Below are 144,179 nucleotides of genomic sequence, written 5' to 3' on the forward strand. Positions count from 1 at the left end.
ATACTCAGCCAGATCAGACTTTGCCATGACTCTGAACACTGCCTGGTCTCTGGCTTCTCAGTGGTAACATGATCCACAAGGGCCATTTTCTTTATATCCAAGTTCCTGTCTTGAACTGCTTGGTACATCCTGGGCCCTTAGGCCTGAGGTCCTGCCTGGACTCTGCCTTTAGCCCACAGGAAGGGGAGGAAGCAGCACTTCTGTAGCCCTATGTTCTTTCCCCAGACAGGGACAGGCGTGAGCACCCCGACAGACTTCCATCTTTCATTTGTACTTCCTGGCCTGAACTTGCTACTGGCTTCTTCACCCCGACTGGTCTCCTAACACCTGACCTGCTCAGTGAGTGGGAAGAGTTCCAGAATTGCCCCACCCAGTCTGCCCTGCTCTGCAGTTAATTGAGCCATGCTTGTCTGACTTTGGCAAGTATATGTGCATATACTCTCTTGCTCAATAGTCACCTAAAGGTCTGATGGAGCCTAAATACTTTTATATACAGTCCTAAGACACAAAGCTATTTAAGAGATTTTTAAAACAAAGCCTCTATCATACTTTATGTACTCACACACACCTTTTAATTTAATTTTTTTTTTTTTTTTTTTTTTTTTTTTTTTTTAGATACTGTCTCTCTGTGTAGCTCTGGCTGTGCTGGAACTTGCTTTGTAGACCAGCCTCAACTCAAGAGATCCTCCTGCCTCTGTCTCTGGAGGGCTGGGATTAAAGGTGTGTGCCACCACTACCTGGCAAAATATGTATTTTTTAAATAAATAAATAAAAAACCTGAGATAGGGCCTCACAATGTAACCCTGGCTGGCCTGGAACTCCATATAATATGTTTTTAAAACTAAATAACTTGAGAAGCCTGAAGAAACTTGGGAGCAAAGAGAGCCTTGCTCCTCCCTAGTCTCTCTGTGGACTAGTAAATTATATTTGGGATATATTCTTTGGTTCCTTTTCCTCAAATGACCTTTCTTTCAGTTGCAACAATTGAATCCAGCATTTCCAAAATAGAAACCAGGTAGAAAGTAATGTTTAACCTTGTTAGTCCAGTAAACAACTTTTGGAGCGTTTGCTGCGCCTGCAACAAGTTGGCTCTACCCACATGTTCTCTCATAAAACTGGGGCCATCTACTCAGAAGTCAAAGTCTGTCTGCAGCACCAACGCGGCCATTTCCTCCACACCTGACTGTTCCGTAGAAGGTTTGTGTGGATCCAGTCTATGACAAAATGGTCTTCCATGGGCAGCAGCCTGGCCAGCAAGCCCGGAAGAGGCTCCACACCCTGGCTCTAGGGCTGCAAACCTTTTTATTTTTCTAATTGAAAGTAATTTTTATTTCATACCATATTTTTAGATTATGTTTTTCCTTTCTTCCAGTTCCTTCAGGGTCCCCCCCTTCCTCCCCACACTTAACAACCCAACTTTGTCCTTTTTTCTTTAAAAAACAAAAACAAAAACCAATAAAGCAAAAACAAGCAAAAAGAAACATACACACAAACGCCTTCCCTAAGAAAGCCAGAAATCAAACCAACAAACAAAAGGGACCTTAAAATAAACACTGTCCACTCACAGCAGAGGTGACACACATATGAACTCCCAGACTGTGGTGGCACACACAGGCCCGCACAGGTTCAAACCAGACGAGGTCCCAGCCCCGACAAGGGGAAGTGGACGTGGGCTCCCACACCTAACCAAGAGGAGATCTGCAACTGACACCCACTGGCAAAAGAAAAGTCAGTCTCCTCCAATATAGTGTCACTGGCATATCAACCATGCCCAGGGCAGACCCCATGCCCAGGAGTGGCTGACCTTTACAAAATAATCTCTGTCATTTTAATATCATTTTGCTGTGCTACTGTTTAAAAATATATGTATCTCAGAAAACAGTATTTTATATAGACTACCCCAGGGAAATTCAGACAGGCTACTTCTTAATTACTACTTAATATAACATCCCTCTCCCTCATTTTCATCCCAATTAGTCAAAGTATCTTGAATGCTGCTTTGAAAATAACTTTTCCCTCTTGAAAATATATCTATAACTGGGTGTGGTGGCTCATTACTTTAATCCTGGCTCTTGGCAACCTGAGGCAAGAGGATTGGTGCTAGTATGAGGCCAACATGGGCTGGACAACGAGTTCTAGTCCAGTCTGGTCTATAGTGAAACCTTAGCTCAGAAAACCCTAAACTAACAGCAGCAGCAACAACAAAGTAAGAAACCCCAACACCTTCACAGCTAAATCATCGACCCGAAGCATATTGTATATCCATGAAATTGAATAGTTGCCACTCTGAAGTGGCTTTTCTACAGGGCTCACTGCTTACTACTTTTCTGCAGTGTTGGGGACTGAACCCAGGTGCTTGCACATTTTAGGTACAGGCCCTGACCTAGCTACAGCCCAGTGCTGCCTCATCCCTGGCACAACTCACTATGTAGCTCAGCCAGGCTTTAATCTCCACACCCCTTTGCCTCAGTCTTCAGAGCGCTGCAATAACAGACGTGAACGTCAAGCTGGGCTTACTGGATTTTTGAGAAGAGTTTGATAATGAAGAGAAAGTGTCCATCTGTCCTGCCATTTGATACTTATCCTATGACACATTGATCCTTAGTTGCCATTTCAAAATCACATTTAAAAAAATATTAGAGGCTGGGGTGGTAGTGGCACCTTTAATCCCAGCACTCGGGAGGCAGAATCGGGCAGATCTCAAAAAGTCCAAAACCACCAAACCAACCAACCAACCAAACAAACAAACAAAAACCCCAAATGCAAAAACTTAGATTTCTTAGAAATGCAACTCTCTTCAGAGCACATCCTACCTAGTTCAATGACAAAAATCAATGCTATTTATTTTAAGGCAAGAAGTTCAGCAGGAAACTAGTGACAGAAGTTATATGAGACCGAAAATAAGGGATTTCCCTACCCTCAGAAATCAGGGTCAAGGATGGCTCTGGGGAATGACAAGAATCTCAAGTGTGCAGGAATAAAACCTAGAAGCAAAAGCTGGCCTATTTCAATAGCCTTTGGCACAGGTTTGGGGTCAATCCTTTCCCAATACAAACTCAGGTTTTAAAAACAACTGTGGAGGGCTGGAGAGATGGCTCAGTGGTTAAGAGCACTGCAGGCTCTTCCAGAGGTCCTGAGTTCAATTCCCAGCACCCACATGGCAGCTCACAACTGTCTATAACTCCTGTTCCAGGGGATCCTCACACAGACATACATGCAGAAAAAATGACACCAATGTATATAAAATACAAATACGTGATTTAAAATAAATAAATAAAAATAAAAACAATTGTGGACTCGATAGATCTCTCTCTCTCCCCTACTAGGTATAAGGAATAACAAAATGTGCATTTGTCATCTAAGTCACAAATGATATTTAAAAATTTTAAGTTCCATGTGGGAAGAAAACAGTACCATGATTAACTTGAGAGAATAATTAAACAGCTCTCAAGAAGAATCTAATAGCTCGTTTTAAAGTTTTTTTTTTAAATCTTAAAACATTTTTTTACGTGTATGAATGTTTTGCTTGTATGTATGTCTGTGTACCACATTTACCTGGTGCCCTCAGAAGTCACAAGAGGGCATCGGATCTCCAGAATCATAGACTGACGTCACGGGACCCAGGCCCCTGGCACTCCAAACCATAGTGCTACCTAAAAACTTTAAATGTTAAGAAAGCAGAGACTGATAAATGACATTCAAGCTTGGTCTTGCTTGTAATACGTGCCTTTTACCCATTCCTAAATACTAGTTTGCAGGAACACTAGCTCTTACCTAGTCCTGGGAGACCCACAGGAGACCCAAGAAAGCCTTGCTACGGCAGGAAAGCAAGAGGCCATGCTTGAATGCTGCCTTCGTCCTTCTGTGCTGTGTGTGTGAGGCTGTGTGTGTCTGGAGACAGGAACCTTGTTCTGAGGACTACAGGATGTAATCTGACATCTAGAAACTTCCCGCAACTCCAGACTGTACCCAGTGATGCAAACTCATCAAGTCCCAAGCCAAAAGGAATAATAATAAAGGAATAATAATAAAATTAATGGACGCTCCCTGGATAAATATAGGCTCAGTATTACCTCCTATAGCCATTCTCTACTAATGAACCCTTTTGGAAACCAAGTTTGCCATTTTTTTCAAGTAAATGATCCTTAAGGCTTAAATCATTTCAACTCCAGCATGTTTTTCTCCCCCCCCAAAAGACCATCTCAATATTCACTTTAATAAGTAGTCCACCTCATCTTGAAATGTACATTTCTGTCTGGACCAAGCTACCTCTGCAGGTTTGTAAAGCTGCCTTTGACTGTCTTCCGACTCCCCAATCAGAAGGACATAGGGATTCAAAAGACCATTGCTCATGCAGACATCGTCACCACAACTCCTCTCTATTTCCCACCCAGCTGTTCATTCTGAGCAACTGAGCAATTGGGGAGGAGAAATTCTTCTCAAATCAAAAGTAGTGTTTTATCTAAATATACTTCAACAAAAATTGGTTCACTGTGGTTGGACCAAACTATGGGACTTGGCAATCTGTAAAAACACAACAAAACAAAACAGAACAAATAGACTAGAGCCACACAGAGATAAGCACATATCAGGCACCAGTAATCCTAGAAGTCTGAATCTATGGTCAAAATACCAGGTCTGTCTCCCACAGACCATCGTTTTTATCACCTACAAGGTGGGGGGTAATATTTATGGGCTGGTGGGGAGGGTAAGTGTGTTAATATGTGAAAAGCACTTAGCATAATCTTTGGTATACAGAGACATTAAAAAGGGCAGGCTCTGTCAACTACTTCCTTAGAAAAAAGAAGGAAGTATTTATTAGATTGTCATAAGCATGAAACCCGTGGGCAGTCACCCCTGCTTTAGTCTGTGTTCTCTAGGCATTACACCCGCTGCAGGTGACACCTGTCTTGGTGAACTAGGATTTGCTAACCAGAGACGAGGGACAGTCTCGCGAGAATAAGCAACAAAAGAGATGCTTTCCAAGTTCCTCTCAACAAACACGGTATTCAAGTCTAAGGAAAAGCGCTGGGACTGGAAACTGGATTGTTAGGTTAGTCACACCCCCTAGTGGCTACAAAGGAAATGGTTCTTTACAATGATAGTTTGGCCAGGATGATCTGCATATATACGGGCCATCAAAGAACAGTTCATTTACTTTTATGGGGTTTCTGCCCATTTTTTTTTTTTTAAAGATGATGTTACAAGACATGAGATATTCACTTAAGACACAAGCTTGCACTTTCTAATCTATGTCACTCAGGTGAGAACCACGGTCAAGGAGACTTCATCTGAAATATTTCCACCAGTTATTTAGAGTAACAATTTACGATGCCCAAGACTATCAATCTATTCCTTGTGAAATCCTTCATTTCTGTAATTTTAGGAAATGCTTCAATTAACCAGAGCCTTCAATTACATGGCTAAGTAGAGAAAATTCAAAATAAATTATTCATGTGAGGGATTACTCTCTTTGTAGACAGGGCTTCATACAGCTAAGGTCTGAACCCTTGACCCTCCATGCCCAGAGACTTACAGGTATCTCTGGGGTGAGTTATTTTAGGTAGGAAAAAAACAAAAAACAAAAAAGCAGGATAGAAATGGTATTCACATTATGATTATCAACATATAGGAAATACATAACTAGGCAAGAACTAGAAAAGAATGACAACTTACTGGGGGAAAATAGTCAATTTTCTCTTTTTCCTGTCCTTCTCCATACACTGCTGTTTGTGATTTTACTGTTTGGAGCTAGTACGTAACTTACATCTCCCATCCTATCAACATCCTCAAGCCAGCACACACAACCAGGACAAAAAAGTTTCCCACATATATACATACGTACACATATATGTATACACACACACCATCTATAAACACACACATATGAAAATGTGATACTTGATACATATATGTATATAAAATATTTTTGTTTTGTTTTTTCTAAGAGAGGGTCTCACTATTGTAGCCTTGGCTATCCTGGAATTCACAGAGAGCCACCTGCCTCTGCCCCCTGGGTCCTGGGGTTTAAAGTGTGCGCCATTAAGCTCAGATACACAAATATGAATTTTTAACTAAATTGAAAAGGGATTGATCAGAGACCTCCTTACTCAGAAGACAACCTTACGGCGCCACTGTTTACATAAAACACAGTGTATAAACTAAGAAGTAACTCCTGAATGGAAACTTCATTATAGCAAATGCATATATTTAAAATACTGTTTATTTGTGATTTAACATTAATTAGCATAACATCTAAGAGCAATATCAGATAACTTTTACACATTTCTCCACAGGACACTGGGTTCACTGGCTCATTCATTATGCCAAAGCAAGTAAATAGAAGCATTAGCAAAAGGTGCAATAGTTTACTGTTGTGTTTAAAAAATATTTATGCACATTGCATTCATTTAGATATATATATTCTTTAAAAGTTATGGAAAAGGATAGTTCACAGGTTACTGTGTCTACATATGTTGTAATACAACAAAAAACGATGTAGAACATGAAACAATCCTCAGATACATAGTTCAGCAACAACATTTCCACTGCGAGATGAACCGACTCCAGTAGTTAGTGAGATCAAACGGCATTTGCAGGCTCTATTTCAAGTTTGCACCACCACAGTCACACAGAACTGGCCCATGCCAACCCCACCCTCCGGGACACCTTCTTACTTTACTGAGTATTGCGGATCATCCATTTACATTGATCTGTGACATCACTTGGGAAAATGGAGAGCACTATATTAAACCTAGGTTTAAATTTGTATTTACAGGAGAAAGTTAAAAGGATTCTTAAGTTTGTAAAAATCAAGAAGTGGTAGTTTTCTTGCTGGTGGGATTAGACCTGCTGCTTTGTTCCAGCACTGTTCTCTAAAAGGGTGGATGTCTTAATCTCTTTAGAACTCAAATATCAACCAAGACATTGATTGTGGCAGAGAAAGAGAATTTTAGAAATTTGGGACTTATTTTCAGTAAATCAAACTATATATTTCACTGTGGACATACATCATTATCAAACTAGACTCTTCCTCCCCATCCTCCCCTTCCCTTTCAGCCTTTTTACTTGGTTACCTTAGGAGATACTCTTCAGCCATCAGCAATACTAAGAGAAAAATACATTATATGGTTCAAATATGAATCTAGACTTTTATATGCCCTTTGGATGCCATGTCCCTGGACTCTTGAATTATACTTGGTACCAAGAAGCCTCAGGTGTGCTCTACTGTTAACTGATTGGCTAGATGCACATGACACCTTATACTGAAGGTATATAAACATTTCCACATACAAAAATTGTTTTTGTCAGAGTTAAACTAAATAACTCATGTTATGTGTACAAAAATCCCCTCTATGAAAAATAAGGGGTTTTCTAAACTAATAAAAAAAGGAAGTTTTTCAAAAATTATAGTTTATTAAAATGACTTTTTTTTGGCAAACAGTTACTTTAGGTGAGAGAATTTAATACTATGAATAAAAATCCAAACAAATCTTTTCTTAAAACATTTAAAAAATTATGTGCCAGTGTATACTAATGCTATAGATTCTTGTAGAACTTTTAGAGCATTCCATTTGTGCCCATTGAAACAATGGGGACCCAAGATATACAGCCAATAACCATGATAAAATTATAGTCTGATTTGCAAGTCAAGCAGCTGCTGAGAAGTGAAAATTCTCACTTGTTCACTGGCAATTTCTTTCTAATAGAAATGATGGAGAAGGCCTGAAGTTACAGACAGGTGTCTGTGAGTGATCAATGACAATAATACTTCACGAGGGTGGAGCCAAGTAAAATTAGCAACTGTTTAAAAGTTCAAAGCCATTTTTGGACATATAAAAAGAGATGAATTTAAAAGTTTTCCATAATGTTTTTCTTTTAGTAAAACCTCTTTCCAGTTTTTTAAGTCCAGTTTGCTACATACCCCCAATCCAATCTACCACTAAATATTAACAATGAACTAAAATGTGGTATTTAATTGTGCAATGTCACATTGTAATATACAAATTACAAAAAGACTACTTAGGCCTCAACTTTCTCCTTTTTTTTGCTCTTTTTGAGAAAAGAAGGTGTGCGGAATTTCTTCTTTTTCTTGGATGGTGACTTGGAAGGTGAGCCATCTGGTGACATGACCTCTTCAGTTCTTTCTGGAGACTTAATGGTGATCTCGATGCTCTCTATGGTCGTGCTCGTAGTTAGCCTGCTGACCCGCTGAGCAAGCTCATCTTCGGCATCGTGCATCTCGTCCTTGCCGTTCATGACAGGCATGTCCATGGAGGTGAAGCTCTTGGAAAACAGCTCGTGGTTTTCTACAAAAGGGGAAGGTTTGGGGGATTATTATTTACACAGTCAACATTTCTGTTTAGTTCTCAAAACTGAGATGTTTTAGCAATGTACTGAAGTATTGCTTTATTTTTAATAAGGACAGATAGTCATTTTAATAACCTACATATTTACTAGCATGAAGCTAATTTTCTTAAATGACATAAAGGGGAAGAGAACACGGATTAAAAACGTCAAAGATAATTGTAGTTTCATGTCAGGTCATTTCATTGTAAATCAAATCATTATAATGAAGATGACAATACATATTTTTCTCTAGTTTGAGGGTCATTGTGACATTTACAGCTGTAAAGAACCTCATGCTATTGATTACAAGATGTATGGCATGATGAGTCAATTCTAATTCCACAAATTCTTTAAATTATGGGTTAGCCCAAGCTGGGCGAAAGTGACTCAATATAAATGACGAATAAAGTAGTATTCCATTTCGTATGTGTGTAACATTTTGGGGAGAATTCAGTAAAACTCTGACAAAGTTACTGTGAACAAGTGTTCCATTTCGTACACGGGCACAATCGACAAGACTCTCACGGTATGAATGAAGGCTGTGGGAATTACATCGAATACCTTCTAATTTTTCAGGGACATTTTGCGGTGACTGAGTCTGAGACTGAATTTGTGAAACAGATGCTGCATCATCTGACAGTGACTCCTGCTCAGCGTCTGTTGAATAAGATGTTCAGTTAAAAGCCATGCAAACAGTACAAGGAAGCTTACGGTTTCAGAGGTTAGTGTGCACATCCAACGCCTGCTCATAGGCCTTCAGCAACGAGCTGAGCATGCTAGCGTTATCCCACATGTCAAAGTACGGCTCTGAGGAGATTAATGTGTTAAAGCTCTGGGCCGTGAATTGTAATTTTTCATACTGGGTTAAAAGAAGCACGGACATATATATATATATGCACTTAGCTCCTGCAAGTGTAGGAAACCACAACTGACACAGCCAGATGGAAAGAGTTACACAGCCTCACAGCGCTGCCACACTCAGGATGCAGAAGAATGGTTCATTGAGTTTCTAAACATTTCCAGTTAGGGATTCTGTTGGAGCAGTATTAGTGAGCTAATGCAGGGACGTAAAAGAAATTACTTACAAAGTTATGTATTAAAGAGTGATGTCTAGAGTATATTTGTTACCTGGCATCGTTAGGCTTTCAAAAATAAAAGATTAAATAGGGACATTTTATAAAATGTAAGAAAGTTTCTATCTTATGTCAGAACAAACAAATTAAATATGCCACTTAGAATAATTTGCTGTAAGTATATTAATGAGTAGGATAAGTTGCTTTTGTGATAAAGGCATGAATATACTGATAAATGGATGGTCCAGATGTCATTAGCCATTAGCTATCAGGTAACGCCCTGGTATTTAACACAGAAACCCCGTCTTGTGTGTGTGTGTGTGTTTGTAGAAAGGGTTACTCTGTGCAGCCCTGATTGTCCCAGAACTCACTCCATTCTGTAGACCAGGCTGGCCTCAAACTCATAAAGATCCACCTGGCCCTGGCTCCCGAGTGCTGGAATTAAAGGTGTGCACTGCCCAGCTACACAGAATTCTTTTGTTATTGGTCTGTTTTGCTTTGGTAGAAATGCTAACTGGGCACTGAAGATGAGCCAACACGGAAGCTCTTACTAGATCAGAGACTCCTAATTTCCACCCTGAGTCCTGTCTGTCCAGATGTCTTTATACATCACTGTCTGTTTTTCAGGGTTAGACCCAGCCCTGAGAACCTGTTAAAAATCACTCTCTCACTCCAGGGAAAAGCAGAGCTATGACTCAATTGCTAAGGCTTTTCCATTAATAGCTTTTTATTTATTTACTTGATCTCCCCATGTAGCCTAGGCTAGTCTTAACCTTACAAACAACCCTCCTGCTTCAGCCTTTGGTGCTGGCATTGCAGGCCTGTGCCTCCATGCATGGCTCTTCACTCAGTTCTTACACAGACTTCCAAAGCCAGGAGACTCAATGCACTACAGCACCCATGAGCCCCAGGAAAGGAAGTTCAAGTTCCCAACAGTGTGTGCTACATGCTGATTCTGAAATGCCTATACTACACCCTGATACCAGGAACAGAGATTTTTTTTTTTTATAAAGCGTTAAAATCATGTACTTGAGAATCTGTGATTAACAATCGACAGACCATGCAATGTTCAAGCAAGACCTGTATTTACTTTGTCTGGAGATCCTTTATTCAAATCCTTGGTTATAAATGTAAGACAACACAGCCCATGTTCAGACTGCTTTCTGCAAGGAACAGGGTTCTCTGTCTTAACACATAGGGTGGTTCTCTGCATTCTAGTCACCTGCAGCTGGACACAGTTACAGCAGATGAGCTACAGTAGAATGCAAGAGCTCTGACTGCCTGTCACCCAGCTCTGGCACTCCCCGGCGCTGACCCCAGACCTAACCCAAGAGGAACTGACCGTCCAGGCCTCGCTGCTTTCTTTCGATTGTCTTCGTGTATTCTTCAAGCTCTCCTTCCGTGAGGTGACTGAATGGGTTAGGAGGAGCAGGTGGGCCCTGATCATCATCTTCAAATTGCATGGTCTTACAAAGAAAAAACCCAACAAACAATGTAGATTCATTATCAAATGCGTTACATATCTTTATCTACCTACACACACACACAGAAATACCCATGTAAATCTTTGTGATTACCAACTTAATAGCAATTGTAAGAAATGACTAAGCAACATGCTTTTTAATTTTTAAACTCATCAGATTATAAACAGAAATACTATATATATGATCCAACTATCTAATCCCTGGGTATATACCTGATGCAGTCAGTCAATATGTAACAGAGATACATGGGAACAGATAAGTGGACAAAGGAAATGTGCCTATACACAAAGGAGTATTATTATTCAGTACAAAGTACAACAACATCAGGTCATTGCAGGACAATGGTTGTAACTGGAGATCATCATGTTAAGCAAAGAGGATGCATATCACCAAGTTGTCTCTCATATGTGAAATCTGGAATGCTGAGGGATACGATAATAGGAAGGGTGGCTATTTGGGAAGTGCACCGGGACTGGGGAGGGGATAAGCAAAAACAATGGGGTGTGAGTATCATCATGTGTGTGAGACATTCCAGAGGCGCTTTGGAATTGTACTCATGGTATGAAATTCCCTCACCTGAAGGAATTTTGTCACAAAGCCATTTTAATAAGGAATAATTTTGAAAAGTCCTATAAGTTCCAAGGTTTTAGACCTTCCTCCAAGGCCTAGGCTCCATCCTGAGGCAACTTTGTACAAGATGAGGGACAGAGGTCTAGTTTCAGTCTTCTGTGTGTGTACGGGTATGCTCAGGGTTACTCGGGCCATTTGGGGTCTTTTGTACTTCCAGGTGAATTTTAGTTTTGCTGGCATTTTTTTTTTTAAATGGCTACAGATATTAAACATTTTTTCGATGTAGTTATTCTGTCCCAGTATACATCGGCTTGCTGTTTGGGTGCTCAGCTTTGGGGTCCTTACTATCTTCCCAATATTAATCACCTGTCAGAGGAATAGCTAGCAAAGGTTTCCTCCCGTCTCTCAGCTTCACACTGTCGTTCCCACTGCTGTGAAGACACTTTAACTTAATCAATTTTCATGTGTCAATCCCTGCTTACTTCTGGACCTATCGGAGTCCGGAGTCCGATCCATAAAGTTGCTGCCCATCTCTCCAAGCCCCCCCCCCCATGCTTGCTTGCTTCCTTTTTAAAATTTATTATTATTATTATTTATTTGGTTTGTTTTTCAACACAGGGTTTTTCTGTGTAGATTTGGAGCTTATCCTGGAACTAGCCCTTGTAGACCAGGCTGGCCTTGAACTCACAGAGATCCGCCTGCCTCTGCCTCCCGAGTCTGGGACTAAAGGCGTCTACCACCACTGCCTGGCTTCCCATACTCAGTATGGTCACAGCAGTGTCAGAACTCCACATTCTGAATTAAGATCTTTGATTCATTTTGCATTGAGTTCTGTGCAGGGTAAGAAGTAGGAACCTTGTTTTAAGTCCTGCACAAGTGGACAGTTTCCCTGACTTTTCTCAATATGATTTTGGCACGTGGTCAAAGAGTCACGTGGATATAGCTGTGTGGGTTTATTTCTAGGTTCTCTACTGTATCCTACTGACTTACATGTAGGGTTTTGTTTCAGGACCGGTTTTTGTTTTGTTTTGTTTTGTTACTATGGCTCTGTAGAATAATTTGGAATTAGGTATCGTAATACTCCTAATCCTCCCTCCTTTTCTCTCTCCCCTTGTGTGTGCATTTACACACACATGTTCAAGTGTCTGCTAAAGACTCATTTACCTGTTTGAGTCTTCTGTGCTTCCAACTGAGTTTCTAGATCATTTTTTTCTCTTTCTGTGAAGAATGTGATTGGATATTTAATGGGGATTGCATTGAATCTATAGATTGGGGTCAGTAAGATAAGGATAATTAATTTCTCCTTTTCCTATTTCCTTTAATTTCTTCTCTTCTTTATTGCGAGTGGAAAGCCTTATCTTGTTCTTGTCTTCAGTCTTTCTCCAGTTGGTATAATGTTAGTGGCAGCTCTATTGTAGGTTGACGTATGAAATGCCTATTCCTAATTTTTCCAGGACTTTTTGTTTTGGTTTGGTTTTTGATAGGGTTTCTTTGTGTATCCCTGTGCTGTCCTGGCTGTAGACCAGGCTGACCTTGAACTTAAAGATCCACCGGCCCCTGCCTCCTAAGTGTTGGGATTAAAGGCATGTGCCACCATGCCTGGCTTTTTCAGGAATTTATCGTGGACATATGCTGAATTTTGTCAAATGCTGTTTTTTGCATCTATTGAGATGAACATGTAATTTGACCTTGCTTTCATTTATGTGCTGTATATCTATTGATTTGCAGATATGAGTCATCCTTGCACTCCTAGAATGAAACCAACTTGATCATGGTATGTGATCTTTTCAATGTGCTCTTGAATTTGATTTGTAAATATTTTATTGAGGGTTTCTGTATCTATGTTCATTAAGAAAACTGGCCTATAGGCTTTCCCCCCATTGTATCTTAATCTGGTTTTGGAGCCAAAGTATTACCGTTTATACAGAATAAGTGAAAGTACCCTTTTCTATTTTATGAGCTAGTAGTTTAAGGAACAATGGTATTCTTCTTCAAGAGTAGGATAGAATCAATGGTGACTATCCCGACCCAGGGTTTTCTTTGTTGGAAGACTGTTAAGTGCTCTGGTCTTGTTTTGAAGGGAGCAGGCAAAAGCCCCTTGGCCTAACCATAGCCATTTTGACTTCAGACTCCACTTTACCTGTAGGGTGAAATAAAGCCCAACTTCCCATGGGGACTGCCCAGAAGCTAACCAGCTTTCTCCCTAGGCACAATCCCCCAAACACAACAAAAAGAACCCTAACAACAAAAATAACAGATGAAGTAATTGGAGGTTCTGTGTCAGTTAACAATGATGGAACAGATAGGGAAAGCTCCGAATCCCTCATCCTGATTGGTGGAAATGTAACGATGACTTGGCACAGGCATGTTTATGGTTTTGTGATTATAAACCCTGCTTGTGTCCCAGCTCAGGGCTGCCAGGAGGAACAGGCTCCTGAGTCCTTGTCCTGCAGTGCTGATTGATCAGCGGCCTGCTTAGGTGGTGATTTTAAAGATTCCAGAACCCGTAAGTGCTGCCTCATTAAAGCAAATGAACATGGCTTTAATGGTTTCTTGTTACTGACCCCTTGAGTTTTTCTTTTTTAAAGTTCTTTGTCCAATTTTGGTAATTCACAAGTATGTAGAAACTTATTAATTTCTTTTATATTTTCCAACTTATTAGAGTATCAGTTTCAGAGTACTACCTAATGATTTTCTGAACTTCACTATCCCACTCTTCAGCTCTAATTTCACTGTTTGGGTTCTTTCTCATTTGTTTCGTATGGCCTCTAGCAGCCATCTCTCTCTATATGCATAGTCCCCATTCTGAGCTACATCACTAAGGTTATTCCCCTTCCGTTTCTTTTGCGTGTGTTTCTGAGGGTCGAGTGAGAAGGTCTGAGGACAGCTATGACAATGTGGCCTGAGCACTGTGCTAATGGGAAAGAAGCTGGGAGCTGTGTGAGAGGGGAGACCCACCTGGTCAATGGCAGACTCAGGAACAGGAACCCTGAAAGCTGATTTATTGACAAACACACAGAAAGCAAGTAAGACATGGCTCCTGGGGATGGGGGCGGATTGGATGAGCCTGTAACCAGGCTCAACTGAGTGTTCACCCGCAGAAGGGCCAGCACTGCTCTAACCTGCGACATGAACCCCCCCCCCCAGCTCTAATCTCTGAGACCGGGGGTCATAATTTATAGCTTCCTACTATATAAATGGCAGTACCTTTTCTCTTACGTGAGAAATAAATAATACTTGATAAGTGATAAAATGGGTCAAGGTTTAAAACTAATAAACCAAGAAAAAGCAGAGAAGCAAAGAGTTTTTCAGATGGGTGCCATGCTAAGCTGTCTAGGCTGTCCTTACACTTGCAATCCTTTCCTGTCCTCCAAAGTTGGAATTACAGTGTGTAGAGCTGGTGCACAACGGTCTATTTAAACACACGGAGGCAAATGCTCGGAGCACCTGGAGGAGCAGTCGGTCTGCCTCTGGGAACTGGGATGGGTGGGACATTTTAACTTTTAGGGTTCTTCTGACTTTTAAATTTTTACTTACAGCAACCTTAGTTTTTTTTTTTTTTTTTGAAAGCTCAGATTTTTTATGTGGCAGTACAATGCCTCAGACTTACAGAAGGAGGCTTGTCTACAACAATTCCTGCGAGCAGCTGAGACTGTGGTCCTGCTGTCTTCAGGTCGTATCGGTTCTGTTCCCGAATCTGAATGGAAATAGTAAGGTCTTAGGGTCACCAAGCACATGACCTCTGTCTTCTCTTTTCCCAAAAGTTATTGTTTGACATCCCCAAGTAAGAGTTTTTAATTTTCACCTCCGTGAAGTAAGGCCCCTTTCACCATCCAAAAAGTACCTGGCACGGATCCCTACCCTCTTGGCTCTGTTTGCTACTGTCTTATGCTGTGAGAGAGCTGCACTTCCCACTAATATGAAGAATTTTAAAGCAGAAATGTGTTGAATATTCCTTCCTCATGGAGCCCGTTCACTGATGACTAGCACAGAGCTGGAGGTACCCGATCAAGCTAAAATTAATGAACTGAACTCTTAGGTTTTCAAACTCCCAGGCTTGTGAACAGATTCTATCCCTAGTGATTGAACCCTGAACAGGATTAAAGATATCTCCTCTGGCCACAGAGCTGTCTCGTACCTTATTTCTCTTTTCCAGCACCTCAGTTGGGTTGGTGTTTAAAGGGACAAACTGATTGGGATCTTCAATTTTGATAGGTGTTCCACTACTAACTTTAGAGGAGTCCTCTGCTTTCATCCACTAAAGAATAAAGAATAAAATCATTACTAGAGTGAAGCTTTGTGTGAAAGAAATATAGATACCAAGTAGTTGAGTAGAGTCTCCAGGGGGCATATTTTACTAAGCAGTATCTTGGTAGCTAACTCCTACCTCATGCGAGTCAGAGAAGCCTCCCCAAACATTCACTTTAGAGGAAGCAAACGCCATTACAGTGCACAGGGGTAACTCATTACACTCCTGATTAAAGCTCTCTCCTTCTGACAACTTAAAGCAGGATGTGGAAACTACGACAGACAGACAGACAGACAGACAGACAGACAGACAGCATGACTGTGCATTAACTGGCATCTGGAATTCTGTCTCCTGCACTGAATCTCATCAGGTGACAACAGCCAAGAAGTCATAGAAAAACTCAAGGAATGTCTTTAATGTACAATCTTTTAGATTTTTGCCTTTTAGTTTTGGCTTGAATTGGGTCAAGACTTGAACTAGGATACTTTAGGGGGTAATCTAAAGCGTGTAGCATAATGGGAACCACGGGATTTGGAGGACCCTCTAGAATTCCTCTCCTCACTCTACACTCTATTTAACCCTGAGAGAAGGCTAAGTAAGATCAGTTGTGAGTGACTGACAATCTCTGATTATTAAATCAATTCTGGGAGACTTAGAGTTTAATTATGTATCTTCCTGGAGATAACTGAATTAGAAAATTAGAATTAAATATCAAAACATTTCTATATTGAATGTTACTTATTTATATGACAGTTGAACTAATTTTAAATAGCTAAGGATTGTTTGGTGGATCTGGGTGTTGGGGTGCACACCTTTAAGTAATCTTAGCACTCAGAAGGCAGAGTGGGCAGGTCTTTTGAGTTCCAGGCCAGCCAGGGCTACACAGTAAGACCTTCTCTCTTCATCCAACCCCAAATAAGTCTGGTGGTATGTACTTCAAAACCAAGCCAAGTCTGAACCAAAAGATTTAAAGCAGATAAAATAACTCAATCTCCGTCTACAAGGTCATGCTGAGAGATGACTATGTACTGTATACTGTCTCGTGACTGTGGCACAATGTGGTGGTGTTAGAAGTGCTCAGTTTCAATGCCCTGAGCAACAGCAGTGTCATGTAGTGGGTTAAGAAGAAGATTCACGGCACTACTGTCATCCAAACCCTGATTTAACCATAAAGAAGCAGTTAGCTGGGGCGGGGAGGTGGCTCAGCAGGTAAGAGCTCCGATGCTCTTCCAGAGGACCTGGGCTCCAGCAACCCCATGGTGGCTCACAAACCATCTCTAGCAGTATCTGATGCTCTCTTCTGACATATACATAAAACAAATAAATCTTAAAAAACAGAACAAAAGCACAAGGATATGTATGTATGAAAACGTCTATGAAATACATCACTTTGTGTACTGACCTAAAACACATAAATAGTATTAAAAAAGAAACACTTAACTGCTTTTCTTATCTAAGAAAAGGAGAAGAAAGAGTATTCACTTTGCATATATGAGGCTTAGAACAGAGCCTTAAATTTAATACCTGGTAAATGACAGTGGTATTACTGTTACAACACATCCTACTTCCCTACACTCAGATGTGGGCCATTCATGAGCATTAGGTAAAACACCCTGGGAAGGCGATCTGTGCAGAGGGCGCCTACTGTGATTTTGGTCCTGGGACTGGTTTCCCCATTCCGAGACCCCTCTGGCACATTCACTTTCATGTACGTATTTGGGGAGTTCAGCCATCTTGTTTTTTCACGCTGCTGCCTCTGGGCCATGAACTTGAGAGGAGAGAGTGGCACAGCGTCGTCCTCAAAGGAGAAGGCGGTCACAGTGGCTGGGATCTCCACATCACTCTTGTGCCGGGGCTTCTCTCGAACGAGAGGATGCCTGTATGCATAGCCTGTTCGGTAGCCCTGTGAGGGAAAAGCCACACCGAATCAAACAAACCTGTCCCAACAAAGCGCTGGGAGGAGGCTACACCTTTAAAAAGCGATTCACAGTCCCCGTTGAAAAACAGGAAGGAAAGTAAACTGCACACAGCCTCCATGTAACACTGGAGGTGAAATTAAGCCCATTTTAATCTATGTTTCAAACTGACCATAGCTATTATTCCACCTGACAGAGCTAACGTCTACCCTGATGGTCAGAAATATTTCCTGCCATGAAACTGGTTTTGGGAAACTAGAGCTTGAGTCTTTCTTCCTAGGACTAAAGACACCCTGCCTCCTGACTCTGCACTGAAGACAGTAAACATTCTAAGACGGTACCTGCTAAGCCATGTTCTTCTGTATGTATGTTTCTCTTATTGGTTGACAAGTAAAACACTGATTGGTCAGTAGCCAAGCAGGAAGTATAGGCGGGACTATGTGACACAGAGCATTGTGGGGAGAAGAGGCAGAGACAGACCATCAGGGATGCCATGTAGCTGTTGGGAAGATAGGACAAGCTGGGCGTTCTCTGATAAGATAAGACCATGTAGAAATGCATAGATTAATAGTTATGTGTTAATAATTAAGAGAGAGCTAGCCAGTAAGAAGCCTGAGCCATCAGCCAAAGAGTTTCTAATTAATATACGCCTCTGTGTATTTATTTGGGATCAAACCTCCGCCTACAGGAAGGAAGGGACAAACGCTCCTGAGTATTGTTTGGTGGGACTGTAAATCAATACATTCACCGTCAAAAGCAGCATGGAGACCCCCCCCCCCCACACACACACCAGACGAGAACCACTGCATGGTCCAGGGGCCTCACTACGTAACTAAGACCGGGGCCAACCTCTCCATCAGCCAGTGGATGAGTGCATAAAGAAAATGTGCAGGAACTCTAACAGTGGTTTCCTTGGGAAGGGACAACTTTTCTGTTGTGTAGGCTTCTGTAACCCTCTGAGCTCTATGAATTCATCTCAATAAAACACACATACGCCTTTCTCTCTTCTCCCGCTGTCCTGTCAGCTGGTCTTGCTTGGGGGCTGTCCCGCACCTAAGGCGGGGAGATGGTGGTCTCAAAGAAGATGAAAAAGTCTCTGGAGTCCAGCAACTCTAGGCTCTCACTTGTTACGAAAAGTGCAAAGTACATACTGGGATACAAACAGACTCTGATGATGATCAGACAGGGCAAAGAGGAATTGGTTATCCTCCCCAACAACTGCCCGGCTTTGAGGAAATCCGAAATAGAACACTGCCATGTTGGCCAAAACTGGTGTTCATCCCTACAGGGGCACAGCGATTCTGATGTTATTCTAATACTATCAGCACACCAGAACAGACTGGGGAAAAGTAATCCAGGAAGGTTTTCCTTTAATAAAACTTTATCAGAACTCCTTTTGAAAACAAACACCACACATAAAATGTGGGGTAAAAAAGTAAGGAAAACTTGGAATATGCATAATGGAATGCTACACACACACACACACACACACACACGCACGCACGCACGCGCACACACACACACCACACACACACACACACACCACACACACACCACACACACCACACACACACACCACACACACCACACACACACACGCACATTTCACACACCACACACACCACACACACACACGCACGCACGCACGCATGCACGCACGCGCACACACACACACACACACACACACACACACACACACACACACACACACCCTTCTAAAGGAAGGGACATTTTGGCATTAGTGGTAATATGGTTGAACTTGAACAACATTATGGCAACTGAAATAAGTCCAGCATCAAAAAACAAATACCATATGGACACACATTTGCAATCTAAAAAAGTTGAATTCATAGATGCTATTAAAATGGTGGTTACCAGAGGCTAGAGGTAGAAAGAAATTGATCCAAGAATACAACCTTCAATTATGCAGGAGGATTCAATTCACTGGCGTGTCTTCCAGAGGACACGGGTTCAAGTCTCAGTACTTACACCTCACAAGTGTACCTCCAGTACCAGGGCATCCAGTGCTCTCTTCTGGCCTCCACAGGAACCAGGCACAGGCATCACACACAGACATGCATGCAGGTAAAACACCCACGCACGTAAAGAATTTTAAAAAGGAATAAACTATATAATGTAGTGACTTAATCACTGTGTTCATGGGGGAAAGGAAAACATCTGTCTATCTCACTGTCTGGCTCTTAAAAAATGAGGCGAAATTACACTGCGGTGCCTTTGCAGGCTCAACTCTGGTCATGAAGAAGTTAGAAATACGCTCTAAAGCCAAAGGGAGACGAATGAACTGCTCTTGGATTCACAGACGTGAAACTCAAGTCTAGGCTCACGTCACCTACCAAATTGTCCAGAGTCCTCATCAGTCCTTCAAACTCAATCTCGCCAATCTTCCACTTCTGATGGGAACCCATGTTCACACCACCTCCTCCAGACATGGCTACACCGTGGGTGAAGGCTTTGTACTTCTGAAGATCCAGTATGAGCAGGTTGTCCACTCCCCCGGCCCCTGCTATTGCCCGCACCTGTGATGAGCGGTGAGATACAGACACACAAACTGTGAAGGCAGTGAGTAACAAGAACCGTACTTTCCAAAGCCGCCATTTCAGTCTGGCACCAGCTCACACCGCGTCAGCTGCGGATAGCAAGAGACAAGCTCCCACCCGTCTGGAACAATGCCTCCCGGGACTCCCACACTGCTGACGGGAAGTGCAAAGGGAGCCACATGTTTAACACACTTCAGCTAACTGAGCTCTCTTGCCTAATTTGAATTTCTTGAACACTTTGCCATGGCTACCTAGGTAATATTTCTGTGGAAGGTGTACGTGAGAAGGAATGTGGAGATGTGGTTGGTGGTTCATACTTCAGGACATTTAAGCAGAAGGTGACACCTGTCTCCCTGGTGAAGATTCTCACAGCCCACTTGAGAGGGATCTTAAGGGCAAAAGAGAAGCTGCTCAAGACAGCTTAAGAGTTAGGAGACAAACACTGAGCCTGGCAGCTCATTCCTGAGGTTTTAACGTTAGCAGGCTACGGCAGGAGGGCATCAAGTCCGAGGCTAGCGTTGGCTACACTGAGAGATTGTCTCCTCAAGTTAATGGAAACAGGTTTTTTTCCTTTTTTTTCTGGACCTTGAAATAAATGAAAATAGCTGTTACTCACTTCACGAGAATTTGCTTGACTTTAGAGTATTAGAGCTTTTGCTCTAATAAACATGCAGTGTATTTAATAGAAGTGGAACTTCTATTAAAAGACAGAACAAAAACAAGTCAATAGGACTTCAAAAATAAACAGAAACCCAACTAAACTGGCAAGTGTAAGGCAATAGGAAAGAAGGAACAACTGGCTCCTACCTGAATCTCACAGGCCATCTGCACATTAAAGATGTAATGGAAAGCCTCCTCAAGGGTCTCTCCGAGCGCCACCACTCCATGGTTCCTCAGCACCAGTACCTAAAGCAGAGCCCAAAGCAGTGTCTTAACTGCACAGCTCACACACAGGGCTCTTACCACGAGCAGCAGCAACAACAAAAGCCCCTTAGGTACTGACTACTACATACCTTACAGCTTGGACCCAGAACTTTCTGAAGTTCAATTCTTTCCTCCTCTTCATCAAGTGACCCCTGGTAGTCATAGTAGGCTACCTCTCCCAGGATAAGAGACTCTTGGGAAATTGGAAGGATCCCACACTTCATGGAGGACACCTATTGATTGGGTCCAAGATTACACATTTTGTTATTACACACATTCACTGGAATATGATTCTTTAGGTAGTCTGGGAAACATTGGGAGATGTATAGTGCTTATCACTATAGTGCAGCCCACCTCCCACTAATTCTTTACTTATTCTAGAAAGAAGGGGGGGTATGGAATTAAAGGGATACAACACAATTCACATGCATGTCAAATATTATGAAAGATGTTCTCCCCTCAAATCCATATTGACCCAATTATTAAATTGCTTAGCAGTCAAGTTTTTTCATTGTTTATTTTATTTTATGTGCACAGACTTTTGCCTGTATGTGTTCTATGTGAAGGTTGAGGTACAGACAGTGTGAGCTGCCATGTGGGTGCTGGGATTTGAACCCAGGTCCTCTGAAAGAGCAGCCAGTGCTTCCACCCCTGAGTCATCTCTCCAGCCCTAAACTGCTTAGACTTTAATCCACACTTATTTCTGCAAGTGTTTCCTAGAGTGGAAGCATTGGGCTCCAAGAGCCTTTTGCTTTCTGAGAATGCAGAGTCTACAGGTGTGACAGAGGTCAGCAGGTGTGACAGAGGTCAGCAAGTGTGACAGGGGTCAGCAGGTGTGACAGGGGTCAGCAGGTGTGACAGAGGAGAGGTCAGCAGGTGTGACAGAGGTCAGCAGGTGTGACAGAGGACAGAGGTCAGCAGGTGTGACAGAGGACAGAGGTCAGCAGGTGTGACAGGGGTCAGCAAGTGTGACAGGGGTCAGCAGGTGTGACAGAGGACAGCAGGTGTGACAGAGGACAGAGGTCAGCAGGTGTGACAGGGGTCTGCAGGTGTGACAGAGGTCAGCAGGTGTGACAGAGGTCAGCAGGTGTGACAGAGGACAGAGGTCAGCAGGTGTGACAGAGGACAGAGGTCAGCAGGTATGACAGAGGTCAACAGGTGTGACAGAGGACAGAGGTCAGCAGGTATGACAGAGGTCAGCAGGTGTGACAGAGGTCAGCAGGTGTGACAGAGGACAGAGGTCAGCAGGTGTGACAGAGGTCAGCAGGTGTGACAGAGGACAGAGGTCAGCAGGTGTGACAGAGGTCAGCAGGTGTGACAGAGGTCAGCAGGTGTGACAGAGGACAGAGGTCAGCAGGTATGACAGAGGTCAGCAGGTGTGACAGAGGACAGAGACCAGCAAGTGTGACAGAGGACAGAGGTCAGCAGGTGTGACAGAGTCAGCAGGTATGACAGAAGACACATCATGAAGCACCATGTTGGCATAATCAGGAATCAGAACTTTCTGTAGTCATTCTGGGATTGCACATGGCTGACTTACAGCTGCAGTAGCAAGGGTATGAATGTGTATCACACACTTCACATCAGGACGTGTTGAATAGATTGCAGCATGGGGACTGAATCCTGTATGGTCAATCTCCAAATTAGTACTTCCCTGGTCCACCACTTCCCCTACTATATTGACCTTTACCTGAAAAAAAATCAGAAAGATATAATTACTTGGTACATACATTCCAAATTTCATCAACACCCCACAGCTAACCCAGGGAGTGGCGAGTTTGCCCAGAAAGTGTTTTAGATGTTACAGTTCTCCGTTTCAACACACAGAACTCCCCACATAGAATAAAGAAGGCCAGAAACAATTTGTGGGGGAAAAAAAGGGTACAGCTTTGCTCTCATAAAATATTATTTCTAAAACAACCACTCTGTAGCAAACGTGAGGATTTAGCTAAGAGCGGCACAGACTCCAGGACACTGGTGAGGAGGCTCTGCGCCTGAGGTTTGGACAAAGGTTAGCATTTGCTGCAACTGCCTAGAAATGTGTCACTGCTAACATGGCAGCACCAGCGCTAGCGTAATTCAGCCGCTTCTATGCCCATGGCAGCAGCTAGGCGTGCAGTCACAGAGAAAGAAAACACCACAGAGGCCTTCACACCAACTCAACTGTTTAAACTGAACTATAGACTATATTTTACCCTTGTTTGGAAAGCTTTTTCCATGCATACAATATTTTAAAGATTTTATTTAAAAAATAAGCAGGGCCAGGTGTGCTGGCACACACCTTTAATGTCACACTTGGCAGGCAGGGCTCTGTGAGTTTGAGACCAGCCAGCCCTACCTAGTAAAACCCATCTCAAAAAAAAAAAAAAAGCAGGTAAAGCAATTCCAATTCAATTTATTAATATTGTCAACCACCCTATTTATCTTGAACTGTAAATTTTTTCTTAGAAACAAGAGTACCCAGAAAAAATAACAGAGGAATGGGAACAATACCAAAGTGGAGGCTGTAGCTTCAGAAAAAGAGAGGCCTCTGGGGATTATTATAATGTGGTCTTGCTCCTTACTTATTCGAACCTGGAAGAAAGAAAAGACAGGACTTACTGAGACACGCCTACTTACAGCATAAACATGGCTAGGATTCTGTTTCGGCTGAGCTGGGGTCGCGGTGGGAAACGCCTTCTCCTGTGAAGGAGCTGAGGTAGAGATTGGGTGGGGAAACAAGGAATGGCTAGAACAAACAGGACTGTCTGCCTACCATCTCCATCACAGTAGTTCAGTGGATTTTATTCCAAACGTGTCACCTTCCAAATGTGGCAAAGTGAAAACATGGCCGCACACAGGAAAGCACATTTGCTTGTTTGTTTGTTTGTGGTTGTATTAGCTGACAAAGCATTACCTTTCATTGTGGCATTTTTCCAACAGAATTGGGTTTTATTCTTTCTCCTCCTTCTTCCTGCCCAGCCACTCCCTCCCGGGACCTCTTTTCTACTTTCAAGTCACTTATGACTCAGTCTCAGAAAGACAAGCATCTGATACTTTCTCACACGTGGGTCCTAACCTCCAGTGCTTGTCTGTATGCAAATAAGGAAAAGTGTATTTAAAGATTAGAAGCACCAGGAGGAAACCTTCCTGTCTCCTGCTTCCCCTGCCCTAGGGCGTCTCAGCCGCAGGTCATGGAAGGGATGTTCCTGTGCAGGTTCTACAGCTAGACTGCAAAGGAAGTCAGAGGAGAGAGAGGGAGAGAGAGAGAGAGAGAGAGAGAGAGAGAGAGAGAGAGAGAGAGAGAGAGAGAGAGAGAGAGAGAGAGAGGGAGAGGGAGGGAGGGAAGTTAGTCTCTTCCTTGGAGTTGAAGCTTAATTTATCATCAAGTCTGGTAACTGGACTTCCCACTAAAGATGAGAGGTCACAGTTGGCATCTAGTGGAAATTTTAGAAAGAGAAACCAAAAGTAAAGAACTCACTGAGATGTACGTATTTGCCAGGTGTGCCCATCCAAACAAATCTGTAAGTCTGTACAGACTGGCCAGTTTGCAACGAGTAAGCTTTTCTCCCTTCACATATGAGGATGTATCTGCACCAGGAAGGTCATTAATAGGTGTGACCATGCCAAGACCTAAGTGGGAAAAAAAGTGCAAGAGATCTGAGTCAAATGATTCTTTAACCTAGTAATTAGATCCCAGCAAGTAGTCTATTCGTTGCGAATTTCAACTTTGCAAACAACCACCTGGAATTTATCAGCGCCTACAACAGTTTCAGTTCAACCTCCTTCCAGACAAGTGTACTGCGAGCAAAAGTAGGAGAGAGTGACTGCAAGTGACATCACTGATTACCCTAAAGGTAAAATGCTACCGAGAAACACAGCCGTGTCTTAACTCATAATGAAGACACCAACAGAAAGAAGTCTAATATCACTTTTGACATGTTCAAATATGGGAGCACCTAAAATGGAAAAAAATGCAAGTACATAATTGCCTGGCTTCGGCCTTTTTCTAACCAAGCCCACTGTCACCAAGTTGGTGTCCAGTTTCCCCTTCTGCTCACTGCTACCTCGCAGTGCACCCTCCCCCTTCCCAGCCTTTGTCCCCAGGCCCCTGCGTGACTCCTGGCTTCCTTTCCTCCTGCTTCTAAGTTCCCCTCTCCCACCTTCCCCGAGCTCAGCTTCTGTTATGCTCCTGCCTTACTTTACTTTTCTCCATGAAAGCATCTTATACTCCCTTCAGTATTATTTTGTGAGGCCCTCTCCATCTCTGAGCAGGTACCTCCTCCTCCGTTCTGCTATTTCTAATGGCCTGTGACAGAGTAACATACAAAATCTAGAGTCCAAAAGTGATTTTACTTTCTCTTACTTTTCGTCCTTTCTTCTCTTTATGCTTCTACAGTCGACAACAATACAATTTGTACAAGCTCAATTCTTGGCAATCTTTACTCCTTTTTATTATTTATTTTATTTTTCTTAGACAGGGTCTTACTATGTAGCCCTGGCTGTCCTGGAACTGGAGATGTAGACCAGGCTGGCTTTAAACTCACAGAGGTCATGTGCCTCTGCCTCCTGAGTGCTGGGGTTAAATGCATGTGCCACCACACCCAGCTAAAACACTTTAATTTTTAATAAAATTTTATAGTCACCATTATTGTATTCTTCGCTCGTTCCCTTCCAAAGTGAATTTGGTTTTTTCATACCACCACAAAAAAAATCTTCCAAACTGGTCCATTTCCACTTCCTGACTTCTAAAGACGGCTGGGATATGGCTTTGCCATGCTTTGACATCTACAGCCCCAAGTGCGTGCTTCTCTGTGTCCGTCTGCCAAGATGCTCTCTTGAGCACTCAACTGGCCCTTCTCGGCAACTTAAAGCGAACATGCCAAACTGGATCCTACACTCTGCCCTTCCCACTTTTCTTACTAATCCTATGAAATCTTCATGTCCATCTTGTACAGAAAATCTAGAGATTTTCTCCAGTTTAAAAATGTCTCCCCACAATAGGAACAAGATTCAAGCTTCTAAACCTGGCTATGATAACTGACGTCCAGACATATTACCATTACATTTAATTAATTAAATGACATTGCCTGTGCTGCCATCTAATTTAGTTCTATTTGTCCCCTCAGAGAACAAGCAGACTATTATTTTTATTTCTGCTCCTTGAAGAACCCAAGCTTATCCCCAGTTTTTCCCCCGGTTCTGGGACGTGAATCTTTTCTTCGCATCTTAAACCACACACCCTACTCTTAAGCCTCAGTGTAACTGTGTTCTCCTCAACAGGTTGTCTCTGATGATCTTATCCCTGTACTGACCAGAGACTTCCAGCACATACATAACCACACTGTCATTTTCTGCATGGCATTCTTTATCATCTGAGCATCTTTAGTTAGTCTCATAGAGACTCTTTCATGGTCTTTAAATAATCTCACTTCAGTTTCTTTGCTTTCCTGGCACTAATTCAGATCATCAGCTACTAATTCTTTCTTCACACGGGTTTTCACCCTCCATGCTGGCAGCTGCCTTGGGTCTAACAGTGAAGGGTCTTTTCAGCCTGACTCATTTCCTTTCCCTAGACTGCCATCCCAGGACCCTCAGGCCCAAGGCGATGGCGCACTACAGACACTCCCGCCTTGCATCCGCCTTGCATGTCTCAGGTGTTTGGGAAAGACTTGAATTCAATAAAATCCTACTTTCAAACCTCTGTTGACAAAAGAAAGAGAAAGAAGGGAACAAATAAAAGAAAGGACAAATAAAGCCCCCCTCTCTCGAATCTTCCATGAAGCAGCGTCTGTGGCCTCTACATCTGCCCTTCACTGCAGAGACTGAACACAATTAGACCAGAGCTTTTGGCCTTAGTACTCTAGGGAGTTCATCGACACAAACTGCTGCTCTTTCTAATGAGCTATGAAGCTCCTCTACACAAAGCTCTCACTAGAACACTCTTGAACATCTTACTAGCTGGCCACCTTCTTTCTTCAAGCTTGTATTTACTCTCCTCCAGGCAATAACCAGCTCCAACCCTGAGCTCAGAGCATGAGGACACGGCACAGGGTGACAGATGTCTTCTTGTGAATCTAGTTACTGTTAGGGTCTGAATCTGAAATGTCCACTGCAGGGTCATGTGTTGGACGCTTGGTCCCGGCTTGTGCCCTATGTGAAGGCTGTCCAGCCTTTGGGAGGGGCTGGCTGGTGAGATGCAGACCCCCGGGGACAGGCCCACTCCTCTCTGCTTCCTGAGTTGTGAGCATCTGCTCAGCCTCAGGCTTCTATCTCACAGCCAGAGTTGTTCTGCATTACTTGCCATGATGGACTGAAACCGCTCTGAAACTGTGAGCCAAGATAAAGGAAAAATAACCACTACAGTGGCCTCCAGGGTTAATTCAAACACATCCATCTGGATTAGGACTATTATAATACACTACCCTAAGTGTCAGGTGTTATCTTTTAAAAAGTACTTGGGCTTGAACCTATGGCCTTGTGCATAGTAATGATCACTGAACCCGTTTCTCAGACCTCTTTTTTATTTTCGAGGGTCTTTATTCATTTGCCCAGGCTGGCCTTGATGTTACAAGCCTTTGCTTCTGCTGCTGAGCAGTTAGTACTGCAGGCTTGTGCCACCAGACCCAGCTCTACATCACACACTTCAGGGCTGATTCTTAACAGAGTAAGTAGCTGGACAAGTAGTGTTCCACAGCAGAGAAAACAAAATCACCACCGACATACTCAGGGGAGGTGAAGAAAAGCCCGAGAAAGAGTTGGCCATGACGTAATCAGCAATCTGTTGTAAGGCTAGTAAACCAGTTGGGTTGTGGCCTTTCTTCATCTGTTCTTGAATGAGGCATTCCAGGTCTTCTCGAAAGGCCTGTAACATACAAGACAACTGTGTGAGCACAGATAGCTCACACACAACTTGATGTTTATGCATAGGAACACTTTCTCCCAAGCCTCTTCTGAGGGTTTTTCCTATGCTGTTTACAATCAAATATGGTACATAAAATAACAAGTGAAGGCACTAGAAAAAGCAAGACACTCCCAAGGGAGAAACAAGTATTAGGCATTCTTAATCTCAAAGATATAATATCTATAGTAGACAGGCACAGATAAAACAACTATTAATAATATATCTTGAGCACTGGGGTAAACCAATGCCAACAGACATTTCTTGTTTTAAAGCTTCATCAGCCAAGTTAATTTAGTTCCTGTTCGAATGTGGTACCTCTCTGGCTATGGAGTCATTCACAGAAAAAAAAAAAAAAGTGTGCGTGTGTTGGTTGGTTGGTTGGTTTTTGAGACAGGGTTTCTCGGTGTAGCCCTAGTTGTCCTAGAACTCACTCTGTAGACCAGGCTGGTCTTGAACTCAGAGATCCACCTGCCTCTGCCTCCTGAGTGCTGGGATTAAAGGCAAAATTTTGTACCACCACTGCTTGGCAAAAAATTATTTCAAAACATAGGGAATTAGGTTTCCATTTTATGATTTCCACAGTAGTTCCTTTGAGGTTATTTCCATAAATGCTAATTTAAACCGACAGGAGCTATGTACTAAGTGTTCCTCCACATCCCCATCAGAGAAATCCCAAGCTCTTCTAACCTGGGCTCTCTATGTCCCTGTTCTGTATCTTTTTATCAGGAGTGGTGGTGGCAGAAAACATGTACATGTAAGTCAAAGCCTACGCACACCAAACAACAACTTTATTCTTGTAACTCTGGGGGTCAGGTTCCTGGGAATCAAGCTCGGAGACCCAAGCATGTTAGGCCAACAGTCTGCTCCCGAGCCACTTTCTCGGCCATTCTGGTAACTCTAGCTGTTAATATGATCCAACCCCAATCTTCTAATCTTTCAAATTAGCTAAAAAGTTGGTCTTGTCTTTCCAGCACATCCAATCCACTGTAACTTTGCCAGTTTAATCATTGCTTCTCCTGCTCATGAATATTTCACTTAAACATAAAAGTTCTTATAACTCTTTCTGAGACTGCTGCATGCACAGTAGGGAGCTTAGTAACGAGTGAAATTCAGTTTTCTCCTTGCACGTCAGTGGGAAAGGGCTGATGATGGTACCAATATAGACACTTTGGAGAAATGTCCCTTAGAAGGATCAGTTTCTTTTAGACAATGGCAGTCACATTCTTCAGAAAGGCAAATTTTTAAAAAAGTGATAAATATGACTGAGATGTAGTAATGCCTAAAGGAAGAAATAATAATAGCATACGATTTCATTTTGGCCAGGACAAATGAGGGTATAAGCAAATATAAAATGGGAGTGACTTGTTAGGACCAGGCCTGACTCAATGCTGTTCTTAGAACAATAGTTAAGAGGACTCCACATTCATGACCTGAACAAGCTGAGTCACCATGAGACACAACTCAGCCCAGGAAGAGGGTCATCCTTCCCGCAGGACCATGGGGGTCACAGCAGGAAGAGGGTCATCCTTCCCGCAGGACCATGGGGGTCACAGCAGGAAGAGGGTCATCCTTCCTGCAGTACCATAGGGACCACACCAGGATCTGGGTTCAAAGTACACGGGAAGTAGCTCCTGGTTTCTGGTGGAAATGTGGCGAGGAGACTTCCCTCTCTCCCACGCACAGGCATGCACACTTAGTGGATATAGAAGCCACTGATGAGACCCTCTGGATGGTACAAGCTTTTAAGCTTTTGGATCATTCAGGGAAAATACAAAAGCTAAAAGGAAGAAGCTATGCTTTCTGCTAATAAGGCAGGTGGATATTTGCATTATTAATTTAAAACTGCTAACAATGACCATATACGTGAGAATTCTGACTCCATGAAATAGTTTACATAATTGTTTTTGCTAAATATAAATCATCAGTACAATTATAAAAACATGTAATTGCATTTAAATATATGATTGAACCCAGATCAATCATCCCATAAAAATCCCCTAAGACATACTGCATTTATTAGAAAGCTCTGTCTAAGGCCCTGAGGATAAAATGTGTGAGCTGTGTGTGAGAGGGAGTGACACCCTTATAAAGATGAGCTAACTGCTGGGAAGAGAAACAGCTCCAGACACCGTCATTTATCTCTCCAGAACTACAGAGAAAGCTTGCACAGGTGGTAACAGGCCAATCTGTTCTTGTAAAACTCTATCTTCCCTTTAAAATAAAACCATTTAAACATTCCTCAGTTTAAAGCAGCTAGAATTAATACTCTTTGATTCAGTTTAAAAAGTACCAGCTATGATGTGTATCACTCATTGTATGCATCAGCTGTGAGAAGGGGACACAGTCTTTTATTTAGTGTCCTTGTCCTTATATTCTCCCACGAAGCTTTTAAGGTAGCTTCTAATAGACTAAAATGAACAAGAATAAAATAATTTAAACACAGGTAAGGGAAGTCAAGCTAATGAAAAAAGCAAAGCCAAGGAGGCCAGTAAGGAGCAGGAATGAAGTAAAGGTTTTAAGTGTCCACCATAAACTTGTACTTATTTGCTAGAAATGGGTTAAAATTTATCCACTCTCCCAAGGAATGCACAAGAATCAGGAAAACCTGCTCAGTGTACTGATATAATAGCTTCAAGGTTAAAGAGCAACTTGCGGCTCAAGAGAGTTTTTGTTAAAGTCATCAAAAAGTTCTGCTAAGTGAGACAATACAGCTTCACAAGCTTATCCAAGGTCACAACACAGGTAGTAAATGTTAGGGGTAAGGACACAGACAAAGTCTTTTTTGGTCAGTAAAAAATGTTCTCACTTTGGTGGTGATGCACACCTTTGATCCCAGCACTCGGGAGGCAGAGGCAGGCAAATCTCAGTGAATTCAAGGCCAGCCAAGTCTACAGAGTGAGTTCCAGGACAGCCAGGGTTGTTATACAGAGAACCCCTGCCTTGAAAAACCAAAATAGTACTCACTTCTATAGACCCCACAATGTAGTAAGCACCACCCTAAAACCCTGGATTATCTGTGGTGTCACGGGAGGGTGTAAAAGCTCTTCTGAAGTCAAGGAGTGTCCCTTTTAAGTCTAAATGGCTTCTATGTATTATAAAGAACGCTATTTTCAATGTATGTAAACATATCCTAGCCTTTTCATAGGGTTGACAATACATTAAGATAATTCTTTTACAGCTAAAGATTTAAGTTTTTTTTGTCACATATATTCACAACTCAATTTTTGTTTTATGTTTTTGGAAGGTTATTCAGATAACTACTTAGGTCATTAAACAGCAGTAACTGTATAATCACTACCGATATAAACTGTCCAGCTGATTTTTGAAAACTGTCACTAAACTTTCTCAACTTTCAAATATTAAAAGCACCAGGCATGGTGATATTTACTTATGATCCTCAGCACTTAAAAGGCTGAGGCTGGGGGTTTGCTGAATTCTAGGCCATCCAGCCTGGGCAACATAGTAAGACCCTATATTAAAATGAAGAAACCAATAAAAGTACTCTGTCTTTAAGATGAATCATTAACCACATCATATGCCAATAAAGTAATTCTCTGTCACAGACTGACATGAACACATGAAAAATGTCTAACGTATGCAATGACTTGCTTAAGGCTGCTCAGTCATAAGTAAAGGGGATAAAAACCTGAAGCTGAGTCTTCCCTTGGGCCGCGGGTCTTTCCCTGACTTCATCACAGCTGGGGTGCCCCTCTGCACCTACATAAGGCACCCTGGCACCACAGACTCTGAGTGAGCCTCCCTGCACTGGGGCATTGGGTTGGGTGTGGGTAAAGCAAATGAGCTTAGTGAGTGGATTACGGCAACCCTGGAGTACTAGGCGAAATGTCTGTCCTCATGCAGCAAGAATTCATCAGACACAATGAGACATTAGCTTCTAAGCAGGGAGCAAGGTTACACCCTGGCTTCTAAAGGGGGAGAGCCAACTATTAAGTCCCCAGTAACATATACACAAAATACCTGTGTAAACCTACATACAAACCCACAGCATAAACTGTATGTCCCCCCTCAGTAGAGCATTAACAAAGGAGGACCTGGAGATGGTACAGTCTATAAACAGTACAATTAAGCCAGAAAGCTATCAGAGTGACAGAATCTCTCCCTTTCTCTCTCTCTCTCTCTAAAGATTTATTTATTACGTATACACTGTTCTGTCTGCATGTATGCCTGCAGGCCAGAAGAGGGCACCAGATATCATTACAGTGTTTGTGAGCCACCATGTGGTTGCTGGGAATTGAACTCAGGACCTTCGCAAGAGCAGCCTGTGCTCTTAACCTCTGAGCCATCTCTCTAGCCCCAGTGACAGAATCTTTAAGACCTTCAAAGACTAGACTATCGTAACTATAGTCTTCAAAGGATTGCCATAAAAATACCATGTGTTTTCATTTAGCAGTTTATGTATAGTTTCCACAAAACTGACGTGCTGTGGGATAATCCCCTTGTGCACTGTAAAGACTTCTCACTCAAGTTGGTTTAATAAAATGCTGATTGGCCAGTAGCCGGGCAGGACGTGTAGGTGGGGCTACCAAACTAAGGATGATGGGAAGGAGAAGAGCGGAGTCAGGAGTCGGCAGCCAGACGCAAAGGGAACAGGAGATGAATATGCCATGCTAATAAAGGTACTGCCACATGGCAAACCGTAAACAGGAATATGGGTTAACGTAAAATGTAAGAGATAGTTAGTAATAAGCCTGAGCCATCAGCCGAGCATTTATAAATGATATTAAGCCTCCAAGTCAACTGTTTGGGAAGTGGCCACCAGGTATGTGGGAATAGGCGGGAGGGAGGAAGACTCCAGTTACACTGTTGTGTGATGTTCTCAGTGCACTCTGACAATAATGCTTTCAGTCAGAGGCTGGAGCTAGCCGCTGGCTGGCCAAAATTAACCACGGAGGTTTTGGAGGACTGTGGACAGATAGGAGACAGTAGTAGGGTGGGATGAGAGGGGATCTCGACCCTTTCGGAAGGAGGAACAGAAGAGATGGAAGGTGACTGGTGTCTTCCCAGCTTCTCTGATCATTCAGGTCCTTACTCCAATATCTGACTCCCCAGTTTTCTTTTCTTTTTCTTTTTTTCTCTTTTCTTTTTGAGACAGGGTTTCTCTGTATTGCTCTGGAGCCTGTCCTGGAACTCGCTCTGTAGACCAGGCTGGCCTCAAACTCACAGAAATCAACCTGCTTCTGCCTCTGCCTCTCGAGGACTGGGATTAAAGGCGTGAAAGACCATAATATTAAATTTCATAAAATATAGACAAAAATAAAGAGAGAAAGCTCAGTTGGTAGGGCGCCTGCCACACAAACATGAAGACACAAGTTGAATCCCCATAACTTATATAAAAAAGCTGGGCATGCCATGGGTGTGGCAGTGGCATGAACTGAATAGCTGCGTAACGAAAAGCTCTCAGTTTGTATGTGAGGCCTGCTCCACAGAGGGAAATGCATGCCTGGTACGGTAAATGTCACCAAGAATCCATGACAGGAACTCATAGGTCCCAGGCGTGAGCCTACTACGTTTATTTGATAAACGAACATAATATCAAACTATGCTATAAATATGAATCTACCTACAGACTAATACAGTTCTCGATCCTCATTAGAGAAGTCTCTTTGTACTGCAGATGGCTGTTAACTTACAGTGGTCAAAGCGCAGAGGAGAAATGTCAGTAGGGGGCTTAGCCGTAAGTGGGTTACCTACATCACACCTCCTCCCCTCATGCTTGGAGAAAGAGTGTTGAGAGCCAGAGGCTGGCGAGGATTTGGGTCAGTATCTTCTGGACTCAGCAGCTGAGGGAAGAGTCTGCTTTCTTTGCGAGTATGGGCCTTGGTGGTTGACCATGCACCTATGTTTGGTCTCCACACGGATCTGCACATAGGCAGCACAAACTGGACTCCATGTGTTATATAAAAAAGAGGGTATGAAATCAGAGAGGGGTAGAACACGGGGGTTAGAATCAGAGTTAGGGTGAAGCCTGGGGGATTATTATAATAAAAATTTTGGGTATGGGAGAAATTCTCAAAGAATTAATAAGACATTAAAACAACAACAGGTGTGGTCACATGCTTGTAACCCTATTGCAGGGGATGTGGAGACAGGAAATGTCTGGAGTTTGCTGGCTAGCCAGCTTAGCCTACTTGACCAGTTCTAGGCCAATTAAGAGAAACAACCTGCCTGCCAAAAAAAGTGGGCAGTGAACAGCATCTGAAGCTGTCTCTGGCTTCTGTACACATGTGCTCATGCACACACACACACACACACACACGAGCACCTGCCCACTTACACAAACACGTACATACTGACCTGATGCAATTATTTTAGCTAATGCTACAAACAACAAACTACACAGGCAGATTTACAGTAATATCTACCCCAGGAGAGTTAGCTAACAGAGTACTGTTAATGTTAAAGACATTAGATGAACTCTGAGTATCTACTTCTCGATATTGTAATTACTAGAGAGGAAAACTGGGTGTGTAAGTCCCAGGGTGTGGGGGACTCTCACACTTGCTCCCTGGGTAGGTACCCTACAATTATTCAATTAGATCTCTCCTAAAGCAGGATTAAGAGCATAGTAACTTCATTAGAATTTTTCCATTAAGAGATGTATTCATTTGGAAATGTACACCATTGGTCCTGTTGCGGAGAAAAAACAAACAAATTATATTTCCCTCTGGATGGACTCTCCTACACTGGTAATATAAATAGTTTATAAAGAATACTTGCAGCTTTAGTTTCCCAAGTGACCAAAAAGAATACGGTGATTCTGACCAATTACTCTCATCAAGTCATACCATTAACACCCAGGCATTAGTCACAATCAATCATATACTATGCAAATGCTCTTGAAGTTTAGTTTCATCTATGTTAGAAATAAGCACAAGATATTTCCTGGTTGTTTTAAAATACTATTTGTGTCAGGTGTTTAAGCTACACTACTATACTTTTCTTGTTTTACAGATTACTACCTACATGTACTAACCAGTCCAAATTGCTTCCTATGGTGGCAAGGCTTAGGACCAAGTACTGTTGCCCATATTAAGCAGGCAGTTTAAGCAGAAGGACGATACTCAAATGTTTATTACTCGAATCCCACTTAACTAGTGACATATCTACCTACCCATGCATTCGGAACTTATTAGATACCTACACAGTTCAGTGTGTTGTCTGCTAGCTTGTCAATTTATATGTGTTTTTTAACTGTGGTGAAGTACCACTCACGATCCAACAGTCCGTCCTGGGCACTCCCTTCGTTTTGATCACATTACATGTGAGGAGTACATTAGTCAAGGAGAACTTGTGGCTCAAGATTTATTATTTTTAATCTTTAATTATGTGTATCTGTGTGTAGAAATGTGCAAGTGCCCACGAAGGCTAGAGGCATCAGGTCTCCCTGGAGCTGGAGTTACCGGCAGTCAGTTGGGAGCTGCCTGATGTGGATGCTAAGAATCCAATTCCGATCCTCTGTCAGATTAGTAAGAGCTCTTAAGCGCTGGGCCATGTCTCCAGCCCTACATTGATAAAACCATGATCTAAAATAGTTTATTCACTAACACTGTTTCTAGGCCAGTGTTCATGCACATGAGTGTGTGTGTGTGTGTGTGTGTGTGTGTGTGTGTGTGTGTGTGTGTGTGTGTGTAGATGCTGGCCATGGTGGAGTTGGGTCTCTCCCTCACCATAGCTTCCTGCAATCCAACTCAGGTCATCAGGTCTGTGCAGCAAGCGCTTTTACCCACTAACATCTTATCAAACAAACAAACAAATCAAACCTGAAAAGAAGCTATGAAATTCCGAAATAGTTCTTTTCTTGAAAGTCAAAGCAAGACAAATTCTCTTTTATTTCTTCTATACCCACAGCTTTTAGACAAATTCTTTGTTCTTTTATTTTAGGTAAAAGAATAAAGTGCTATTTTTGGTATCCAAATTTACATATTTGCGTTTACCTATAATGTCTTATTCCTAGAAATTCTCCTTGGGTTGGGCTAAATTAACTTAAGCAACAGAATGTGAAGATGCAAAACAAGAGGAGATTTGTAAGTGGAATTTTTTCACTGGTGGAGGCTTTGAATGGTAGTTATAGGTTAAGAGAATGGCACCTAGGTTAAAACTCCAACCCACCATTCAAACAGGCTATAAAACATTCAGCCAATTATTTAATGTTTCAAACTTTCAATTTATTCACCTGTAAAGCAGGGATATCAATGTTTCTTTGAGTTGTTTGGAGGATCATAGATTGGTATACATCCATAACAGGAACCTTGCATACAATAAGAGTTGAATTTAAAAAACTATACTTCGCTTGCTTCTATTAGTTTCTCTGATTTTGCTTTCTTTTCAAATGACATGATTTTGAATAGTTTATAAATCTGTTTAGAATTTATGTTTACAAACATGAATTAACAATAGCTTTGATTTATTGATTATAAATTTGTCTAATAAAACAGACTCCAATCTTCTTAGGAGACCAACAAAAAAATGTAAAAGAATTACAGAGACAGAAACACTGCAAAACTGTACTGAAAGGAAGAAGGTCTGTGAGAAGGAAGCAAGCTGAGAAAATTGCAAACATAACTACCTTTCAGGGAAGGGGAGCATGAGTCAGGCAGTGGGGTCAGGAGCCATGGCGACACACTCGCAGTGACTAGCAGGCCGAGTTCTCACCAAGGGAACTCCTACATGTTCCCATCCCCCAAACTCCAAACTTTCCTGGTGTTGAAGAGTAATGTCTCTAACAGTTACTTAAGCCTGCCCACCAATGGATCCGTGTGGGGAGAAGGACAGATAACGTGGCTCTTTATGTTAATAGACTGAGAGGAACTAAACATGACAAGTTCTATCTAAGGAATCATTCTCCAAGGACTATCTACCTCTGAACCAAATTTAGATGATGAGATTCTGGATTCAAAGGAACGTTAAAGCGTGCTAAGACTTTTAGGGGATGTTAGGAGAAGAAAATCAGAAAATCAGTCCTGGCTAAAGGGCAAGCTGTGGTCCTTTTCAAATAAACTGTGACCAGAGTGGACAACTGTCCCTCCAAAAGATGAACTCTATAGCCCAGGGTAGTGGCACATACCTTTAATCCCAGCACTTGGGAGATGGAGGCAGGAGGATTACACCCACATGTGTGCACACACACACACGCAGTCAAGCAGCCTTAAAGAAAGGTCTATGTGACAAGGAACTGTGCTCTTTTGCAAACAGCTACAGAAGTGATTCACCTTAGCCCAAGCAGAACCTCCAGATAACAGCAGGCTGGGCAGGGATCTGGACCGCAGTTCACACGGAAAGCTGCTGTGAGCCGCGACCACTGGACAACATTGCTTCTGAATTCCTAACTCATAGGAATTCAGAAGGAGAGGAAAAATGAATACTAGCTGCTTTGTGTTACTTAATAACTAGTAAAGGCCACGCTGTGTTTCTCCTTTGTTAAAAAGTTTCTGACCCTTTAAAGGGAAGGTCAAACCACTGTCTCAAGTCCTGGCAGAACGCAAAGTTTACATGCTTTCAAATTTTTCATGAACAAATTTAAAATTCATCAGGCAAAGCTCTAAGAGGAAGAAATCTACCAAAAAAAAATTATTATTATTTTAGCCTCTTTCTGGGTAAAAACTAACCATTCTTTTAAGTGAGTAGATTAGTGATGACCTATACCTGTTCTTTAAGTTCCCAAGGTTATAAATAAAATTAATGCTTTAAACATAAATTAAAAATGAAAATATATGGTATAAAAGTAAAATATTCTCAAAGTTATGGTGTCTTTAATGGAGGAATACCAGAAAAAAAAATCTGGCATAGAAATACAGTTAAGTTTTTTTCCATTTAAATTTTCATTGACTGGTCCTCTGGGACATTTAACCTAAAAAAAAAAAGTCAATATTTTACATTCCTGAATAAAATTTGCTCCTGACTTCATTTTTTCCCATTACTTTACAGTGTAGATTACAATAATCACTTAGAGATTAGAGTTAGTTCTTTAGGCCTGAGTACAGCAAGGCACTGAGCATGTATCCATCATCATCATCTCTCTGGTTAGTCTCTGCTCATCTGAAAGGCTCTTTTAAACTGGCCCTATACTCAGAAAATTCTTCAAAGCTTGCACTGCTCTGTAACTTGTCTTCTGATGCTTTCATCAAGGCCACTGGCACAGTTAAAGTACTTGGAATGGAATTCCCCCTTGGCTTTGGACTCTACTCCTGTGATTAAATTCACAAGGGCACACAACAAAATGACTTTCCAGGCCACGCCAGGCTCTGGATGGCCTGTGCTTATTTTAGCAGCTAAACTGGAACCCTAATATAACCCTAACCTAGATACCATGTGCCTATGTGTGCTAACTGCCTTAAGAGTCCTACCATCTTTATTATGTATAAACTTATAAACCCATTTTGTTTCTCAAATCAAGCAACTCTATCATTTCCTGTCACTTTAAGTGACCTGTGCAATTTTACTATAGCACTGGAAAGATTTAACAGATCACTTCAATATGATGTAAATCAACTGCTGTGCTGACAAAATTTTCAGTTTAAGTTAAATTTATAATCCACTTTTAGCCTAGTCAATGTGGCACATGCTCACCTGTTAACAACAGGCTATGACAGTACAGGACTTCTTAAGATCCTGAAGCCCTTCTGTTCTGTTGTGAGGGTGAAGTAAGGGACCCAAAGGGGCACATAAACAAGCACATCGATGCACCTAGCTTGTTCCCATGACTTGAGTGTATTCACCTCTGTTCAGACGATGTCTTAACTGGGTATACTCACGCATTCAGTAGAACCCTCTGTCCCTCTTTAGAAGCAATTGCACCCAGAAAACACACAAAGACAATGTACATTGCTGAAATACCAGTTTGGCACACACATTTATAGACGAGTCCATTTTCTTCCTTTAAGCAAAAGCTTGCCCTTTCTCCACTCCCTTTCACCTGAAGGAGTTTAAGCTATCCAATCATGTTACATCCTGGGCTCCAAAGACAAAGAAAGGCTTATAATGACTTCAACTCACAGGACTCTGCAGGATCTGAGTAACTCGCTTCCTCTGCTCCATCATATTGAAGTCTTGTCGTAGATCAGGAGACATGTTCCTCTCTCGAAGGTATTCTGGATCACTTTCATTGATTCGGTCAAAGTATCTCTCTTTGTGAGGCATGCTGGGAAGGGGAGGAGTAGTGACCACAGCTTGGCTGGTGTCTGAACTCATGCTTCAAGTCTTGTTCTCTACATAGCAAACACAAAGACAGGAGGACATTTATCACAACACCTTACTAACATTTTACAGGAGCCACGGAGAACTTTAAAAACTTTTGGAACACTTACACTTTCTTTTAAAAGTAGCTTTAGGGCTGTTCTTACAGAGAATCCAGGTTCAATTCCCAGCACACACTAACCACTGTCTGTAACTCCAGTCCCAGAGGATCCAACGTCCTCTTCTGCCCTAAGCACCAGGCATATATGCAGACAAAACATCCATACACATAAAGTAAAAAATAATAAATAAAAAATAGCTTGAGGGAGGCCTGGTGGTAGAGAAAACGATCCTAGTGCAACGTGGCCCTGGGTTTGATTCCCAGCACTTAAAACATTTAAGAAGGCAGCCTCTCCACAAATACCGGAAAAACTTTTTCTGTAAACAAAAACTTTTTATTTAAAAAACATTTCTTAATAACAACAAAAGAAAGAAGCATTGTAATACTTAACTGAATTTTTAAAGGAAGCAATGATCAAAATACCCCAAGGTAAAGTGCTGCTCACTGATGGCGACATTAGTGATCCCCTAACGGGTGCTTTATGTCAGACCAGACCTCTGCCCCATTCAAGGGTCCCTACATTTCTTAGTGGGTATGATTTACTGATGTATGAAAGACGTATGGCTGGAGGTTTTTTGAAATGATTCAATAACCTCTCAAGAGAATGACAGAACTGTGAAGGTTGTCAGATTATACCACTTGAGCAGATGGCATTTTATACTCCAAAAAGGACACAATGAAAACTTTCCAGAAGTCAAGCGAACAGTCGACTGCTATCATAACTGTTACTGACACCCAGGATAACACAACTTTATACCATCGAGACTAATGTATTTGAGTTTACTCCATTCCCTTCTTCCTCAGTCTGTGGCAAGTACACAATGTAACAACAAACTTTTCCTGCAATTTTATACATAAGCACATTGTTTTGCATTTTACTAAAATGTCACGGTATAGAGTCTGAAAGTTCCTGGGATAGTTTGAGAAGCACTGAACTGCAGTAGAGATTTAATTCTAAAGGCTTTGGGCAAGACAGCACTAAACTGGAGTAGAATTAATGGTAAGGGTTGTCTGGGGTGGGACAGTGGTGATAATTGCATAAATCTGCAAATGTACCTACTTAGTGCTACTGGAAATGAGCACTATCAGTTAAAATAGTCAATGTTATCACAACTTTAAACAGCTCCAAAAAGTACATCAACTTACATGTTAAACTATAAAGCATTCCGGAAGGAACAGTGTGTGCGTGCGTGTGTGTGCACGTGTGTGTGCACATGTGCGCATGTGTACGTGAAACTGTTACCAGAATCTAGAGTATGGCAGAATTCTTTAACATCAAAACCATGACTGGACTCTACCAAAATTTAAAATGTTTGTCTGCAAAAAACTGTTAAGAAAATGAAAGAGACAGCTCGGGGATGAAGAGCTCTGGCTGTTCTTTCAGAGAATTACAACACCCCACACGGCGGCTCACAACTGCCTATGACTCCGTTCCAGGAGATCCTAGGCCTCTGCCCTCCAGCCTTCTATAGCACTACAGACAGACCTACACTTGCACATAACTTAAATAAAAGTAAAATAGAGTGGGAATGAAAAGACAAGGAATAGACCACGAGGAAACTTAGACCACGAGGAAACGACACATGTAATAAAGGACTATGAAGAGACTACATATGAACACCCAAAGGGGAACAGTAAGCAAACAGATACACAGGTGACAAATAGGCACACGGAAAGATGTTCAGCATCACTCACTACTCATTGGGGAAACATAACGTGGCAATAATAACAGCACTACACAGATCATCAGAATGGTTAAAATGAAAAGTGACAACTCTAAATGCTGGGAAGATGTAGAGGAATCAGAACCTCATACACTGTCAAGTTGTAAATGGTACAGTTACCATGGAAAAAAGTCTGATATTTTATTGAAAATATGCAACTACTATACAACTGGCAGTTATATTCCTGGCCATCTATCCCAGAGAAAGAATGAGTCGCACAAATCTACACATAAGCCCTGAGAGCAGTTTTATTTGTAGTAGCTCAGAACAGGAAATAAGCATCGCGTCCTTCAACATATCAACAGCTAAGATAAGATATATCCAAATGCAGATGATTTCCTAGCAAAACAGGAATGAACTGCTTGTATATGCAAAAGCCTGTATAAATTTTCAGTGAATTAAAGTGAGTATAAAAGCTAATCCCAGTGGTTACACAGTGCATGGTTCATTTACATAAAACCCCTCAAATGACAACATTGTTTAAGTGGAGAGCAGACCAGAGGACGGTGTGTGTGAGAGAGAAGACGGTATGCTCCGGAGGAGTTAGGATTCAATGATGCATTAAGTGAACAAGAGCAAAACTAGAAAAATCCGGAGTGGGTCGGCACCAACAATACTACTATGTGGGTACTACAGCACAGTTCTTAGCCAGTGTTTTAATTTAGGATCTCATACATGCACATAATGTTTTTTGATCAAGTCCCCTCCCTTTCAATCTCTTCCCTATCACGCCTCCTTCCATCATTTCCTCAAAAGCCACTGAATCTACTCCATGACTCCAGTATTTGCATGTGTTCAGGGCCATCTATTGGAGCAAGGTTACCCTCTTAGGGGCCACATCTGTGTAGAAACCTTTTTCTCTCAGTAGCTAGGCCTGGGACTGAGTGACCCCCATCCATGGTGGGAATGTGTCTGATACTACCCTCGTCCCATGCGTGCTGTCACAGCCACTGTGAGCTCGTATGTGTAATTTTTCTGTTATGTCCACAAAACTCTTGTCCACTGTTTCTGGCTCTTGGAGTCTTTCACCTTCTTCTGTAATGACCCCTGAGCCCTGGGAGGGGTGCTATACAGATGTCCATCCAGGGCCGACTACTCTGCAGTCGCTTATTCCTTGCGCATTGAGCAGCTGTGGGTTTTGGTGTTAGCTGTCATCATCTACTACAAAGATAAGGTTCTCTGATGAGGGCTGAGAGATGTAAAAAGGTAAGGTTTAATTCTACACCAATGGTGCCAGGCATGAGTTCATAAGAAGAGGGCTTTACATCCAACCAGAAAGAGGCTGGTTACTCCCATCACATGTGTCTTGCCAAGCAGACATTACAGCTCTCAGGGTAATCTGCATAGGATTGATGATTACATTTCTCCTCTGTTAGCATGCATAGCATCTCCCAGCACTAAGAAAACTAGCCAGTTTTCCAAGTTGGTGACAGCCTAATTTCTCCAAATCCAAAATGTTGTGTCTTCAGCAATAGGGTCTTAACATCAAGTTTTGGAGGGTAACCAAAGCAATGTTTGGGAGTCTACGGGACCAACAACTCAAAGAGATGTAACCTAGCACTGGGCTTTTAAAAAAATTAGCCTGTGATGTCTGGGAAAGGCACTTCCTTCCACCTCCTCTTACAGGATAATTTCAATCAAACTTTTGATGTATTATTGCGGTAAATAAGGATCAGGATAAACAAATAGGCCGAATAGATGTTTATTCAGGGAGAAATAACTTACAACCTAGACAGATGAACACCAGGAAATTCAACCCGATCCTCTCCTGTCCGAGTCACGCCAGAAAGAGAGCGCCTTCCTGGCCCCCTCCGACCTCCTTCCACAGGTCACTTCCGCCCATGGCTCCACCCCCCAATGGGCGTGGTCAGTGCCACAGAAGGACTATCTCACTACAATTCCCCTTTTAGTCTAAAGAAAAGATTTAGGCTTAATACAAAACTATATACAAAACAGTGAATAACAAGTGTGCTCCAAGAAAAGGAAAATCGAGAACAAAATGACCTACATATCTAGTCCTAGGGTGAGGGCATAATGGAGTATAATAGAGTTGTCCTAAGCTGGAAAACGTCAGTCTAGTACCTAATATATCTAACTAGGAAGAGAGAATAATAGTTGTGATAGTTTAATCTTCAACCTCATCAAGACCTGAGAAGGAAATTAACAATACTAGAGTAGACAGGAAATGCGGATGGACAACTTCCAAAAGGTGCAGCAAGGACAGAAACAGCAAGCCACCTGAACAGTCACCCTAGGTCTCACAGCGATGTTGGTACACCCAGATTTGGCTAAGGCCAAGAGAACTTGACAGATCACAACAAAAGCAGGGAAATAGAATGGCTGTCTTACCCTGACTTGGCAAGGTCAAGCAGTCTTCTATATTTGTCTCCTGCAAGCACATAGGACTGCATGTCCAAATCAGTGGTCAAGGTGGGGGCAATTCTATGCCCAACAGGCCATTAGCTGAGGCGAGATTGAACTCCAGCAGGAGCAACAACAGTGTCCAACATATTTTCGGGAAAATGCACGGTGCTGTCAGGAGCAACAGTGTCTCATGTCAATGGAGTACTAATATTAAAACATTTAAATGCCATGTTCTGCATGTCTATGAAGGATTGAAGATTAAGCATCTATATCTGACTAATCTCATAGGTACAGGAAATGTGAGTGAAGATAATCTGTAATACTCGGGAACTTAGCTAAAAAGACTGATTAAAACTTTCCTGAGTAAAGCAGGAACAAATACTTAAACAATATAACTATTACATATACATACATGTAAATCCCTAAAATAGAGGTAGAGTATAAGTGTCAAGGCAAGAGGTAGAACTATAAAGGGCAGCAAGATAAATATCCCAAATTGTATCAATATACAAAATGTCTTGAATACAAGAAAAGTATACATACATAGAATATGGTAAAAAATAATGTGCATAAAACATTATAAGTGGAAATATTTACGTGGGTTCGAATCCCACTTCTGACACCAGATATTGCGGTAAATAAGGATCAGGATAAACAAATAGGCCGAATAGATGTTTATTCAGGGATAAATAACTTACAACCTAGACAGATGAACACCAGGAAATTCAACCCGATCCTCTCCTGCCCGAGTCACGCCAGAAAGAGAGCGCCTTCCTAGCCCCCTCTGACCTCCTTCCACAGGTCACTTCCGCCCATGGCTCCACCCCCCAATGGGCGTGGTCAGTGCCACAGAAGGACTATCTCACTACAATGTATGTGGATGTAAGTTTTGGGGAAGCCTTTTCAAAGGTCTTTAGTGTCATCTCTCTCCAGACTCCCTCCTCTCTACTGTCTTCCCAGCCCCCAACCCACTTAAGTGTGCCAGTTTTATAAGATGTTACTAATGGGGAAAACCGTATGAAGGACACGCAGGATCTCTGCTGATTTTAACAACTGCACAGCAGCTACAGCTATCCGAAAACCATTTCAAAGTTTATAAAATTAATATTCTATGAGTGTTAAAATCAAAACGAAGAGTTTCCATTTCCATTAATGCAGTGTACGCTCAACTCTGCAGTAGGGTAAAGCTTATCCTATGCCACTCTTCAGACATTTTCAGTACCAGAAAGCACTCTGATACACTTTAACCAAACAACTAAACTGCATCTGAGTGATGCACATGAACCCTGTTAACAGTACCTGGAACACAGGACCAAAAACACTTCTCATGGCAACTCAAGGAGTTGTAGAACGCAAAATGTGGTTATATAACAGCTTTTCATATTTCAATACACGGTTAAAATATGAAGCCCCTTGGGGCATCAAATGAAATGCAGCATTAGAGGGAATAGGCACTTAATAGCTAGTGTTTCGATCTTAGTACCAGTCAGCAGATACAGCAGGGGAAATATTAACTCAAGCGTGTGCTTGATAGGAACCTGCTCTGTGGTCAGAGCAGTTTAAATGTGATGCTTTCCATGAGGGCTCTCACATAGCTACATGTGCTTGAAATGATCTAGGAATTTCGGCTGATTACTAGCCTAAAAAATTTAAATAAACTCTAAAACTTTCCATCTATGTACCCCTTCCAACCAAAAAGCAGCCTACTACACAGAACTGGACTATGGATAAAGAGACTTTCACGTGTCAGCCATGGAATGCACATGGACTGGCTGGCTCATTTACTACTCATAATTTTATGTGTATACATTACCTTCACATTACAGATAAGGAAATGAAGTAAAAAAGCTACCAAGTGATTGATAGGGATTTGTGATAGGTCTATTGAAGCTCGAAGCCCATGACCCTAATCAAGGAGTCTGGCAGGTAGGTTCTTTTTCAATGTCAGTTCATTATTAGTGTCGGAAAGCCTTGATCTCTCACACACACACAGAGTACCGTCTCTTGAAAGGGACCTCTGTACCCTCTGGCTCCCACGCCTCCTGAGGAAGGGACACTTCTGTGATGGGGTCTCCACTCAGCTCCGAACAATTCACTGAAAGCACGAATACTTCTAGATTGAGGTAATGGCTGATAAACTTTAGCTCCGAGGTACTTCTCTTTAAAACTGACCACACCTTTTAAAATTTTCATACACATCCATCCAAGCATGCTTGTAGTAGTTACGAATAATGTGCATCTGTACTTAAAAACAATATAAACTAGCTGGGTGGTGGTGGTGCACGCCTTTAATCCCAGCACTCAGGAGGAAGAGGCAGAGGCAGGCTGATCTCTGTGAGTTCAAGGCCACCCTGGTCAACAGAGTGAGTTCCAGGACAGCCAAGACAGTTACACAAAGAAGCACTGTCTCGAAAAACCAAAACCAACCAACCAAACAAAAAACCCAATATAAACTAGTGTAAACCAGTGTGCAGACAAGTATCATATTCTGGGAGGAGTGCTCTGCCAGCTGATAACATAAAAGGAAAAGACGTGTGGCAGTCAACACTGTAAACTTGTCGGCCCTATGGGCTTTCCTCTCACGGAGTCTTTGGCTATGCAGTAGCAGGGCAGTGAAATGAGTCAGTGGGTAAAGGGGCTTGCTGCCAAGGCTCACGCCCTGAACTTGAAGGAAGAGCCGGCCCTGAAATCTGGCCTCTGATCTGCACACATGCATACAAGTAAATGAGTGCAATGACAAGTTAAAGAAGGTATTAAGCGAATGGGGATTTATAGTGGCAGAGTACTTGCCCAGCAGCACAAGGCTCTGAAATGGATTCTCGGGTCTGTATGGGGGAGGGGACGGGGAGGACACCGAGAATAAACAAAACTCTACAAAGTCTCATGCCAAGTACCCGTACAGCAAAGTGTAGACAGGACAGGACAAGACACAAATAGATGCGCTACTCTAGAGTGGAAGCTTAGAAAGGAGTAATTCACAATAAGAAAACATTTTCTACTGTATTCACAGAAAACATTAAGATATCTAGTGAAATGTGACACTTTGATGGTAACCCTGGTGCTTTCTATTTTAATGTCTTTTTCCCCCCTTTTAAGGAAATACTGATGACACTGATTACTGATTTATTAGTGGGTTGTGCCATATGGTTTCAAAGTGTCGCTCTAGAAATTCTAAAAGAAATACCAAAAAGAAAGATGTACGTGTGTGTGTGTGTATGTGTTATGACACACAGAGAATAAGAATGTGTGTGTGTGTGTGTCTGTGGTGTGTGTGTGTGTGAGAGAAAGAGAGAGCGGGTATGTGGTATGACATACAGAGAATGTGTGTGTATGTGTGTGGGTGTGGGTGTGTTCTGTGGGTGTGTGTGTGTGTGTGGTACGACACACAGAGAATAAGAATGTGTGAGTGTGTGTGTGGTGTGTGTGTGTGTGGGTGTGTGTGTGTGAGAGCGGGTGTGTGGTGTGACATACATAGAATGAGTGTGTGTGTGAGAAAGAAGAGAAAGATGATGCCTTGATTTTTTTTTTTTTTTTTTTTTTGCACATATATGTGTGGATGGTTAGGTCCATGCATGCAGAAGTGTGTGTGCTATTGCATGTATGTGTGTGGATGGGGAGGTCAGAGGTTGGCATCAGATGTACCCTGTGGTTGGATCCCTGGGGCTTGCTGGCTGCCAGCCTAGCTCCAGGTTCAGTAACAGACCCTGCCTCAGCTGGGCAGGGGGTGCTCACCTTTAATCCCAGTACTTGGGAGGCAGAAACAGGCAGATCTCAGTGAGTTCTACGCCAACCTGGTCTACAGAGCGAGTTCCAGGACGGCCAGGGATACCCAGAAACCCTGTCATCTTAGAAGGGGTGGGGTGGGGGAAACCCTGCCTCAAAAGAACACGTCAGACAGTGAAAGAACAGGTCATTCTGCATGCACATATATCCACATACATACATCCATGGATATCACACATGCACAATCCCCAGCTCACAAAACAAACACAAAAAATGAAGTACTAACAGGTTGAATCATGAAACAGCATGGAAATGAAAGAAGCCAGTTACCACAGACCACACATTTACATGAAACATTCAAACAGGAAGGCCTGTCGAGGCAGGATCTGGATTATTGGTTGATTAAGGCTGGGAGAAAATAAGGGGTGGCTTCTAGTAAGATTGCTTCTAAAGAATGATGAAAATGTTTTAAAATTATGACTGTAATTGTACCGTTCTGTGACTAACCAGGCTGGGGTGTAACTCAGCTGGCAGAGTTTGCCTAGAATACTCAAAGTCCCTGGGTTTAACTCCAGCATCATATAAACCAAGTGTAGCCTGTAATCCTTGGGGAGTGGAGGCAGGAGGATCAAAAGTTGAAGGTCATCCTTGACTACCTGGCAAGTTCCAGCATAAGCCGGGCTATTTGAGAACCTGCTTTAAAACAACAGCAAAGAACCAACTCATATCCTTTAAACGCATATGATGTATGATTTATATCCCCATAAGATTACCTTAAAACTCTCACGAGAGAAGCTCCTGACTATCTTGCAGATTTGGAGTGAGGCTCTATGCAGGGTCCCCACCCAGCAAGGAACTGTTACAAACTGCACTTGTAACTCCTAATTAGCCTGCTCATAGTACACCTAGGAGGCTATAAGCAATTCAAACAAAAGGACTGCTCATAACAAGTCTTTCCACTTGGAGTAATAGTATGTCAAGACTTCAGAGCGGCACTTGGTTAAGAAACAAGGCTGTTACTATGGAATGGTGAGGGCATTTAAAGTTCTAGAAAACAATTCAGTCCCGTACAGACTGTCACAAACCATACTCTTAACCACTGAAGTTTTATTTAAGTTTGAAAGGACACGAGTTGCTTCTATCTGCTAGCCACGGTGTCACACACAACCAACAAACAATGATGAAGACACGAAGCTGAGGAAAGGTAAGCAACAATGCAGATGGCACTTTCTGTGTCCCCGAAGAGGGGTCAGCCCACCCCACAGCACAGCACCGCACCGCACCGTACAGCACCGCACCGCACAGCACAGCGCCGCACAGCACAGCGCCGCACAGCACAGCACCGCACAGCACAGCGCCGCACAGCACAGCACCGCACAGCACCGCACCGCACAGCGCCGCACAGCACAGCGCCGCACAGCACAGCACCGCACAGCACAGCGCCGCACAGCACAGCACCGCACAGCACCGCACCGCACCGCACAGCGCCGCACAGCACAGCCCAGCACAGCGCCGCACAGCACAGCGCCGCACAGCACAGCGCCGCACAGCACAGCACCGCACCGCACAGCACCGCACCGCACAGCACCGCACAGCACCGCACCGTACAGCACCGCACCGCACCGCACAGCGCCGCACAGCACAGCCCAGCACAGCGCCGCACCGCACCGCACAGCACAGCCCACCCCACAGCCCAGCACCGCACCGCACAGCACCGCACAGCACAGCCCACCCCACAGCCCAGCACCGCACCGCACCGCACCGTACAGCACCGTACAGCACGGCCCAGCACAGCACAGCACAGCACCGCACCGCACAGCACGGCCCAGCACAGCGCCGCACCGCACCGCACAGCACAGCCCAGCACAGCGCCGCACAGCACAGCGCCGCACCGCACAGCACCGCACAGCACAGCCCCGCACCGCACAGCACCGCACCGCACAGCACCGCACCGCACCGCACAGCACCGCACCGCACAGCACCGCACAGCACAGCCCCGCACCGCACAGCACCGCACCGCACAGCACCGCACCGCACCGCACAGCACCGCACCGCACAGCACCGCACAGCACCGCACCGCACCGCACCGCACCGCACCGCACCGCACACTACACTACTACAATGACTGTTGTTGCTATGCCAGTTTTCTTGGACTATGTTGGATTTGAAGATCATATTTTGCAGATGAGAGCAAACTGTATGTCAAGTACAGTGCTCAAGGTATCATACACTAGTTCAGAATCATAGTGATGACATTAATTAGTTACACGTCACTTTCAAATTATTCCATGGCCTAAATTTACTTCTTCAATGAAATTTAAGTGAACAGGGCCATCACACCATGATTGTTTATATTTAATAAATGCCGTTGAATACAGATAATGTTAAAGGAAGGGCTAAAGTCCAGTGGTTAATGAATGGCCTTATTTGTCTCTCAATTTAGTAAGTACAAAGAGATGCAGGAGTGAGATAATTATATAACGGTTTGATCTAAATACCAAAGGAACATGTTTTTCCTAAAGTGCTAAGTTATTAAAGATACAGAAATGCCCATTAACATTTTATTAATATTATGCCCTTTCTCAGTCTTTAAAGACTTGGAAACAAAAATCAACCAGAGATTAGCCCAAATCTGCATTTCTCCAGATTGCATAACAATGAAGAGGTATCAATAATGAATATACATTCAGCATGAGCATGCGCAATCCCCCAGAACAGGCCATTCCCATCACCCTGTAGCATGTCCTCATGACCTTTCACCTTCTATACTTGGCTCCTTTTCCCAGTAGTGCTCAATAAAACAAGCGAATAAACTTCCTAAGAGCAGACAGTATTAGGAGATGGGCAGACTAGAAAGTGTAATGCAAGTGACAAAAAAATGGCATCATAAAAACATTCCAGTATATTCTAAGCAAAAAAGAAAAGTATGCAGGGCAAGGAAGGGCCTTTATCTGAAAGGTAGAGAAGATCACAAAAGCACTGCTCAGTATTTTGGAAGTTGCAGCTGTTTAATCTTACAGATAACTGCTTTGTATCACTCATAGGCTTATCAGCCAAATGTGCAAATTTCCATTTTATCTCCCAAACTAAGTAAGCATCAGTTTGAAAGCTTGAGGGCTTTATCATGAAATGAGCTTGGAAGAGACTATGTTGCGATCTACTGAGTACAATACACCACACAAATGAGGGGGTGAGAGAGGAAGCCAGGTAGGCGATACGTTCCTGGAGATGGAGGAAGATGAGGAGTTTAAGGCCAGCTGGGTTAACACTGACTCAAGAAAAACAACACAGAGATGAAGGGAAACTTGGCTTATAATGAGGTAAGGTGTGGTGGCTCATGTCACACAGTGAGTTCCATACAAGCCTGATCGATAGATAGCGTGTGTCTGTCAAACGAGGAAGGGAAAGGGAAGTCAGGGGAGAGATAACATGGCTCAAATGCCCACAGGCCTGACACCCTGATTCTAATCCTGGAATCCCACAAGGTGTCAGGAGAGAAACAACTCTCTTAGAGTTGTCCTCTGACCCCTCCCCACACACACACACTCACACACACACTGCGTGTACACATACAAGAAAACATTTAAAACCACAAAACTCAAAGAAGGGCACAGAATATAAACTTATGTATACACATGCATACTGAAACTGTAATCAGTAATTCACTTTTTTGTAACCATACACTTTCTTATATTCTATATAGATAATCTCATTTATCCTGATGAACATTCTCTCTGTATATTTCCCTAGTCATCATTTGTTCTCAACATGGAGTATTTGGGAATGGTTGAAGGGGGAAAAGACTTTTCCTTCCCTAAGAAAGTTGGCAGAGACCAGTAGATTGATGACTTGAGTCCCTTGGTATCAATGAAATTGTAAAAAAGTGAGATCCAGGAAACAATCCAGAATGTTCACAGCTCATTATAAATGGGGGTTTATAAGGAAAGGAATCACTGGAGATTCAGGGTTTAGACAAAGATTCACCAGCCCTAGTCTCTAGCAATACCTCAAATCTTTGGCTCATTACCCCAGTTACTCCTCCTGGGGATAAGGATCAACTCCCACATACTTCATGAACTTAAGTCTACTTAAATATTTGTGCAGGACTAAGTTTCAAAAATCAAAACTCCTTGCTTTTGACATTTTCTTCAGTTATGTTTGAAGTCAAAATTTACTGCTAAGTATTACTGCAATATCCAAACTCAGCATATAATTTTTTTAAAATCAGTATTAAAAATACAAGTATTAGAAAAAACTTCACCAAACCCTCATTTACATTTTTTTGTTTTTCGAGGCAGGGTTTCTCTGGCTGTACTAGAACTAGCTCTGTAGACTAGGCTGGCCTTGAACTCACAGAGATCTGTCTGCCTTTGTCTCCCAAGTGTTGGGACTAATGGTGTGCGCTGCCGCCATCACCATCTGGCTTACATCTTTCTTAAGCTACAATTTTTTTGGTTATTTGCCTTTTAATAATTTTTTGTTGTTGTTGTTGTTTTTTTGCCACGAACTTTCAATCTTCTTGCCTCCATCTCCCAAATTCTAGAATTATGGGTATTCTCAAAAAAATTCCAGTTCTATTTCATTTGAAGAAAGACACAAGGCACATTACTAAAAACATTACTTGACCCCAAAGTAGAGACGTGGGTTGTTACCATCCATTGCACTTCCTTCTGAGTTTCGTTTCTAAGGTGGCCACTGTCATCAGTGGAGATAGGAGATGGGTGGACAGAGGGATATGAGACAAAGCGCCTTACTTCAAGACGGGGAGAAGGGTCTAGAGAAACTGCTCAGCAGTTAAGAGCATGTGCAGTTCTTGCAGAGGACCTGAGTTCCATTCCCAGCGCAACACTGGGCATCTCACAACGGCCCATTAATTCCAGTTTAATGAGAAATTCACTTTGTCTGCTTCTGTGGCACTGACCACGCCCATTTGGGGGTGTGAAGCCAGGGACAAAAGTGACCTGTGGAACTAGGTCTGAGAGGGAGGCAGGGAACGTGGAGAGGAGAGCATCCGGTGGAACCTGCTGGTGTTCGTCTGTGTAGGCTATTTCTCCCTGAATAAACATCTGTTGGGCCTATTTGTTTAACCTGGTCCTTATTAAACCGCGATATTCCAGGTTAAGGGGATCTACAGGATCTGACATCTGTAGGTACCGACAGACATGCACATGCATGTGTGTACACATATAATTAAAAATAAGCTGGGTTGGTGGCAGTGGTAGCACATACCTTTAACCCCAGCACTTGGGAGGCGGAGGCAGGCAGATCTCTGAGTACAAGGTCAGCATGGTCTATAGAGCCAGTTCTAGGACAGCCAAAGATACACAGAAAAACCTGTCTCAAAAAACAAAATAAATAAATCTTCAAAACAAAAGTGGAGAAAAATACACACAAAAAAATTTAACAGAGACACTGATCTATTCTAGTATTTCAGCTAGGGACTTTGGCTTTCTTTACCATAACTTACAAGACACAGCTGCTAATATCAGCTCAGTTTTACTACAAAGGAGTCTGACTTGGATAGGACTATCCAGCCTTGATATAACCACAGCTCCATCTGCGTTCTTCTTGGAAGTCTAGTGCTGGACCACAGGAGTGCACTCATTAAGTGCAGCGACTAGTGCCTAGAAATCAAGTATTTTTTGGTGATAAGCTGTGAGGACAGAAACCTGGTGATGGTTTTTAAGCAAAGTCCACAAGAAGACATTCTCAATTATCCCAGAAGTGTTGTTGTTTATTTTTTTCACAATGCAGTTTTTCAAATCTTAGATTGCCAAAAATGTCATCCTTGGGATAAGTTTTCCTTTACATTTTATTGTTACTTTGTGTGTGCACACGCATGTGGCAAGGCAGCCTGCAGGGGGCAGAGAGCAGCCTCAGGGGTTGGCTCTGCTACTGTGGGCTCTGGGGTGGATCACAGGCTGACGGGTTTGTTTAGCAGGTGCTTCCGTCTACTGAGCCATCTTGCCTGCCCTAAAGCTAAAGTTTGATATCCCACAGCAAACAGATAATTCCTGACTTAGAATGGGTTGCCTTACAATTTTTTAACTTCACAACACTGAGAGAGTAATATATTCAACAGAAATGGTACTTTAAGTTTTGTCCTTTTTTATAGTCCTAGTGCTGTACAGTAGGATAGTCTCCCTTTTTCTCAAGTTAACCAAAACCTTTATTAAGTAACTTCTGATATCAGAAAACCCATTAAACATAACATATTGGTGCTTTGGCTAGTCTGTGGGATATTTCTCTCTCTCTCTCTAAAAAAAAATTTTATTTTATTTTATGTGCATGGGTGTCATGTATGTCTATGCGCTGCACGCAGGCAGCAGTGTCTGGGGTCAGCAGAGGTCAACAGAGGGCATTAGATTCCTGGGACTGAAATTAGAGACAGTTATAGATTGCCAGGTGGGGGCTGGCAACCAAGAGCAGTCAGTGCTCTTAGGAATGGAGCCATTTCTCTGTCCAGGGCTGTTTTCTCTTGCTACTGGGCCGGCAGTAATCCATTGCTCTCAGTCAGCCATCCAACCACAGTCAGTATACCAAGCTGCTCTGCTACTGTGTTTGCTATGAAATGCATTTTCAGTTTATGACGGACTTATAGAAAGTAACCCCACCATAAGTTAAAGAGCATCTATACTGAGTTGGATCAAGGGCTGTCCCCAAGCTCTGTTATGTCCTGAGAACCTCTGAACATGACCTTATTACTACTAAGGAAAGGAAAGCTTTGGACAGAGGAGGCACACGTGGACAAAGGGCAGGCGACGAGGCAGCAAGCCACAAGCCTAGGAACACTATGCATCAGTGGTCATCTCTAGAAGCCAGAAAAGAGGCATGGCCTAGATTCCCACAACCTCTAAAACAGTGGATCATTATCCTTTTGGGGGTTGAACAGCCCTTTCACAGGGATCACCTAAGACCACCGGAAAACACAGATATTCACATTATGATTGTAACAGTAGCAAAATTACAATTATAAATAGCACCAAAAATAATGTTTTTGTTGAGGATCACCACAACATGAGGAGCGGCATTAAAGGGAACCAATCTGCAGACACCCTGCACTTCAGAACTCTAAGAATAATAAAATGCTGTTCTTTCCAGCTATCTAGTTTTGTACTGTGTTATGTTAGCACTAGTAAACTAATCTACTCCAATGGAATTTCCATCCTAATATGCAGTTAAAAAACATTTTACTCTCGTAACAGTGTAGAGTCTGCAGAATCCAATCTCTGCCCAACTAAACATTAAAGTAGTAATTCGAACAAAACAACTGATATAAGAACAATGTTGTTTTTCTACCATGCTGTAACTTTTGTTAAGTACATTAGACTGAAAAGTTTCCAAGAAAATGTTATCATGTTAGATTCTGAACAAAAATATCTTTGTAAAACCCTGTGGAGATGTTTCAAAATGAATTCCAGTCATAAATACCAGTTGCAACAGGTTTTAGTGCTCCTGCCATAGCTGGAATGCTAAAGCAGGTATCAGATCATAAAATATTAGTTTGATGAAATGTCCTTTTCACTTAAGCAAGGGTGGATTTCAGATGCCACTTGCACAGCTCACACGCTTGCCATGTGCGCATGCGTGTCTGCCCTTCTTCCTCCATGAGAAATCATTTAAACCATGCCTGCAGCTTTAACAGCATTCTGGGCTCTGGCCCTCGGGTTAGGAGAAACGGTAAGGAGCTGGCTTAGGGCCGCTGAGTGTCAAGTCCCTGCTGCTCCTGGATCCCACACTGATATCTGACTTTACTTAATGATTAAGAAACAGACAAGAGTGTGGCTGAATTACTACTAATTTTTAAGACCCCCAAAAGCATTCTTGGGCGACCTAAATCCCTTCCTTATTTTTCTACTTCGTAATTTCAAATACTCAAATGCAAAACTCCCCCATTGCTTCTCCATGTGGACTTTTACTAATTACCACCCTTTGCCAAAAGTACCCTGCCCCTGTGTTCTGCCTACATGCCAGGGCTCGACAAATCCCTCATACTCACTCCTAACATAACTGGCCTCTTTCCAATTGCCTTTTGTTAAGAAACTGCCCTCTTCTCAAGGGTTTATTTACCTGAATTCTAAATCTTTGTTCAGCCACCCTGTCATATTTTAGTCTGTGTTTTCACCAAACCACATTGGAATAAAAATAACAAGAAGGGAAATGCTCACTAAAGAGTCAACGGTTTTTGAACTCCTATTATTGTTTAACTACTTCAACTGTGGAGCATGTTTGAATTCACTGAAACTCACAATAACCCTGGAGGTGAGTGCTGTTATCCCAACGTATTGATGTGGGAATGTCTTAGCTACCTTTCTACTGTGTGAGGAGGCGCCATGACCAACACAACTTATGCAAGGCAGCATTTAATTGGGGGCTAAGCTTTCAGAGGCTGAGTCCATGACCATCATGGTGAGAAGGGCTGCTGCCAGGCAAGGTGTTGAAGCAGTAGCTGAGAAACAGCTCTAACCCTAACCCTAACCCTAACCCTAACCCTAACCCTAACCCTAACCCTAACATCTCTTAATTCTTCCCAAACAGTTCTGCCAACTAGGGACTGCGCATTCAGACACACAAACCTATGGGGCAGATCTCATTCCCACTACCCCAGGAAACAAGCAGAGCTGAGACGCGAGCTGAGACGCTGCTCACCCAAGGTCACACTTTTGTGTTTGGATCTAGAAACAGAGTTCTCTTTACCTCCACTGATGTTTCCAAAGTTTGAGTCATTTTACACCTAAAGTTGTTAAGACCTTTTGGCAATTTTTTTTCAACTGCTTTCCTATCTCAGCCTCAAATCAAGGTTCCCGTTTTTTAAATATGAACTCTTTTGTAAAATAATGTATTTTCTTTTTTAAAAAATAATTTATTTATTCTTATTTTATATCCATTGGTGTTTTGCCTGCATGTGTGTTTGTGTGAGGGTGTCAGGTCTTAAAGTTACAGACAATTGTCAGCTGCCATGTGGGTGCTGGGAATTGAACCTGGGTCCTCTGGAAGAGCAGTCAGTGCTCTTAACCTCTAAGCCATATCTCCAGCCCAAATAATGTATTTTCATAGACAGGCTATTTTCAAAATGAAGGTTACCTCAATACCAGGAATGAAACAAAGGGTCTGACGCTCAGGCATTTTCATCAAATCAGTAACCAGCAAACAAAACCCTGGTTCCTCACATAAAAATTCAATGATCCATAAGTAGAACATAGACTACATTTATAATTCAATGATCCACAAGTGGGATATAGATGACATTTATAATTTTGAACTTTAAAAAGGAAAGACTACATGACAGACAGAAACTGCTATTCAGATGTGTAGATTCGCCTGAAGAGATCTCGGCTTTCCTTCTGACACAGATTTAGCTCTGAAAAGCAGGGGTAGCTAACAAGAGTGAGAACGGAGGTGTGTGTGTGTGTTGGGGCTTGGGACACCTAACTCGCTCACCTTCGAGAGGACTCGGTCTCTCCGGGCTCACAGACATAGAGGGGAGACAATGAGATCGTAGAAACTGCCAACATTTCCAAACTGCCCGAGAGCTCAAGCTTTAGTTAAAAAATAGGAAAATCTAAGAGGACTTTAAATATCACACTCATGGGGGAAGAGATAGCATCATTTAATCTGTGGGAGTCGATTTTAAAAACAGCTGTAGAAATGCTCACTTTAGAAGATGAGGAATCTTTAAAGATGTTGAGAAACAAGAATGTAAGTAATTCCTATAAGAAACATTGCTTTTCCTGACACAACCTGGTGTTAAAGCTTCAAAGAACATGAGGTATTCCTGTTTGGTTTTAGCCTATCATTTCTCCATGAAGAAACAAGTCCTAGGAGATAGAACCTAACTTGCCCAAATCCCTCAACATAATCTTATGCAATATGTTTCATATTATGGAGATACACTGAGTGCAGACCAGAGGTCACATGGTCCATCAATATTAAGTAAGAAAGTCCTAAAATATGAACAACTCATTTTGGAATTCCTTTAAAGGTTTTGGCAAGATACTAACTTTTAAAACCAATGGGCAGTAAATTGACTGTCTTTGAAATCGGTCACATAGTACCTTAAGTCTTAGTTCATTTTAAAGAAATTTATAAATATGCATTCAGGGTTAAAATTGGGGAAAATTGGAGGGCTTGTTTTCATAGCAATTAAAAGCAATTTATAATGTTTTTAATACTGAGTCCTGTTTTCATGGTAAGTTACTAGAAAATAAACTCTAAGCCTCGCTCCCTCTCTCCCCCCTCCTTCCCTCTCTCCCTCCCTCCTCCCTCCGTCACTCACATGTCTGAAGGACCCACTTATATTTGCTAGCTATAGTTTAAATTCAAGATTTATTCTTGCTTCTCTGAGGCTCACAAAGACTAGACTCAGCTTAGTTCTTTGGTGTCTATTTAACTGGACTTAAAACCTAATCAAGTACTTTATTGTCAAATAAAAAGCCATCTCCATGGCTTGGTAAATGAAGTAGTTCTCTAGAGTTTAGCAAGTATGTTGGGTCTACTTTAGATTCTTATTGTCAAGGAACAGGTTATACTCTTGTAAAAGGGTACAAAGTTTTATTCTAAACATCTAAAGGTAGTGTGAACACTAAAACCCTTGGGGTCCTTGGCTGCTCCTAAGAAGCACAAAGCCACCTATTACAGTTTTTTTCTTTCTATTTCTCTAGCCCCTCCCATTAAGGTAGAAAACCATCTTGGCGTTCCGTCTATAAGAAAAACTTAGGAGACTAGGGATGTAGTTCAGTCATGTCAAAGAGTGTAAGCCTTGCATACAGTGCCTGCCCCCAGGGGCTCAGTCACAGACTGTAGCCTGGCAAGTGTTGCCACTGTTGTCCTTAGTCCTCAGCACTGCATGCATCAGGAAGGAAGGGTGGTGTGCACGCTTGCAATCCCAGCACTTGCATGTGGACACAGTGGTAGAAGTTCGAGGCTATTCTTGGCAAAGTGAGTCCCAGGCCTGCCTGAACTGAATGAAACTGCCTCAAACAAAATGAATGTATGAAACATTAGGAATGATGGTAGTGGTGGTGGTGTGATCTAAAATAATACTCTTTGTGAGTCAGTTCTCTCCGTCCCCCTTCATGTCCTTCCTGGGGACGGAACTCAGGCACAGCAAGCACCTTTGTCCGCTGAGCCCCTTGCCAGCCCAGGACGTCTGGAAAGAATAAAAGATGTCCATAAGAAAAAGATAACTGACAGTAAAAACTAGCTTATCACAGTTGCCAAATGAAAGATGTGAACCAGACAGTGAACAGCTCAAGACTGCTGAGCAATTCTGGAGTGAGGGAGCAAGGAAGATGAGAATTAAAAGGGGAAGATCTGAACTTCGTCACATACAAAATGAGGATGCTTCACCGGGCGACCTCGGCATCCTTCCTAGCTCGGGAATCCTACCGTGCCTTTACCACGGTAAAGCGGAGGAGTGACTAGATATGCACTGACCACCCAAGGTTTACTTCTCTCTGTATGATGAGAGTTTTAAAAAGTCACCAACCTTGAGGCTGGAGAGATGGAGGGCTCAGTGGTTCCGAGCACTTGCTCTTCCTGCAGAGGATCCTGGGTCCTGGTTTGCTTCCCAGGATCCACCAGGCAGCTCCCAACCACCTCTACCTCCAGTTCCAGGATAGCTGACACCTTCTTGTGAGAACTCTACATGTACCAGGCACACACATGACATACAAACATATATGTAGGAACTAACATATATCTAAAAAAAAAAAAAAAAGCTATCAATTCCCAAATTAGTAGTATTGGCAAATGAACTTTTAATTTGAAACTGAAAATGACAGCATCTGGGATTTGACATTTCACAAGAGAACTGAACTCGAGGCTTTCCCCTGCTTTATACTAATTTCATGATGTGTATTCAAAGTTAAAATGGGTTTTTAAATGAACATCTTTTGTGCCACCAAGGACTTATTTGAAGTAATTTACTCTTGTTCCTTTGCATAGGCAGTGTTGGGAGCAGGCCTGTAGAGTCCCATCCCGTCCCTCCCCCAGCCCCCCCCCGCACCCCGCACCCCCACCCCAGCCTGCCATTGATGCTTCAGCACCCTTTTCTGCTAGGCTCTTTTTAACCAGCATGGCTTTTATTATGTTCAGCAGTTACTGATGGTCCGATGTATTCTGAAGCCCAGCCAAAGCTTTTTTTAGAATAATACTCAAAACAAAGCAAATATTGGCTTAGTTATGACACTTGTTGTTCTAAATGTTAATAGCCTATTGTTCACTGTGGTTGTCTCAACAAGATAATACATTGAAAATCAGCATTTCCTGATAGGAAGTGACTTCCCACTGTGTGTCACAGGACTCTAGGCAAACCCTGGGCTCCCACGGAGGGTTGCATCAGACCAGGGTGGTGATGAATCTTTCTGTTCCCCCCCCCCCCTTTGCTTCCTCCTCTTTATCCCTCTCTTTAAAATGGATTTCTGCTTCAGCTCAAAGCATGCTCTATTTGACCATTTTGCTATTGCCGAACTGTTTTCCTAAAATGGCTTCAAATGTTTAAGCAAAGTTTGTTCAACATCCTGTAGCAGCATCCTGTATATTCCCAACCAAGGAGAACTTCCTCAGTTGTAAATACCACAATACATGGGATAATTGACAAAGAAGCTATCAGAGTGTGTCCTCGCCATTTCCAAGCTTTAGTTTCATATGAGCAATTGTTTACAGAAATCATGTATGAAGTAAAATAATCACCAGCTTCCTTATCTTCCATATATTTTAGTAGGAACAACTGAACTTTAACTTATTAGTCCAAGTTCTACAGCACTGTTGAATTCTAGAGTTTGATCAGTAAGAAGCCATGCCTAGCAGGTCTGCATACAGAAGGGCTCTATGGCAGTCCTGAAACTGCTCTAGCAGCCTTTTAAAGACACTGAAAATGCACTTTGCTTTCATAAGCTCACATTTTAACAAGTTTCTTCGCTAAACTATACAAGCTAGTTATAATAGAAAACAACAGAAGTCAGGCATGGTGCCATATGCCTACGATCCCAGCTTCTGTGACTGAGACAGGGGAATTAGGAGTTTCAGGAAGGCCTGGTCTCTGCCGTGAGGCCCATTCTCACAATAAGATGGAGAAGAGGAATGACCAGGAGATTCCAGTAGGGCCATGTCAGTCATCAGACACTTGCCATGCACACAGGGCTTGGCTTCCAGGACAGTAATGCGCCTGCCATTTATACCAAGCCTTCCGTTGAGAAGCCAGTGCAATAAACAAACATACAAACTCAAGACTCCTTTCCCTACTTCCAGGCCTTCAGAGATGGCTTACCACAGCTGTGACTACAGATGCAGTTCTTACATCATTTGCTCAGAGCAGCTATCACCCAACTCAGTGAGATCAAGGGGAAAGAGGCAGTGCTGAGCACCTACGGATGATGCAGTCAAACCCCAGCCCTGTTACCTTTTTACCTTTGCTGGCAGGTTAGCCTGTCCAGTTCACTTCTCAGCCTGCTTCCTCAGCACCAAGTTAGAAAGCTCACTGGGTCAAGTACTGCCAGCTTCAGCATTCAAGGAGACAAGGGGGAGAAGGAGAGGGCTAAATTTAAAACATAACTTTTCAAGCTAACTTGTAAAGCTAGGCCCCACATTTATTTGTATGTACACACTACCGCAAGTGATGAGCACAAGGGTGACTTGTGGGAAGTGCTTTTCTCTTGCCATCAGGCGGCTCCTGCAGGTTGAATGGGGTCTTCAGGATTTGCTCTAGTACCATCTCACTGGCCCGTGCATAAACTCTAAAAGCCTGGAACTCAGTAAAGGAAGAAGGACCCACTGTAAAAGCAAGTATCAGCCCATATGGTTTCTTCCCTCTCAACTATTAAAGTGGGATCAAAAGATTTGGTTTTACTTCTGGAATGGGTATTATTGAAAAAGAACCCGTCAGTAAAGGGCAGTTTCTGTAAAAATTTAGAATAATATTCAACTGCTCTCTTTTACCTCCTTAAACTTTCAAATAGTTTAGGCCATATGTCATGTCAAATAAATTACACACACACACACACACCACAACCACCACCACCACCAACAACAACAACAACAACAAAAAGATATGAATATTAAAGCTGGGAGGAACAATAAAACTCATGTATCCAATCTTTCAATCTACAGATGGTGAACAGGGACAAAAAGGACCCGCTCGCAATCCCATGATCTCACATCGGGTTACCCAGCTTCCAGTCCGACACTCTTTCACTATTGTGCTGGAAGTCACTGCCCTCTGGAGCAGCTCTTGGCCTCTCAGCAGGGCTGAGTAGGAGGCCGACTCTTGACTGTCTCATCAGATGAGGGAAGGTGGGGGAGGGATCTCTGTTCTCATGAAACACCATCATACTTCACAACAGTCCATGGGCTCTGATAGCAAAAGCACATCCAATAGAGGGATACATGGGAAGCAACTTGGAAATAATCCAGACACCCATCAAAATAAGAGCAACCAATAGGCGGCCTGTCTGAGCATAGCACTCACTAGACAGCTCTATAGGAAGATTGAGCTAATCACACAACAGTAGGAGTAGCTTCACTTTCTATGGAGTTTAAAAGCCATCCAAGTATGAGTATACACAGACATATTAAGACATTTGATATACATAGACATATATACACATGTATACACACCCTTTGGGAAATAAAGTTAAGGGCACTAGGGTGGTAAAGAGATATTTTCTTACACATTCTTAATATTCCTTCACCTTTTTACATTCCTTTAAAGGAACACTATATTGCAAAATTTGGTCAGTATAAAAACATTCAAGGTATGCAATGACAATGATAAACAATAACAACAACAACAAATGTACATTAATGAAAAAAAAAAAAAAAAAAGGAATTATAAAGCCCTGGGCAGCAACTTCCTGGTAAGAAATGTATAGGAGGGATTTATCACTGGGAATCTGATAGTTTATACTCAGTCATACTTACCATTATAGCTACTTCTCTAGAGAAGACCTTACAACCCCTTTCATATCATAGTATGTGTATCAGTTTTCAGGAATAAGGTATGGCATAGATGATGAGAAATCTGTTTAGCATTCTTAGAAGAAACAAAGGGTTTGGGAAGCAGATACATAAGGCATGGTAAGAATAGTCACTATTTTTTATATTATGTAATTATCACAAGAAGAATAAGAGTATTAATAGGGATGCTAACTACTGATTTTTAAATAAAAGTTCCAAATAAAAACTAATTTTAAAATAATCTAATTAAACATTTAACAACAAACTGGGTATCAAACTGTGTTCTGGCACAACTGTAAAAGCTTAAGTCCAACTCTCTTTTCCTATAGGTAAAGGCATAGCAGAGTTGTTCAGTAGACTGAAGTTGACACATTTCAAACTCAAACAGAAAACAGTAGGCTGTTTTCTGTATTACATGACAAATTTACTTCCAAGGTTGAGTGATACACATGTGAGTTGGGTCTTGATGCAAAACATAACTGCGGGCGGGTGTTTAAAAGCCACTTAGCCACGTCCACACAGATGAGAACTGCATGCTGAGCACAGAGGACATTCAGGCAGGTGGATAGCCACACCATACATGCTGGCCTCATTTCCACTGGGAATCCATCTTCTTCATGAGGAGGTGACATACAGCCAGATCTACACCCCAGACACTAAGAACCAAATGTCTTACATTCCTGCAGGTGTGTCTAAAGCACAGCGTTGGTTTGCTTCTCATTTATAAGAAAACCTGGAGTGGTGGCTAAACAATCAGTTCCAATACATTCTCTTTCAAGGTTTCCGGACAAGTTATGTGTTGTCACAGAGGTTTAGGGTATTTTAATCTGGAAAATATCTAAGAGTGCTAACTTGAATTCCTAATTTTATAGGTGGAGAAAGTGATGTCCAAACTAAACTTGTCTTGATTGCATTCTTCAGTGATATCAGACTTTTACTTTATTCTTACCTGCTTGTGAAGTTAGAGATAGCTACTATAAAAACAAGTAACAAAGAGGAAGGTGAAGCCAGGCGATGATGGCCAGGAAGTTTAAGAACAAAAAAGATGACACAATGTCACCCCAAAAGCTTTACAGAAATCTGGCAGTTTCAACATCCAGTTATGATTTCGACTGAGGGCAGGCTGTTAAACTTGCTTGCACTGAATGGGTGTGTCTACCCCTGAAAGAGTACACAATGAACAAATAACACAGAACAAATCACAAGTCTGTCTCTCGCAACATGCCCAAGTTGGTTAGTGCCTAACTGAACACTTTAGAGACATTTAAAGCCCAGCTACAAACAGAACCCAGACATTTGAGGAGAGAGATTGGGGAAAAATGTTCAGCAGCGTGAACAATAATTCTCCTACACTTCAATTTACCATTCACATCGCAAATTCTGGAGAACACAGGGGCACGGAACCGACGGAACTGCCCAGGCATGGAACAGAACTTTGGGCTGCAGCCTGCCCCAACTCTCCCAACAAAGACCCAACTGCAGCAGGACAAAGCATCATTATGACAGAAAGAAAGGCCCTTTAGAGGCTGCCTTTTTTTTAATTCAATGAACCCACTCTTACACACAGAGTTCATGCCACGATGACTCGAAATGCAGTAGTGGCCAATTACGCTATAAAAGTGACTAATAAATTCAACACAAAACCCTCACTTTAATGTTAGAATATTAGCACACTTGGAGATTACTGGTATTTTCCTTCCTTTAAACAGCCAATGACACCCACAGACAGTTAAAAATAAGAACAAGTAGATAAATAGTATGAGAAAATAAAAAGCTGACAAACGACCTGAAAGGGGATAATCAGTTGGGTGAGAAGCCACAGCTTACTCCCAAAGACAAGCACTGCGTGCTATTGGAGCTGGTACAAAACTGACATCTACCTCTGCTCTGTTTCCTCCTAAGCTGGTAGCCACAGGTATCACAATACACAGCCCACTACTTACAAAATCCTTGAAGCCTCTGTTCATTTCTTAAACTCCTTTTCATGTGGCAATTCTGATGCAATGCTGCCCTAAAAATGATCTTTGTTTTAGACAGCAAGAGATCTACACGGTGTGGTTAGTGCAGGGTGGGGCCCACTCTGGGGGAAACAACACACCCAGACAGATTTCACGCAGAGCCAACTGCATGTTAATATTGCCACAGCATTTCCCCGGGCCTCAGGGTCAAAACCCATTGGTTAATTCCTCTCAAAGTAGCAGAGGAAAACTGCTGTTTGTACATCAGCTTTCCTGCCAAGGCATGAGCTACAGGCTCCTTTTTTTCTTTTTCTTTTTTCTTTTTCTTGAGAGGAGAGTCACTAGATAACTCACACAGCTCAAGCCATACACTGGCAGGTGACAGTGGACTGCTGTTAAGGAAGTCCAACCATGCTAGCTTCTAAGTTTAGCAACGGCAGTTTTTACATATCTCAAGGTGTCAGAAATATAGCTTGCTTTAGAGTATTACTTTAGGGGACTGGAACACGAACAAACTACCCATTTCATTTCTTCCTCACCGATCCTCTACTTTCAGCAACACAGAAAAAATAAAAGCATTACACTTCCAATTAGCAAGAGCTGCCTTCAAAAAACAAAGCTGTCAGGTGATCTGTGTGTGTGTTGCTGCTAATGAGCCTCATGACCTCACTTTGATTCCTGGAACACACATGGTGGAAAGAGGTAACTGACTTCTACAAGTTGTCACCAAACCTCCATACATGAGTCTCAACACATGTGCAAGCCCACACACACACTCACGTACGCACACACACTTACATTCGCACTATATATACAAGAGAAAAAGGATGTGATTTATGGACTTGCTTTGGTATGTCATTAAAATTATGCATAAAAGGGAAATATTTTGATGGGGGATCACTAATTTTACAATCATCTACTTAAAAATTTTATAAGAATTTTAGTTTAAAATTTTAACTTTCCTAAATAAGATACTCTATAGAATACAAATATAAGTGCTTTCTAAAAATTTGTGTTTAGTTTTAGTATTAAATTTATCATTACACAGTAACTATTTAAAGTTATTTTTAACAAATATGCACATTCAATGATGCAAGTTAATTTTTCATTCAAATTCTATAATCATACAAATGAATGGGTTTATCTGACTTAACAGTTTTTGTTTTTATTTGTTTCTTTTCATTCCTTTCTCTTTTTTTCCCCAAGGAGGATGTCTCTATGTAGCCCTGGTTGTCCTGGACGTCACTCTCTAAACTAGGCTGGCCTTGAACCCAGAGATCCAACTGACTCTGCCTCCTAAATGCTGGATTAAAGTGTACGCCACTACCGCTTAGCTAAACATGTTTTTCCTAAATTGTCATGGATTGTTTACACATAATGTAAAACAAACAGAAAAGGTTTTGAGGGAAAATATGTTTAATGATAAATATCATATTATAATCAGCAACTGTTAACCCTCATATTGAAAGAACAAATCACTACGGAATACTGGACGTCTTACAATTCTGAGGGGTGGCCTGAAACTCCCTCTTTAAGGACCTTATGAAAGCGGTACCCATTAATCTAGCCTTTCAGAGATTATGAGGTCACTCCTGATAAATGAAAAAGTAACCATTCCAAAAACTGCTCTTGCAGTGCAAGTGCCTGGTTTAATTATCCCCACCATACATTAATTCATTAATTACAAGCACCTGCTGCCATCCTTTGCCTGCCCCCCCCCCAAATCAAACAATGCAAAGGTGCCAGGTGGGTATTAACTGGAAGAATCTTGTCTTGATCTTTTAGGATGTGCCCTGCTGGGAGTGCCTGTTTCCAAGCCAAAATTCACTTCCACAGCTGCAAAGGAAATGACAGGAGAAAAACACAGCCAATACGCATCAGCCATTAATCCATCCACAACTGCCCAGCTGTTTGTGCATGGAGGGGTCAGTCTGCTTCCTTTGGGGCTTTCGCCACTGAAAACTGATACCGCACAGTCAGAGACACAGGCTGTTTGTAACATGTCAGGAATGTGCACAAGATCACACGGAGCTGAAGAGACAAAATGAAGTCCAGATTCAGGGTTCTTGGAGCTTATGGGTATCATTTCATGGTTTTAATAAAGGCTCAAAACACCCAAATCACAGAAGAAGAAATACATTTTAAAAATGTCATTTCTGAGTATTACCCTTCCAATAGAGAGGAAAATCTGCCAATGATATCAGATTTAGTAACAAGAATAGACACACTGAATTATTGCTATAGACAAGGTATGGCATTCTTGGGAATGCACATGTCCCTAGGATGTTAAATAAGGCTAATACTTTTTTGAACATACAACACACACACACACACACACACACACACACACACACACACCCAATATTTCATGTAAAAGCCATCAGAAAATGGTACTCATACCACAATCACGCAGTAAAGCAAGTTTTTCTAGTTAGTTCAGACATTATTTGACATACACATATACCTGTGTATTTCAAAGATTCATATATATTTATAGATCTAATCTTCTAGGGTAATGGTCAAGGAGTGAAAATTCTCCTTCCTTTCGCTCATCAGCTGTGTGGATTTTAAGTAAAAAACACTCTTACTGAGTGACAGAGGGCTTAACAACCATAGTAAGGAATCACGCAACTCAAAAAAGTTAATTTATGACCTCTCTCTGCCCTTCAACTCCAATTTTATCAGAAATATTTGTCATTTAGAATCTTTGTAAAATACCACCGCTATACTATATTTTCCTGTATAAAGTAAATTCTATTTTCAGCACATTAAATGGTTATGACTAGTTATCATAAAAGTTAATAGAAAAAGATGGCATTTTTTTTTTTTAGAAAAAGAAACCCAACTTGAAGCCCGAAGCTTCATTTGTTAAATAAATGCACTTTAAATAAATATCTGGTAGACTGAAAATAGAACACACCACCAAAGCAGGGCTCTTTCCTCTCAGTGAATGTCATCTAGTTGAAGACATACAGGGGTGGGGGAGGAAGCGGATTGAATCTCTACTCATGTGACATTACCTCTACAAGTATGGTATAACCATTAGTGACTAAAACTTTTGTCTGGAAAGTTCCATCTCTATAAGACTCTCGGTCTAGCTTAAAATACTCAGGGGAAGGAAGGGACCGACCCCGCCCCCCACTCCCCGCGCCGGCTAAGGCAAGGGTCCTGTCTTTAGAAACTGATGGACTGCTTACTAGACTAACTCAGGATGGCCCCTAGGTAGGGGCTGCATGAGCGACAGTCTCCTGTGGAGGTGAGGTATCTGAACCCCTGGAGCTGGAGTTACAGATGTGTGACTTACCATCTGGGTGCTGGGAACCAAACTCAGGTCTTCTGGAAGAGCAGGATAGGCTCTTAACTGATGAGCCGTTTCTTTAATCTCTTTTAATTCCACATTTCCTATTGCATTATAAAGTGTGAACACAGCAAATTTGAAGGAATTTTGCTCAGGGTCTGCTCAGAACACTGAATTGTCCTAGGCTGGCACATCACTCTTACTACTCCTCTACCCATCTGTTCATTTATTTTTAATGTAGTTTAAGGTAAATTATAGGCACCAGTATATTTCTCCCAAATAGTTCAAGTTACTTTACTAACCACAGTTCAATATTTTCCCTCAATACACAATTTCCATAGTGATATTTTAAAAGCTACGTGTACCTCGACAAACCTAACTCCTATAGAGGTATGCAACATTATAGGTACCTTCAAATGTCCCCTCACACTCCTTTCCAGACAGTTCCTGCCCTGCTGCTCCAGAAGCAATCTCAATAGCTAGGCCTTTGGAACCAATCCATTAAACTACCCTGCTGTGCTACACAGCTTATACTTGTCACAAACAGTGACAACTGGCAGGTAGGAAGCACCTGGATGGGAGGAACCTAAGAAGAAATCACACATTAAAAGTGACTACAGACTCAGCTACTTCAGTTACTCAACTCTGTAGGTGAATGAAGCAAACGTTAAGCTGTTCTGATTTGCCTAACCAGTCAGTTGTTACTGGAGGCAGAAACCTAATACACCACTCATGCAGCAGCTCTTGCTCCATCCTAGAATGAAGGCGAACGATGGAGAGACCCTGGAACGAGACAGTTTTCTCAGCTGTAAGTAAGAGAACTCTGAACGTGTAAAGTTGAATGTGTTAAAACAGACCATCTGGAGTCTAAGGCACAAGTTAAGAATCACCACGTCACATGATGCGTCCTCGGCTCTATGCTAACCCATGTTGGGCTCATTTTTACATGCAAAATGTATAGACACAGTGAACTGAACCCAAGCCCTCGTGTACATTAGGCTAGGGCTCCATCACTGGGCTACACCCTTCACACACCCACACCTCTTCCTTCTTTAACTTTTTCGTTTGAGGCAGTTAGGTTGCCCTAGGTGACTAAAAACTTGTTCTGTAGCTCAGGCAAGCTTCAAGCTTGCAATCTTCCTGTCTCCACTTTCCAGGCCTGGCTAGAACCCTCCACTCACTGTTACAGCAGATGGTGTAAAACTGTACGGGGTGGGGGTGGGGCACAGATTAACGACTGTGTGGTGACTAGTTAATGTGTACATACTTTCCTCTTTAACTGTCTACATAGAAAGCTTATTTTGCTTAATGAGGTCTTCTTTTCTTCACCAACGAACCAAGTAAGCACTCTGGGCCTTATTATAAATCTTGGCTCTTTCTTGGCCTACCGAACAAGGTTAACGCCCTTCATCTATGTTTCCAAGTTGCTTTGTCTAGACCAGTGGTTCTCAGCCTTTCTAATGCTTCGACCCTTTAATATAGTCAGTCCCTCATGTTGTAGAGACCCCAACTGTAAAACTATTTCATTGCTACTTCTTAACTGCAATTTTGCTACTGTTATGAATCATGATGTAAATATTTTCAGAGATAGAGATTTGCCAAGTGGGTCATGTTGAGAACCAGTGGTCTAAACACTTACATTACAGAAGACGGCATGATGGCCAGCTGCTTCCAAGGACTCCTCTGCTGATTTGGAAGCACTTGTCAAATCTAGCCCAGAGCCTCACTGGAACCACGTGCAAGTGCATAATGGATGAATGTGTCTTAGAACAGGTGTCCAGTTTCAATGAAGTAGCAAACTAACCAAGGTGGGACGCTTACCAAGAAGTCAAAGTGTCAGAATGAGAAGCAAAACAGAAACAGGAGAGTGACAGGCATGTAATGGTAAATGAGCAAACATGTATGTTATCAGAGAAGGAAGACTCTTGCGAGCTTTGCATACAACCCTACAGAAAAGACTAAAACCAGGGAGGTCAAGCAAGAAAGGTCACAAAACCAGTAGAATCAAGATTAAAAATCAGACACGGGTAGGTGAGATGTCTCGGTAGATAAAGGCACTTGTCATCAAGCCTGACGACCTGAGTTTGATCCCTGTCATACCATGGTAGAAGGAAAGAAACAACTTCCACATGTAATCTCTGGTCCCTGACACAGACACATACAATTTTCATAATAGGCCTGTTTCATAGGTAGTGTGGAGAGTTGATTAAAGAAAACTCAGTTCTGGGACAACCAAACTACAAGAGATTTCGCTGAGAGTAAAACTCAAAGGGAAGCAGGAAAGTCTGGACAAAGGTAGCCAGCGCCAACGTGCTGGTAACAGCGTGTTCCACGAGGGTCGGCCTCAAAGGACAGCCTGCCATCCACCAGCTTGAGTCAGAGATGCTTGTGAACTGCGGGAGGCTCAAGAGCAGCTTTCCTTTTCTCCGGGTTTTTGTTCCTCTAACTGTTCTCAAGGGATGACACACACAGTAATGCAACCCTTGGTAACTTAGGAAGACAAGCTGCAATTCCTGTCTGACAATTTCTCATCCGAGGAAGAAACTGCCTTTACTTGTCCTGGGAAGATGGAATATAAATAAGGAAGGCCACCACTCAAGATGAAAGCCTCAAGCTTCACAGCCCTCAGCTGTTGTCCAACACAGCATTCTTCACACCAATTCATACCTAATGTTCACTGCATACCTGATGCTGAGCTACTTAAAGGCTGGGCCTCTTAGCAAAATATTATGATGTCCTTTCCTCTGTAATACTTGGTACCCTGCTAATTGTTAAAAGAGACAATCCAGAACTGAAAAGGTAGGCCAAACATGATGGTAAATACCCCTAGTCTAGTACTCAGGAGGCAAAGGCAGGTAGATTTCAGTGGGTTAGACAGCCTGATCTATCTAGCATGTTTTAGGCCAGCCAAAGCTACATAGTGAAACCCTGTCTCAAAGCAAACTAAACCACTGAGAATTTTAGGAAAAAAGCAATTCTAGAAAACAGGAGGTTAAGGATGAATGAAAGATGATCAATGTTCAAAATAGGCCCTTTTCCTGGACCAAAACCAAACAAGCAATATAGCACATCACACAGTGATATTCGAAAATCATTAAATGAAGAGATTAGGTGTCATCACCACTTTCAGACAAAAGCTATCAAAGTAGTAAGACTGTGCTGCATTCCCAAGGCTGCCAAATGAGGTGAGAACAAGTCAGGCTTTAGCTCTTCTGAAATCAACATGCCTTACTAACCATCTCTCAGATAAACACAAAGACTACATAGAAAAGGGTGCTAAATGGATGGAGAGACAACCTTAGTGATTAAGCTGCTCTTCCAGAAGATTCTAGTTCTAATACCAATGCCACTGGTGCCTATAACTCCAGCTCCAGAAAATCCAATGCCCTCTTCTGACCTGTGCGGGAACGAACACACACACACACACACACACACACACACACACACACACGGAGAGAAAGAGAGAAGAGAAGGAGAGAGAGAGAGAATAAAAAAGAACAAAATTTATGTACTATTAAAAACCCTGAAAATGAGTCTGGTGATATAGATCTTAATTTAGTTACTTGGGAGGCTAAGGTGGGGGTGGGGGTTAAATTCCAAGCCTGTACTACAGTGAGTTCAAGGCCAGCCTAGGCAACTTAATAGGACCCTGCCTCAAAATTTAGAAAGTAAAAAGAGTAGAAAACACAGCTAAGCATTAGAGACTTGTGGGCATGTACAAAGCCCTACATTCAGTGAATTTAAAATAGATACTGAGGCTGTGCTCACTGACAAGTTCTCAGTATATTTCTAGCACCATAAAGCAACTCTGTAACTGAGTTAAAAATGTAAAAATGTGTATATAAAATATCAAAAAAAGCCCCCTAAGATTGTGAATGATATCAGCTTTGATTTTAGGATGTGGTTGCAAGGGTCTCAGCCTTTAGTCCTGACTGATGGAGAACTCTCTGCTAGCAGTGAACTCTTGATCTTCCTGCTGAAGTCTCCCACATGATGCGATAATAGACCAAAAAAAAAAAAAAAAAAAAAACCAAACAAACAAAAAAAAGCAACACCAAACCACACAACAATAAAACCCCAAACACAAAACAAAACCATAAAATGAACATTCTATAGCTATAGATATGAGACATGCAATTTCCTGTAGTATTTTGTTTTCTGAATCATTTCTGAGGTGTGCTGCTCAAGTTTTAACTGTGACAATCTTGAGGTTTTGTGTTCAGTATTCACTACTGGTAAGGTAGGCACACTTGTTAGCCGCTCCTGCGATTTCTTCCTAAAGTATCACCTGCTTTGATCCACTGCATGCAAGGGGGTGGGGCTATGCAAGAATTTTCCATTGCTGCTGCTTCTAGGAAACAAATCACCTGGAAGGCTGCTTTACACTTTCAATAACTAGCCCTTGTAAATGCTCCACTTTCTGTCTTTAATCTCGGAGAACGTATTCTTACAAATGGTGGCTGTAAGGTCCTCCTTGAAAGCAGACCCCACACGGCTGTCAGTGAAAGCGAGGTTGACAAATGACAACCTAAGTTAGTAGCCAACTGAGCTGGAGCTTGAGCTGCAGAGAATGCACTGCTCCTCACAAGGCCTCACCTCATCCCTGACACTGACATCACACTGCCCCTCAGAAGCCACCATATGCCTTTCCTCCCAATTCCACCCCCATTCTTCAGCCCCTGTGCAACTCTGTCTTCATGAGGAGTTTCCCATTCTGCAGCTGGTAGATTTGTCAGCCACTGCATGACACGGGATTTACTCAAAACCAAACAAAGCAAAAATGGTTTATAAGTATCTTCGATTTGAATTTGCCCCCAAGGATTACTAAAGTTTCAAGTTGCTCTATGGTAAATCTATGCTGTACTTATCAAATGGTCATTCTGAATTTAGATGTTTAAAACATGTTTAAAGTCTAAATTGGCGAATCAATTCACCCATAAAATATTTCTTGCTTCATTCTGCTTAAATTCATTTATTCTATTAACAAGAACTTATTTCACACCTATTATGTACCGGAGTAGAGCAGGTAGCATGGAAGAGACAGCAAGAAACAAAATGAAAAGATCCAACCCTAAAATGTTAGCAATTTAATGTATACGACGAGGAGGAAACTTCTTGAACAATGATAGTATAGTGTATGAGTAGTACCATTCAGAGGGAAAAAAGCATTGGGGAAGGCTCTAAGGATGCTACCTTAGAGCTTGATTTAAAAAGCTTAAATGCTATGTGGGGGAGGGAAAGACATGCAAAGGCAATATATGCTTTTGTTTGTTTGCTGGTTGAGACAGGGTTTCTCTGTGGAGCCCTGGCTGTCCTGAAATAAGCTCTGTAGACCAGGCTGGCCTCGAACTCAGAGATTAGCCTGCTTTACCTCCTGAGCGATGGTATTAGAGGCGCCCAGCCAACAATATACTTCTTAAACTTGTATTTTATGTACAGCATTACTTAACACTAAAATATGAGAAACTGCAATTTATAAAAGAAATTGTCACTGGTTGAGAGTTTACAGTGAGTTATATGAGTTTACGTACAAGAAAATTATAATCTATTAGCAAACTATACAACTGTGTGTCATGTGCTTTTACTTCTACTTTGATCTTTGACCCACATGCTAAGAAAAGAAATCCAAGAGCCTTTACATGCTGTCTGTGACCGGTACTTATTTTTACCCTGAGCTACCCAATCTTAGAAATAACTCAGGCCAAAGAGCATGAAAGCTGGTCACACTCTACACCACCACGCAGCCATCACCACAGGAAGAGGCACAAGCATGTTCTAGGCAAATGTTCTGGGCTGACATCAAGGTCAGGAGACCAAGGCACACTCAATGTCAATGGGCTAGATACTTTGAAGGCATCAAGCATAAGCATGCTGGGTTTAACAGGAAGGGCTGGGAAGAGGGAGGAGCGCTGTTTACCAAGGCACCTAACACGAGCGAGCGAGCGTCTGTAGACAAACAAAGAAAATCTGGGGTAGGCTGAGAATGTAGCTGAGTGACTGAGAGCCACGGCCCTAGTAAGCTCTGAACTCTGGCAATAAGGGGGCAGGGGTGCCAAAATGTGACAAGGACCCTTAAAGGAAAAAGGAATTATGTCAAATTACTGACAATGAGATATTTTGATCAAGCTATTTTTGATATGAAAATTTCATAATATTTATGTTCACACATCAAAGTATACACGAGTCCCCCAACTTAAAAATTCAAAGAACACGATGATCCTTTACAGCACACATCATCAAGAGAGAAAAACTACCGACAAAGAGAAATTAGGGGGAGTTATTTATATTATGGGAATTCTTCAGAGTCTTTGCCAGGTTCTTTTACATGGTAACCTTCTGCATTTAATCACAGTTACTGGGGTGCGGCCAACTTTGGGGAACAAATAGTTTACATAAGAAAAGCCACCTGTGATTTACATTTATGAGCTCACATCTGTAATATTTAAGCTCTGACAATGGGGAAAAACTATGTTGCCTTTTCAGATGTTCACAGTTTAATCCTGGAGCAGGAATTTATCTTTAAGACAGCGAATAAGTAACTTCCTCAGAATACATGATGAAAAAAGGTCACAAAAACAACTGCTCTGAGACACTCCGAAGCTGGGTGGGGTGAGGGAACCACAGAAGGGTCTAAAGCACCAGGGTGGAGACAGGAGATAAGAAGCCCAAGTGTGGCGGGCCACACCCACACAGCTCTGTGGCTGACTGGGTGGCACACCGAGCAACTCCACAGCTTTGGTTTTGTTTAGCTAAAAGTTTGCATAACCCTACTAAGAGAAGTAGGAAAGTGAAGGGGTGTGTCTAGCATAACAAGTTAACATGTGTAAGTAGATACCTCTTAAAAATATTTTTTTAAAAAATGAATGACTAATCACAGAAATAGGATAGAGGGAGTCAAAGCTAAAATTCAGCATTTCAAGAGAGGCAGTTATGTACATCTTATAGAGGAAAAAGGAAAACTGAGAACTTAGAGACAAAGCTTCATGTAACTCAGGGAATTATCTATTATTTCAGGGTAATAACCCTTTTACTTCCATGGACTAGGCTATCAGGAAATAACAAGGCCCCCAAAAGTTACAATGACAGAAATTTGGGGTGTCTGGATAAGCACAGCCTTTTGTTGTTCTGATTCAAAATCTGGCAGTGTAAGAAACAACTCTCAGTGGCTGGGTTCTTTCCAAGCTGCCAAGCTGTTAATCTGCAACAGCTCTAGACTCCTTTAAACTAATACTTGTAGCTCCAATATAGCCTGCGATATGATGCTTTAACTAAAAAAAGGAGGTGCATGAAGAAGGCCGAACACATTAGAAGCTCAATGGTAAAGAGTTTTATTAAGTATGGTATGCCTGAGGCCACAGGAACACACACACACACACACACACACACACACACACACACACACACCACAACACACACACACACACCACAACACACACACACCACACACACACATACACACACACACACACCACAACACACACACACACACATACACACACACACACACCACAACACACACACACACACCACACACACACACACACACACACACACCACACACACACACCACAACACACACACACACCACAACACACACACACACACACACAACCCCCCCCACACACACCACACACACACACACACACACCACAACACACACACACACCACAACACACACACACACCACAACACACACACACACACCACAACACACACACACACACAACACACACACACCACAACACACACACACACACCACAACACACACACACACCACAACACACACACACACACACACCACAACACACACACACCACAACCCACACACACACACACACACACACACACCACACACACACACACACACACACCACAACCCACACACACACCACAACCCACACACACACACACCACACCACACACACACACCACACACATACACACACACACACACCACACACATACACACACACACACACACCACACACATACACACACACACACACACACACCACAACACACACACACACCACACCACACACACACACACACACCACAACCCACACACACACACACACACACACACACCATTCCTCCTATTCCAAACCAAGCAAGCAGTCAGTTTGTGAATGGGAAGCAATTATTACCACACTTAACTTCAACTGTGTGTCTAGAAGCCCGGGATGGATTTTAAAAGCCTTCTGTGAGGACACAGTTACTTTTTAAGTCTCAGCATCTATATTATCTTTGTACACTCTCGGAAGGGGGGAGGGGCGGTCAATGAAAGTGACACCCAGGGCTCTGTGCTAACGATCGCTCCCATGAGGAGGCACTTCATGCTTTTGGCGAGGCATGTCTTGTTGATGATTTACTACATTAATCTACTCTGTTCGTCCTAGCGTTAATTACCATTCGTCTACAGAACTGGAAAAAAGGACACCATCCATTCAACAGCGTTTTCTTTTCCTATGACATAAAAGTCAAGATGTACCTGACAAAGTAGAAAAACGCTGGTACACGTACACTAACATTTTTACCACAGAAAACAAGCAGCTTTTACATTCTGGCTCAGATTAAAAACAAATTGTAGCTAGTGACCAAAAGAGGACCCTAACCCCTTCTGAGGTGAAGCCCTACAGTAGTGCTTGGTCTGGGGGGTGGGTAGGGCTGCACATGGAACCTAAGCTTCGCCCCGGCTCTGAAAATAATCTTACTGCAGTCATTTCCAAAAATCCCAGACATTTAATTGCATCTCAAAATAAACCGCCTAAAACCTACAAAAGGGTTAAGACAGCCCCAATGAGGGGCTAGAAGCCTTAGCTCTCCAACCAACAAGTGGAGGAGGGAAGGCAGAAATTCTTCCTACTTTTTATGTGTGTTAACTAAAAAGGATTTTTAAATTTCACTAATAAAAGTGTTGAAAAAGATAACAGAAGTCTGTGTGATGAAGGGTCACATCACGAAACAATGAACAAAGCCCCGAGAAAGCTGAGGCAGGAGGATCACAAGTCCCAGGTAGGTCTGCGTACAAAGGGAGACAAATGTCACCTCTCCACTAACGCAGCTAAGGACACGTGAAGACAAAGAGAAGGTGAGGAGGGCGTGGCTGAGGCAGGAACAGGGCGTGGCTGAGGCAGGAACAGGGCGTGGCTGAGGCAGGAACAGGGCGTGGCTGAGGCAGGAACAGGGCGTGGCTGAGGCAGGAACAGGGCGTGGCTGAGGCAGGAACAGGGCGTGGCTGAGGCAGGAAGTTAGTTTGAGACCACCTTGGGTTATAATAGCAAACTCTTGTTAAAACAAAACACTTTAAACACTCAAACCCCAAATGAAAAAGCCTTCTTCTGTTCTGTTCTTCCCCAGAACGGGGATGGGAAAACATGGTCTTTCCTGAGAACCTGTAACAGGCCTTCTCCTGTAAGGATGTCTTCAACTTTATAAAAATCTGGAATTTACATACCGCGTGGTCTAGAAAAATCTAAGCCAAGAGAAGCACACTACATTGTCATGGGCAACCTGACCCACCTGGGGAAAGAGAACCAAAAACAGACATCTTGTCCCAACTGGGGCTCAGGGACAGAACACATGCACAGCAGATAGGAGGCCTCAGGTTCGGCCTTCTGTATATATAATAATTAATTAGTAACAAAGAAATGGATGGCTTAAAGACAATTGATAGATAGAACCTTGTCAACTTCAGAACTCAGAATAACAAAGCACATAAGTACACATACTTCCATAAACAAAACCCAGGAGAAAAAACAGGGAAAAGATCCCCACCCTCTTCTCCAAGAACTGTAAACAATGGGGTGATTAAACAACATAAAATAGGGAGTGTAGCTCCTAAGGAACTAACAGAGGGGATGAAGGAGAAGTCAGAGTCAAAGTCAGCATGGCTGGAAACAGATCAATAGCCCAGAGACAGGTCTTACCTACAAGAGACGGACACACTTGCAGCAGACTTCAAAAGAAAACTAAAGACAAAACAAAAATCTTCAACTGCTAGCAGAAATAAGTGTTGGCTTAGAACTCTATCAACAAAACTAGGTGAATGAAGAGGGAAGAACTGTGAGGAAGGGCAAAGGAATTGGTAAGTACATACTATTAAAAATACTACGTAAAGAGCCCTCATAAAACAAAGAAATAGTGCGGGTATGGCGGTGTGTCCACGCAGTAGCACCAGCCGAAAGCACCCTCAGACTCTCAGACTTTGTGCTATGCTAGGAGTGGGTTAGAATGGTGGCCCACGCCTTTAGTCCCAGCACTCGGGAGGCAGGGGCAGGGGGGTCTCTGAGATCCAGGCCAGCCTGGGCTACAGAGTGAGTTCTAGGAAAGCTGGAGCTACAGAGAAAACTAAAACCAACCTGATGGGAGATTTCATTCTGTATATGTTTCTCATACTGGTTAATGAATAAAGCACTGTTGGCCAATAGGAAAGGAAGAGAGGAGGGACTAGGAGACAAGGAGGAAAGAGGAAGTAGGGAGGAAGAGTCAATATGGAGAGTCTGGAGAAGGCAGAACTGCCAGCCGCCTCTCGCTGGTAAGACCACGTGGAAATACATAGAAATGGGTTAATACTTAAGACAGAGCTACCAATAAGAAACAAGTAACCGGGCCAACAGAATTATATCTAACACAGAGTCTCAGTGTGTTATTTGGGGCTGGCGCGGCGGCGGGACAAGACCAGTGGCGGCAGGCAGAAAAACCATACTCCTTACACCAACCAAACACACAAACCTAAGCAAACAACAAATTATCCTGGGGGCTTTCCCCTTGTCATCAACAACACACAACTTCCGTGTTTGATTCACTGTGTGTCTATGACAAAGTATTTAGCTGTTGTTCATGGTCTCATCTGGGCATATATCCAACCTGTTGCTCCATGCAATACATGAATAAAATTTAATGCACTAGGAAAACAGAAAAACTAAATAAATGGGGAGGGAGCAAATACACCTTCAGGTCGAGTACAGGGTACAGCTGTGATGTGTCAAGCTTACAGGACTTGCTTTAGCTAACGGCAAGGTTCCATGACTATATGTCCTCAGCTGAACAGGAAGCATCACTCTGAAAATACAAATGTTCCCAAGCTCCAGCCCTCCCCTCACTTCCTGCTTCCCGTACACTCACCTCTGACCTAGGCCTGTGGAATCCGCTCACTCGAGCCTCTGATGAATTCAGTATCAGCAATTCTACAAATGACTAGCATTGGGGGAGTCCACAAGGAGCCTTTAGTTTCCATGTTCCCAAATACGGAACCCCAAGGGACTAATGTGTTTGCTGTACTATTTGAATGAACATGTTGTAGCAAGCATGACACATTAGCGTTAGCTCTTGAATCCATACTTGAACACACAGAATGTAGTCTATCCCTTCTGAAAGTTGTTTCCGTGGCAACATGTATAACTTAGAAATCAGGAGTTTCTTTTTTGCTCTTTTCACAGAGTAAGATGTGACTCACATACAAGGCACTTAATCCAGATCCCAGGCAGCAGAGGCTGAGAAGTATATGGAATTAAAAATGTGATTTGTAAATCACGTCGTGTCCTCCAAATTGTAAATTAAAAAGCAAAGAAACATGAGTCAGTGGTCCACTTGGGGACCACTGATAACTAACAGTGATATGGAGGCATGCTCCCCCAGCTCCCACTTTAGAATAAATTTAAAATACTAAAAACAATCTACTTGGACTTGTAAATGCTCATTAGAGACCCCTGGTGCATGGGAAGGAGTGTAGACTCCAAGAATGATTATGCATACAAAGGAAATAGTTCTGTGATCCATGGGGTGCTTAGAAGACAGGAAGTGGTGAGCATTTAAAGAAAATGCTATAGAATTACTTCTAAACTAATACTTCATTCTTCTTTCAACATCTTAATTTCCCAGTTTACTTTTTACCTCAGGGGGCAACAGAACAGCATGGCCCTGTCCCACAGGAAGCACCACCACCAGGGGTCTGAGACACAAAACAGCTAGGTCTCAAACAGGAAGCGGCTGACTGACGGACAGCACGCATGGCCTGGAGAAGGCACTCTGCTCCAAGAGTCTACCCTGTCACAAATACCAGTTTATCAACACTGGGACATTTCCCTTTCCCAGGGAAACGGCAACTTCTTAATTCCAATTAAAGTGGAAATGACATAAAAAAGTGTTTCCTGAAGGAAAAGACCTCACTGTCTTTACGCAAAACACACACACACACACACACACACACACTCACACTCACACTCAGGAAAATTCTCTTCAGGACATGACAGAGAAAGAACTAACTCAAGGAAATGCAGTGTTAGCCTCAGTGGCAGAATCAGTTTCATCTCAGTGGGCTGCCTCTCTCAAGTACAAATACTCCTAAAAGGAATACCACTTTATACTACTCTATATTATGTAAGGGTTTTTATCTGTATTTTAAAGTCTTTGATAATTTCATACAGTCACAAACTATATTTTTAGTAACAGACAACCCCGATTGTCCTCTTATTTCCTGTCTACTTCCTTTATCTATATTTTTTTAAACATGTGAAACATTATATAGCTTAAGTTTACTTAATATGGGTGTTTGCATATGTGCCTATAATGTGCCTGGTAGCCTGTACAGGGCAAAAGAGGACTTGAACCCTCTGGGACTGGAGTTACAAACAGTTGTGAGCTGCCCTGTGGGTGCCCAGAACTGAGCCCAGACCATCTGGAGGAAAGGCCTGTGCTCTTAGATGAGCCATCTTTCCAACCCCAATCTATAACTTTTTGTCTGTTTAAACTTTCTTCACATTTTATTTACTTTATTTATTTTTTTACATTCCAATCCCAGTTCCCCCTCTGTCTCTTTCTCCCACTCACTCCCTCCCATCTGCTCAATGGAGAGGGTAAGGCTTCCCATAGGAAGTCTGTCTACTAAGTTTGTAGTTGAGGCAGGACCAAGGCAACCTCTCCACCCCACCCCCCAAACCTCTGTTGTCTAGGCCGGGCAAGGCATATAGAATGGGCTCCACTAAGTCAATTTGTGCATTAATCCAATCTATAACTTTTAAAAATGATTATATAGATTCAAATTGTTTACACGTGTACATAAAACTTCATCACTACTTTAACTTTGGTTCAGATTATTTTAAAAAACAAATTTTAGTAAGTGTGTTTCTTTACTCACCAGTTTTCTTTGGAGGGCTCTAACACCGTTAGTGTTGGAGGGACAATGGGGAACAAGCTCTGCCTTCCCAGAGCTCAGGAATGGGCCTCTTCTCTTTCGTGTGTTCTTACTCATCAGAGCAGCTTCCAAACTTTAGTGAAAATGTAGATAACAAACGTTTAAAAAACTTCCCTGGCTGTAGCCCCCTTTTAAATGAGAACCTTAGGGATGGCCACTAACTGTAGTTTTGTTATTATTTAATTTTTTTTGTTTTGCAAGACAGGGTTTCTCTGTGTGGTCCTGGCTGTCCTGGAACTCACCCTGTACACTAGGCTGACCTCTAATTCATAGGTCTGCCTGCCTCTGCCTCCCAAGTTCTGGAATTAAAGGCATGTGCCAGTTTTTAAGCCTCAGGTTATACCACAGAAAAATCATGCTGAGTCCCAGAGCACAGTGCCCAACTTTAGGAAACAAGTAATTAAAACATCCTCCGCATTCCTCTGACCTCAAACACAAGGGCGGAGAGAGAGGAGGCCCACTGATGCAGAACAGCGTTCTCTGCACTAGTGAGTCACTTGCTATTCACAGCAGCACCTACTCTGCTCAGCTGAAGACCAGTGTCTGTGGAAGGTGAGCAAGCCTGCCTCTGGCACTTGCTTGGAACATCCCGGTATTCAGAAGGATGACAGAGCACTCATTGTGGGATACATTGACACACAGGACGTATACAGGGTCCCTCCATAATATAGAAATTAGGACATAAAAAGTTCTTAAGTTTCTGCTTTTTAAAATTACTTTTTTAGCCTCGGGCCAAAAAAAAAAAAAAAAAAAAATCAATCCCCAACCAAGATGTTTTGTTGTCATGGGGGCTGGCAAAAGGGTTCAGTGGGTAAAAGGTGCTTACTACCAAACTAGAAAACCTCAGTCTATTCCCCAGGGCCCACATGGCAGAGGAAGACTTCAAGTTTTGTTCTGTCCTCCACACATGCACTGAGGCATATGGGTGCCCACACATGCCCATGGGCACATGTATGCAAACACAACTGTAATTTACAATTTCTTCTTTTTAAATTATTAGGAGGCTTTCAACCCCAAAGTAGCCAGTATTAATAATATTAAAAGGTACAAAAACAAAAAAATAAGTCTTTTATAAAGCAAAATTATTCTTTTAAATCCTATATATCCATAGACATGCTTGAAAGCAATCTGATGTTGTTGTTATTGTTGTTGTTGTTATTATTATTATTATTTTAAGTGTGGGAGTTTTGCCCACATGTATGGCTGAGCACCACATGTGCCTGGTTCACGAGATGGTCAGATGCCCCAGAACCAGGCTTACCAACAGCTGTGAGCCACCACATGGCTGCTGGAAACAAATCCAGGTCCTCTGCAGAAGCAGCCAGTGCTCTTAACAACTGAGCATCTCTCCAGCCCCTAAAAAGCAATTTAAATAAACAGGCAATAGAACATACCTTTCCCCATAAAAGAGTTTGCTCTAATTCCCATAATTCTAAAGAGTTCCTGTGTTAAACATGTACAGATGTCTACCTATGTGTTACCTAGACAACAGGTCACCCCTGGTGTGCAGACCCTTATCCAGCTCACTATATTTAACTGTCTACCTGTCAAATGCTACTGCTCAACCCTGAAAATGTCTACAGAGAGAGCTCCAGGACAGCCAGGGCTACATAGAAAAAGCCTGCCTCAAAAACAAAACAAACAATGTAACTGGTAATAATAGCACATGTCCTGATTTTAGAAAACAGCCTAATGACAATTAACATTAACTAGACTTAGTGAGCTGTATTTATATGTTTATTCATCTGTATGTAATAAAATAAAGAAAAGAGAAGCTAAGGCAGAGGCAGGAGGGTCTCTGTGAGTCCTAGGCCAGTCTGGCCTGCAGAGAGAGTTCCAGGACAGCCAAGAGCTACACAGAGAGAAAGCTGTCTCAAAAAGAAAGAAAAGGAAACTGAAAATTTGTGGGGGGGAGGACACAAGAGTCGGGGGGACAATGTAAATAAGGGGTACATATATTAATTTTGTTGTTTGCTTTTTCAAGACAGGGTTTCTCTCTGTAGTTTTGGAGCCTGTCCTGAAACTCACTCTGTAGACCAGGCAGCCTCACAGAGATCCACCTGTTTCTGCCTCCCAAGTGTTGGGATTAAAATTTTTCACCAGCATCACTCAGATGAATGTTTTTTAATTTAAGAAAAACCAACCTAATAGAAAGGCTAACATTATGTACAAACAAACAAAACTACAAAATCCCCAATTCTAAGATAGTTAAGAGTCTTCATTATAGTATACTGGTAATCAAACAACATATTTCACATTTTAAAACATGTTTTATATATTCATGTTACAAAGTCATTCCTTCTAAGTTTGCTGAATATATTTATCTAATCTATAAACCCAATGATTAAAGATCTGGTAGCAAAACCAAAAACACCTCTTCAGTAGTAAAAATGCTTTCTTCCATCTTCTGAAAAAGAATTTTCTAGAGGAGCTATTAAGGAAAATTACTGGCAACTTTTCCATGTACAGACAGGTTAGCTGCTACAGAATAGCTAGCTAGAAAAGTATGGAGTGGGCTACGGGAGTGACTAACGGGAAAACTCAGACTAAGAAGAAAGCCTGTGTATCATAAACTGTGTAAATACAATAGCTACCCCACACTCCACCTCTATCAACAAAGGTACCAAAAGATTTAAACAAGCAAAGGAATCTTGAGGAGAATATTGGAAATTGTTCATAGCAGCTTAGTGTTTCCTTACAGCCCTCACCACAGGAATCCAATAACTGTGTAATAAAGATACAAGTCTGGAAAGAATCAAAGATGATCAGAGCTGCATCTCTGCACTAGATAATCACTCCATGAAAAGTCTGAAATCAATGACAAAAGACAAAGCTGTCTTTCAGCTCTGGGCACATGGTGAAGATTCCGAGGAAGAGAGAAATCACAGATCATCATCTTGTATTTGACAGAGGCTGGGGTTTGAGATCCTGGAATCTCCAATTGTTCCAATGGTTTTAAAATCCCCATTCTCAAAATGCTTTTGTTGACCCAAAATACCTGATTTATGTGTTTCCTGTGTCTATCTTTTAACTCCTGATCAGAGTGAATTAATGAAACTAACTTTTCGTGTTCCGTTCTAAAAACTATTTTCGCCTTAAGCATAAGGAAAGACACGCACTTCTAGAACGTGTGTCCACTGCTGTCTAGGGTATATGGTTACGGGGTCTCTCTGTGTAACCTCAGCTGTCTTGGAACTTGCATTATAGACCAGGCCTCAAACTCAGAGATTCCCCCTGCCTGCACCTCCTGAGTGCCGGAACTAAAGGCGTGCACTACCACTGCCCTGCAGGACGTGCTCATCGTAACATGGCTGTCAACTCCAGCTCGTATCAGTAATGTATATTACTCCTCAATATTGCAGCATTAATGTCTAATATTATACTTCAATGTTGTGAGTTTTCCATCTTTGCTGGTTCTCACTTGGACTTTATTACTTTTTGTAAGTATTATTAGTCACTTTCAAAATTGTTCAATTAAGGAACCAATTTCTTAGAAAACAGACCACTCTGTGGGAGTGTATGAAATCCCAAGTAAATGTGTATTGCGGACATGAGTACAGCCATGCCAAGGACCTCAATGCCTCAAACCCATGGAAATAGTAAGGCCTCCCCTGGTCCTAGTACAGACGCCGATACAGTAGAAAGTATCAACCATGGCTTCTGTGCAGCACAAATAATAAAAACCCAGAAACAGACATTGAGGTTAAAATCAGAGAAGCAAAGTGACATATAAATATATATATATATATATATATATATATATATATATATATGCTACTGTAAGTATTACATATCAGTTTGCATGCTTAGCTATTACAGTGGTTAGCATGGATTTACAGTAAAATCCATTTTGAGCATCACTGTCTCCTTCCTTTAAGTAAAGAACTGGTGTGACGGGTTTTTATGTCATCTAACAAATACAGCACGCTGTGCAAAGAAAGTCTACATTAACAAAGGGTCGCATGGCTCTTTTTATCTGCACGGAGCCCTCCAGTTTACAATGACTTTCATATCCATTATTTCATCTTACGTTCAAGTCAGCTTTGTATTTATAGCACCATTTTCATGGACTAAGGTCATCTATGGGTTGGAGGCATCAAATTAGTAAGTAGCAATAGAACCCAAGTCTTCTGAGGCCTGCTTCTTTGGTAAATCTAGCTTTAATCTTTTTTTTTTTTTTTCTTTTTTTTTTTAAAATCTGGGTGTTTCGAAGTCATATAATATGAAGAGTCAAAGAAAAATCCATTACTAACACTGTGAAGTCCATGAATAGTTTTCAACCTTAGGAAATACCTTCCCCTCTAACAACCTAGTCTGAAATCTGACAACTCATCTCTACATCAACTCTGTCAAATACAGAGATTTGTCCTTAATGTCCTTAGCCCAAAATATGTACATTTTGAAGCCAAGTAATATTTGGGAAATATAGCATTCAGTACTTTTGAAATTAAGCATTATAGTGATAAGCAGCAGCACAGTTCATGGGAGGTCTTAATTTACTACCATACTCCAATTCTATGAAACATAATTCACAATACCTGAGCGAAAAGTTCAACAGTTCAATCAAATGTTGTGAACACACTTGCCTGGGTGTTTTATCAGCATAGCTTTTTCCTATTTTTCATGCTGGAATATTTTTATGTCAGTCAAGAGAAGATTTTAGCAGCATTATAATAATGGCTAATGCCATTAGGCACCTACTAGATGATAAATGCTGTGCAAAGTACTTCTAATGGATTTCACTAGAAAGCTGCCTTTCCCTCAAAGCCAGCTGAGTAACAGTACCATTATCAACTGTTATAATGCATATCTTTGTACATACAACACTAGCTATTTTTTGGATATAGAACGCAAAGCAAATTCCAATAAATATAAGTGATGAAGCAAGTGCTAGGAACATTTTAAATAAGTGATAAATACTGGCAAACTGCCTTATATTGACAGCCAAACTTCTAAAAACATCCATCAGAATTAAGGCTTTGTTTAAATCTCTGTTTGGGGTTATTCCGCTCATTCCTATTTTTGGCCTGTTGATTAGAACAATAATCTTAGTACAAAGCTGTGGTGGTTTGAATAAGAATGGCCCCGAGAGGCTCATATGTGTGGACACTTATCAGGGAGTGGCCCTACATGAGAAGGATTAAGAGGTGTGCCCTCCTTGCGGTAGGTGTGGCCTTGTTGGAGAAAGGGTGTCACTGGAGGTGGGCTTTGAGGGTTCAAAAGCCCAAGCCAGGCCCAGTGCCTCTCTCTTCCTGCGGCCTTTTTCAACACCATGTCTGCCTGTGAGCTGCCGTGCTCCATGCCATGAGAATGGACTCACCCTCTGAAACTGTAAGCAAGCCCAATTACATGCTTTCTTTTATCAGAGCTGCCGCGGTCATGGGGTCTTTTCACAGCAATAGAACACTGACTAGGACAATGGTATAATACGAATTTTACTATTTTAACTTTATACATAAAAACAGTTGGGTATGAGAGTGTATGTACTATATTCCAATGGAGTGTTTCTAGAAATGCAGACATAAAATTTAACTTAACACCTAAATGACCTTTTAGAACCCAGATAGACAATTCTCATAGTAACAACCAAACATATGCTACACAAAAATCTCACTGAAAACTGAAATGCTACTTCATTACCATCTGCCACAAAAAGGAATGTGTCTACACTGTAACCTGGCAGAGACCAGAAAATGAATCAAAGTCATTCTTTCTATTATTGAACTAAATGTTAAAAAGAAAAATGTAGAGAGATCGCTATGGTAAATTGCCAGGGCTATCTTCCCTTCTTCTGCTATGATCTCAGTGCTCTCAGCCATCTGGTTTGTATGTATTATATCACTAGGAAGCTGGTTGTGGTCACTAACGAACTAAAGCACTGTTTTTCCTCTTCAGTTAGTCCATGTGCTCCGTTCTGCCCATCTCAGAGCAGATCTTTACAGGTCTCATTATTAACACCTTGAGCCATCAGAGTGCTACTTACGATATAATTGTTCCCACACTCATTCCAACAACGACTTCTTAAAGCTCTAAGGAAGTTTCTCCTTTTCTACTCAAATTTTTCTAGCAACCCCGTTTCTACAGGCGCCCAAGACCTTTCCATCCCTGTCAGGTCATTGTCTTTACTATCTGATGTGTCTGTGTCCCCTTTGGAATGTTTTTAGGATTGATAAAATAATTAATTAATTAATTCGTTTTTCATGTTTTTGCTATAAGCTATGTGTAAAAATATGTAGCGCATACTAGAAAATTCCACTGTATTTAGGATGAGCATCTGTGATCTACTGGACACCTAATGGTTCACTGGAGAGATCATTTCAGAATCACATTGATCTCAGTAATGCTGGAACACAAACACCCAAAACAAACAAATAAGCTAAAATACACTAGACCCTGACAGTACTTAAGTATTACTTTTTCTCAATTCCAAACCAAACGATTTTCAAAACACTATGTTTCATTGGAAGCTACTACTTGTTTGTAATGTTTGTTTATTTAGTTTATTTAGTAGTAATGCCTTTACTACTAGCATCTGGGAGGCACAGGCAGGTGGATGTCTAAGTTTGAGGACAGACTACTCTATACAGTAAGTACCAGGCCAACCAGGGCTACACACAATGAAACCCTATCTCAAAAAACAAAATTGCTGTTTGCTCTATATACTATTTTATACTCTGAAGATGAGTTTTTCAAAGTCAATGATATTGCCCAGTGAATCCAGATTAATCATTACTGGCCTAGTGTATACAATTTGCTGAGTAGCAGAAACAAGTAAGAGTTCAAGAGAGGCAAATTATAAAGTAATCCATTAAAACTCAAGTAGGGACAGCAAGATGACTCAGCCATCTAAAGACACTTGCCAGTACACCGGCAACCAGAGTTCAGCTCCTGTTACTCAGATAGTGGGGGGTAGACAGACGGCTGAGTTTTCTCTACCTTCTTCACAGCACATGTGCACAGCCACAGAAATGTGACAGAAAATCTGTCAAAGCTCTAAAGTGGAAAATAAATGCATTTGTCTTTTCTCAAACTTAGATGAGAATGAATAAAAACTTGCCCTGAAGTGTGCACACTTTTAGACAATGAGCAGACAAATTGCTTTGCCAATAGTGGGAAGTTTCTCTCTTGAAATAATTGCTAGAAATGGATAAAAAATACTTGCTTGTAATTATCAAGAGAATTAGGTTTGCTTCCCATTCTAAAAAGCAAAAACACTAACAAAAAGAAGTATCAGACAAAGCTCACTGGTCAGTAAGATTACCAGCAGTAATGTGCTAATTCTAAACATTTTTTCTATCACCACCAAAATCTTCATAAACACAAAAATCTACATTTCATATAACAGGTATTTTTACTAAGAATGGCATTGTTTTAATTGAAACAAATTACTCTTTTTCTTTTCAAAAATTTTTTTTTTTTTCTTTATCGAAAGATTTATAAGTCTGGCTCTGGGGCAGTACTCCTGTAATCTCAGAATTTGGGATTGGCCAGCTTGGGCTACACAGTCACACACTATCTCAATCAATCAAATTACAGGACACTTCTCACCTAACACACACCAAAGCCACATCAGTACTAGTTCTGATCACATGGACAGCAAGCCATTTTTTGTTCTGGTTAAGCTTCCAGGGCACGTTACTGCCTTCTGGCTGTAAGAGTCCTTGTTGCTCTTCCTCCTCCAAATACACTATAAAATTAATGACCATTTTTTGTACATTTCAATATAACTGTATATTAAATCACGTCATTTTTCTTAGTGTTTATATGACTCTATTCACCTACAGAGAAGACAACTACCTTCTAGTTAGAATTCCTCACTTATCATGATCAAGTCAGTGTATTCCAAAAACTTTTGCAACAAATAAAGTCAAAGTTTTAAGAGAAGTGGATTTACCCATATATAAGGTTTTGTTTTCCATTTTTACAAAGATTTGTTTTATGTATGTGAGCATTCCACCTGCATATATGAATATGTTCTACGTGGGTATCTGGTGCTCTGAAAGGCCAGAAGCAGGCATTGGATCGCCTGCCACAGAGCCACAGGGGGCTGTGAGCCACCATATGGGAACTGAGCTGGGAAGTGAGCCTAGTGCTCCGCAATAGTAGCCAGAGCTCTGACCATCTCTCCAGCCATGTGTTTTCTATTGTTTTGAGTCAATGTTTTGTTGTACAGGCCAGAGCATCTTTGAACTCCTAGCCTTTCTGCCTTATCCTCCCACGGTTGGAATTATAGACTTCTGCAACTACTGGTGAGAATAAGGCATTCCTTTATACAGGATCCTTTGGATAAACCAGAAAATTACATTTGAGTTCTCTCAGAGAGAGGGGGAAATCACCATGAGCTTTTCTGAGGGGCGTCCATTGCTTTCATCTGTTCTCAAAGGGTTGGGAGAAGACACATTCACATGGTACACTGTGAGTACTCGACGATGCATTACTACTCCTAAGGGGGACATCTATATCACCCCAGAGAATTAGGAGAGGGGGCAGTAAGACTGTAAAAACCACAGAATGAGAAATGTGTAGCAAAGAGTCTTCCAGAAGACATGAGATAGCTGTTACCCTCATGAAGTCACTGCAGGTGTGATAATATCACCACGACTGGAGGAGGGAGGGCCCGGTGCTTCACTTTACCCTAAAGGACTATTTGCAGTTAATGGTTGCTAAGGAGGTATCATTTTCTTCCTGGTGCAGCCACTGGTAAGTTGCCCATGTTCTAGTAATACCGCCCAACTTTGTGTGTGCGTGCGTGCGTGTAGCTCTCTGGCTGGCCTGGAACTCACTCTGTAGACCAGAGTGGCCTTGAACTCACAGAAATTCGCCTGCCTCTGTCTCCCAAGTGTTGGAATTAGACATTTGTGCCACCACCACCTGTGTATAAACAATTCTAAAGGACTCAGCAGGTCACATATACAAAGAAGACATAAACTGGAGACTTGGGAAGAACGGTTTCATCTGGGTAGGGATGGATGAGAGTAATATGGAATGAAAATTACTAATTTATTACACACATGCATAAAACTGTCAAAGAATTTTTAAAAGTTTGCCTGATGATTTCACTGGCATATGCTTTTCTGATGGGCAGTATTGGTGGTAACTTGTGAGGTGACCGCTTTTGAAAATACATAATAGAACAGGTGCAAGGTTACCTTTAGTAGAATAACTCTCGCTTGCTGCTTTTCTTATGACAATGTGCCAGAACAGTAGAAACTGAGCACAGTTATGCGCGGTCTGTGTTAATGTGCCATGCACATGAATAACCGATGTTAAATTAGTCCAGCAGAAATGCTTCAGAGCCACAGGCTTGAACTCCCTACTCCCATTCCATAGACAAACACAGATGTCATTTCTGCCATGCAGTCAGAGCTGTAGATGCGATGGGCCATCACAAAGAGTCGTTTTAGTCTGGGCTGTAGCTTTGAAAAAAGAATGACTTTATGCTTGGTACGTGTCGGGATCCATCCTTGCCGTCCTGCACACTCACCTTGGAGAGCCTCATCTGATCTGCCTGCAAGGTCAGCCGCCATTCCTCCGCCATCGTGTCAGATCTGTAGCTTCTACTCCTGTCCAGGGTCTTGACCTTCATGTGCTAACACTTACTATCCAGGCTAGGTGGGAAGATCGGGGGGGGGGGGACGAGGAGGGGGTGGGAGGAGGGGAGGCGGGAGGAGGGGGCAGGGAGGAGGGGAGGCGGGAGGAGGGGGCACAGTGAGAGGGGAAGTATGACCCTTTACCCAGTTCTCTTCCTCCATGCCTGAACCAGGACTTGTTTAACTTGACCTTCACCTGCCATACTCTTCTGGCTTTACTCATTTTCCTCTTAAGCCAGTTTTCCTTCTCCATTCTCAGACACTACTGACTTATTTCATGACTTAATTCTTCTCTCTGGATACTACAGTGATCTTTTCACCTCTCCATACCGCTCCCTATACCACTGCCAAAATAAGATATTAAAAACACAAACCTGACCACATCATTCCACATCCTATAAATCTTTCAATGTCTTTCCATTTCACACAGAACACTGTCCAAAGAACATGGCATATAAATGTCTGTGGCAAAATCTTTGTTATAAATCTATTATCTGCTTTATATTATAGCAGGATGGTGCATAGTTACAGATGGAATTAAGTAGTCTTTAGAATACATGATAATCATAAAAAATTACTGTACAATTACACAAATTAATAGGTTCTACTATATGTACACTATGTGATCCTGACATTGCCCATTTGTTCACTTGTGTTTCAGGTAAACTAGCCCATTAAATTACCTTTTCATTATGATAAAAGTTTTACACTATCAAGCCAGAAGTGGAGATGAAACCCTTTAATCCCAATACTCAGAAAGCAGAAGCAGACAAGTTTACATGACTTCCAGGATAGCCTGGTCTACATAGCAAGCTCCAAGCCAGCCAGAGCTTCACACTAAGATGCTGGAGAAAAAAAAATAAAAAGTAAAAAGTTTTATATAATCTTACTAAACACGTATTCTCACCCACCTCCCTCAGGGTAACATGTTTTTGTTTTGTTTTAATAGGACAGAATTTGGAAATCTGTAGAAAAAAATTACTTTCCGTAATGATTTGCTTAAAGCAGTGTTTTGATTACATTCCTTATTTTAGTAACTAATACTTAACAAAAGCAACTTTAGGGAGAGCGGTTATCTGGGCTCAGTTGGAGGTGTGTCCTGTGGGAGAGGCATGGTAACAGAACGAGGTAACCGGTCACACTGTGCCCAGTCATGAGCAGAGAAAGACAAAACGCTGCTCAGACTAAGTGAGTTTGAGACCCCAGCCCCAAGGATGATGCTGACCAGGGTAGGCATTCCCTCCTCAGCTAAACTTTTCTAGAAACACCCTCCTAGACATACTCAGGCGTATGTTTCCATGGTGATTCTAAGTCCAAGCAGGTTGACAATGAAGACTGGCCATCACTGACAGCATCAATATTTGAGGTTAGAAAGTTCTAAGAAGGGCCTGGGGACTCCACTCTCTCTTACTCACATTCCGTGTAGTCCTTTTTCACGCTTTATCATCAAGGACAGCATAAGACTATAGAGATGGTGTAGTGCAAGGTCAAGTTATTCAAACCCAACCCCGGGTCGCCCTCTTTGCAGCCCTACAATTACTCCACGGGAAGACAGAGGTCACATCTTAGGGACTCTTACACCTGCAAAAGGAATGAAACTCTGACCCTGCTTTCGCCACTTCAAAAAAAACAACAACAACAACAACAACAACAAAAACAAAAAGCAAAAAACCACAATTGGCTAAAAACGGACTCCAAAACTGGAAACTATGAGACTACTATAAGAAAAAACTTTGAGAGAGAGAGAGAGTTTGGCTAAAAGGGGGGGGGGGTCAACGACCAGACCTAAACAGACAGTTCTCAAGATATATACAGACGGCCAACAAGCAAGCGCCATCTCCCTTACACCCTACAACTCCCTTAGCACACGGACTGCCGGTGGGTGGGGTGGGGACACAGGCTGCAGGCAGTGTTAGTGAGCATACTGCAGCCTGGGCTGCTGAGCGGAAAGATGGGTGGACTGAACAAAGCAAGCAGTGTGGGTATCACCCGCTGTCTTAGTTCGGGTTCAGGCATGCAGAAAGAAAACTAGGGGAAACCATAAGGAAAGCTCCACCATAATAATTCAGAACACCTTATGTTTCAGTAAGAAAGGGTTTGTCCTCAACGCCCCACTAACACCTGAGGCTCAGTCCTAAGTACGGCCTTACATTACATGCCATTTCCAGTTATTCAGCAAATGTAGCCTGGGCGAGGCCTTTCCTTTTAGGCTACGAACCACCTCCCAAATCATGACACGGAGACTTTCTAATTTTGAATGCTCAGCCCAGCTTAGGCTCGTTTTTTGGCAAGCTCTTTTATCTTAATCTTTTCTCTTTATCTACTTTTTGCCTCAGAGCTTTTGACTTTTCTTTCTTTCTGTATATCTAACTGTCACTGTTCTGTGTCTGTCTGGCTGGTAGCTGCCTGCCTTCTGGCCCCTCATTGTCTCCTCCTCCTCCTTCCTCTCCTCCTCCTCCTCTCCTTCCTCTTGAGCCTAGATTTCTCCTCCTATTTATTCTCTCTTCCAGCCAGCCCCGCCTATCTTTTTACTGCCTACCTACTGACCATTCAGCTTTTTACTAGACCAATCGGGTACCTAAAGGAGGCAAGAGGAAACAAATGCAACACATCTCTATATTGTTAAACAAATGCAGCATGAACAAATGTAACACACCTTACACAGTTAAAGTAATATTCCACAGCATAAACAAATATATCTTTACAGTTAAAATATTCCACAACATAAGTCAAAGCCACACACACAATTTCCAAAATACAAAGAAATTAAGACACCATCTCAGTATTTAGTGTGGTAGGTAATGAAAAGAAAATCTTTCTTTGAGGTAGGAAGTCGGTTATAAACCACATGTCTCAAAACATGACACATGGTGAGTTAAGCTTCTTTGTTTAATTTATACACTCGTTTACACTTAGCTAACCTATACTTAGGATTTTCTATTACTCACAAAATGACACAAGTTTCAGTCCTGGAATGATTCAGGACCCATATTTAGCTGTTAAATTAAGACCAACCAACCACCATCACCACCAACAAAAAAAACCCTGCATATATCATTTCTAAGGAACTCATAGAAAGCAAAATGTTGCTTAAAAAAAAACCCATATAGACCCTAAATAATAAGCTTTGATGTGTATTTGTGTGTGTGTGTACTTATATGTATCCATAATTTGAACATCTTTTAGAGTTCATTGTCTAGGATGATCCTCAAAACCTCACTTAATACAATTGATTGTAAAGCAGTATTTTGCAACATTGAAATCTTTAATTTTCCTTTCAATTCAAAAATAAAACAGTCTAATTTAAATACCATTAACATTTCTTAATGTAATTATCAAACTTAAAATAGCTATATTTTAATTTATCCTTTGATATACATCATTTTGTAAAATAGCTTAAGAAAACTACATGATTGATCAGAAGTAAATGTTATTTTTTAAGAAAAAGTAAAACTACATTTATAAAAAGCACTGAAATACCTCCAAATGAGGATACATACATTATGTGTGTGTGTGTATATATATACTTATATAGACACACATATGTAAACAGTAATTCAAAAGCATTTCCTATAGAAAGTAATATTTCATAGAAAATAAATATTTGTATGTAAATGGCTTTAGTAATACTAATATAACAACTATATCTTCTGTGTGAATTTTCAAGGAAGAAGTAATCACGACAAACCCTAACTGTGCAAACCAGCACTGTTTCTCCAACACATGTCCCAAGACCAAGAGCCTGATTTCATTGAGGTGATGGTTTTGTGCTCTAGTCACCTGGAGAAAAGACTAGACTTCAACAAAGAGGCATACCCAGCGCTTATGCTGCAGTGCACCATGAACCTTTCAGGGAAGAGGCAACAAAGCAGTCTGCCCAACATGTCTGGGAAACCCTAAAGCTAATGGGGACATACAGTGGGAAATGACAGAGTGTGAAAAGGCAGTGCATACCATACTTATGCAAAGCTCACCACCCCAGACTGTAAAAGGTCCACGGTATTTAGGCTGCGGTCCTCACCTGTGACCTTTTTCACTTGCACAAGTGGTACTCAGGTAGCCAGCCTCTCACCTTAACATGACCACAACTACCTCCACACAGAAAGACAGCAGCCTGTGCCATCTGCACTTCAGCATCTTTCCTGTTTGTAGAAGCCAGCTATCACCCTAGGAACTCACAGTAGAAATTAAAAGCAACAGAGGGTAGTACATGGATTTATTTCCCTGTCAACTTCTAGCAGTAAGAATACAACATGAGATGAAGTATTTCTGCTAGATATTTAATGTTTGTACTGTGTATCTTTTAATATAGCATTGAGAATTTTTAATTATAAACCAACTAATTTTAAAGTAATTATACTGCAGGAGCATTGCTTCCACTATGATTCCCATTCTCCAGAAATGAGCCCATCTGATCTGCCAGCTGGATGGATCCCAGTACATTTCGATCAGCACTTGGCAAATACCCTTTACACACAGCACTTTACACAGAGTACACATTAAAGATGTATTCTAAAACTGTCCTAAAACACAAATATATTAAATGTATCTTCTTTAAATTTGCAGTTTAAACTAGATGAGCAGTTTCAGCAATACTCAAATATTGTGCTTTAACTCTGCATACATCTATTCTGTTATTAGTCTGCTGGCATGTGACACTGGACTGGGGAAGCCTGCCATCTGGTAGTTATAGCAACCCTTCACTAACTTGGTTAGAAGCCCCAGATCATGAGTCATCCAGAAATGAAAACCAAGCTTATTATTACTATGAATATATCGAAATCTTTTCTTCAAAAATAGCCATTCAACAGGACTTTTCACTCAGAGCAACATCATGCATACAAACATTATGTAATTGGCCTACCAAAAAATCAAGTTTTAAAGGGGTTATGGGGATGAATGATTGAATTAAGTAAGTCATTAGGTTCACATTCCCCTCACCCACAAGGCGGCCACTGTCTCTTTTATAAAGCCTAGGGATGAAAGCCAAATTAGCCCTATTTAAGTTGGTCACTCAATTTAACTCTCTCTTCTCTTAATCATAATGTGGATATTCTTTGGTACACATTCCTTTCCTCTTAACAAAATTTCAGGTAGATAATACTAACAAGTATCAGACAAATAATAAGTGATATAAAAACAATACCAACATGTATAGCATATGAATATGAACAAAGTGTGTTTAAACTTGCCATGACCTCAGTCAGGAAGGAAAGGCAGAGTAGGGAAGAAATTTAAAGAATCTGACCATCTCAGATTCTACAGTTTCCTAAAGTTACAATTAGTATACGGGGAGACGTAGGAGAATGGAGTTCACAGTACCCAGTCAGAAATGCTATTTTCTTTCTAATGCATCAGTTTCTTTTCTGAAATAACAATAACTGCAGTTTACATGGCTCTATATATTATAATGTCACTGCATGTGCAGTGTGATACTGTGCCTTGTACTTTTGAGCCTCCCCAACTTCCTCTCTTCCCTGAAACTCACTTTGAAACCCATGCAAGCCTTGAACTCCAAACCCTGCTGCCTCGGCTGCTTAAGCCGGGACTGTGGATGTACAGCACTCTGCCAGGCTGTGCTCTGCTCTTAGAACTTGCTCCCATGTCATCTCTTCCCCTGTTTTTCTTTTTAAGTATTTCTGTTCTTGCTTTTATCTTTCCAAAGTCAGCAACACATACTTGAACTGAGTGAAGGCAGCAGGGGTTGAGCAAATACAACATTCAGCCCCACAGCACTCAGATCATAATCACAGCATTGTACCTCTGCAGCTAGCATGCCAGCATCCTGACATTTCCACTTGTCATCAATGCAACAATGTCAAGGACATGACCATTTAGAGATGGCCTAGGACTACACAAGGCTTATCCAGCTCGACACACTTATTTTCCACACTGTTTTACTTCAACCCTCTATTAAAAAGCCTTCCTTCTGTGGCTAGTCTCTGAAGACCAAGATGTAACATTCCTAGTATTTAACTGAGATTTTTCTTGCGTCTTTTCTCGACAGCTTCTGTGGATTCCAAGGTGAGAAGGACATTCCTTCACAAGCCTCTGATGTTCTACCCTACTCAAAAGGCTGTCAGTAACCTTAAGTCTCTCTCAACATCTCATGTGTTCTTGCCACCAAAAAAAAAAAAAGTATATAAAATAGGTAAGGTATATGTAAATAGTTAATTTAGCTGATGTGAAATACTACTTCAAAACATGTTGTACAAGGTAACGTATACAATTTTCCTCAATTCAAAAAATTTTTTGAGACAGAGTTTCTTTGTGTAGTCTTGGCTGTCCTGAAACTCACTCTGTAGATCAGGCTGGCTTCGAATTCAGAGATCCACCTGCCTCTGCCTCCCAAGTGCTGGGATTACAGGCATGTGCCACCACAGCCTGGTGCTTCCTCAACTCAATTTAAAAAAAAAAAACCTTCATTAACATTTGAGCCACTCACCAGGTACCAAGTGGGGGTATGGGGTGACCTGGAGGAAAATAAGTCAAGGATGCTAAGAGGTGATCAGTCAGTATCATTAGGCAACCATATTTTTACTCCTTTACCTATTGCACCATGCTTCATACCAAACCACATAGAAAATTAAAAATGTAATGTATAGAGCATAATATTGGCTCAGACAACATTAGAACTGAAGATTTTCTGTAATGTACCTATATGACAAGTGCTCAAAAAGTAGTAGCTATAAGTTTATTTTGTCACCTGTCTTCAAGAAGACTGGTCAAGAGTAAGCAAGAGCCCCTCTGAGTGGAACAACCATTTCCTGTTTTTAACTGTACCCTGGAAGGTTTCAGAGCAGAGAGACAGTAGGTGCATGTGGCTAACTGTCCCCAAAACCGCACTTGTTATACAAGCTAGCCAAACACGTTGGCTGAAATTCCTACAAGCTAGAAAATCCTGCAGAAGCATTTCCCAGATTCCTAGCGCTTCTCAACTGTAAGGAGCATAGCTTGAACTTTTTCCTTTATGACAACATTGTTCAACAGAAACATGATGTGAACCACAGGGGCACATACACGCTTCTAACTTCCTAGTAGGTACATTAAAAAGTAAACAGCAAGACCAGCTTTGGTGATGTGTGCTTAAAATTCCAGCACTTGGTAGGTAGGCATATCATCATGAGTTCAGACTGATTTATTAGCGTCCCATTAAAAAAAAAAAAGCAATCACTTATTTTGTATGGGGGTTAGGGGCTTACTATGAGACCTATGTGCAGGTGTGCCGGCCCACTGAGGCACATACTGAGGGCAGAGGTTAATGCCAGGGTGTTTTTACTCAATGATTTCTGCTGTGGGATGCCCCTCTGTATGCTATGAATGTTTTACTATCATTGGCTTTTTAAAAAAGAAGCTGATTTGGCAAATATCCAGGCAGAATATAGCCAGATGGGAAATCCAAGCAGAGATACAGAGAGAAAGTAGGTGAGGTCAGGGAGATGGCACGTAGCCGCTGGAGGAATAAGAAGCCAGAATAAGCCATGACCACATGGTGATACATGATTAGTAGAAATGGGTTAATTTAATTGTGAGAGCTAGGCAGTAATATGTCTGAGCAACTGACCAAACATTCATAATTAATATTAAGCCTCAAGTAATTATTTCATAATTGGCTTCGGGACCAGGCAAGACACATAGAAGCTTCTAGCTGCAGGTTTCTCCACCTTCACTCCTTATTTATTTTTGAGGCAAGGTCTCTAATGGGACCTGGGCTTACTGCTTTGCCTAGATGCACTGGCTGATGAGACCCTGGGAACTTCCTCCCTCAGAACTGGGGTTATAAGTTCACAATTTAATTTTAATGTACTTTGTTTAAAGAAACACCAAAAGTTCACTTCAATATATAATCAATATTAAAAGTTAAGGTATTTTATATCCTTTTCCTGTAATCAGTCCTTCAAATCTACTGTACTTTACAACATTTCAAGTGACAGCAGTCACATGTATGGGCTAGTGCAGCTCTATGATTTGGCAGCAAGCCTGAGCTCACTCTTAAAGAATCTCTTCTATACAGCAAGTTTCAGTTAGACCAGCTCCAGCAATTTATTACCATTTCACAGGCCTCTTTATGTTGCTACAAGGCTCTATTACGTTGAGTACTGTAATGAAAAGACAGTGTATAGAAAGCTGGTACAGTCAGCAATAACAGCATACATACAAGCAAAGACAAGGATTGCTGGAACTGTAGAAATTGATGAAGGGGTATCGATCACATCAATCAACATCATTTTTGACTGCTCACTAGTGGAACACATCCCAATCAGGTTTACCCTTAATCTCAAGAACATTTTTAGAAAGAAAACCTCCTCATGGGACTTCACTGAAATAATGTTTTGAAAAATGAAGGCCAATAATTGTGAAAACTCATCTATAATGTGTAGTGGTACCCCACACATTTGGATGTTCTACCTTTAGTTATACTAAGTTTGTTAAAGTTCAACCAAACTATAAACAGCTTTCCATCAGCAAAGAAAACTGTGCACATGGCTGGCTTCTCTTCAACAATGTGTTCAAAGTTTGTAAAGTGTAACCAGATGTTGTTGGCAAACAACTAGATTTTCAAGCATAACTGATCACCAAGAACAATGCCAGAGATGAGGTCTACACACTGGTGAGGGTAAAGTTTTGAAGAGTTCATATCTAATGCAACAATCATTTGGAACCCCCTTGCCCACATTTCAATATTTTGGATCTTTAAATAAATTTCTCAAAGCAAGCAAGTCATAAGTGGTTGAAAATACCCTCCTCCTCAACAGACTCAGAACTCATCATACAGCTGATGTCATAAAAACTTACCATTCCACCAAAAAATGTGAGCTGACATTAAAAGTTGATTGAAAACAAACACTAAATTAATGTTAATCCAAAGTCACCAAATGGCTGTTTTTCTTCCTTTTGGAAAAAGTTTTTCTCCATTCAAACTACTACACAAGTTTATAATCATCACAACAATCTACTACTCTGTAAATTGATCCTCTAAAGTAAAACACAATGAAATTCTAAACACAGTTGCCCCTTTTTGACAAAAACTTTAGAAGGAATAGAATACAGTGTACTTGTATCTTATCTAAGATAATAATGGAAAGTTTGGAAAACTGATGATTTTCACTTTAAGTACTTGAAACAAACTTAGGAGCAAGCAAATGCTATTAATTAATGGGATAAGTGCACTGAAATTAAATGAAAATCAGTATCTTACTTACTATATGCAAAATACAGTATGATCAATTTCACATCACTACTTTCTAAACCTGTCTCTTAGTAATTCTGACTCAAAAACTCAATATTGCCAGGTATGGTCATGTATACCTTTATCCCAGCACTGGGGATAGAGGCAGGCAAAGCTCTATGGTTCAGACAGTAAGTTCCAGGCTAGCCAAAACTGCTCAGTGAGACTCTTTCGCAAACAAACAAACAAAAATAAAAACAAACAAAAAACCCACCTCAACCACAATGCTTACAGCCTACTTTGTTCAGGTCAAATACTGACAAGCAGTCAACTCAGGAATGGGCCAATATTCTTACATAAGTACACTTCATTTCACACTTGCTTCCTCCTTCCTTTCTCAATCAGGGTTATGCATAGCAAACAGGAAACATTTAGTCAACACATTTGTTGATCAACTATGTACTGATACTATATTTATGGCATACTTTTGCGTGTCATACATCACCTTCAAAGTAACCTGAGACCCTTTCTTGATCCCAGTTCTCCATTTAAAGACTTGGGAAGGCTCACAGATATCTATCTAGCTTGCCAAAGGCCAGCAGCATTGGACATCAGATGTCAAATGTCAACAGCAGTCCTTTTAGCCACTCATGATGGTTCAGATCTGTAATGCCTGCACTCAGGAAGATGAAGCAGGCTGTAGAGCCTCTAAGCTGCAGAATGAGACCCACTCTGAAGACAATGGTGCCCAGGTCTGTATAGAGAAGGCCTCTCACATACTGAACCGTCTCCCAGTCTCAAAGTACATTCTACTAGCTAAATTCTCTTTGATAAGTAAGCTTCATCACAAAACTAGAGTTAAAAACACTAACATCTCTAACATGACAGATTTCTTTCTTTACTGGGCCTTATGTAATAGCCCACTTAGCAGAAAATAATGGAAAATTGGGGTCAAAAGTTCTGTAATCTATTTCACTCAAACAAATGATCTAAAATGTTTCCTTTGCTTGGGGGGGTGTGTGCAACTGTTTCTCATTTAAATATGTTCCTTAAAAAAAAAAAAAAAGTCAAGGCAGCCAACCTCATCTACTTTGAATTTTCAATATAACGTTCCTAAACATGTCAGAAACATTTACCATATACATGACTTGCTTCGGTGGTGAGCATACTAAATTGGAACAATACAGAGAAGATCAGCATGGCTTTTTGTTAAGAAAACAAGAAAGTTCATGGCAAGTTCCAGATATAATATATATAAAATTATCCAATTCAAACAAAGGTTTAAAAACTGAAGAGAAAGCTAGGAACTATTCCTAAAAGAAAGCTCTAAGCCCGAGCAACTGAGGTCTGGCCCTGTGCAAACCCTGCTCTGGGGACAGTCAAGTGGAACTGTAGAGGAAGCCCCCTCTGCACAGCGGGCATCCAGCAGTGAGCCACAGTGCCCCAAATGCCACTTCATGATCGCCCAGTCCGCCCCTTTGCTCGCAGAAGACAGCCTTCAGGTTCTAGGCTCTCTTGTTCTTTTCTTCTTTCTCCAGATTGCAAAGTTTCAAAGAATTCTAGCTCCTGTCACTATAAACCCCAAGTAAAAAGCAAACCTTTAGCAGCCAAAGAAACTTGCAAGTCCAGAAAGTGAGACGCGGAGGCAGAGATCAGCTGGCCAGCACCCTCTGAAGATCCCTCCCCTCCCTTAACTCCCAGATTCCCTTCCCTCTACCAAAGCATCTGCCAGCTTGGGAGCATCTGCCAGCTTGGGTGGAGGCCCCTCTAGTTGTGAGGCAGTCAAGAGGTTCTGTGGCTCTGTCTCAGCTCCAGAAGCTTAAGGATTAAACATAATTATTGCTGCAAAACATAGACCTTAGGTTTTAAACTTTTGTTTGTTGTTTTGAGATAGGGTTTGTCAACATAACAGTCCTGGCTGTCCTGGAACTTACTTCATAGACCAGGCTGGCATAGAACTCAGAGATCCTCCTGCCTCTGCCTCCTGAGTGCTGGGATTAGAGGTGTGCACCATGGCTGCTGGCTAAAACTTTTTTTTTTTAATCCACCAAATAGGGGGTGAGTGCAAAGTAGCTGCAATGAAACTCACCGCCAATACCTCTCTGCCTTGAGAGGACGGGAAGGTGGGACAGGAAATTTCAACAGGAAGAGGTAACAAATCGAGCATCGTTTTGATGACCTTCATGGGCTAATCTGAGACGAAATCTAGATTTACTTCTTATGAAGTGATATATTGGACAGGTGTAAGCAGGAAAAGTCTTGATTCAGAAACTTAAAAATAAACAAAGGAAAACATTTCTAGTAAAACATACAAGGGATATTTGAGTCATTTCGTGATGGAATAACAATGTTTCACTGTTTAACTCTTGTGCCTCACAGACTTTGTTCCCTATTTCTTACTCAAAAATAAATTTAAATATTTTTAGATGAAATTGATTTTACAAAAGTATGATTAAAATACTAGCTTAATTTAAATATAGATAAACCTTGTTTTTGAAACACCTAGGGTATCTTTTATACTTCTGGTTTATTTTTATTATATTTTATGCTTATAAAATATTTTAAATGTTATGAAGAATGTTTTTGACATATGTTATTCCAATTTTTTTAAGATTAATTTCATGTATGTGAGTCTAAGCACCGCATGTGTAGACTGCCTGCGGGGTCCAGAGGACAGCAACTGAGACAGCTAATGATTGATGGTTTGAGAGCCGTGTGGGTACCAAGGATGGAATTCAGTCCTTCTGGTGAGCACTCTTAACCACTGAGCTATCTCTCCAGCCCCCCCCCCAACATTTTTAATACTTAAAGCTTTTAAAACCTAAAGCAAGTTTTGAAAATAATTTACAAGTTAATTTTGTGACATTCAGTAGTTTTTTCATAGTTGCAAAATCACAATGTCCTTTTACATTTCTTATTATAAAGAGATACATAAAAAAACGCCCAACCATATCTATACCAAAGCTATCAGAAACATTAGAGGAGCCAAATGTGACACGAGTTGTTTCACTATGCAAACTCTGCCATTTTATTGGATTAGAGCCTCCGTTCAATTTACAAAACAAAAAGTGAGCCTGTGCGTGATTTTTTACATTTCTCCTTAGCTTCTTATGTGTGTCGCCATCTGTTTACTCTTAAACTGCATAAGAGGAACCACTAACTGCAATCAAAGAAAAATTTAAATGACACAATGACTTCCTACAGTTACGACATGATAGACGCAGCATCACACCACCTAATGCCCTCAGTGACTTCCTTCTTACTATTCCACGTCTCAAAAGGTTAAAATGAAGTACAAAAGCATAACACAGGGGCGCAGTCTCGTTTGGAAACAAAACGATTACTGCTTGGCCAAATGACTATTCATCTATTTCTAAATGCGCAAATGAAAACAAGTTCAAAGACTGTCAATGAGAAAGCTGAAAAGTGGTAAGCAGATTAAGTCACATTGCTAAAGTAGGTATTGGAAGGAACGGAGATCATCAAAACTTGCTCCACCTACCTGACTCCCAGTAGGACCTAGCTGCTGTCTTTTCCCTCTCACAAGTCAAGAGTAGTGAAAATAGAGGAAAACCATTAACTTTCTATCTGTAGAAATCTTCAGCAAGTTGCATACATTTTTTTTTTTCTTCAAAATCTCCTGTTCCACCTGCCATCCATGGGGGCCTCTGCAACACCACAGAAAGGATGTTTGTAGATTTTCGTTCCTCATAGTTCTGGATACATCAAGATCCAGAAGTTGAGAGATGTGGTGTTTGGTGATGAGCAGCTTTTTGTTCATGGCTAGTTAACCGCTACATCCCATGCAGGAGGGCTAAGGAGTTCCCCGAGGTCCCATTCTTGGGGGCCACACCCAAAGGCTCCTCCTGAAAGCAGCACCATATTAAAGATTATAAGTTGGGGTGACAATAAGCAGCTCACTGCTCCTTTCTACTCTCAAAGCCGTGGCTCCAGTTCACCTGCTCACCTCTAAAAGCCTCCAAACACAACTCTGCTGGCACCCATTCCCTTCACTGCCACACATCTGGAACACCAAATCTCTGACACATCCAATTATGGCTTTATTAGAATAAAATGTAAATCCTAAAGTACCACTCAGCCTCAATGCAGAGGTGCCCTCAATCTTCCTGCCCCCACTTTCCCTCTCTCCCACCACACCCACCCCAAAGTTTCATGTGGCTTTGGGGTCCCACTGCCTTGGCTGATAATTCACCTTCCTCCCTAGTAGCTAAAAATCCTACTGGAAATACCAGGCTCAAATGCCACGTCCTCCCTGAAGAGTTTCTCCTCAACAGAATACACAGCCTTCTCTGCCTGCCATTCCCTTTCTTTCTTTCCTTTGCCTGGGTATGACGCTGGAACTCAGCCTCGCCTGGAACCCACTATGCAGCCACATGACCTGTAACTGACGGCAGTTTCTCTGCCTCCGCTTTCTAAGTACTTCGATGACAGGAGTGGGTGGATGCCTGGATGCACGTCCGTTAGACCTGGTGTAGCATAATTGGAGTCATAGCCATCAAATAACATGGTCCTCTGTTGTAGAAAATTTCATTCTAATAAGAAAGATTTTTTTTCTAAGATAAATTTAGGGAGTTAATTTTATGTTATACGAGTTATATGTTGGCACACAGAGAGAGAGAACGTTAGACGGCGGCATGGTGGCACACATCTGTGATCCTAATATATGGGAGATTAGGGCCGGGCGGTTGAGAATGAGGCCAGCCTAGGCTACACAGTGAGACCCTGTGTCAAAGGGGTTGACAGTGCTGAGATTGGAGCTCAATTAGTAGAGTTCTTGCCAAGCATGATGAAGCCCTAGAGTCACTCTCCAGCCCCACACAGATCTGTGTGGTGACACACACCTGTAACCTACAGGCAGAAGAATCAGAAATTCAAGGTCATGCTCAACTACAGAGTAAGCTGGAGGCCAACCAGGACTGCATGACTCCTGAAAAGAAACCAAAATGTAATAGTAGTTGTGGTGGTGGTGGAGACAATATCATAATAAAAATTAAAATATTAAGACAAATAGTATATGACAAATTAAAAGAGTCATTTTATGTACGTTCTCAACAGATAAATCCTCAATGGTAATATTTTTCAGTAGTTAAATATCATCTTGGGCTTGCCAGACATATTATAAATTGAGTGCTCCATATTCTTTAATTACAGGCATGGAAAACATAGATCATCTTTGTTGGGTTAAGACCTCACAAACTTATTTATAAGCTGGCTCTGCTCCCCAACACTCAGAACTGATAATCATGGAACCTACTTATGCTTAGCTAGGTCATCCCCTAGAAAATGGGCATTAAAGAGACTCATGGCTTTCTATTTGTACGAACAAAGCATCTTAGCCTCTGTAAGCAAAGCAAGCTAAACCTGGTTGGGTGTGGCCATTTTTGCTTCATGCAACATTCTCCTGGGAGAGAACTGCCGTTTGGGAAATAAGGGTGACATCAATTGCTAGTTATTTTTTATGCACATATGAATGCATACAATATACATTTTCCTAATACTTTCTCATAAACTGAGGTATAATCCATGTAGCAGTGTTCTTTCTTTCAAATTATCTCTACCAGCGGCTTTAAATATTCACAACACTACAACCGTCACCACTGTACAGCTCCAAAACCTTTGTATCACTCTACAAGAGAACCTTCACCTCCTCTGCACGGGGATCCACCCTCTCAGTGGGCTTGGTGTGTGTCCTGTGGCGCCTGCCTCTTCACTGCGTAGGTCTGTCTGACTCAGCACTCCTTCCTTCCTTCTGCCTTACGCTGGGATCGAACTCCATCCTCCACATACACCACTCCATCCCATGACCGATCCGCGTCCTACCTGGTGGATATGCCGTCCTTACTCATTACGGGCTTATCAGCTGTTAGGGGCATGCTTGGCTGCCACTTTTTGGCTATTATAAATAATGCTTCTATGAACACTGCTGTACATTTTTTTTTTTTAATGGAAGCATGTTTGTGTTCTCTTGAGTACATATCTGCCAGGATTGCTGGGTCATAATGATAACTCTGTTACTATTTTTAACTGTATTAACTGAGAAATAGCCAGGCTATTCCATTTACAATCACAGAATTCTTAAATGACAGTAACAATGATATTTTTGTTTTTACATTTTAAAGTAAATTATTTTACCTACAGACAAAAAGGATATCCTTGGGTACTAACTGTCATTAGAAGTTAAAATAAATTTGAAGTTTGGGTAGGATAAATGAAAGGCCTTGAAAGCATAAAAATGTATAATAGGGCTGGGCAGTGGTGGCATATGCACTCAGGAGGCACAGCTATGAGTTTGAGGTCAGCCTGGTCTACAGAGCAAGTTCTAGGGCAGGCTCCAAAGCTACAGTGAAACTCTGTCTCAAAAAAAAAAAAAAAAAAAAAAAAAAAAAAACAAAAAGATCTCTGAGAGTCTCAGGCCAGCCTGGTCTACAAGGTGAGTTCCAGGACAGCCAAGGTTGCACAGAAACCCTATCTCAAAAACAAACAAACAAACACATGTCAGACTGTCACAGCCCTGCTCTGCCTCCCTCCCCCTTCTCCCGTTCTGTTTCATCCATGCCAGCTATGTGGGCCTGGAGGGCTCGAGGCTTGCCCCCCCCCCCTCTACAATGCTCTGCCTCATATACTCACTCACAATCCTCAGCCCTCTTCTGGAAACACACCACGATGCCCGTGCGGTTTGCTTTAGGAAAAGTTGCCCTCTCTCCTTGTTATCGGAAAGGATGTGATGCTGTGAAAGGCCCTCAGCTTCTGAAGAACTCAAACTCCTAGAATGATGATGTCCTCTTAGCTGACATGGAGATACAACACCAAGGACTTGCATGGTCTTTGCCTTCTGGTAGACCCGTTTTCACGACCTTCATTCACACCGTACAATCAAAGGTGTGTCAGCTACCTTGCAACCAAAACCACTAACCGTGAGATCTGTGTTCTTTGCATTGACAAACATACCACCTTCAAGAACCTAAAGAGGACGTACCACAACCCTCCACATATTTTAACACACGAACACCAGGTATGCCTTCAAAAGTTACACTCTGTTTTCAGGTAGTAAATTATAAGCATGACCATGTCCAAGTGAGACATTCTGGAACAAATAATTTCACCTCTAAAAACAGAATGTTGTTCTACAAAAATTTTATACAGCTGGATCTCATAGTATCACAATCTCACTCCATAAGTTATAGAAAGACACAGACAGAAGAGATAACGAGTAGAGATTCCTTTTTAAAAACACATGCCTCTTCCATAAAGGAGGCTGCTTATTCAGCTGGGAACAGGAAGGTTCCTAAAGCCTCCTGCTGACGCCAGCTTCCTAAGCACTGACTTCACGCACGCATGTGCTGCTCCTGTGAGCTGTCGTTTTCATGTGGGCTCTGTGAAAGCACTGTGACCCTCATTAGTGGCAGCACGTGTCACATTCTGATACCGCCTGGAGAGCGGTGCCCAGCACTGCTGTATGCTGTGACCCCCCCCCCAACCCTTACAGAAGAGGGCACTGTGAGCTACAAGTCAAAATAATTTCCCTCATGCTCTAGAAAAATCTCACGGACAGAAATCTCTCCCCCAAATCCTTTCTGGTGTTTTTAACTAGTAAAATCCTAACTTCCCGTTAGGCCCCCTCTTTTTGTTCGTTTGTTTGAGACAGGGTTTTGCTATGTAACAGTCCTGGCTGTCCTGGAACTCACTCTGCACACCAGGCTGGCCTTAAACACACCGGCTTCTCTACCTCCCGAGTGCTGGGACAAAAGGAGTGTGCCACCACCCCCAGTGTTTGCTGTGTTTTCCCTTTAGGCCCACTCTTAGTCCCCGCCCCCATTTTAAATACTACACACTTTTCTGTTCCTGTCGTTTGGCACCCAACACATATTAGCGAGTAACAGCTTTTGTACCGTTTCCTTAGTTGCTCCCGACTTTTCCTATTTTTGACAGCAGGTCCGAACCAAGGAGTCATGCCTCCCCCACTCCACGGAGTTTTCTAGGCGCTGTATTACAGGGTCATCCCCCACATCGGAAGGGAAAAGCCAGCAGCTCTAAAGTGGTGGCTGTTACAACATGACTGATGCTGAACTACAACGTCACAAGGGTTCGCTGAGGCTGGAGAAATGGCTCGGTGGTTAAGAAAACCAATCTTGCAGAGAACCTGGGTTCAGTTCCTACATAGGTCAGCTCATAACTGCCTGTAACTCCAGCCCCAGAGGATCTGACTCTGACACCCCCTTCTGGCATCTGTAGGTACCACATGGACATGCATAAATCTACACACACAGACACCGAAAGCTTTTAGTTATATCAAAACAATGACCTCCAACTTTCTAAACTAATAAGGATGACTTTTAAGGGATAGTTATACAAAGTAGACAAGAACAGCACACAAGCGAAAGCAAGTCATTTGTTTTTGAGGCAGGTCCTATATAGTAGCCCTGTCTAGCCAGGAACTCTAGATGTAGTGGAGGGTATTCTCAAACTGGTGAGCAACCATACACATGATTATGGACCTCTTAAGTGAATGGCTCCATGAATTCAATAAAATATTATTGAGTATTGATGACATACAGTGTCTCACATTTAGGGTTGTGCAAAGTATACTTGGTATGCACAAGATGTTGCGGTTTCCCTCAGGATCTCAGACTGGCACATAGTTGAATTTTATTGTGCTTCAGACATAGGTTAGCTTGGCCCTACTGCCTTAAAAAATTGTAAGAAAAATACAGGGCTGGAGAGACAGCTCAGCATTTAAGAGAGTATACTCTTCTTGCAGAGGACCTCAGTTCAATTCTCAGTGGCCACATCAGGCAATTACCCACATCATGATTGCCTTTAACTGCAGTTCTAGGAGACAGGGGTATGATGTTTCTGACCTCATCAGTACCTATATTCATAGATGCATGCACGCACATGTGCGTGCACACACACACCTAAAAATTAAAATAAATGGTACATAAAAATGACAACTAACAAACCCCTAAGTTTCTATTTCTTACCATAAATTAGCCCAGCAGAACCCTGTAAAGTAACTCACTCTCCCTTCCCAGGAAGTCATATATCTTACGCACAGAGGCCAAGGCATGTAAATCAACTTACTTATGGCTAAATTAACTCTTCATGTTAGCTTAAACTAAAAGAGAAAAAGGAACAAACAGTACAGAAAAAAAAAGAAAACACTTCAAAATCTATTTCATGAATACTTCCTGATTCTAATGAAAATTCAATCCTGTTTACCCATCTGTTCACCCATTTTAAAAAAATACTTTCCAATGAAGACAAAAATATTCTAATCTTGGTTCAAACCTTCTGTTCAGTCACCACAAGGACATGTGTAAACCTAAGAACATCACAGCATGGTGGTTAGGGACAGCTTTGAGACCCTAACACAACTCCTGACTGTAATCTCCTATGAAAGCCTTACTAAACTTCAGGTAAATGTAATACTTTCACATGATTCTGGCAGTTTTTAAGGGCTGTTAAAAATGGCTACCTAATTAGTTATATAATGAATATAGAACAATCAAGAGTGCTCTTACAGTAACAATTAGTTATATAATGAATATAGAACAATCAAGGGTATTCTTAGTGTAACAATTTCAAAGCTGCTTTTCAGTTCTTACCGTCAAAGTTCCTCCTCATCTGGCTATGACAAGTTTGTTCAGGTAGCCTCTACTGACCTGTAACAGACCTGACTACTTCCAGCTCTATCCATTCCTGACACTACAGTTTCAGGAAGACAGGAACACAAAACAAAAATCCTACAAGAGAGCTAGGATATAATAAAAAACAAAACCGTCTTGGAATCAGCAAGTTCACTCAAGTAGGAATCACTCACTGCCCTCGACAGAGACAAAGAAAAAAAGCACAAGGGGAAAACTTCACTACCATTTTCTGGAGCCTCCAATAACCAGATCTACCAATAAAAATAATTTTGTTTATCACCGAGTTTATTAATTTCACCATGGCTAGACTGTTTTTAATATCAATCCAACAACTTCTTAAGGTTTCTTCTTTCCCATGCATTCCAACAAGTGCTGAATTAGTTCTTCATTGTGTGTTCAGGCCTCCTGCTGGGAAACATAATTAAAATTAAGCAGGCAACAATTCCACTTGGTACTGAGAGTTTTTCAAATCCTCCAAATGAGGCGAGGCCTGGTTTCTCCAGAAACTGCCTGAGTTCTGCAAGGAGAACTTAGTTGCTCTCACCCTAATGCTGGCCATTCAGCAGATGGCACTCTTCTCTCTGGGGTCAGATTAAACAGGCTCTGGGAGGCACATGCATGACATTCTGGTGTGACAGATACAAAGCTCTTAACTGACAGTCACATTCCTCCTGCAGTGTGTTCGTCAAAGCAGAAAGCTCAAGCCAAGGGTGCTTTCCCAACATGTGCAAATCCCTGCCCAATACAGAGCCCAGGAAAAATGACTATTACATACATCAAATGCAACATACTAACTTAGGTGACTACTAAGTAAGTACTTTCTCAGAGTTTCTTATTCAGGCATAAAACGTTCCAGACCTATTCCATTTAGTGACAGTGGCTGGCTGGTGACTAGGTCCTTGTATTTAGGGAACTATGATTCTATCATTATCAACACTGATTGAAAATAAACTTTAGGGGCTGGAGAGATGGCACAGTGGTTAAGAGCCCTAGCTGCTCTTCCCAAGGAGCTGGGTTCAATTCCTAGTGCCCACATGGCAGCTCATAACTGTGTCTTACTCCAGTGCCAAGGAATCTGATATCCTCACGTAGACATATTTGCAGGCAAAACACCACTGCACATAAAATAAAAAGAAACAAATCATTTAAAAAACAAAATAAACCTTGGTATCCACTTAAAAAGATCAAACAGCTTGATACAAAACCATTACAGATCCCATTTTGTAAAAACAAAATATGTTTAAAGCAGTATTAATTTCTTATTTATTGGTGATGTTTAATAAAGAGTGGCAGGAAAGAGGGCTCAGTAGGCGAAGCTATTCCACAAGCCTGAGAGCCTAAGTTCAATTCCCAGTACCCACAGGAAAAGTCCATGTGTGAGGGTTGGGGGATGCATATTTGTAATCCCAGCCCTGAAGATGGAAACAGGAAGATCTATGGGGCTTACAGGCTAGCCAGATAGCCTAGCATGTTTGGCAAAGCCTATTCAGTTCCCAGTGTGAGACCTTGCCTTCAAACCACAAAAAATCGAAGTAGACAGTTCCCAAGCAATGACACCCAAAGCTGACCTCTGGCTTCCATATGCATACACACATATGTGCATATGGACATGTGTACATACATGCAGGTATGTATACACGCAAAAAAAATGTTCCCAACTGTTAGGTGATGAGTGAGGTTAATACACTTCTGTTTTCAGAGATATTTCTTTGAGATTTAAAAGCAAGTCAATTGTGGAAATGGAAGAAACTCCTAGTGTAATTTCCAGCTGAAAGCTAATTTTTTAGCAATTACATAGGAATCAAGCTTCCCTAGGAAACATACTACTGCCCTGATGACAAAAGTCATAAGCAAAAGGCAAGATGGGGCAACACACTATTCTAATGCTTAAGAAAAAAGAAGAGGAATGAATGTACTGATGTCATGTCATGGCCAATCTCTTTTCCCTTTCCACCATCAATCTGTCCTGGACCCATAAGCAGCAACACAGTCCCATTCATCAAACTCTAATGCCCATTCACAACTCCACTTAAGGTCCAACTACTGCCCTTTCCCAACCACTTCCTTGGCTATTACAGATTGCCCTAGAGAATCGTTTTTCCATGAATAATAGAAAGTGAAAACAGAAAAGTCATGCAGCTAACAGTTGCTGGTCTCCTTTCTAAAGATTAAAAGTTCTGTGGAGTGGGGAACCCGAAATATATTTCTTTAGACACACCAAGTGAACCTAACTATCTCCTCCATCAAGAGATGGCGTAAACCCACCTTTCAGCGGCAGCATTCAGTCATCCCATTAGAATAAAACTTGAGAATGCAGTATGGAAAAGAAGGAAATGCTATCCGGGCACAGAATGAGTGGAGACACTATGGAAGAACTCCACACTAACACTGATGATGACGACAATGATGATAAATTAAAGGCATAAACTAATTGCCCAAGATCCAGGAAACTCCTCCAACCCGACCGCTTTTTACACTGTTGAATCCCACCTTTAATATAGCAGGTAACCAGCCAACAGCCCTAAGAGTTGAGTTGAATAAACTTAAATTGTGCAGCCATTTCCATTTTCATATAAGGGCAGTGTTTCTTTGTTAAAGATGGGGAGTAAAATATCACATAATAAATTTAAAGGGGATGGCTACAACAATAATGAGCTCATGTATATTACTCAGAGTTAAGTTCTGTTTGTAATTCAATGCTTGCCCTTGATATCTGCTTGCCTTTTAATATGTAATATAAGCAAATTATTATACAGGGGCTAAGGAGATCACTCAGTAAAGTGTTTGCCATCAAGTATAAGGACCGGAGTTGGGGGGCCGGAGAGATAGGTCAGTGGTTAAGAGGACCCAGATTCAATTTGCATAACCCACATGGCAGCTCACACTGTCTGTAATTCCAGTTCCAGGGATCAGACATCCGTGGCAAAACACTGATGCACATAAAATAAAAATACATAAATAGAACCTGAGTTTGGTCCATGTAAAGCCAGGTGTTGGACCCCTGCCTCCAAGCCTGACCACCTGAGATTGATCCCTGGAACCCACATGGTAGGAGAAGAAAATTAGCAACCCAGATGTCCTCTGACCTCCACACTGTACTCCATGGTACAAACATGACCACACAAGTACATACAAAGAAATAAATACATGTAATTTTAAAAAACACTAAAAAATAAATTAAAAAAGAAAAAGCCAAGAATGGTAGCATGTGCCTATAATTCCTGCACTGGGAAGGCAGTAAACGATCGCTACGTGAGTTAGCCTAACGTACATGCCTCAAGGCCCAGTGAGAGACCATTACAAAACATGATGAGGCCGGGTACAGTAGTGCATGCCTTTCATGACAGCACTTAAGACACAAAGGCAGGCAATCTCTGATTTTGAGGCTAGCCTGGTCTACAGAGGGAGTTCTAGCCAGGGCTACACAGTGAGATTTGTCTCAAAACATACAAACAAAACATAGTAAAAACAAATGAAATAAGGTAATGGCTTCTAAAAAATGATATCTAAATTTGATCTCTAATCTCCACATGCACACACACAGAAAGGTAAAAATAAAGTTTGTACACACACATACTTGAGACACTGGTTTTAAGAACATTATGTTACCACTTTACATTTCTCAAATATATTTTTACCTTCAGCTGGTTATGGGAAATATCAGGTGTGTCCACTGCCCCTCAAAAAAAAAAAAAAAAGTCAACTTTATACCCTGATCTCCAAGCTTCAGTCTTGTTTGAGGAAGTAACATTCCTAAGTATTAGCCAACGTGCTTTCTACATACCAGTATCTTCACTACCAGTTTCAGGGAATCTGCAACCCAGATTTCAAAGTTCATCTTATATCAGTAAGTCTTCACACTTCCAGCTAAGCCTTAACTAAAGCTGTCTTTGAAAAGGGCGTAGAAGTGTAAGGAAATGATGTGGGTCCTTTTGAAAGGCTCAATTTAGACCCAGCTATATGCTGAGCCTATACGTTTATTTTAGCACAGTTAAGATTAATCTATGCTGTCCTTTCAAGATGCAGACTTTCAAACACTGTCTTTTTAACATCAAAGATTAGGGCTAGAGACTTGACTTGGTTGCTGGAGTGCTTGCCTAATAGGCACAAGCCCTTGGTTATGAACCCCAGCACCATATAAAAGTGTGTGTTGTGGTATGCACCTTTAATCCAGCACTCCAGAGGTAGAGGCAGGAGGATTAGGCATTCAAGAATGTTATCCTCAGATACATAATGGATTTGAGACCAGCCAGCCCTACATGAGACTAAGTTTTGGCCATTTTATTCTTTTTGTTGATCATGACCATTTGGGATTATAAGAGACAACGCCAGGACCCTCTTCACTGAGGTAGTAAGTAACGGCCCTAGGAGGGCAAAAGGGGTCATTCTCACTGACACATTCCACCAAACTAGCTGAAGGAGAATCGGAGTCTCATTATCCTTGCTTACACCAAGACTTCGGGTAAGTTAAACAGTATTTTTATAATATTCAAGCACGCTTTCAGCTGGGCAATTAATTAAATCTTGAACTTTGAGACTTGTCTAGCTATGAAGACCAACATTATTATTAAAACACATGAAGTAAATAAACTGCAAATCTCTTTTTCTTGCTTAATACTTTTTAATTGTTGGTACTCAGTAAACATTTATTGAATAAAACCCAGGCAAATAGATTAATTTTACCTGAAAATAATAGAATCCCAATTAGACACACATACGTACAAACACACAGGTCCCCTATAATTTACTGTCTCTAAGTGAAATAATTACAGCACCATCTTACTCATTTTAGAGGAATACATTCCAAAACCCCAGTAAAAGTCTGAGATCACTGATATATGTATTCTATAGTTATTTTTTGATAATGTTTTATTTATACATTAGGTACAACAGGACTAACAATAATTAATAAAACATAATATACTGTTACAAAGTTATTTAACACTTATGATTGTTTATTTCTGTAATTTTCCATTTAATATTTTTCAACTATATTTGGCCAGCAGCCATTGAAATTCTAAAAAGCAAAAATGCAAATAAGCAGGAACTATTCTATATGTATCTAGCAGATAACAAGCCTTTTCCTTTCAAATCATAGTCAGTGTGAGTATTTGAACATGTGCACTTCGGAGAAGATTTAATACATGTAACCACTACAGTAAATCTGAAACTAACTTGGCTTCCAGCCAAGGGAATTAAACCAATGACAAAACCCAAAGACCTCCTAACAATTGCAACTATAAATACCTGGCATGGGCCCTAAGTTCAGACCCAGCACATTAACGTAAGAGACATGAAATTAAGTATTAAAGCATTCACTTTGAATTTCAGGGATGTGACTCATCTGTGACTATTCAGCAACTATCAAATTGGACCTGAATAGTTTCAGTTAAGCTTAGAGTTAAAAGGAAAGACAGCACTGCTGATTAGACATGTTAAGTTTCCCAAAGGAATGTAATAGAACACTAACTATTAATTACGGCAAAAAGTGTGTGTCAGTCTACACGTCCTTTACTTAAAGTATTTATTTTAGCATTTCCCCCTAACTTTACATTGCACCAAGTTATCATCAAGGGGCATATCAGCTCTTTAATAATTCTAAACATAGCTTGATTAGCCCCTAATTTATAATTTGATATATCAACCACAATGGTGAAGCAAGTTATAAAAACTATTGCACATCATTGAGCAAAACTCACATTCATTCCAGAAAAACAAAGCGGTAAGAAAGAGTAAAGTGTGCAACACAATTTCTCATTCATCTTTAATCACTGACTACATTTTACATTCAGAAAACACCCTCTTATCATGCAAAATAAATATTTTGAGGGGTCATATGATCATCTCTGTCATATGCCAAAACTTTATCAACCATTTCCTGATACCATACATGCAAAAATCTGCACTGTATTAAAGTCTCATAGCCAAGTATCTAAATCTTTAAATTACATTTAGCATTCTACATAGATAATAAGTTGCTGAGTTTTTCTTTTTCCTTTAAAGCAACTATTACCAACACTCCAACACTCTTGGCTAATTCTAAGTTAGCAAAGATTGAATTCTATCTTTAATGGGTTGGAGTTGTAGAAAAGTGCCCCCCCAACATTACTCCTCACTAAAGTTAATCTGATCAATTTAAGGAAAAAGTGAGTTACTGTGCAAGCAAATACAACGCCAAGGAGGCTTAGCTACAAAAATCTTTCCAGAAGTGCTCAAAAAGAAACAATCTTATCTGTGAATCAGCCCTGTACCTTAGATACACAGGTCAGAGCACTACATTTTAGAAAGGCACATTACACTGTACTTTTACTAGAACTCTCCTAAGACCCAAATCGGTACATTTTCAGTAGATGGGAGTCCATTCCAAGAAAAGGCAGCCATTTCACATTGCTCACTCTAAAATTTTCATAATTCGTCGTAAAGAACTCACACATGTTTATGTAGTTCATCCCAAGCCGGGTCTTATGGATTCCTTCCCGAGCCTTGCTCCTAATCCTTACCCAAAGCCTCTTGGCTGAGTTAAATCCCACACCACTGCAGCAAAGTCAATTCCAAGAGCACATGCGCCAAGGATATTTAGTGGTTTCCCTTACACTCCCAGTTCAAACGGGCACCTACTTGCAGTTAAATCTCTGCAACAAAAAAGTTCACCTGAGGCTATTCTTACCATTTTAATAGAGGCCTGGTTTATACTACCTGTCGTGGCCTTGCCTCAACCATTGCATACCTCCAAAGAGGTTGGAAGTGCCCCAAACAGCAGGAAACCAAATCTGCTGCCAGCTGGACTGTCACCCCACAGAGAAGAATACGAAATATGTATGCTTGAAGGGGTATAGGGTGAGTGAGTGTGTGTGTGTGTGTGTGTGTGTGTGTGTGTGCACGCGCCAACTAAGTGTGCTGGGGAGTCTCACAACGATTAAAGTGGTTGGACAATTTCAACTTGTGACTTTAGTTTCTTAGAAAACAAACAAACAAATCAAGAGACCTTCCACCTTCTCCAAGCGCGGAACCTCTCACCGTCCCCGCGCGTACCTTTCCGGGTCAGCAAGGCTTCGTGAACACAGGATTTTGCAACCCCACGCCCCCACGGGGGGAGGGATCCGGGGGACACCGAGGAGAACCGCGACCCCCACTGCGGCCCCCGAGAGCCGACCTTGCACCGCTGCACCCGGACCCCTCGACCCCCAGGTCCGCGCCCCTCGGGCGGCCCCAGACACGGGTCACCTGAGGCCGCGCGGCCGGCCAGTAAGAAGTGCCCTGGCGTGGCAAGCGCGGCGGGAGTCCCGAGCCCAGCTCCCGCAGGGTTACCTCGCAGTGCAGCGCAGTGCAGTGCAGTGCGGCGCAGCCGGCTTTGTACCCTCTCCTCCTCCGCCACCTCCGGGCTGCAGCGGCCGCCGGGTCAGCCGCAGCCTCCTCCGAAGCGTCGCGCAGCTCCCGAGCACGGGGACCTGGACGCCGAACCCCCGGCAGCAGGAAGCGGCGACACCGGGTCGCCGACGCGTCTACTTCTCGCTGTTTCAAAGCAGATCATTTAAAGCCTTTCCTCTCCCTCCCGCCCCTCACCCGGGCGACCGTTACCGGCAGGCGCCTCGCGCTCTGGCGGGACGAGCCCAGCTACCCCAGAACGCCCCGCCCCGCCCCCTGGGCCCCGCCCCACAGGGCCTGGGGCTCCGCCCCTACAGCCTTGGGCCCGCTTCGCCCGAAGGCCCCGCCCCACAGGTCCGAACGCCCTGGCCCCGCCTCTTCAGGTCACGCCCCAGGACCATTGACTCCGCCCCCTACAGTTTTGACCCTCCTGGCACGCCACTTCAAGGCCCGGCCCCACGAGGCCCGAGAACCCCTGGCCCCGCCTCCTACAGGCCACGCCCCAGGGCCCCTTTACCCCGCCCCGCACGGGTTCGGCCCTCGTTGCTCCGGAGTGCGCCCCAGGCTCCGCCCTCCTTTCCCCTCCGCCCCCGAGCGTCCCGGCGCCGCTTCCGATGGGCCACGCCCACAACACGCTCTCGCGCTGCCAGGCCACGCCCCCGCGCCCCTTGCGATCTCTGGCCCCGCCCCGCGAGGCCCCCTGGAGGCTTGGAGCTCGGTGTGTGAGCGGTGGGGGCACCTACGTGCTCTGCAGGGCCGAGGGCCTGCTGCGGGGCGGCCGCCTGGCGCCTCTGCAAGGTCTTCCTCCCTCCGTGCAGCCCCGATCCGCTGCCCGAGAGGGAAACGACCCCGACAGAAGCCCGATTGGAAGCGGGAAGGGTACGCCTCGGAAACATCTGCCTCCCCCGGTTCGACCACGCTTCCCCCACCCAAGAAGGCTGAGCCGCGGCTTTCAGACTGAGCCTCTGCGGACCACAGAGGCTGCTGCTGGGCTTTGCCGGGGCGGCACTACGGCTGGACCTCGGCGCGTCCCTCACAGGAGGGGCCTCGATTTTCCTCTCTGCACATTTGCGTTTGGGGGAGCTCCCTGCCTCCACTCGCTTCCACGGAGGGCCGGGGCCAGGGCCCTTGATTCAGTCGGACCTGCCCAAAGTCTGCACTCCTTCCTACTCTGGCCTCTTGCCTCTCAAACCTTCTGAGAGCTGACCCCTTGGGAGATGAAAAGTCTAGGCTCTGCCAGCATCCTTCAAATTTTGTCTGAGGCCAGGCAAACTTTGCAGCACTCCTTTGCAGAGCTGGGGATCCCTCCACAGGTGACACTGGTCTGCCACCACCACCACCACACCCCACCCCTGCCTCCCAGAGGTGTTTCTCACTCCAACCTATTCTCGAAATAGCCCTCCAGGCACACGCTCTCCACCGCCACCCACGACATGCCCTCCACTGCACGAATTCACCCTCAAGCACACTCCTGCCAGCGCCATTCTGGCGATTCCTGGTCCCCAGGGTTAACCCCACCCTAAAACACACAGCAAACTTCATTCTCCACCCTTATCTCCCGTCCTTTTCAAGGCTCTGGCGACAGGCCACTTCATTTCCTTCCTCGTCTGCAGGCTCTCTTCCCCCTCAAATACTTCACGTCAGCCCCCTCATCTTCATTCCCCTCTTCCTCTAAAAATGTGCTAATTAAAATGTAGTTTCCTCTGCCCACACATGAAGTGTGGCAAACGAATCGCATTCTGGCACGCTGCAATTCATTTATCCCCTTTTCTCTCTCCACTGGACTAAAGCTATAGAAATTTTAGTCTGCCACTATCACTATCCCCCATTTTCTTAAAAAAAAAAAAAATCCTGACCATGCCTTATTATTTTTAAATACTCCTCAAAAATCGTGGGGGAGTCTTGCTAAGGCTTAAGGAAAAAACGATATTTAGGAAACGCTCAGCCTGTCATTTTATTTGCCATTTAAAAATATCTGCAGTGTTTGAGAGAGATTGGGAGTGGCTGTGTTTTCTTCATTTAAAAAGAAAAAGAAAACGCTTTGCATGCATCAAGGCTAGCCTTTTTATGCATAGCCAAAAAAAAGAAAGAAAGAAAGAAAGTACCGTAGGAGCACATATCATGCAATAGTCTGCACGACACAGGACGTGTGCCAGACAGAACTGTAGACCCCAGCCCACCTCCAAAGGACGACAGATTCACACAGCGTTTTAAGCATGGCTGATGAAGAACGCATTCCATGACCCTTCCCTTTCCCACGGTTCCTGAGCAACACGGGAAAGAGCCGTGCTTACCTGCAGACGATCCGAAGCTCCTTTGCATGCGGGGGAGCCGACGCGTGTCTGTCTTCCCTGGCTAGGTGTGGGTTCTGCAGTGGTGCACGGGAATCCACTGCAGCCGCGGAGCAGCGGCGGCGGCTGCTTCTCTCAATGCTGAGTAGTAAAGTGTGTGACTTAGAGACTCCGCCGTGGCCGTGAGGCGCTTGCTTAGAACAGAGGAGGCGGAATCTTTCTTAAAGGAATGGGTTTGGTTTTTCCTCTCCCACTGTGGCTTCATCAGATGAAAAAAAAAAAGGGGGGGGGTGAGGGGTGGAGTCAGGGAGGGTTTTTTTTTTTTTTCTCTCTCTCTCTCTTTTTTAGACTGAGCAAAGCAGTACAGCTGTGGGAGGTCAAGGTTAAAATTAACCGAGAGAATGGAGCGACAAGAGTGAGTCAATGAGAAATGCTAGAAGCACTAATTTTAAAGAGCCCTCTCTACTTCCAATACCAGGGTTAATTGTCAAAATAAAGCTGTGGGCCTTGAAATGGATCAGCAACTTGTGCTAATATTTAATTTCCAATCACTGTACTAAATAACCATAGAGACGGTATTTAGTGTCTACAAGTATGAAGGAATAATGCAAACTTCATGTGAGTGCTGGCACCTATAAATATACCTGAAACTTCTAATACACACACACACACACACACACACACACACTTTTAGGTGGGGTTTTTGTTTGCTTTTGAGACAGTGCCTTACCATGTAGCCTTGGCTGGCCTGGAACTTGCTATGTAGACCAGGCTGCCCTCGAACTCACAGAGATCTGCCTGCCTCTGCCTCCTAACTTCTGTGATTACAAACATGCACCACTACACCCAATGCTAATCTTTTTGGTACTGGCATTCAGTACCAGAAAATATATTATTGACAGATTTCAATGTATACTTCCATGTTATAAAATCATAGTACTACATATGGAATAAAATATATCTAAAATAATTTTAGAAAATGAGAGCAGAGTATACTATGTTATTGAGTGAAAATTCACAAGTTAGCAGAATTAAGAAACTCAAGGGAGCCAGGTGGTGGTGGCACATGGTGCATGCCTTTGATTCCAGCGGTTGGGAGTTTGAGGTCAGCGAAACCCTCCTGTCTCAAAAAAAAAAAAAAAAAAAAAAAAAAAAAAAGAGTTTTTATTTAAGTGCTTGTATTGTAAATCTATTTAGATAATTAAAATATGCTCCTGACTATGAGGAGTCTAGCCTCAAATTTTGTTTTTAATATTCCTTCATTTCAGCACCAAGCATTTATTACCTTTTTCATCATACTGGGAATGGAGGTGTGATCTCCAAGTAAGAATAGATACAAGTGCAGAAAATATTCTGTCATTGTTATTTCTTTCCACAGCTTTTGGTAATAACCTGTGTGGTATAGAATAAGTAACTATAATTTGGTTGTTAGGTCTCCATTTTATAAAATGTGAAAATTGGGTTGAAATTTCTACTAAAAGACCGCTAGGCAGGATGTTGGTGGTGCATGCCTTTCCCCTCAGCACGTGGGAGACAGAGGCAGGCAGGTCTCTGTGAGTTCAAGGCTAGTCTGATCTATAGGTAAATCACAAATGCTAAAAGAGCCATTCCCAATGACTATGTCATTCCAATATGTTTGTTGTTTAATGCGAGTGAGTCGGCTTTAAATTCTTTTTCCTTACAGTGTGATTGAAATAAAGCTTGGGAGCTGGGAGTAAGATTGGTGGTAGAGAGCTTGCCTCGTGTGCACAAATCCGGGTTCGATCCCCAAGGCCGGTGCGTAGTAAATTTTCATTATCAATGTAACAGGGGTTTATTTGCTATCCCGAAAGTATTTTTCAAGTCAAACAACCACTTTGGAAAGTGAATAACCAATTCAAATGAATCAGGATTGTTTGCCAGCCCATGACCACTTTTCCTATAGCACAGCCCTTATTTTACAGTTCCCGGCCAGCGGAGCACTACCACATAGGTTAATGTCTGCTTGTTCTTTGTTTTCTGTGTGATCTGGATCGTTATCAATAATGTCTTTCCTGTGCTGGGCACTGGCTCTAGGGCCTTGCATGTGCTGGGCGAGCGTTCTCCCACTGAAAGCAGTACTGAGTCTCGATAGACCATTCTCCTTTCGCAGGGTACTACCACGACCTCACCTTGCAGACATCAGCTAAATGCACCTGACATGTATTTAAAAGCTGGAGCATCATCTGGTGAGTTGGAACCGATTCTAGAGCTCACCTGTCTTTTTCAGACGTAGGAAACACAGAAATCCAGAGAAGCAAAATGGGACAATTTAGGGACAGAGCTGGGGTTAATGCTGAGGCCCATCCTTCACACACAAACAAGGTGAATAAATAGTATCCATGGAAATGCACAGCTTCATACCGTCACTTTGGGGGCTTAACGAGACTTGTCAACAAAAAACAAAGTAGTTACACTCAAGGCCACTATCTGTGTATGCCTAGGACATGCTAAAGAAATGAATTAATGCTGGGCGGTGGTGGCGCATGCCTTTAATCCCAGCACTCGGGAGGCAGATCTCTGTGAGTTTGAGACCAGCCTGATCTACAAAAAAAAAAAAAAAAAACAAAAAAACAAACAAACAAACAAACAAAAAAAAAAACCAGAGAGAGAAAGTGAGAGGGAGAGAGATTATTAACTAGTACTAGTACTTATGATATAATATCACAAATTGTACCTGAACACTTTTATCCCACAAAGTGAAGAAATTTGTCAAGAGGAATGTAAAACTAAGACAAAAGCCAGCAAGGAAGAAACTCACAGCCTCCCATTAGCAAACTTTTGCTTATCTTCTTTTAAATGAGTTTATTTTTATTTTGTGTGCATCGGTATTGGTGTTCTGCCTGCATGTATGTCTGTGAAGGTGTCAGAACCCCTGGAGCTAGAGTTACAGACAGTTGTGAGCTGCCATGAATGTGCTAGGGATGGACGGCGGGACCTGTGTTAGAGCAGCCAGTGTTGGTAACCGCTGAGCCATCTCTCCAGCCCAACTCTTGTTAGTCTTGTAGGACCTTTCCCTAGTCATCGGGTTGTTTCTTTGCACACGTTGGTGCCCTTGCCTTTGTCTGTATTCTTAAACATCCGTGCCACAAGAAAAAGTGTTTTTGTTTCTTTGTTTAAGCCATGGAAAGGAAAGCAACATTTTGGGATACTGCAGGCCTTGGACAGAAGACTAGAATATTCCAATCCTGACCCAGCATTCCTGGTGAAGACCCTGTCACCGATCTAAGACAAGTCCCCTGTGTTTAAAGGAAGCATTAGTGTTGTAATATACTTTCCTTTTGATGACACAGCAACTTTGGTGCTGTGTGTACCTTACCCAGTAAGAGAGTTTTCATCACATTGATACCAGAAAAAAACAAACAAACAAACAAACAAAACCCCAAAAAAGCAAAGACAGCCTCTTACCAGCAGAGAATTGAAGGAAATTAGCTTAGCTTCCCAGTTTCTTTCGTCATCTATTTTTGTTTATACCTTTTTTTCTGCTTGGAAGTCTTTTCATCTATGAGGTGGTAGTGAACAATGGATAAAATAGTGATTATCTGTATGACTGAAAGCATACACAACCCCCAAATCCCCCAAATTAAATACTTTTCTTTGTATCTTTTCAAAATGCTGAGCACAGTATCTTCTAGAAAGGTACTTAATTGACACTTTTTAAAGAATGAATGCACAACTTAGTGAATGCATTGCCTCTCCAATGGTCACAGAGTGGTTTTGTTAGTGTTGTAATTTGCATTGTCTGAAAGAACTGAGTCTATTCTCTGCCTCCCTCAGTTGTGATCTAAGGGACACACAGCCTTCTTTCTGCAGAGTGCTTGAGGCATGCCTGATCTGTATTCTTCAATTAAATTGTAGCCACAAACCTCCACATGAGCTCTGGCTAGATCAAGCTATGACAGAGACACTTTCTGCCAAGAAAACATAGATCTAAGTTTCAAATCTTGGTGTTCTGGTTTTGTGACACCAACTGGTTATATGACCTCAAACGAGTTTCTTGATATCCTGGCTTCAGGTGAGCCAAGTGGTGGAGGTGGCTTGAAATACTCACACTAACAGCTTTATAAGCTTGTTTTGTAGTTCAAATGAAGTGTGTGTGTGTGTGTGTGTGTGTGAAAATACTTTGAACTTTTCAAAGCACTATAAACATATAAGGTGTTATTATACGAAGATGCATTTTAAGTCAATTATCTAGTTAAGAGACTTTCCCTAAACAACCTGTTCTACTACTTACTGCTTCAGAAAAAGAATTGCTGCTCTCTCTATCACACACATATATACACACACACACCCTCAATCACAAACACACATAAACTCTCAATCACACACACACACTCAATCACACACACATACTCTCTCTCAATCACACACACACAGCTCTCTCTTAAACACACACACACAAACTCTCAATCACACACACACTCTCAATTACACACAACCCTCACTCAAACACACAGTCTCTCAATCACACACAGCTCTCTTTCTTAAACACACACACACTCTCAATTACACACAACTCTCTCAAACACACAAACTCTCAAGCACACAGTCTCTCTCTCAAGCACACACACACACACACACACACACATACACCTGCTGTTTCCAATTTATAACCACTTCTGGGCTTTGAGGATTTCCCCCTGTGTCAGGAAATCCGATCTGCAGTTGAATGTGAAGTGTTAAATATGTATAGAGAGCTCTCTCGAAAGCCCAGTCATCCAGATTTACTTTTTAAAAGTTCTCAGACAGAAGGGTAGACTTAGTGGAGCATGGCACGGGCCCATCGCATGCTATGCAATGTCACGTGTGCAATCGGTGGAGTAAGAAGACCCATTCACTTGCAACTGGGCCATACTGCACACACTCTGATCACCCGTTTAGGCCAAACCTGTCTGGAAGCAATTGAGGAACGAGGCAGGAAGGACTGACGAGGAGTTCATGCTAATGAGCTTTCTATTCCCCAAGGAGACATAATCAGGGCAAAAAAAACTCAAGGATTCATCAGCATATTTTATTAGAACTATGTGACCTATGTGGTTTGTTTTAAAGGAATTACCTTAGCTAATACCTGACGGACAACTGTTTAAAGCAGGCTTGATCAATCCCTGTGGATTTAGTGAGCCATCATCCCCAGGGCCCTTTATTTTCTATTTGGTGGCTTAAAAAATCATCATCACCAAGTAAGCAAACAGCTGGTACTAAATAAGAATCAGCTAATGAGAGACGTACCCATAGACAGAATATAAACTCATACGAACTCCATTTAAGTCATCAGGCCTAGCCCCTGTCCCTGGCACAATCCCTCCTTTTGGTGAAAATCCCCTCACAGGAAAATGCCTATGGACCAGGAGAAAGGTGGGAAGCCTTGGCTGTGGGCTACTCTGGCCATCCAAGAGCTCAAGTCCTCTGGTCATCGAGGGGAGGGTGGTGCCAAGGGAACAGATGAGGATATGATTCTGTTGAAGATCCCTGTTTTAGTGCTGATAATTCTCTCCCTCTCTCTCCATATATGTTTCTTGGAGTAAAAAATTTAAATAAATGACATCATAGCTTAAAACAGTGGTTCTCAACCTATGGGTTACAACCCCTGTGTACCAGATATTTACATTATGATTCATAATGGTAGCAAAATTATAGTTATGAAGTAGCACTGGAAATAATTTTATGGTTGGGGTCACCACAACATGAGGTTCTGTATCAAAGGGTCGCAGGGTTAGGAAGGTAGAGAGCCTCTGATTTTCTCTCATTGGGCATCCTCATTGTAGTGACATCATCTTTAACTCCTGTGTAGCGATCCCTGGGACCCCACCACTATGAGGCCCAGGGAAGATGGGGTGACTTGGAAATCCAAGGACCTCCTTGAGATCAACCAACTTCTCAGATTTATCCAACATGTTTCTTTATGGGCTCCAAGCAAATGCAACAGACTTGCATGTCCCTTGGAGGGAAGGCTGTGGTGTTGATGCACAAGAGCACTGTGATATTCAAGGCCATTCCAGGGCAAATGGAATGCAAGCTGACTCTGGAGAAACTGTTGCGTCATATGCAGGGCGTGTGGGCTGTGTTCGCCATGGAGGACCTCACTGAGATCAAGGACATGCCGCTGGCCAGTGAGGTACCGGCTGCCTCTGGTGCTAAGGCTGTTGCTTCGTTCGAAGTCTCTGTGTCAACCCAGGACACTTGTCTGGACCCCCAACATCCTCCTTCTTCCAGGCTCCAGGCCTCACCACTAAACTCTCCAGAGGCACATTTACAATCCCGATGGTGTGCTGCTGATTCAGATCGCAGATAGAATGGGAGTTAGCACAGCCTCATCACTGCAGGTACTGCCTGCCTGCCTGCCTGCCTTCCTCCGCCTTCTTTGGGCTGACCTTCCAGCAGATGCTTGACAACAGAGTGCTTGACGTCATAGAAGAAGCTGCATTCTCGTTTCCTTCATAGGGGCACTGGGCTCTGGTGGTTTGAACAGAAATGGCCCCCCAAAACTCATGTGTTTGAGTGGGTGGCCCCTAGGGAATGGCACAATTAGGAGGCGTGGCCTTGTTGGTGTGGGAGTGGCCTTGTTGGAAGAAGTCTGTCGTCAATGGGTACAGGTGGGTCCTGGCTTTGTCTATAGAGACTGAGTTCACCCTTCCCATTTGCCGAAATCTCAAAGGCGTGCATCAACATTTGTGGCTGCTGCTGCTGCTGCTGCTGCTGTCCCTGCTGCTGCCGAGGCCCCAGCTAAGGTTGGTGCCGAGGAAGAGTCAGAGGAATGAGATGAGGATATAAGTAGAATCTGGATTTGGTGTCTGCCCGAGTCCTCAAAGCAAACCCCTCTGCCAGCTTTACTGGGAAACATATAAAGACCTTACTTCCTTTTAAGAAAAAGAAGAAAGGAAATGGAAAAAGTCACGGGTTTATGTATGGAGAAGTTGGCACTTCGATGCAAATGATGTAATAGTAGCATAAAAGCTAAAATATATCAGTTGAGCAGATATCTCTTCATCATACAGTCATAACTCACCAGCTGTTAATCTTCAATATACATGAGGAAATGAGCCACCTTGCCATCCCTTCCATTGCGTTTTGTTTGGTTTGTGTGTGTGTGAGTGCACACACGCCATGGTTCACGTGAAGGTGAGAGGAAAGCGTTCAGAAGTTGATTCTCTCTCCTTCTACTGTGTGCATCCCAGAGACGGAACTAGGCTCTTCGGGCTTATCGGATGGTGTCTTCCCCTGCTGTCACCAGCCATGCTGCATTGATAGGATATGACCAGACACCACCTGCAGTGGAATCACTTAGTGTTTCCTAAAATACTGATTCCTAGGCTCTGCCTCAGATATACTGAATTAGAGCTTTTAGCCCTGGGGATGTAGCCCTGAATCACTCCAGATGAGTTTCAAATGTATAGGACATCACTTGAGCACTGCAGTTGGTCCTACAGCATCTGCACAGTGTGGACGGTGTCTCAGCATCTGCGCAGTGTGGACGGTGTCTCAGCATCTGCGCAGTGTGGACGGTGTCTCAGCATCTGCGCAGCGTGGACGGTGTCTCAGCATCTGCGCCGTGTGGACGGTGTCTCAGCATCTGCGCAGTGTGGACGGTGTCTCAGCATCTGCGCTGTGTGGACGGTGTCTCAGAGACATGACTAAGTCAAACACTCACAAGGCAGGTCGGCTCTTTCTCCATTAGGTGAAAGGGATTCAGGTAGGGCCTAACCTGGACACACCTTTTCTAGTCTGTAAACTTGTCCAACTTCCTGATACCCTTAAGATAATCTGTGCTTGACTGGCGAGGTTAAATGGCTGTATTTATGTAGAGATTCTATTCTGATGTCTGACTAACTGGAGTCTGTATACATTCCCTTCTCCTGTGTCCAAAAATGAGTTTTGGTTTGCATTCTCTTTGTTCTCCGTCCTTGTTGTGATCTGTAGAGTAAACATAAGCTAGTAATGGAAAGAGAACTGATATTTTGAGTTTCTTAAGGTTTATGCTATGTGTATGGGTGTTTGGGCTGCATGTATGTCTGTGAAACATATGCATGCCTGGTGCTTGCAGAAGCCAGAAGAGGGTATCAGATCTTCTTGGAACTGGAGTTAAAGACAGTTGTTAGCAGCCATGTGGAAGCTGGGAACTGAACCTGGGTTCTCTGGAAGTGCAGCCAGTGCTCTTAGTGGCTGAGCCATCTCTCTAGTCCATATTTTGAGTTTTTAAAACATGACAATTCCAGGGTGCGGATATTGATAGAGCAACTACTTAGCATGCATCAGGCCCTGAGGCTCACTCTCCATCTCTAACAAAATAAAAGCATGCCAGTACTGAATGCTTTGTATGCTTAGTTTCGTGCTCCGAGTAAGCATTAAGGGTAGGTACTAGTGTTTTTATTTACAGGTGAAGAAACTGAGGTAAGGGCCTTGTCACTTCTGCAACTCACCCAGGGCCTCAAAGCAAACAGTTAGCAGAGCTGGGGTCCAGACCTAGATTTTCTGCCTCCAGAACCTCACTGTTCATTACACTGTGTGTTCTGTGTATCTTCTAGATTCTGACAAATGCACCCTTCTCTTGGGAGAACGCAACTACAAAAGTATCATTTACAAACATGCCAGAAACACTGATGAGTTAATGCCATAATTTCCTTCTTCATTTGTTTATGTATTGGAGATGGGAGTGCAGAGGATGGTGTCCAGGGCCTCACACATGCTGAGCACATGCTTTCCCACCCGGCTGTACGTCCAGGCCCCTGAATTTCCTAGCTACAGAAGATTATACTAATCTCCTGTAACATTGCTTAACACATAGTAGGTGCCCGGGTGCATGTTTGGGAGGAGAGGAAGGCTGGGCTTGTAGCAGCACACTTCCTCAGCATCCCCCATAACCAAATTCATGCTTTGAAACGAAACTTGCAGACAAACGGATCTGGTTTTCAAAATCAGCTTGTGCCCTGAATCCAAGTCTCTAAATCTCAGAAGTACACATAATTACAAATAGTTCTTGAATCCTCATTATGAGCAATATACTCATCTAGCACCGAGAGGAATATTTTTTGAAATATACAGCCTGTCTAGTTGGGAAATAAAACACAAATGTATGAAGTAACTAGATTGCAAAATCACCTCATATGAGATAAGAAATGTAGAGCCTCTAGGAAATGATAAACATGTGATACAGTGCTGTCACGTCATGGGTAATATTTTCTATGTTAATAGTTATTATGATCCAGCCATAGTCTTATTAATGAGAAATAACAACTGCTGTGGCCACCATGTAACAAATAATTCTGTGTTGAACACTGTGATGGGAATTCGGTGAATGTTTAGTCATGATGGCAATTCTGCTAAGCCTGTATCATGAATCCTCTCATTCACATGAAGAAACTGTGGCCCAGAGAAGGCCAAGGACTCCCCCAACACACACACACACACACACCTGTCATGGAATATATAAATGGAGTCCAGGGGTGAGGAGCTGTGCGTGGTGGCTCAGGACTGTCACCTCAGCTACTCTAGAGGCTGTGGCAAGAAGATGGCAAGTTCAAGGCCAGCCTGAAGTACAGAGTGACTTCAAGGCTATCCTGGGCAACTTGGTGAGATCCCGTCTGAAAACAAAATTTCTGAAAAGGGCTAGGCAGTTCATCGGTAGAGTACTTGGCCTGCATGTGCAAGGCGCTCAGGGCAAACCCCAGTGTGTGTGGAGGGGGGGGGGGAGGAGGGAAAGGGGAGTAATTCTGCTGGAGGAAACAGGGGGAGGTCTTTGAGTGGGAAGAGTACACTTGGGGGGGGATACGAACCCTGCAATCTGCAGTAAGAGATACTGCTTTTGGAACAAGTCTTGCCTGAGAGTCTTGACCTAAATTTTCACTAAAATGTAAATGGCTGACTCGGCACTGGCCTTTTGATGGTGCAGGGCGTGGGGTGCCTGCACACTTTGCAGGTCAGGTTCTCCGGAAGTACGCTGAGGAATGTATGCATGGGGAATGCTTGACTCGGGTCTCTTCCCTCGAGAGAGACAGAAGAAGAGGGAAAAGGAGGCATGTCAGTAGGACAGCAATGAACCTGTTTGTCTGGAGTGTATAATTAGTAAAAAACCAAGTTAGAGCTTATAAATCCTTAACCCCGCCCTAATCCAGCCAAAATGCCCACAGCACTAAACGTATAATCCCGAGTCTTCCTTAACTGACCGCCCGAGCTGCCCACTTCTAATACTTTCTAGGAATCTACTCACTTATCTTCACTTCCCAAGGCAACAGTGTTGGTTGACTTCCTGCAACGTGCCAGCTACTCTTCTGGTGCTAGGGACAGAGCAGTGAACAAAACAAAGATCTATCTCTTGGCTTGCAACATTTTTCTTGCATAGAGAAGACGTCAGAGTGGGAGTCAGTGGGGAGAAGGGCTACAGATAAAGATGTGGCGGAAATGAACCTCACTCCTGGATAGCGGGTGTGGTGGGGCTGGTGCTGCTTTTGTTAGGATGAGACCAGGCCCAGTGGTCGGGAGTCAGGCAACTGGATGGACAGGTAAGTTCAAAGTTCATAAAACTGGATCAGCGTGGTTTGCTGGAGATGCAGGGGAGGGGAGGGAGGCTGGAGGGCTGGGCAGGGGCTGGATCATGTAAGCTTGGAAGATCCCAGGAGGGGCTGGTTTGACTTTCAGAAGGCTTCAGGCCAAGCAAGGAGTCTTGTTTCTGCTTGAAATCTCATTCTTGCTGCCGTACAGAGAATAAAGCCTACATAGATATGACTAGGCGGCTGGGAAGTCAGTTAGGAAGCCACAGACATCACACTGGGAGCGTCACCGGTGTCTGGTAGGGGTAGCTTTGGTTAAGAGCTTTGGTTAAGGATGCTTTGGCATTGCTGCTGAGGGCAGAGGTCCCCATGACTCGCTGTCTACAGGGTAAGTAAAGGAAGGGAGAAGATGGCGAGATGTAGCCCCCAGGCCTTCGGCCCAAAGCCCCGGGGAAATGGTGATACAAATACCAGCGATAATGAAGACTTGAGAAGCAACAGTTTGCCAAGTAAAGTGAACACTCTGTTGGGTTTGAGAATTCCATCTTCTCTCTACCCATGAACGGACTCCATCCTATAATTATGTTGTTGTTGTGTAACATTTACTCATAAGTCGTTTCCTCTCCTTAAGTCTTAGCAGAGCAGGAGCCCAGTTTATCTTGTTCCCCGTCGTGTTCTTTGTAGATCCCTGAAAGGAACCCAGTAAACACTTGGGGATTCCTTTCAGTCTGGTTCAGTAGTTCTCAAAGCTAAGTGACGTCGAAATCTGGCCAGCTTACTTAATGTATAAAAACAGCCTTCACCTTAACCTAACCCTACCAAACTCTGCTGCTGTGGGCTGGGCTGCACCCAGGAAACTGGAGGAGCAGCACCGCAGACGGCTGTGGACTGTAGACAGACGGCTGTGGACTGCAGATAGACGGCTGTGGACTGCAGACAGACAGCTGTGGATTGCAGACAGACGACTGTGGACTGTAGATAGACGACTCTGGGCTGCAGATAGATGACTGTGGGCTACAGACAGATGACTGTGGACTGCAGACAGATGACTGTGGACTGCAGACAGATGTCTGTGGACTGTAGATAGACAACTCTGGGCTGCAGATAGATGACCGTGGGCCACAGACAGATGACCGTGGGCCACAGACAGATGACTGTGGGCCACAGACAGATGACTGTGGACCACAGACAGACGACTGTGGACTGCAGACAGACAACTGTGAACTGCAGATAAATGACTGTGGACTGCAGACAGACGACTGTGGACTGCAGATGACTGTGGACTGCAGACTGTGGACTGCAGATAGTTGACTGTGGATTGCAAGCTAAGGCAGTGGTTTAGCTCTGTCACTGTTTACACAAATGTTCACATTAGAAATCACATTTCAGTGGTATCCCAAAATATCTGATGCCTGTTACCCTAGCTCTGGAGGCCCCTGAGGAGGAAAAATCATGAGTTCAAGGCCTCTCTGGGTAACATACATACATGCATACATACACGAAGATACTCTGTACTGCAGTGAAATGATAACATATTGATTAAAAGCTTTTGAGAGAAAACCAATGAAGGAATCCCCAAATCTCTCCTGTTTTATTTGACTTATAGATGGCTCTGGGAGACCAGAGTGGGTTTTTTTTAGAAGGGGCTAAGGTATAAAGAAAATCGGCTGCCTAGCTGCTAGAAGTAGTCGAGATGTCCTTGTGTATATGGGTCTGTGGAATTCTCTTGATGGTGGCAGCAAATGTATTTTTGTTTGTGCAGCATCCATTCCTTTTCTGGGAAGGATGCCCCAAGGTCCTTCAAGGAACCCCCTTTTTACTCTATGGTGCTGGCATCCTTTCCTGTGAAAGGGATGGGTCCTAACCTGGACCGACCAGATTCTCCTTCCCTGGCTCCTGACTCTACAGTAGAGTGACACAAAGCCTCAAGAACACCAGAGCCCTGCTCAGGGGAGGCCCCTGCAGAGAGTTTTAATAGATAAGACTTCAAAGAGCTCCCTGTCTTCTCCCAGGCCTGATTATTCAGTTTTCCTCCAGGATAAGCTGTTAGCCTTATTCCTGCAGGGAATGCCTGCCTCATGTTAAAGTAGTCTCACTGTCCTACAAACTATGACCTGGGTGATACAAATCTTGCAATCTACAATTAACAAGTCCTTCCTGGGAACTGTGACACCTTGAGTTAAGTTTCACTGAGGTGTAAATGTCTGATATCAGGCAGAGAGTGACAGCTCTAGAGACAGCCATCAGTCCCACCACTAAAGAAGGGAGGAGGAGAAGGGCTAGGGTGTAACCCTTGGATCCCATTTCACAATCGCCCTGTGTTTATGCATAAGATAGGTACCTCCCTGGAAACTCAACTCATGTAGCTGTCTCAACTAATGAATCTCTACCTTTGGATTAAACGTTCAGGGTGAACCTTATCCAGAGCAGGGCATAATTAGTAGGACACATACACCTAAGACATCAATTTGTGAACATGAGAGCTCATAGCATCAAATTTAGTTCTCATTTCCTTCTGTGGCCCCCAAGAGAAAAAAGAACATGCTGTCCTTTTAATCATTTGGGTTAAAGCCTAGTCCTTTGCTGACCTTCTCCTCCCCATATTTTTAAAGGCCTATAACTCTAAGACACTAAGAAATTAGTAACTCAGGTCCTATGAACAACAGAACAAGGCAAGTTTCTCTCCATCTCACTCATTGTGATAACTGAAATAGGATGCTGAACACAGCCAGCAGCATTGAGTGTAAACCACACCCAGGCAGAGATAACAGGCCTGTTATAGTTTAACAGGAGTAATAAAAATGAAAGCTAATCACTTGCAGATTGCAGACAGCATTGACAGAGATCAACTGTCAAAGCCAGTCTAATGAACTTTTTATTTTATACTTTTAGGATCGGTTGCTATTTGTGAAAACAAAACATAACAACAACACCCAGATACAAAACTAGATGGATTCTGCACGTCCAGTTGTTTTGTTTGAGATGCAGTAGGAGGTTGTCATTCTTACCATTGAAACAAGGAGTAATGTTGCTAACCTTTGCTGGGGACTCACCCAGGGTGGGAACTATTGCAATCTCTTTATTGTATTACTCATTTAACCCTTAGCTCTCCATCAGGCATTACCCTACTATGCCCACTTAGCAACAGTGCAATGGAGTGATTCGCCTGAGATCAAAGAGTCAGGGAATAGCAGATGTTGGATTTTGAATTGCTGAAACACAGTGGCTCCAGAATCTTTCATTCAACTCCTTTCCTTCCACCTTGTAACACTGCTTGGCCCTTGGGTGAGTCAGACCCTGCCTGGCCCTTCCATCTACCCATGCTCCACATTCTGTTTACAGCTACATTAACACACACACACACACACACACACACACACACACACACACACACACACACACACAACTCTCCCTGAAGGAGGTAGTCAAAATAAACAGAATTTCTGAGATTCAGGCGGCTTGGATGTTAATCATTAACTTAGTGGTAAAGCTTTAACGGCAGCCTTTACGACCATGTACGCACCAGGTTTTACATTAAATTCAACAGTAAGAATTTAAGTATCTAATCTAAGTCAGACTCCAGACACACGCCAAGGCCCTCAGTTTTCACATTTGGCTTGTCTTTTGTTACAAAGATTTTGGGGTGGGGAATAGGTTCATTCTCTCTCTCTCTCCCTCTCTCTCTCTCTAAAAGGTGGGTTCCTTTTTTATCCCGAGAGGTGGTTTCATTTCTCTGTCAGAGAGGTAACTCAGAGTCCAGCTGGGCCTCTCGCCTGGCAAGTACCTGGGATGAAGTAAGTGAGTGGCGGATAGTGAGCAGCTCCTCTCTAACACACAGGGTCACGTCCGCCACAGGACGGGTCTCAGCCAGCCGCCTTCAAGTCTACCCACTGCACAACACGCTGCAGCTCAGTGCTGGTTTCTTTCCTTTTGTTTCTTTGGCCTATCTTTTGTTTTTGTTTGCTGGTTGGTTTTTTTTAAGACAGGTTCTCTCTCCGTAGTCCTGGCTGTCCTGGAACTCACTATGTAGATCAGGCTGGCCTAGACCCGAGAGATCTGCCCACCTCTGCCTTCTGAGTGCTGAGATTAAAGGCCTAAACTACCCCTCCACCCTCCCTCCCCTCAGCCCCCCTCACTTCCCACTCCAGGGGTCAGGGTTCCTTAAAAACCTTTTTGGTCTTCTCTCTTTTTCCGGGGCAGTGGGACTGACTCCGAGACCACCAGAATTCCGACAGGATACACCTGGGTTGGGTTTGGCTGTTGCATTTTCTGGGAATACTCCAGCTCTCCTTTTTTTCTACAGTGCAGCTTTAAGTCTATCAGGATTTTTGTTACTGTTGTAATGGACTAGGAATTCAGAGCATTGAAAAGAAAGGGAGACACTGATGGTCTTGCCTAGACCTTTCCTTGCACCTTTGTTTCTGTAAGAGACCAGAGCTGAAGAAAGGGGTGGAGCACCGGTTAGCCAAAGTCACACTCAATTAATGAAGGGAGTTGGCTTTTCATAGTTATGTGCGAATATATGTGTGGTTGTACACGTGCGTGTTAAATATGTGTCTGCAAATTTGGAAGCTCAGGTCTGCTAGTGGCTGTGTGATTAGGAGAGTCTCTAAAGTTCTGGGCATGAGCAAATCCCTTCATGATTCTGTGGTCTCTTTCTGCAGAAAATGGAAGAGGGTTTGGAAGTTTAATGACCCAGCATCTTTAATATTCTTTACTTTTTCCATTTTTTTTTTTGACAGTTTGTTCTTGACTTTTTTTCCTGAGATAAGATCTCATGAAAACCAGATCTCATGTTAGCTGAGGATGACCTTGAACTTCTGATCCTTCTGGACCCTTCTAAACTCAGGATTACTTGCACCACCATATCTAATCTAGTTTTATGACGTGCTGGGAATAGAACCCAGCCCCCCACCCCCAGGATGCGAGGCAAGTACTCTAAGGAGTGAGCCACATCCTTAGCACCTCGTTTACAATGTCCTTTGACAGGTGACCTATTAACCACTTTCCCAGGAAAGAACGCTTATCTCAGAGAGCCAAACTCAGCATATCCATTTGCATGATGGGCGGAGTCAATTACTTGGGTGGCAAGACTTACTGTGCAGAAGAGTGACTCGAGCCAACTTGAGCAGTGGCTGCAAAACCTTGAGTGAACTGCATGAGATTTCTGAGCCTCAGTTTCCGTGTCTGTCCAATGGAGATATTGTAAACTATGGCCTTATTGTAAGCCATGTACAAAGTTTATTGGGAGGGTTGGAAATAATTTCTATAAAAATGTCTCGACATAAAGAATGCTTGATAAAATTATGAAGATTCTTTTTTGTAGCATACCACAAAATCAATGTTTATGAAGCTTGATGTTTATAGGATGGTTTTTAACTCCTTTGTTTTGTTTTGTTTTGGTTTGGTTTTTGAGACGTGGTCTCACAGTGTAGCTCTGGCTGTCCTGGAACTCACTCTCTAGACCAGGCTAGCTTCCAACTCACAGAGATCCTCCTGCCTCTGCTTCGAAACTGCTGGGACTAAAGATATGCACCACCTCAGGACACTCACCTTTAATCCCAGCACTTGGGAGGCAGAAACAGATCTCTGTGAGTTTGAGGCCGGCCTGTTCTACAGAGAAAGTTCCAGGACAGGCTCCAAAGCTGCAGAGAAACAATGTCTTGAAAAACAAATAAATAGAAACAACAACAACAAAAAGATACGTGCCAGCACATGAGTGGTTTCAGGTTCTTGTTCCAGTGGTTTCTTCTGCAATTTTTTTTTTCAACCTTTCCTTTGCACCAGTCTTAAACAAATAATCACTTCCTATATATTCCCTAGTGTTTCCTGTCCTTTCCAATCCAATGTTATTTTTGCTTGCACAATTGAAAACAGTCTGATGGAAACTTGGACTTGAACTTAGTGAAGTTATATGCGTGTATAATACTGACCAAGGACAAACTGCATATAGTTAAGATGATATTTCGTCTCTTTGTGTTTGTTTGTTGGTTTTTCAAGGCAGGGTTTCTCTGTGTGGCCATGTCTGTCCTGGAACTCACTTTGTAGAACAGGTGGCTCTCAAATTTACAGATATCGGCCTGCCTCTGCATCCCAAGTGTTGTGATTAAAGGCATGTGCCACCACTACCTGGTGGCATTTCATCTCTTACTGGGGGACATAACATAAGAGGTCTGGACATAAGAGGTTTTTAAATTTTTGCTGCAAATAAATAATATCCCTCTGAAATAAAGGAATGTTGGGTAGAAGCTAAAATATCCCTTGAAGGAAAAAGACATCAAATATTCTGGTGAGGGATTTTGTGAGGTTGGGAGAGAGATAACCCTGTAGTATAGGTCTTAGTAAACTGAAACTTCATGGAAAATGTCCTCAGGATAAAAACTTCAAAATGGCTGCTCTGGAATTTGTCCATAACCATTGACCATCAAAACACAGGGCTTTCTGACCCAGTAAATCCATGGAAAAGGAACTCTGTGACAGAAACCCCAGCAAGAGCATTTGGAAAGACAGTCTCAAGGCTGTTATTTTGTGATTTCTAAGAACAAAATAAAGGCATAAAATGAAGCATGGCCCCAAACACTGAACCCCCAAAGTAGATTTCTATATACTAGTAGTGAAGCTGGTGTGCAATGTCCGCGTATGCTGCCAAGAAAAAAGAAAATGGTAGAGGAAGCTGCTGTGTTTGCTTATCTAACTGTGTTCACTTGGATGTACTTACGTGTACAAATGGATACAAGGGTAGGGTACGCATATTTGAAAGATCTTTGGAAACTGTTAAACATTAACATTAGTTAATTCTGAGGACAGAATCTAGGTGGTGGCAGTGATTTTACTCCTTTTCTTGTTATTTTGAGGGTTTTTTGAGACAGGGTCTCTCTTTATCTAGTCCTGGCTGTCTTGGAACTCACTCTGTAGACCAGGCCAGCCTCAAACTCACAGAAATTCACCTGCCTCTACCACCAGAGTGCTGGGATTAAAGGAAAGCACCGCCATGCCTGCCTCACCTCCCACTTTAATTAATTTAATTTAATATATATATATATATATATATATATATATATATATACTTTTACACATATTTGTGTAATTTTTTAAATAGTAAGATAAGAATAGCTAACTTCAGAAATATGATTAAATATTTGGTTATCTTTTCCTAAATATTAGGAGACTTTCCTTGGACAATACCTTTCATTTTCTCCACACTGAGTTAGTTGAGGGGACACGTATGTGCTGCAATGTCAGTAGCGGTCAGAGAATAACGTGTGGGGGTTAGTTCTCTCTTTCTATGACGTGGGCTCCTGGGATCGTCCTGAATTTGAATTTGCCAGGCTTGGCAAAGGCAAGTACCCCTACAGGCTCAGGACCCTTACCACTGAGCGCCCCCAACCACTGAGCACCCCTAACCACTGAGCACCCCTAACCACTGAGCACCCCAACCACTGAGCACCCCCAACCACTGAGCACCCCAACCACTGAGCACCCCTAACCACTGAGCACCCCAACCACTGAGCACCCCAACCACTGAGCACCCCTAACCACTGAGCACCCCAACCACTGAGCACCCCAACCACTGAGCACCCCTAACCACTGAGCACCCCAACCACTGAGCACCCCAACCACTGAGCACCCCAACCACTGAGCACCCCTACCACTGAGCACCCCAACCACTGATCACCCCTAACCACTGAGCACCCCAACCACTGAGCACCCCAACCACTGAGCACCCCTAACCACTGAGCACCCCAACCACTGAGCACCCCAACCACTGAGCACCCCAACCACTGAGCACCCCTAACCACTGAGCACCCCAACCACTGAGCACCCCAACCACTGAGCACCCCAACCACTGAGCACCCCAACCACTGAGCACCCCAACCCTCGGAGCCATCTTCCTGTCCTGAGAAAACCTTTTTTAAAAATAACAGATAATCCTTTTTTCTTTCTTTCTTTTTTTTTTTTTTTTTTTTTTTTTTGAATAAGAAGAATCTCAGATCTGAAAGGCAGTCTGGTTTAGCCCTCTATAAAAACAACCCACTATCCAAGCCCTCTGGACAAGAGGTTTATCTGGAATCCCTGAGTCCCTGGAGGCTTCTTTTTACCTTTTCACCTCTTCCTTTGGATCTTGAATAAAACAAAATGTCATGACTGGAATATGACTCATAGGAGTGTTGTCCTTGAAGAAGGGAAGACTTGGGCATCAGATAATTTCCCACAAATAGCCTGTATGCTCTCGAGGCTAAATCCTGGTTACTCGGTGGCCCAGGAGTTTACCCGTTTCAGCCTGGCCCTGTGGACACATGTCTTCCAACGTGTGCCTGTTCACTTGATTAAAAAGCAGTGGCAATGAGTACCTGGGTGTGACTTCTTTTCAGAGGGGAAACTGCCTGACACGAGGAAATAAATGTCCTTTAGTGACCACACTGTCTCTAAGTCCAGCCAATGGTTTCTTTAAATTTCTTCTTTTAGTTGGTGAATACAGTTTTCTTGTGAAATTCACCCATTTGTTCCTTCACATGTACATTAATCTTCCTTCATTTGACTGTCAGCAATAAGGTATAGAAATTAGCAGTCAGCTAAAGTTTTAGGGATCAAAATGTGTCTGTTTGAATTCCCAGACAAATATTTACTGCCTATGAGATCTTGACAAGTTACATAACCTACCCAAGTGTCTGACTGCTCATCAATAAACTGCTGACAGTAACCAATAATTTGTAAAGAAGATTTAAGACATTACTATTAGCTATTTAGAGTAGGTGTGTGTGGTAGCAAATACCTTTAATCCTAGCACTTGTGAGGTAGAAGAAGGCAGATGTCGGTGAGTCTAAGGCCAGCCAGAGCTATATGGGGAGATAGTTTCTAAAATAAAAGGAAAACAAACAAAAAAGTCACTTGCCTTTAATCCCAGCTCTTGGGAGGCAGAGACAAGAGAACTTTGTGAGTTCAAGGTCTGCTTGGCCTACATAGAGAGTTCCAGGACAGCCAGAACTACAAAGAGAAATCTTGTCACAAAAAAAAACAGATAAACAAACAAGCAAGCAAGCACTGAATAACCAATAAATAAAAAAGCAAAATATTTAAACTGTCTTAGCATAGTACGTGGCACATACAACAACCTCAATAAAAGTTGGCTATTGTCACTTACAAGTTTATTATTCAAAAATATTTGTTTAGTGGCTAAGGTTCAGTCACTAAAGTACTTGCTTTGTAAGCATGAGGACCTAAGTTCAATGCCCAGACACTGTGCGGAGCAGGCTTGTAGTCTCAGAGCTACAGAGATCCAGACAGGGAGGACCCTGGGGTTCAGGGCCAGCCTACCTGACAAGCTTGAGGTAAGTGAGGAAAAGCTGGTGGTACGTAAGGAACAACACTAAAGGAGACTGTACTGGCCTCTCCATATGTGTACATATACATGGACATGTGCACCTGCATATACAGGAATAGACACACGCATGCACACACACTCACACAAAAACACAGAGTTGTTGAGCAAACACATATGAATTGTTGCACAGAGTGAGCTGGGGATTTTATGCCAAATTTTATGCCAGATTCTGAATTTGATTACTGTGGTGGCTTGAATAAGGATGGCCCCCATAGGCTCATAGATTTGAAGACGTGGTCCCTAGCTGGTAGAACAATTGGGAAGCATTAGGAGGCATGCCCCACCTTGTAGGATGAGGTGTGTCACTGAGGGAGGGCTTTGAGGTTTCAAAAGATCCCTGTGGCTCCCCCCACCCCATCCCTGTCCTCTTGATGTGAACTTTCAGCTGCCCCTTCACTGCAGTATCGTGGATGACAACCCTCTGAACCCATAAGCTAAATCAAACAGTTTTTCTTTCATGAGCTGCCCTGGTCAAGATGTTTTATCACAGAAACATAAAAATAACTAAGACAAGTTGTTTAGACTGTACTCCCTACTTTTAAGGAAGTTAAATGTTTAATGTGATAGAATAAATGAATGTCTTGAACTTGAAGGAAGAGGAACATCGTTATTTTCTAGTATTCTCTATGCCTATAATCCCAGCACTTTGAAGGCTACAGCAGGAGAATGATGAGTTGAGGCCAGCCTGTGTTAGATTGCAAGACGCTGTCTCAAAAAAAAAAAAAAAAAAAAAAAAAAAAAAAAAAAAGGAAGAAAAAGAAAAGAAAGAAAGAAAAAAAAATGCTTCTAGTACTTTGTAACCCTAGCTCTCAGGAAACTAAAGGAGGGTTGTTGTGCACTTGAGGCCAGTCTTGGCTACATGCTGACAACCAAAACCAAAACCAAAACCACAACAAAGCAAATAAAGCAAGAAAACAAAACTCTGAAATTAAAATGTAACATTTCCATCAATTATGATTGTATTCAATATATCATAAAAGTGTCCCAGTGTATATGACTTCATAACTAATAGAAATCAAAATGCTTTCACAGCAAGTTGCAGGTTGGTTGAAATTTCACTTATGCACATTATTATTTTGAAATACATATTTATTGTTAGACCTACTGCTATACCAAGGAATTGGATTAATAGAGAAATTCAGTCAGAGCTAGACCTTAAATCTTACCTTTTATTTTGGAAAGTATCAATTAAGACTCTTGTGCCACAGCATCTATTATTTTAGGCATCCCCATTAAAATGGAATAAAATTTGTGTATGTGTTACATGCAGGTGGATGTTCATAACAGCCCTATTCACCAAATTTGAAAGTAAACACAAGCTAAATCTTCACCCTGGAAGAATGAAGAGACCAGCAGTGCTGGATTGATACAATGAAATGTCATCCAGAGATGGAAATGAATAGACACTTGCTACATTCAGAAACATGGGTGAATCTCAACCCTAAGGTTGAACGAAGAAACTAGACACAAAAAGGAACACACTACATAATACAACCAATAACACGTGTTTAAAAGGGACCTTTAAAAATAGTTTCTGGGATTAGAAATCAAGATGGTTCACTTCCAAACAAGATTATTTATTTTTAGAATTAGTGCTTTGCCTGTATGTGTGAAAGTGCGCCACGTGTGTGCCTAGTGTCTTTAGAGGTCAGAAGAGGGTTTCGGATCCCCTAGAACTGGAGTTGCAGAGGGCGGTGAGCTGACAGGTGGGTGCTGAGAACTGAACCCAGGTTCTCGGCAAGAACAGCTACTGTGCTTCACCATAGACTGCTTTTCCTGGGCTCTGTGTTTTATTCGAAATGCGTGCTCTCCGTTTTTAATTGATTTACTCATTTTTGGTAGCCATCCTCTCTCAGTTGTCTCAGCAAACAGCATGAGTTGTATGTAGTTGGGGATTGTTGCCATCTAAGTCTGGCAAGAGGCATGTCTAGTTTAGAAAAACCCACCCCACAGCTTTACGGAGTGTGGAGAGGAAGGAGAGACTCATGTGAGGAGCTAGAGAAGTCACCTGTGTGAAAGAGCATAAGGCCCTAACCCAGAGTCCAAGCAGGGCTGGGTAGACAGGAGGTGGACAAAGCAGAGGAGCAATCCAAAACATATGCCCGCCTAGGTCTCCGTTCAAAAACAAAAGCTCTGTGAATGCACGGACTCTGGGCTGCATTAGTTGACCGTCACATTATTTTGAGCACTTTTCAAGAATCAGACGAAACAAGTTACGGACCTCCGGGGATCTATCGTCATAGGCGGTGAGGATGAGACAGGCCAAGAGGCCAGGACAACATGGATGAGTGAAGCTCTCCCCTGGGGCCTTAGTGGCCTTAAACACCATTAGAAAGGTTCGGCAGTTACTTTTTCCTAAGCGTTTCTTGAGCAGTAGAGTTTCAATATAAAATTAGAGTAGCTAAAAGTAACACAAAACTAGGATGGAGACGACAAGAGGGGTTGGGAAGAGTTTTAGCAGAAAGTGGGAAGAGGAAGTAGGAAGAATATGTGTCACCCCCCAGGCAAGCAGAAGCCGAGTGGCTGGGATCAAGCTTAATCTCATTTCTCAGATGCAAGCATTAACATCTCTGAAACTGCTCCAAAGGAAAGGAGAGCCGGGCGATAAGAGTGGCACATCTTGTTGGCATGTCCGTGTTCCCCTGGGAGAGGGGAGGAAGATGCCATTTATCTGGAAGCAATTGATGTGTTCTGGAGGAGAATGCCAGGTGCGTGTGAAGATTCAAGGGCAAGCGCAGAACTTCATTTCCTGCCAAATGCTTTGGCTCTCTGCTCCAGTCTCTCCCATCCTCAAGGCGCAAGGCAGAAGTGCCATGCACTGAATCCCCTCTCCATCGTTCCAATGCTGCTGGACCACCAGGCAGCTCTTTTCCAGACCATCACTTCCTTGGGATGACCTTAGGCCAGAATCTGGAGAACCCTCTCCTGTCCAGTTCAGAAAACAGAGTCCCTCCAGCCATTATTAAATCCTGCAGATTAGAGCCCCGTAAGTATTTGTTGACATAGAATGGTGTCTTTGCCAAATCTTTACAAAACTAAAAGAGATGTTAGCGGTCTGGAAATGAACGAGAAAGAAAGGGGGTGAGTGTATGTGAACAAAACTACACTGAGACAGACTGAATTATATCCATTTTAAAGCAGAGAAAACTGAGATTGTCACCACGCACACACTCACACACAGACACACTCTCTCTCTCACACACACACACACACACACACACTCACACACAGACACACAGACACACACACTCACACACACAGACACACTCACACACAGACACACACACACAGACACACACACACTCACACACACAGACACACTCACACACACACACACTCTCTCACACACTCACACACAGTCTCTCTCACACACACACACACACAGACACACTCACACACAGACTCTCTCTCTCACTCACACACACACACACACACACACACTGAGATAGGTCTCACTAATGAGTTTTACTATGTAGCCCTTGTTGGCCTGGAACTCACTCTGTATACCAGGCTGGCTCCAAAATCCGAAATCTGCCTGCTTCTGCCTCCTGAGCGCTGGGATTAAAGGCCCAACACAAATAGTAATTGTCAGAATACAGTGGCACTAAAATTCTTATTGGCTACATGCCAACATCCTTGTCCATTCGTGGAAAATATATGAGAAAGTGTAACACACAGTTTTAGGTCTGAAGAGATGGCTCAGTGGTTAGGACTCAGTGGTTAGGAGTGCCGCCTGCTCTTCCAGAGGACCCGGCACCCACATGACAGTTCACACTGTTCTGTAACTCCAGTTGCAGGAGATCTGACACCTCCCTCCCCCCCCCACATACAGGTAAGTAAAATACCACTTACATAAAAACAAGAAAAATAATTTTTTAAATGCATGACCTGATAATCCTAGAGTTTTTTGTTTGTTTTGTTTTGCTTTGCTTTGCTTTTCGAGACAGGGTTTCTCTATGTAACAGTTCGGGCTGTCCTAGAAACTTGCTTTGTTGATCAGGTTGGCCTTGAATTCACTGAGATATGCCTGCCTTCTTCCTCCCAAGTGCTGGGATTAAAGGTGTGAGCCACCACCACCTGGCAGTTCTAGGAGTTTTTATCCTATAGATACATTCAAATTGATGCTCAGAAATACAAATGTAAGCATATGAATTTTGGTGCTGATTGCCATAGCAGTAAACTGAAATCTGTGTGAATGTTCCTTATAAACTGGTTAAATAAAAGAAAAAAGATTGGCAAAGAAAAAGGTAATACAGCTTCCTAATACAGAAAGATGTTCAGGATATATTGTGAATTGGAGAAAAGCAAGGCACAGAACAATATTTTCTAAAGTTATATTTAGCACTTAAAACCATATGCAAATTATATCCAGGCTATCTCAGCACCAAATCTTCTGGAGAGTTGTACATACTCGCTCAAGCCTATGTGCTACGACTTTGGGAGTACGGGTGGTTTGAAGTATGGTGGCTGGCGTGTAAGCAGGTACTGGAGCAGTAGCTGAGAGCTACATCCTGGTCTGTAGGCTGAGAGAGAGACTCTGGGCTTGGCATGGGCTTTCACACTTCCTCCAACAAGGCCACTTTTCCTAAACCCTTCTAATCCTTTCAAATAATGCTGTTCTCTGGCGGCTAAGCATTTATACATGGGGTCATTCTTCACACCAGCACAGGCCAGGTGTGCTCTCCCCCTTCCTCCCTGCCCTCCTCCCTCCCTCCCCTCCTCCCTGCCCCCTCTCTCCCTCTCCTTCCCCCTTCCTCCCTGCCCTCCTCCCTCCCTCCCCTCCTCCCTGCCCCCTCTCTCCCTCTCCTTCCCCCTCCCTCCCTCCCCTCCTCCCTGCCCCCTCTCTCCCTGCCCTCCTCCCTCCGTCCCCCTCCCTCTCTCCTTGTGCTTGTGGATCAAATGGGAGTCTCATGCACTGCCCCAGCGCTATGCCTGTCCCATGCTCCCTTTCTTTCCTAAGTTTGCATTGGCCTGGTGTCTCTTCACAGCAATAGAAAAGTGACTAAGACAGGGAGGCTGACACAGAGGATCACAAGTTCAAAGCTAGCCTAGACCAGTTCTACGTCAGCCTTGGCTAGGGAGTGGGCTACCAGCTCCAAAACAGAACAAAAGTCAAACAAAGAAAACAAATTAGCAGAGTGTACTAAATTAGCATGTTTAAAGTCCTACATTTGATAGCCAGGTCTGAATAAGCCAGGTATGGCGGTACACACCTGTAACCCCAGAATATGGGAGACAAGAATCAGAAGTTTAAGGTCATCCTTAGGTACAAAGGCTATCTATCTTGTGTCAGACAACAACAACAGGTCTGGAAGACTAGATTCCACCTTTAACAGCTCAGCCCTGGGGAGGTGCCTCTGATTCAGAGGGGAAGAGAGAATTCTTTCTTTTGACTATTTACTTTATTAATTGTATCAATAGACTGTTAGTTTTACGTGTATTTGCATGTGCACATGTGTGTATACAGTTGCATATGCCTGTGCATGATAGTGTGGAGGTGTCAGGGATAAGCCTGCTTTCTTTCCCCCAGCTTTTCAAGGCTGGGTCTCACTGATCGGCTAGACCCACTGACTAGAGAGCCCCCCCCCCCCCCCCCCGCCAATGCTTCTGTCTCTGTTCATGAAGGCTGGCCTACAGATGAACTCCACAAGGAGCAGCTTTGTGCATAGGTGCT

General features: G+C 42.5%; 1 protein-coding gene and 1 pseudogene across 4 annotated transcripts; one reads left to right on the top strand and one right to left on the bottom strand.

Moving 5' to 3' along the window:
- Positions 1–6,205: 6,205 nt before the first annotated feature.
- Positions 6,206–118,803, bottom strand: Add3 (adducin 3). Of its 4 annotated transcripts, none has more exons than XM_051200007.1 (15): positions 118,625–118,803; positions 39,020–39,231; positions 27,829–27,967; positions 24,584–24,735; positions 23,617–23,697; positions 22,664–22,813; positions 21,213–21,356; positions 21,007–21,105; positions 19,996–20,178; positions 17,371–17,628; positions 15,615–15,734; positions 15,087–15,173; positions 10,765–10,888; positions 8,911–9,006; positions 6,206–8,309 (listed from the first exon to the last, which is right to left on the bottom strand). In XM_051200007.1, exons 2-15 carry the CDS (start codon positions 39,212–39,214, stop codon positions 8,023–8,025), a joined length of 2,115 nt encoding a protein of 704 aa, XP_051055964.1. In that variant the 5' UTR covers positions 39,215–39,231; positions 118,625–118,803; the 3' UTR covers positions 6,206–8,022. The 4 variants fall into 4 exon arrangements, with proteins under 4 accessions (XP_051055964.1, XP_051055961.1, XP_051055962.1 ...); XM_051200004.1 differs by lacking the exon at positions 118,625–118,803 and adding an exon at positions 116,274–116,360; XM_051200005.1 differs by lacking the exon at positions 118,625–118,803 and adding an exon at positions 64,030–64,153.
- A 5,649-nt stretch (positions 118,804–124,452) lies between these two features.
- LOC127233522 (60S acidic ribosomal protein P0-like) lies at positions 124,453–130,434 on the top strand (annotated as a pseudogene).
- Positions 130,435–144,179: the final 13,745 nt, after the last annotated feature.

The sequence above is a fragment of the Phodopus roborovskii genome, unplaced genomic scaffold, assembly GCF_943737965.1.
Source record: "Phodopus roborovskii unplaced genomic scaffold, PHOROB, whole genome shotgun sequence".
In the NCBI taxonomy this organism is placed as follows: Eukaryota; Metazoa; Chordata; class Mammalia; order Rodentia; family Cricetidae; genus Phodopus; species Phodopus roborovskii.

Bases quoted from the DNA above. Each gene is read 5' to 3' on its own strand.
- Add3 (XM_051200007.1), bottom strand. From the start codon at position 39,214: ATGAGTTCAGACACCAGCCAAGCTGTGGTCACTACTCCTCCCCTTCCC. The intron at 22,814-23,616 runs GTATTGTTCCCA...ATTTTTTTTCAG, and splicing joins AAGCTACAGCCTCCACTTTG to GTAAAGGTCAATATAGTAGG. The intron at 21,106-21,212 runs GTATGTAGTAGT...GCTCTGCTTTAG, and splicing joins TTCTGGGTCCAAGCTGTAAG to GTACTGGTGCTGAGGAACCA.